This window comes from Zophobas morio, unplaced genomic scaffold, assembly GCF_036711695.1.
Source record: "Zophobas morio isolate AGI-343-1 ecotype UQ-CSIRO unplaced genomic scaffold, CSIRO_AGI_Zmor_V1 ptg000016l, whole genome shotgun sequence".
NCBI lineage: Eukaryota > Metazoa > Arthropoda > Insecta > Coleoptera > Tenebrionidae > Zophobas > Zophobas morio.
In genome coordinates, this window is record NW_026972121.1 from 7977918 (window position 1) to 8112013 (window position 134096).

Below are 134096 nucleotides of genomic sequence, written 5' to 3' on the forward strand. Positions count from 1 at the left end.
GTACGAATCGCACAACCGACGGCCGCCAGCTTGTCAACCCATCGACGATGCTCGTCTTTCACAATGGTCGCGATCATGGTTTTCACCACCGCATTCACTCGTTCGGTGCTCGTGGGCAATACAGAGGCGTGTAAGAAATATGGACTTTATAGTTCTTGCAAAGCTGCTGAAACTCACGACTTTTCATCTGTGTACCATTATCACAGACTAAATATTTGGGTGCCCCGTACACCAGAAAAATACCCTGCTCTACGCAACGTGACAGAGATTTTGCCGATCCGGCGCGAACCGGAAACAACACGACGTATTTCGTGAAACGGTCGGTTACTACCAACACGTGAGTATAACCCTGAGATGATTTCGGAGACGGCCCTATGAAATCCAAGCTCACCAGCTGCCAAGACGCAGTGACAGATGCCTTCCCAACTATCGAACCGGCGCACGTAACGCAACCGTTCACAAACTTCACAACGTCCGCCTGCATTTCCGGCCAAACGTATCTGTTTCCGTAATTTTCAAAACACCCACATGACCCTGTAATGTTCAACATTTAAATGCTGTTGTTATATTTGTTGCCTGCTTACATTTAGGCACTGAGTACGGGGGGAACGGTCACAGAAACGCAGGTTGCGTTTTAGAACTTTATTCTAACACTACCTAATCCACACTATCCAACTGTACAATCACCTCTTATATATATTCCTTACGTTAACAATTTTCCCTACTCATTTTATTGACACTATACTACACCTCTACCGGACAAAAAAAAAAAAATTACATTTAGGTAACATTTAGATGTAATTTTTGTCTAAAACTAACACATTCGCACAATCATTCATTCTGAAACTTGGTTTAAATTAAATCTAAACATGTTATGACCTACGCTAACTATTACTATTACAAATTTTTCTTTTGATGACTTTACAAGACATGCTACACTACATGCAACGTGAGCCGTGCATAGCGTTAGTCATCTTTATGATATAATTTTGTTCTATTTTTATGCACTGTTACCTGTCTACTATTTTTAATTATTTTCACATTTGGTGTTTCTTCTTCTAAAACTTCGAAAGGACCGTTGTACACAACACTTAATTTATCACCTGTTTCGTTTTGCACTAAAATTAAATCACCTTTCTTATAAACTATGGGATTGGCATTTTTATCGTACTTATCTTTCCGTTTAAGTTTACTTGCAACTAAATTACAATGTGCATCTTGATGTGCTTTCTGTAACCTAAATTTTAATTCTTTAGAATAATCGTCAAAATTATACATTGGCTCAATTTCCTTAACTAAATTGCTAGGAATTTTACATTTTTTTCCGAAAACTAATTCATAAGGAGTGTACTTTGTTTCCGTATGTACTGTAGTATTATAAGAAAAACACCAATAAGATAGCCATGTACTCCATGATCTCGTTTTATTTTCTGTCATCGTTCTCAAATAAGCTCCTAAAACTTTATGAGAATTTTCAAGTGCCCCTATACTCTGATGATGGTAAGATGTAGCATGCAACTGCTTAATATGCAATAGTTTACAAATTTCAGACATTGTTGATGAAATAAATTCCGTACCCCGATCTGAAGCAATTTCTTTCGGAATTCCGAACCGTAAAATAAAGTTTTCTACAAAATTTTTAGCTACTGTTATCGTGTCTTTGGTTTTTAATGGATACGCTTCTACAAATTTAGTTAAATCGCATTGCAGTGTGAGTATATAGTTAAAACCATATAAATCTTTTTCTATAGGGCCTACGATATCCAAATAGATTTTCTCAAACGAAGAAGATGGTGTAGATGTAATTACCATTGGTTCTTTTATATGTTTACTAAATTTCTCTTTTTGACAACTATCACATTTTTTTACAAAATTCGTAACGTCTCTACTTAATCCTGGCCAAAAGTAATATTTTTTAATATTATTTAGCATTCTGTTAATTCCTGCATGACCACTAGTTGGTAGTAAGTGGAAATCATTTAAAATTACTGTTTGTTCATCTTTATTAAATACACGTTGAGCTCCTGACACAACATAAATCCTTGGAAAAGGAAGGTTGAACTTATTTGTATTTTGGGTACCCTGTGAGCTCATTTCATTATTACATATCCTAGCTAGGTCTCTTATAATATGCGCATTATCATTATTTTTTAAAACTGTCAACTCTGTAATATCAAATTTTTTACAAATTAACGCTAAATCTCTCGACAACTCGTCTCGCGCTGATGCCGATCGGGATTTTAGGTTTGTGTAAATTGTTGACACAGCAGGAATATAGGTAAAATTTCCAATCTTTTCTTTGTGATATTTCTCAAAACTTTTGGAAATTGCCTTAGGATTAACTACCAATTCAATACAATCTTTGGGTTTTTTGAGTATTTCTACAATATTCGGGTGATCAGTCCGTATATTTGCAGTAATCTCTGAATTGTCATATTTCTGGTCACTGGATTTACATTTTTTTACTTGCGCTCTTGTCATCACAGCAATCAAATTTTCATTCATACTTTTCAATTCATTCGATGACACACTCACTCGTGATAAAGCATCTGCAGAGACATTATCTGCTCCTTTCACATACTCGACAACAAAATCATACTCTTCCAACCATAATCTAAATTTAGTTAATCTGCTAGAGGGATTGGTAAGATTGAATAAATACACCAGTGGTCTGTGATCAGTTAAAATTTTAAACCGTTTACCATACAGATATGGTCGAAAATGTTTCACTCCCCAGACTATAGCTAATAACTCTTTTTCTATAGTTGAGTAATTCAATTCGGCTTTATTTAGAACTCGACTGGCGTAAGCTACTGGTTTACTATTTTGATTTGATAAAATAGCTCCAACTGCTATCCCAGACGCATCAGTTTGTAAAATAAACTCATTTTTTTCTGAGAAATCTGGATAATCCAATACCGGAGGTTTCGTAAGAGCATTTTTAAGATTTAGAAAAGCTTGTTGACAAGATTTAGACCATTCAAATGTTACATTTTTCTTACAAAGTTGATTTAAGGGTGCTGCCCTTTCAGCAAATTTTGGTATGTACTTTCTGTAGTAATTAGCAAATGCCACGAATCGTCTTACTTCATCAACTGTTGTCGGACTAGGATATTCATTTAATATTTTAGTTTTACTAGGATCAGGTAAAATACCATTCGATGTAATAATATGTCCCAAATAAAGAATCTCTTTCTTCAAAACTCACATTTTACTGGATTAAGTTTCAAGTTTACTTTCCTAAGCCTGTTAAATACTTTAATTAAATTAGAATTGTGATCTTGTAGATTTCTTCCAAATACAATTAAATCATCTAGGTAGACAAAACATTTTTCATAATTTAAACCAGACATTGCTATTGTCATTAGTCGTGAAAAAGCTCTGGGACTTGTTTTTAACCCCATCGGCAACCTTTTCATTTGAAACTGCCCCTGGTTTGTAGTAAAAGCTGTATAAGGTCGACTTTGTTGTTCTAATTCTACCTGATAGTATCCCTGACTCAGATCTAAGTGAGAAAAATATATCGCTCCCGCTAATGAATCTAAAATATCTGTTATATTCGGTAAGGGAAATTTATCGTCCTCAATTTTCTGATTAAGTAACCTATAATCGATAACTACCCTCCATTTCTTTTCACCATTTCTATCATTTTTCTTTGGAACTAGAAGAAGTGGTGACGAATATTCGCTTTTAGATTCTTCTATTATATCATCTTTTAACATGTTACGTATTTGTTTTTCGATTTCTAGTTTTTGTGTTTGTGGAATCCTATAGGGTTTGACATAAATAGAACTTGTATTATCCTTCAGTTTAATGGATTGTTTATATAAATTAGTAGTCGATAATTTATCTTCTGGTAAATGAAATATATCAGCGTATTTAGCACAAATATTTTCAATTGTTTTCTGTTCTTGTGGATTTAACGACTTTAAGTTTAACAAATTTAATAAATTTTCTACTCTATCAGCCAGAACTGTATTTCTCTCAAATTTACATATGTTATATTCACATAATCTTTGCAACTCAGGTACACAGTTTTTCAAACATACTTCAGTTTCTCTTGTATTGAGAATTTTGACCGGAATTTTACCATTTTTTGGTCTAACAATACTGTTGGCAATAAAGACTTCAGAACATAATTCTTTTGACACAATAACACAATCTTCTTTAATTTTTGTCGATAACCAAAAAACAAACTCACATCGCGGTGGAATTGCAATAATATCATCATTATCAGAACGTAACGGTATTATAGTTTCTTTATTAAAATGTGACAGAAGTAAAGTATCCTTTTCAAAATCAATAACTCCTCTAAACTTTTTCAGAAAATTTTTACCTATAATGCCATTTGTTGAACACGATAAATTTTTAAATACGTAAAATTTTTGAACAAAATATTTTCCATTATATTTCAATTTTAAATGAACGTACCCTTCTGAAAAAATATAACCTGTAATCCCCTTAATTTTCAATTTTTCTTTTATTATTTCAGTATCGCTAGATAAACATTCATGCTTAATAGCACACAATGAAGCTCCCGTATCTACTAAAAAACTAAAATTATTATCGTTTACTCCAAAATTTACCCATGAGGTGCCATTGCATTCACAAATTTCATTAATTATTACTTTCTCGAAAAAACTGGTGGTTACGGGTTTCTACTTCTGTGTTTTGTTTCGTCGTTTCTTGGACATGATTAATTTGTTTATTTGATTGGTATTTACGAAATGAATTGTTGTTATGGTTATGGTTAAAAACTTTCCCTGTTGAGTATTTGTTTCTATTAAAATTACGATTTGTGTTTGATGTATTCCCTCTTGCATAATTTGATCCATTTGCGTTATTATCTCTACGAAATTTGTGTGAATAGTTCCAATTTTTATGTGAATAATCCGAACCTTGGTTTGGTTTATATTTCTTGCTAGCGTTATTATAATTCCGTTTATTGTGATTTGCTGTCATAATTTGATTTTCTGGACCGAAGCGTGATATTTCTTCATCCTGCGCTACTTGAATCGCGTCTTTAAGAGATGAAAAATTTCTAGATGCAACAATGGTACTTAATTTTTGATTACGCAAGCCATCCGCGAATCTCTTAATAGCATTTTTTTCATTCACTGATTTTAAAATATTAAATGCTGTCGAATCGCCATTAGCTTGTGATATAGTAAGATTAACAAATATTTCTTCTATTTCTTTACCAAAATCTGAAACGGATTTATTTCCTTGTGTGGCGCGCATTAATTTCGTTTGCAAAGCGGTATCGCTTTTCCTTGTAATCAAATGTGTTTTCATATCCGATATGAGCAAAGCAACACTATCGTAATTCGATTTAAGTCTAAGTTTCGCACCAACTGAAAGACGTGTTTTCACGACAAAATTTATTAAAGAAGGTTTACCGGTTGATTCTAACATAGTATCGTAAAGTTCTATTGCGTCAATCAATTGCATTGTTACAGCCTCATCATCATTCATGACAGGTAATAGACTAACAGCCGTTTTAAGATCAAATGCCATCTTGGAGCCGACACTCGTACTGGTACTTTTTGAAAAATTTAAAATTTCTTTGTATATCTTTCGTATCTCACCATTTAGTGCATTTAATTTTTGAATATTTTCGTCAGTATACTCCTTATTTGTTACATCTAATTTAACCTGCTTGTTTACCTGATCTAAACATTTATAAATTTGATTTGCTTCATTTATCTTCCTATTTACACACTCAATAGTGCGCCTATCCCGACCGATTTTTATTAAATAAGTTCTTATCTCTTTTAATTTGTTATGAATGCCCGTTAATTTTAACTCCATCAAAAGTTTCTCAACCTTTCATACCAAATTAGCATATCAAACATTTTACGCTAAATCAAACAATAATTACAACGATCAGCAATAACAATGAACCCAAGTTTTATATCTAACATGCAAAAAAAAAATTCTCGATGCAATAACTAGTTAATTTGCTGAAGTTCCAATTTTCATTTCCTACGAGTGAAAATGTACTTTGCACTTCCTTTGACCGTTGTTAACCCGACATATTTCCTTTTTGAAAACCTGTTACAATACCTTATGCGCAATTTCACGAACTTAACCACTTTTTCCCACTTTCAATAGATTAAAACTTAACTTGATTTTCACTTTCCATTCAATCACTGCACTGTAACACTACATCACTATGCCTCTGTAGCAGCGTCCCTGGAATGCTCCAATTCATTCTTATGGATTTCTTGACGTACCACTTTTCTTAGCATTTTCTTACACTTTTTGATTCCCAGCCATAGTAATAAAATTACCAACACAACCGTCAAACAGATTAAGATCCAATCCGTCTTCGTTATGGTCGCATCCCCGATTGCTGTTTGCGCAATTATGACTTCTTCTTTCGACGTTTTACTGCCCATGTCTTCTTTTCCTCTGACAACGGGTTTCAGTTTCAATTATCCTGGAATCATCATTTAGGCACTGGCAGGGTCGCCATGTAATGTTCAACATTTAAATGCTGTTGTTATATTTGTTGCCTGCTTACATTTAGGCACTGAGTACGGGGGGAAGGGTCACAGAAACGCAGGTTGCGTTTTAGAACTTTATTCTAACACTACCTAATCCACACTATCCAACTGTACAATCACCTCTTATATATATTCCTTACGTTAACAATTTTCCCTACTCATTTTATTGACACTATACTACAACCCAAAGCTGGAATGTCGTGATGACGTTTAAGGATACTCAGACGGAAATCTGTCGGAACGACCAGTTTCAAATAATCAGACTCCTTTCGCAACTCGGGAAGACTATTCTTCACGTACTTATATAGCAGAGAATTTTCCACTCTAAACGACTTGACACTTTCTCCAGCATACTCAAGTACCAAGGATCTGTGGTCCGGGAATAATCATCCGGACCGGTAGCATCCGAGTCCATGGCATCAGCCAACGCAGGAACTGCTCGTAAAAGCAAATTCGGAACAACGTTGTCTTTTCCTTTATGATGAATGATCGTATAATCATAAGGTTGTAACCTCGCAAGACGACCTTGAGGGTCTCTCAAGCGATTTAACCATACAAGACTGAAATGGTCCGTGACGACGGTAAAATGTGTACCTCCTAGATAATGACGAAAGGATCAAGTAGGTACTTCCGCTTAAGATTTGTGGGTCGCGGAAAATTTCTCGAATTACAGTTGATCGAAAAACAGTTGCTCGAAAACAATTAATCGAAAAACAATTATTGGAGACCACAATTAGTCGAAGAAACATTTGTTCGAAAAACCCTTAATGGAAAAACAATTACTCCAAAGGCGAAATAAATTTTATTTGAAACATTGACCAACGTAAACTACAACAATGAACAAAGAAGTAACGCTATAAAATTATACAGTGAAACACAACCAGAAAATCCAATTATCAACACTATTCTATTCAATAATCTCATCGTTACTAAAAGCGTTGTCAACTTCACTACAGATATTTTTTAGTTTTTGTTAAGATTATTGTATTTGCGTTGTGGCATTTTATTTCTACTTTGTTCTTTCACAATTTTGAGCTCTGCCATGGTTTGCTCCTTTTTAAGTGCTTCTAAGAAATTCCATATTGAGAATTTCTCTGCCTTTATCTGTGATAAAAAGCCTCTGTTCCATCTTTCCACACTGTGTTTAACTAGGTTAAGTACTGTTCAAAATGCCTTCCTTCTAGCACAACGCACATTTCGATGCGATTTAAGCAAGACAACCGGACGCAGGCAATTATTTTAGCACATGGATTTCTAATTCTGGTTTTTAAATTTTCACAATTACGGATAGGACTTTTGTAAATTTCTTTTTTTACTAGCCTCCAGAGGAAGAAATCTAAAGGTTAAGTCGGGGCGAGGGGGCCCTGCCTCTGCCAATCCACTTATTTGCAAACGTCTCATCAAGATAGTCCCTAACGACTCTGTGATAATGAGCTGACGGAAGATTGAGATACTTCCACTTGTCGTGGTATAAATCTTTGGTTCACATACAGGTCATTGTTTACGGCTCCAATTACGCGAATTTCATTTTCTACGCCAGTAGCGGCGCGTCCTCTATTTCTTGTTTCTTTAGGCTAATCTTGTCTTCAGGTTTTCTCTAAACACCTTAAGATTTGGTTTGACGGATGTCTTCGGGTGTCGAGATTTGCTGCTACAATAGCATTTTTTCCGCATTCTCCAAAAATTAAAATCACATCAACCTTTTCATCGTTAGTGTATCTAACCCGCATCTTATCGCAAAGACTATAAACTTCTCCGAGCTTAAAATTGATAATAAAATTATTGCAAAAGTCAAAATTAACTACTAAGTAACTATCTTTGTACATTTACGTACGTCCATTTGCATAGTGGTGCTAGCTACGAGATCAGTGGAACTAACTGGTGGCTAGGTGCTAAGAACTATCTCAACAGGGGTAATTTGATTTTAAACGTGTTTTCTATGATTAGTGACCAAATGAAGTATTTGCAAATTTTGTTAACAGTGTTTGAATTTTTTTTCTCAACAGTATATTATGTCGCACCTCTAAAGGCATCTTTAACTTTATTCTGAATAATTGCGTTTAAAAACTTTCCAAACTACGGTGTCAAAATTTTTCATAGTTTACTTTCATTATTTTTTATTATTATTATTAGTTTTAACTGGATTGCCTCACTAGCGATCTAATTTTATAAGTTGTAAGAATACGGATAACATGGAAAATAAGGTTCTTGCAATCTGTAAATCAAATCATAAGGACACTTCACATTCACAATATGAAATTCAACGTACAGCAACTCCTAGACGATAATTTATAGAAACTTCTTCGGTGAACCGAATTTTATATGATCTCGTCAATGTTCCCAGAAACATTAAATAAATTTTACTGTTTTCATAGTTAAGCACGTACCATGGAAATGACGCCCACATGATGCGAACTTCTTCCATCTAAAAGACAACATGAATCAATAAAGTCTACCTGTTCAATATAATTGTTTATTAATGATTTTACTATATCTTCCGATTTTTGACCAGATATGATCACTGCTGCAAAGGTGGACAAGCCTGCTAGTACGACAGTGCCATTGTGTAGATATTCGTTTATTCCAAATTCAAAATGTAATTTCAATGCCACTAGGAAAAAGAGCAAAGCACCCATTCCCAACAAACACCCACACACAGCAAATAGCATCACGTAGATGCTCATTTGTTTGTTAACTTTAACACCTTCTCTAGAAAACAACATAATTAGTTGTTTTTTTTTCTGTAAACAACACGGCTTACTTAATGATCCGGTTTATTCTTTTAATAATAAAAACCATTTTTGTTTTAATATCTTTTTGAAATTCTTTCGTGCGCAACATATTAGATATGTCTTTTGAATTCTTAGTCTTGACAGATAGTAACTTCTTCATTACACTTTTCACTATGTAAATTTGAATTCTAAAATGACAGGTGGTGTAAACCACTTGGTTACAGTTTGCCACCATCGCCAGTGCTATTAGGATATAGCCCGTCATATATAAGAAACACAGTTCATCCTTCCAGTATGGTATATAGGTTTTGATTATTGCTAGCGGAAAACACATTTTCTTTATATTTTCCGATGGCACCATGTGAGCGATGCCAGCAAGCAGAGCAAAAATTCCATTGACAATCGCATAAATAGTTGTTATTCTAATTTCCATTTTGATGTGTTCTGTATTTTCTTTATCCACGCCTTGAATTTTCCACAGCTGTACCGCGTTCAAGGCGTCACCGTTAAGATGAGTAGCTAAAATTGTTTGTGCTAGAGACAGTATCATCTAAAACATTCGAAATTATTTTTAATTAAAAAGTGTTGTCTTAATATTTACATAGAAACTTCCAAAGTAATACGGAGCGTATATAGCAAAGTAGTCTATTTCGAATGAGCGTAGAAAAAGACACGTTTGAACGAAAATGAATAATGCATTGCACATCAGAAATAAAACCACCGTTGTCTTTACGAGTTTGAGTTGAAAGAAGTCTATGCAAAGTACTCGTAGTACCCAAAGGCTGTCGTCTGAAAAACAATACGTACAAACTAGGAACTGTTAATTAAGCAAACAGTCGTAAACATTAAAATCATGTCATTAAAATACCAATCAGACCTCATTTCAAATCATATTTTTAAATCAAAAGGTACTCCTATTTAATATATTTTTGAAATGTCAAATTGTGCTGAAATATTATGATCAAAAAAACAATGTTAATGTCTTATCAGTTTTAAACAAGTTTGGTTTTTAAGATAAATTGTAAAGTGTAATTGTGCAACAAATATGGTTAATTCAGCGTAATCTGAGTTGGATATACAGGTGAATTACACTTCGAAAAAGGAAAAGTTTGGTATATTGAGTGGTGACGATTGTTCGTTAATTTAATAAAAAAGAACATTACCTTTTGGCCACGAAGATAACTCGAAATCCATGTTTTTAATATTTATGACGCGACTATTAAAATACAACAAATAGAATTTTTTGGAAAAACAAACTCTTTGACTAATGTGTATTAAACCAAGTTGCGTACTGTAAGCTTTATTATTCAAGCCACCAACATTAATACATACATATTAATTAAGTCGATGGATTTTATATACAATAAATAAAACATAAAACCCATTATTGTATTTCTTTATCCAGTGCGGTGAAGGTTGAATTATTATTCTATTTCTATCTATTCTTCGATTTCTTAAGTTCTTGGCGTTCAACCTTAAAACACCAAATGCCATTTTTTTTTTAATATATACTTACAACCGTCTGCACTTGTAAAGCGACTATATATTTTTTGCCGTTTTTATTTCTTTGTTTTTGTTTTTGAAATAAACTAAAACTTCCCATCCGATGTAATGCTTTCAGCAACTAAAATTGTTTTAAAATAAATATTTTATTGTTACAATTTAAAATAACAATTTTTCGTACAGGCATATATAATGTACTCTGAAAATGAGTAGCTCTTATTCAGGGTAGATAACATATTCTTTACCCTCTTTTTTTTGAAGAGTTTGAAGTTCTTTTACTTTTTTGGCCCTTTGTCTGAATGCGTATATCAGCGGCTTGTGATCCGTCCGTATCACGAATTCTTGAGCTTCGAGCATATGCCGGAAGAATTTAATTGCTTCATATATCGCTAGCAGCTCCCGGTCATACGTGCTGTAGTTTTGCTGCGTCGGGCTGAGTTTTTTTCGAAAAAAAAAACCAAGCGGTCTCCAAGCTCCTCCAGTTTGCTGCTCTAGGACTCCACCTATAGCCGTGTCCGATGCATCTGTGGTGAGCCGTAATGGTCCGTTTCCCGATGGGTGAGCCAATAATGCGGCATTCACGAGTTCCTCTTTCCATCTTTGAAATGCGGTTTCCGCTTCCGGGGACCACACGATGGGTGTTCTGTCATTTTTGCGCGAATTAAGCAGATACTGGTGTAGCGGTGATTGTAACTCGGCGGCATTTTTGACGAATCGCCTGTAAAAATTAATCATTCCCAAAAAGCATCTTAGATCTTTCACTGTGACGGGTTTTGGGAAATTTACTATAGCGTCGACCTTATGTTGTAGCGGCTGGACTCCTTCGGCGGAAATGATGTGATCTAGGTACTCTACCTTGGGTGCCCCAAACACGCACTTTGCAGGATTCACACGGAAATTAAAGTTTCTGAGTCTCTCGAAAAGTGTTTCTAAATGTTGGCGGTGTTCACTTTCATCGCGGGAGAAAACTAAAATGTCATCGATGTATGAAAAACGAAAGTCTAGATCACCTAGCACTGAATTTAAATGCCTCTGAAAGGTTTGTGCGGCATTACGTAGTCCAAAGGTCATTACAGTGAATTCAAACAGTCCGAAAGGTGTGCATACCGCCGTTTTTGAGACGTCTTCTTCCGCGACCGGGATTTGGTGATACGCGCGGACCAAATCTATCGTCGCGAAAACCTGTTTCCCTTCGAGTCTGTTTGAAAAATCCTGCAGGTGGGGAATTGGGTATTTGTCTGGCGTTGTTACACTGTTGAGGCGTCCATAGTCGCCGCATGGACGCCACTCTCCCGGTTGCTTCTTCTTCACTAGATGTAACGGGCTGGCCCAAGGACTTTTTGAGGGGCGACACCAACCTTGCTCCATCATGTACTGAAATTCGAGCTTTGCTGCCTTGAGCTTATCTGGGGCAAGTCTTCGTGGGGGCGCTGCGATCGGAGGACCCTCTGTGAATATATGATGGTAGACGTTGCCTTGGTGTGCGGTACCCGGTGGTGGGGCTTGCATAATTTCTGGGTACCGAGATAACAGCTCGTGGTATGGCGTTGTCTTCGCTATCATCGAGATGTGGGGTAAGTCACAGTGCAATAGGCGTCCCGGGGTTGAGAGGCGCGTCGTCGCGTCTATCAGTCGTCGGTTACGTAGGTCGGGCAAGAGATGGTGGTACTTTAGAAAATCCGCGCCGATGATGGGTTTTGCGACGTCGGCGATTACAAATACCCATTTGTATGGTCGCCTCAGGTGAAGATCTAGCAGCATGAGTTTTTCGCCAAAGGTTTGGATCTGGGTGTTGTTTGCTGCGAAAAGCAATGTTTCAGTTGGGCGCAAATTCTGGTGCTTACCTGCGAATACTTTTGGCAGGACGGATATGTGTCGATTAGGGTGATTCAAAAAAAAAAAATTTTTTTTTTTCGTGCAAAGAGGTTCAAAAGTTTCTTTTCAACGTAAAAAAATACCAGTTAAAATTTGAGCTCTTAATATTAATATTAAGACGGTCCGCATCGCGTTTTTCTATTTCCCATAAGAATAACATGGGAAAATTTTTTTTTGCACCTTCTGATTTTTATTGCTAGCCCGTCGTGTGTCGTGAAAAAAATTCAATCACATATTTTTATAGAGAATTGAACGCTCTACAAAAAGTGTCTCCTATGATTTTGCGAGAAACCTGATAGTTGAAGAGTTATTTTAGGCTAAAGTTAAATTTATCGCAAATTTTGACGTTTTTGATGCATTACAATAAATTTGATGGTCTTATTGGAATAAATCACCACAAAAATTTATACACATTTTAAATTTAGTTTTTTAAACAGTAATTGTTTATAATTTTATGCTATAATAAGGCCAGTAAAACTCTTTCCGAACATTTTCAGCATCAGTGGGTTAAAAAATCATAGTTTATTTAACCTAAAGACAAATATTTTTCTTCAGTAATTTAAAATACTTACGAAGGAATAAATCAAATGACGATTGGTATTGTATGAATAAAAAATTTATTTACTTTACTTTTAAATCAGGCTTTTAAATCGTTTGAAAATTACTTAGCAATCCAATGTAATTTAACCCTGCAGTGGTGGCGCCCATAGTAAGAACATCTGTAGTGGCGCCAAGTCCAACAGACCCAATTTAAAAAAAATTGTTATTAAAAAACGGTTTATAATGTTATTATCTTTCAAGTGTCTGATTGTTTTTACATGTTTTTTTTAATACATGAGTCATTTTACAAATTGTTTTTTTGCTTGTAAATGCAAAATTAGCTTTATGGAAAAAAGTTTTAAAAAAATGCCAAAAACAAAACAGATATAATTTAAATGAAATTTTTATTATTATAAAGAACATAACACATGAACATAAACATATTTCCTAAAACGTAATTCTATAACAAAGGTATCTACGGCTCTTCCACATTTCTCAAGCAATTGGGGCACCCAAACTCTGCGTGTGATAAACACAAAAATTTTTTACAGAATTTGCAAAAATAGCGAGTCTTGCTATCTTTTGTACACAAATGACATCGTTTCTTTACTCTTGGTGTTTCTGGATTACCTTTAGGTACGTCGGCAGACGTTCCAGCCACTTCTTGACGTCTTTCTCGTACTGCTACAGGGACATTTTTGGTCAGGGAACGACGTTTCAAATGCTCATCTGCTAGTTTCACCGCTAATTGTTTCAAAAATTTTCTTCGAACAAGATTACTATTCGGATTATTTGCCATATATATTATTTGACCGTTGATACCTGCCATATTCATAATAGAATAAAAAAGTACCATAGGCCATCTTCTGGTGTTTCTAGCAACATTGTAGGTCGAGCAAAGTTCATCTACGGTGTCGACGCCGCCTTTTGTGCCATTATAAAATGTTATAATTTCTGGTTTGTACTTTTCACCAGTGGCAGGATCAATTGTGTCGTCATGGTGCATACTCGATGCTAAAATTACGTTTTTGTATTTTTTTGGTATATATGAAACTATAGTGGTGCCTTCTTGGAACCCAAACATAGAAGAAGCCACAGGGCGTGTCTTTGTGTTTACAAACTCTAGTGGAAGTTCTTTCTTGTTTTTCCGAACTGTGCCTACGTAAGTCAAATTATGCTTTTCGCGGAGAGTGGCGATCAAATTAAAACTGGTAAACCAATTATCGCATGTGACATTTCTTCCGCTACCAGAAATAGGAGCTATCAATCGTAAAACAATACTAGCCGGGTCATTGTTTTTGCGATATAGTCCCTCAGGTTGCAAACCGACATAGGGCTCTAAAGTTAGTGTGTACTTAGTTTTGGCATCAACAAGGGCAAACACTTTCAGGCCGTACTTATTAGGCTTTGAGGGAATGTATTGTTTGAAAGCACACCTGCCCCGAAATCCTTCGAGTTTCTCATCAATTGTAGCATATTCACTGATGGTGTATGATTTTTGGCAGTTGTCGGCGAAAATTGTAAAGACATCCCTTATTGGAGCTAACTTGTCTGACACTTTTCTCTCAGTTCGTGTAGTTGAATCATCGAAACGTAGATGTCGAATAAGAAATAAAAAACGTTGCTTAGACATAGTTAGCCAAAAGAGTTCAATGCCGCTTCCAACGCGTTCCCACAATTCATCTACATTTAGCCTGTTACTTTTCAAAACACCTGCCAGATATAATAGTCCTAACACGGCTTTTATCTCTACTAAATCCGTTTCTCTGGCTGAACGTTCTCTAGCAAACTTATCTTTTACGCTATTTATATGTTGATTGGTGTATTGAACTATGAGATTCAGAATATCGTTGGAAAAGAATAAACTCCAACAGTCATCTATAGATTTGGCATTTTTGGCATATGTTTTTGGTCCTGGTAGGTGTGTAACTAGATTAGATTTACGAGTTCTCACAGTTTGCGGTGGTCGATGTTTTTTCCAAACTGTTCCATCTTTTCCTAAAAAAGTGGGAACTCGTGAAGGTTTTGGGGCTGGGCCTGCTAAATCTTCAACATCACTTTCTGCTTCCTGTTCTGTATCAGTATCAGATAATTGAAACTCAACTATATTTTCTTCGCCATCAGATTCTTCATCATCAACATCTTCAAGATCACTGTCGACCTCTTCTAAGAGTCGACGCAAATGAGCTTGCTCTTTCTCGTATGACATTATGTTGTCTAAGAAAGATTTTTATGGTAAATAACATTTACTAAATGCAAAAAGTTTTACTTACACGGCTAGTGGCGCCAAGTCTGGTGGACCCAAAAATAAAATACAACTATGAAAATAAAAACAATCACGCTGTATGAACTACGGAGCCCAACTGTCACTATTAGTTAGGAAGGTACCCAACAGCGCATGCGAAAAAGTTCAACCCCACCTTTTTTACAAATAAAATTGCAACGCCCGGGTCTGATAGACTGGGCGCTACCACTGCAGGGTTAAATTTTTGTTATTATTGAAGATTTTTTTTTAAACAATCTGGATAACGTTGCCGATGTTCTCGAACTACTTGTAATAAATACTGTAGTTGGTCTTCATCCTTAGTGAGATAATTGTTATATTCTCCAATTAACGCAATTCCTCTTTCAGCTACGTCATTCGTTACTTTTAACGTTTTAAAAAATTCAGTACATTCGATATAACTATCGTCATCAGACCAAGTCGAAATATCCTTTGCTAAAAAATCGCTAGGTAAATCGAATTTTTTAAACAGTTCTAATGATTTTTTTGACACAAAATCACTTAAATCTTTTTGTAAAATTAATTCAAGCTCATTTTCGAGCACTTGATAACGCTGAATTGTCGTTGTAAAAGCTGGGCGAGAATGAATCGCCTCAATCATCTTTTTTTTTATATCTACGGAAACGTTGGTATCAAATAAAGAAATAACAGCTAATTCTTCATTTAAGTACCACAAGTGGTCACTCATTTTGTCACAAGCTTTTCGTGAAACAGCCGCATCAACGCTATCATAGGAAATCAATTTTTTTATAAATTCAAAATCATTATTTGGTGCCAAAATTGCAGATGTCGCTGTATACCACGCTTTGATGTAGAATATAATTACAAAAAGACAAACTTGTCGTAAACTATTTGTTTCGCGGGGCGAAAGGTAGAATTGATCTCGAAACATGAATATTTTCAAGCTGTAGATAGCTTTGGACATCCATCGTGCATGATGCATGGCCCCAGGACGCTTAAAAATGAAAGTTTCTGCTGACCAGCTATCAAGAAAAGCTAGTGATAATAGTAACAATTCTTGATAATCGTCTCGGGGTTGAGATATCTAGAGAAAAAACGTTAACAAATTATCTAATAATGAATAGTTATGACCATCGTAGAAAAGTATAGTAAACAATTTTTACCTTTAAGCAATTGTTAATAAATTCGACGGTTTCAGCGCGTTCATTCATTAAAATATTTGCGACAATTTCGTCCTCCATTCCACTTTTATACTTTGACTGATCAAGTTTGTCCCACGAATTTTTGAAACGGCCAAATATCGGTACATTCGGACCCGACGTCGTATTCCAATATACTTCAAAAACTCCCCGCAAAATAATTTCCATTACGTGATGGCGGCATGGGAGCCATACTAACTTCCGGTTTAATTCTTTTTCAATCAAAACAGATGTTCCTTTGTGAATACCTACAAGTAAAAAAAAATTGTAAATCAACAAATAAGATTAAATATAAAAAATTTAAATTAATTTATTCATTGTATTAACTTTACCGGTATTGACAGGTGGCGTGTCAAAACACATCGCTTTCACGTATGAAGCTATATTCCATTGATTTAAAGTTGAAATCACAGCTGAAGCCTGTTGATGTGCTGTCCCACTGTCAGCTTTTGGAACTCCAAGAAGTTGATCAATTCCATTAACGGATAGAAGAAAAATAAATTTTTTGGAATTGGTTGATTTGTTTGGATAAATGCAAAAAATGATCAACAATTATAGTTTGAAAACCAAAATTTAGGTTAAACAAAAACGAAATAAACTATGATTTTTTAACCCACTGATACTAAAAATGTTCGGAAAGAGTTTCACTGACCTTATTATAGCATAAAATTATAAACAATTACTATTTATAAAACTAAAGTTAAAATGGGCATAAATTTTTGTGGTGATTTATTCCAATAAGACCATCAAATTTATTGTAATGCATCAAAAACGTCAAAATTTGCGATAAATTTAACTTTAGCCTAAAATAATTCTTCAACTATCAGGTTTCTCGCAAAATCATAGGAGACACTTTTTGTAGAGCGTTCAATTCTCTATAAAAATATGTGATTGAATTTTTTTCACGACACACGACGGGCTAGCAATAAAAATCAGAAGGTGCAAAAAAAAATTTTCCCATGTTATTCTTATGGGAAATAGAAAAACGCGATGCGGACGGTCTTAATATTAATATTAAGAGCTCAAATTTTAACTGGTATTTTTTTACGTTGAAAAGAAACTTTTGAACCTCTTTGCACGAAAAAAAAATATATTTTTTTTTTTAATCACCCTAGTGTCGATAAACATAAACGGCAATGATATGTGGCCGAAAACGACTCAAAAAATCCGAATATAGTATTTCCCCCCAAGTTATCATGGCAAACTGCAACTACAGATGCTTTAATAGGTTCTTGTGAAAAGCTGACTTCAATTCCAGTTGTTTCTAAATATCGCAAATCCTTCACAAGAGGCTGAAGAACCTCATTAATACCAAAATCTTTTAAATTGTTGGAATTAAAAAGAGAAACCAAGAAAATATTTTCTAATTTAGAGTTGAAGTAGGAAGGTAAATTTCTAATAGTAAAATATACAGCTCCCAGCTTGTATCCGCCAGTTTTGCTGCCTAGTGGATTCGTAGTTTCAAATTCATCAAAGTATAATTGTATCAGAAGTCGGTGTTTGTCATTTTTAAAAAAGTCAGAAGTTTGATAAAACGAACCATCGTAAATATCATAAAATACATACATTTCCAGCGGGCACCGTGTTTTGTGTTAAAAATGATATAAATGAAGAGTTAGCAAGCAAAAACCTTAAGAGTATCTATAACTGAAATATATGTCATTGTCGCAGCTTTATTTTCCTCGCGATAAATTTTAAGTTTTTTGTTGTAAATCCTATCTATTCGATTTCCAATAACAATGGTTTTTGGTTCAACTTTTTTTAAATTAATACATTTTCCAATTTTATGAACGGTATTGTAATTCATATATTCCGTTCAAAATTTGTCGATTACATTATCAATATTCGACCCACTAATATTGAAAGTATTTTCTTTAATAAAATCGAACACGCCATTTAGAAGCTCACTGCAGTTGTCAACAATGGTTTGTATAACAGTTGACATAGGTAATGACAAAGAAAATAATTTGTTTGTGAGTGTAGAAAATATCAAAGAAAGACTGGTTTGCATTAACTCGTCGTTATTTTCGAGTAAACTTATGTCATTTTCGATATTTCCTTCAAGGTCACTGCCATTTTTATCACGTCCATAACAGTCAGATTTCCCAACTAATGTAAGTCCTACATTACTGAAGTGTTTGGCATGTCTACACTTAACAATATGCCTTCTAAACCCACTAATTGAACAAAATCGGGTAAAACAATTCGAAAAGCAACACTTTATGTTCAACAAAGGGTTATCAACTATGGTATGAACATTTCTTAAATGTTTCACAAATGCTGAAACATTTTCGAATTTATGTTGACATTTGTGACAGTTAAACATAATTACAAGGAACAAAACTGAATCACGATTTCTATTTTTCGTAAAAAAACTATATAATAGAATACAAAATAATTAAAATTAATGAACATTATATAGGCGCGCAGCCAACTCTATCATTTTTGAAGTCATCTTTGTAGACTGTTTATCGATTTAATAATACGAAACTTGGAGGAATTTAAAAAACTGTTCTAAATTTTGATCATACTCTAAATTTAGAACGAAGTGTATTTTGAACAAATAATCTAATGCATCTATAAAAGCCTCGAATTTTTCTGGGAATACCTGCGAATTTACTACAATTACGAAATCAGATATTGCTGCCTTTGATGGTCCTCTTCCAAGAATATACGGCTGTCGATTTCCTGACTTATTCAAGACCTCGATCAAAGAAGAACTATCCTGTAACATAAGATGTGAACATAGTTATGAACACACTGAATAATACACGAACCTGCTGAAATACAAGCAACTTGTTTGCAAATGCTTGTACACTTGATAGTTGTGTAGCTATCTTCTTTTTTCCTTTTGGTAAAGGAGGAAGCATTCGAGAAAGTGCTATTGTTTGCTTAATGCTATTATCTGTATAAGACTCATTCAATGGAATATTGGTGACTTTTTGAAATATTTTCAACACGTTTTCACGATCGTTTCTATATTTCTCTTGAAAGGTATTTGGTATATATTCCGGAAATAATGCTTTAAAGTCCTCTTCCACCTGAAAAATAAGTACCAATAAACATACTGCAAAATAAAGGAGTTATTTCTTACCAAGCCTAGAGTATCAGTAAATCGAGGAAACATTTTCAAAATATCAATGTTCTTCCCTCTCCGCACATGGAAAGTTTCAATCATTTTCTGTTTGATCACTTGATGTTGAGTTTTACAATTAGCATTAACCAAAAATTGAAGTTTCTCTTTAGTGTCATCATCTATTTCTACTAGTTCCTCTTCTTTTTGTCTGTTACGTGAAAGTGATTTGTGCCATTCAGAAGGAAATCTTCTTTTCCTTGCAATTTTATCCTTGTTGTTTCTATGGATAGTTCTTAACGTATTTGCTAAATAACCCCCATTCGTTGCGGGATTGAAAAACATAGCCTAAAGCAAAAATAATAGGGAAATAAGCAATTGATACTTAATTTTGATAGTACATATGGAATTCCTCCTTCTACTGGGTTTCGAAATTTGGGAAATATCTCTATTAACTTTTCGGCATACTTTATTTTAATAGCTTTGCATGTATTGGCTTTATACAGGTCAAACATAATCCTTCCTACAATGTCCACGAGGTGGACACGTGATTTACTGGTCAGCATTCCACTTTCATTATACTCATCGATAATATAGTGACCTCAATATTTGAGAATTTTGATATACAACTCCTTTAAAAAGATACTTTCACATAAAATTCTATTTTAAAAGACATTACTTAGGTACGTCACGGGTTGGTATTTTTAAATATTCCAAGGTACCACTATCATCGCTATCGTTAGTCAACGTTGTGACGGAAGACGTACTTGGAGTCTTTAGCGATTCTAAAATTTTGTTGTTTTTTTTTTTTAACTTAATCTTAGTAGGTACCAATTTGTACTGACTCCTCAAATAGATTCTTGCTCATATAATTTTTGTTTTTTTACATATAATTTGGTGATGTTTAACAGCTTAAATTACCAAGAATTTATTTGAACAACCAGTATCGAATTACCTGGTGCGGAGTACGCAGAAGTACCAGCTTCATTTAAAATATCTGTTTCACCAGTCTCAATACTGTATACAAGTGTCGGCTGTTTTAAGAGTTCTTAAAAAACAGTAGATATTGGATTTGTATACTCAAATTGTGTAAGTAATTCCTGCATGTTTTAACTGGTTGTCAATTTGCATTTGTAACGTTAGTACATTAATGAACGGATCCTTTCTTTGGAGGTAATAAGGAACTACATCGAGATCAATTCCGACATGGTCTTCATCTTCAAAGAAAAGCGTTTCGGATTGTGTTATTCCAAACTTGTTTTTCACTAAAGACATAATTCTATTAATTGAAGTATAATAAACCTTTTTTAACAATTCTATTTCAATTTATTGATTTTTTTGCTTTTTTCATCAAAATATGTCAAAGCTAGACTAGAGAGAATTTATGTTATAAAAAAAATTACATGGCGCAGAATGAAGTTTGAGCAGGTACTCCCGGCAGTTAAAGTGTTAAAGACTGAACAAACGAAAAAGCATTGTTGGTGTATTTTGGTGAACTTAGCAAAGCTAAAACACTTTCTTCATCATGGTATTATCATCCTATGTTGAAAACAGAATAACATATTTCTTTGATTCTTCTGTAGTCATGGATGTGCGTGCCTGAGTGCAATTTGAAAATATTATCACACGCATGCGGTTATCTAAAAATTAATTTAGTTGGATTAATTAATTAAACGCGTGGGATAATCTCAAACATTAGGTTGTCCCAGTGATAAGAAAATCTCCCAGTTGTACCTAAAATGTCATAAGTAATTCTAGGTTGGTACATTTTTTAAGTTGCAAAATGGCATGGTAGCTTCACCAGAGAGAGAGAAATGGACTTGGTGAGGTTGGGTGTTCCTAGTAGAGATGGGCGCGTGACGAGGAGGAGGCAAGTCTCGCATGCGCGGTTGATGCGGCATTTATGAGTTCGTCTAACAAAGAAGTCATCACCAAAGCATTAAACGATTGGGTTCTAGCCTCTTTCTGAATGGAAGCTGGATCGGAAAGTGCGGAACTATCTAGAGAACGAGAAGCGGATTTTAAAAAAGAAGGACTCGCCCACCATAGGGAATTGTTCGGCAGCAACTCATGAGGGTATGCTCTCGTAGATCCAATGTCCGCAGGATTCTGACCAGATGATACATAGGACCACAATGCGGAGGGCAGATGCTGCTGAATAAACGAGACGTGATTGGAGACGAATGTCTTCCAGCGGTGCGGATGCGATTTAATCCAAACTAGACCTACCTGTGACTCTGTCTATGCACAAATGCTAGTGAACAGAAGTTTGTCATTGTAAATTTGACAAACAAAATTAAGGAGACGAGTTAACAAAACTGTGGCAGACAGCTCCAATCTCGGAATACTAATCTTCTTAAGCGGTGCTACTTTGGATTTAGCACAAATAAAATGAGTACGGGGTTCCTGCGATGCGAATCTGAACCACAAATAGACCACAGCGGCGGCGTAGCATTTTTCCGAGCTATAAGTGGGGTTAATTAAGTACCAACTTTTTTAAATTTAAAAATTTCATCTTTTTTTTAATAAACCTTTCAATTGTGCATGTCTTAATGCAAAAAGCACGTTTTTGTAATTGTTTTCTTTTTATTTTGAAAAACATGGGCTGTCCTATAAATAGGACACTGGTACTTACTGAGATCATTTTTAAGAAATGTAATTGAAGTTCAGTAGATCACAATGTAAGTTCTATTTTTAATCTGATACAATTATGTAGTAAACAAACTGTAAACTTATTTTGAATGATATGGTACAAAACATTTTTTGCATAGGGTCACATTACATTTTGTACAATAAGTCAATGGTTTTGATTTGCATTGTTGCTGTTGATATCTTCGTTATTTAGTACGAGTTTCCATAAAATTCTAGATAGTGGTGTTAATTCTTCAGTCTTGGGTAGCGAAGGCATACACCTGTTGCACACCTTTAAAGCCTGCTACACACACGCATGCCAGTCGGTCGATTTGGCTTGACAAACAAAGTTGAGAGAAAAGTCTGTTGGTTCGTTGCGTCTCTACACGCACCGACTTCTTTGGCGACTTACAGAAAACAACTTCAGTTGTAAAGTAAGCACGGCCTCGGTAGCACAAAGCGATGGCATCTGATGACATACTACTTGCTACAGCTGTTGCATTAATAGTGAAGACAAACTCAAAAAAACGGTCACGATCGACAAAAGATTGGTTACAAAAAAGGAATAAATATTCACACACAAATTTATTAGAAGAACTGCGACTGGAACCCCGTGACTGGATGAACTACCTTAGAATGGATACTGCTACTTATGAGGAATTGCTATGTCAAGTTGCACCATTAATTATAAAGAAGGACACAGTGATGAGGGTGGCAATTACGCCCCATGAAAGATTGACTGCTACTCTTCGATTTTTAGCAACAGGAAGAACTTTTGAAGACATGAAATTTTCAGTAATTATATCACCCCAAGCCTTATCACAGATAATTCCTACAACATGCCAAGCAATAATAACGGTTCTAAAAGATCAGTACATGAAGGTAAGAAAATTTATTTTTGGATAATATATGAATTATAACAAAACACACAATTTTATGGTGCAAGATTAGAATAATAGTCTGCTAGAGTACCATCGAGTGGTCGTTGCCATTGGTGGTAAGTAGCTTCGGGATTTTCTGTTTCTGGACAATACGCAGTTACGGGTTGGCGATTGTGCATCCTGCTGAGTTCACCTGGCAGAGTATTTCTTGCCACAGTTTCTATGGGGGCATGAGGAGCAACATAAGTAGCTTCAGTTACAGGAACTCCTCTAGTATTAGCTAAAATGCGAGAATGTTGCGTTAATGTCCCGCACTGTGCCCCAAAAATGGCATCGTTAATTATTTTTGTAAGAAAAATCGCTTGAGGTTTCGAAACTTGTCTTAATTGTTCGGCAACGTGTTTACCAAAGTTATCAAACTCTTTAGGATTTTCCACTGGAGCTTGTAGCTTGTGAGCTACAATATCTAGTACGGCATCTGCTTTCTTGGTTCTTTTCACTGCTCTAGAAGAAGGAGGAGTTCCTGATCTAGACGTCGGCGTCGTGTTAGTGACAGAACGCCGAACCTCTGCTTTGTTAGCAGAAGAGATTTTTGATCCAGCTGATGAAACGCTAGTAGAAGGTGGCGAAAAAGCGTTATATTCATCATCTACGGTGGAATGCTTCATAATCTAAACTAAAACGCTGTGTTTCATCTTCGGTTTCTCCACATGATTGTGTGTTTTCTTCCTAAAAATAAATTTTAATATCAGTGTGTATGTACTTAATTTCAGTTTCCCAGCACAGAAGATGAATGGAAAAGAATTGCACAAGAATCTAATGCAAAGTGGCAGTTTCCTATGTGTATCGGTGCAATCGACGGAAAACATATCAATATTGTTGCGCCAAAAGGAAGTGGCTCGTATTTCTTTAATTATAAAAAGAGGAACAGCATTGTATTAATGGCAATTGCTAACGCCAACTATGAGTTTATTATGTGTGACGTTGGTACCAATGGAAGAGTTTCGGATGGTGGAGTAATACGAAACACCAGATTTTATGAAAAACTGTTAGCTGGTACATTAAAAATTCCAAACGTTCCTGATGGCTCCTTGCCATATGTATTTGTTGCTGATGAGGCATTTGCCCTCCGGCCAGACCTGTTAAAGCCTTTCAGTCAAAAAGAATTAAATTACGAGAGACGAATTTTTAACTATCGCCTTAGTAGAGCTAGAAGGATTATAGAAAATGTCTTCGGAATATTGGCAGCCCGTTTTAGAATTTTCCACACTGAAATTAACTTAAAATTGGAAACAATAGAGATTGTTACTTTATGCTGTTGCCTTCTTCATAATTTTCTCCGCATAAAACGCTCATGTCACTACATGCCATCCAACGATACTGATCAAGAAGACTTTTCAAATGGCACCGTTGTCCATGGATTGACGTCAGATGGTATTTTTGATGGCTTACAGAGAACACCGGCAAATTTATCAGCGAATGCAAAAATTAGTAGACAAAAGTTCTTGGAATACTTCATTGGAGATGGTGCAGTTGAGTGGCAACATCGTATGATAGCAAATAATGAATAATAATGTTCATTCACTGAGTACCGTAGAACGGGGTGAAACGGGACATGCGGAGCGAAATGGGACATAGTGTTATAACGATGACGAAACGGGACATAATTTTATAACATATGTCACATTTTGCCCCCGTGTCCCGATTCACCCCGTTCTACGGTATTCAAACTGAATAAACCATGTTTTCAATAATAAGACAATGTAACTGTTTTAATTACCTGTACTCTATCTTGATGTATTTCCTCATCATCAGGGATGTTGCTTATTGAAGGTCGAGGCTCATCTTGATCGATCAAGAACAGAAGTAGCTCATAGTACCAAAGTGTGGGTGTATACAACTGGCCGGTGCCGGTTCCACTTCTTTCGGACGCTAGCACTTTTCTGTGTTCCTTCCGGAAACACGTTCTGAGGGAATTGATTTTTTTCACAACAGAATCTTTTGTTGCATCTTTTTCTACTTCTGCAAGTTTTTTACTAAGTTTCTGATAAGCAGCACTTTTTTTTTGTTTGTTGCTGTAATCTTTATTTTTGGTTTGCCATAGGCAAGGGTTTTCTTTGTAAATTTCTATAAACTCTCTTAAAAATTCGACACTACGTGATCTTCACATACACATGTCTCGACTTGCATGACGATATGCTTGTACGCAATCGGTTTTGTCCGATTTCATACAAGCACAGATTCAAGCTCAACTCAAGCTCCGACTTACGCTACACCAGGGGCGGCTCATGACTTGAAAAGTTGATGAGGCAAAGCACAATACGCTCCAAAATATAAATAAATCAAGATTACTTAAATATTTTCTACTTAGTCAAATAAACAAATTTGTAAACTCATTTAACTGTCCACCAAGAACCAACGTGAAGGTGTAAGGAACTCTTGTAAGGAAAGGATGGGAATGACAGGACAAAAGGAAAGGGAAACGTGGTCAGAAAAAACTAATATAACTTAAAAAAAAAAACAAAATTAAAATAAACTTTAAAGAAAACATATCGAAAAAAATCAAATACAACATAAAATAAACCTATTTGATTTATAACAAAAAACAAAACGAAAAACATATAAAACATAAATACTCTGGATTTATTTTAAACTTTTTTATAGATCAATAATAATTATTAACGATTTACTCAAATCAGGAACCGGCCGTTTTAATTCCTTAACTACATACAATTTATCATCATACGTGAAAGTAGAAAAAACAGAACTGCTATTGTCATTTAACGTTAGTAGAGAAAAATTCCGATTTACTCGTAATCTTAAATAACGATTACCGAAATCAAATTATGACAAGCACAAAGCACTAACGCGACACACACAAACGTAGGCACTTTTAAGACAAAATTCTGTTACCGAAATTTTGAATCAATTTATACACACACAGATTTGTGGCAAAACAATCAACGGCCTAATTTTGAATACTCCTGCGAATGCAGACTGCATTGTAAATCGCACGTTCCCCGCGCGCAAATATTATAGTTGTCCATCTCTTTTGCAAGCACGGAAATGAGGCTAGCCTCAATTTTGTCTTTTTTCAACTCATACCGCTTACGAGTGTATTGCAGGTTGCTTGCCTATTAACGATATGATTTCTATATCCGCTGTAGAGGCAAGCTCCGAGTTTGCCTCATTCGCGTCACAAAATACATGTTGTGTCGAGTGTTTCAGCGCGCTGTTTAATTAAGGGAGCAACGAGTACCTACTGAGATAAAAATAAGAATATAATTTTCCATATTTATTTTTAAAATTTTAGAAAAAAGACACAAATTATTGGCCGAAATGTGTCGTTAAAAAATAGTAAAAATCCTAATAAGGCGTAAAATTCATTGGTGAGGCACTGCCTCACCTGCCTCATAGGACAAGCCGCCCCTGCGCTACACACATGCATGCAAGTCTATCAACTTAGTCTGTTCAAGCCAAATCGGCCGACTGGCATGCGTGTGTGTAGCAGGCTTAATGGTAATAAATAGTCGTCCGACTTTGCATTTTTTTTAGTCGACACAAGTCAATTGAATATATTTTCATTTTTTTGTTCTGTGTTTTCTTGTGGTTTCATTCATTTCGACTGTTTACTCGGCGTAGCGGTGATAATTCGAGTACATTTCATGCAAGGGAGAAAATTTTTGAATGTTAATTTAGGTATGCCGAAACATATCTGATTGAACAGTTAAGAGCAATCGATCTCATGGCGAATAATTTTTTAAAGTAAAGTAAAGTAATTTATTCATATTCATTTCATTGGTTCTGCTTTGATTCTTCACTCTTCCCATGTCATAACTTTCTTTATACTCTTCGTTTGCATCTGGTTTTCTGGGTTTGTGTTGGTTTCTTCCCCGAAAGTTGCCTAGTTTACGGTGACCACTGTATACTGCCTGAATTCTGTCCTCGCTTCCTTTACCAGTGGTGTTATGCTAACGCCAACTCCTTGCTGTTGGCAATTTCGATTAACTTCTCGAGACTTTGACTGACTGGTTCTTCCACTAGTCGGTCCATAACGGGTCCCTCTCGCATTCCCGACACGAACCGATCAACCAGTGTCTCTTGGAGGTGCTCAAACTTACAGTTGACCGCGAGATTTTTTAATCTTGCATACCACTCATTAGAACTTTCTTCGGCGGTTTGGTGGGCTCGGAAGAACTGAATTCGTTCCCTAAACACGTTTACTTTTGGACTGAAATGCTTTTGGAGCTCCTTTTTCAGCTCTTCTAAAGACTTGTCCTTGGGTGGAATTGGAAATGATAAATCGCGAAGTATCTTGTATACATCCGTTTCCATCTGACTTAGCAACAGGGCAACTTTGCATTTTTCGTCCACGATTTTGTTCACGAGGCAGAACTGTTCGAACCTTTCTTCGAAAATCGTGAAGTCACTGTCCGGTGTGAATGTAGGGATAATGCCGATGTAACTAGCCATGCTTGAAAGTGCTTTTCAGCACGGTTAGACTTTCTCACCTTTTCCTCCCGTTCTTGCGTTGAAAGTTACTCCCTTGTATTCATAATTTGCTCGTCGCCATATGTTGTGTATTCCGTATATCACAGGTATAAAACTCAATAATAAGACGTCAGATTATTGTAGGTTTATTCACCAAGTTGGTTCCACGTGTGTATCGACATGGTGTCCATGACACCCTTGCCTTGGCTATTGCTGGTTGCATATATAACATCTTAGGTATTTGTTATAGAAGGCAGGACCATAGTAGTTGAATCGATGTCAACCTGTCTCAAGTCGTCGAAAGGTGATTATTTTATTACTATTTCCACGTGTATTATAATTATGGATGTTATTTATTTCGGAAAATTTATCCAGATTTGACTTACGTAGAGTGTACAATACAAAATGTAGAGACAAGGTAGAATTAATATACGTAACTTAATGAACAATAGCTGACAGTGATCGCATGCTTTGGCACCAGCAGTTATTCTGACAATTTTCTCTTTTAATATAAAAGCTTTGTGAGATGAGGTGTGTGTCCACAGGGTGACACCATAACTCAAATGAGAATGAAAATAATTCAAAATACGAGTTCCGCAGAACCTCACAACTTAACAGTCGTTGCAGTCAGAAAATAATCGAAGCTAATTTATTGTATAGGTGTTCTACATGAACATTTTATTTCAATTTTGTGTCAGTGTGCATCACAAGTAATTTGACAGAGGAATCAGAGTTCATGCTCTTTGTATCAACTATAATCTTTGAGACTCGTCTTTATTAAGTTTGAGTTTGTTTACTGTGAACTATTCCATGGCTTTTTTCCAGATTTATAGATTTCAACTCAAGTTGATTAATTAGATTATCATGTGTTGTATCATCATCAAGTAGATGAAAATATACATCACTTATGTATATAACACAAAGCAACGGACCGAGAACACTACCTTGTGGCACTCCTAGCCAGGTCTTTTCAGTGTTAGATTTAGTTCCATTTACTTACACAGTCAAAGGCTTCGCTAAGATCACATTGAATCAGTGACGTTTTATTACCCTTTCCGAGCTCTTGAACAGCATATGAAATAACCAGAGATATGTAAAAGACTAGATACAGATATTTAATGTTCTCGTGGACATACGTGCAGGGCCAAGATGTCACTGTACGTTTGTATCTCCCTCTTTTTCTCTAGCAGGTATTGGTAACTCAAGATCTGAGGCTCTCGCTCTATACGGCGGAACCAATCAGTTGGCTCGATTTATAATGCAACGTTTGTCGTTGATGCCGTTTTGTGGTTGTGCCCTTGTTGTGCCGGTATCTGTCAGACTGTCAAACTTAACCTCCAAGTTACGTGCATTTTGCAGAGATATGTAAAAGACAGATATGGTCATAGCTTTTCCGATCTGGGGTCAAGATATATGATCTAAGAGAAGCAATACTTTGTGTCGTCTATCCTTTTCTGTATCAGCACCAGTACTACGGGTTACCAAGTGTGGACTATATCGATCTCTCTCTTAACGGTGCTTGTCTTGTTATTGGCCCGTTCTGATGGCGGCAATTATAAATAATCATAACCACCCGCGTTATGCAGAAAATTTCATGCAGAGCGTTGAATCACTCAGAGATATGTATTTACATACGTACCTCTGGGTAGGGTTTATAAGTAGTTAATGAGGTGTCATTCACTCATTATACAGTATAATTAGGAGTAGGTTTTATGATTTTTGAAGTCATTAATTCTCAATAAAGTACACAATTAATGACGCCAATTTTTACATTTATCAAATTTAATATTTTGGCCAAATAAATATCGGTTTCACGTTCAGTTTTCAAAAGCCAGAAAATATTAACAATAAAATGTATTAATAATAATAACTAAGTAACATTTTAATCAATCTTTTAACAATCCTGCAAAATAAAATAAAAAAATAAACGACTATTTCTCTTTATATCACAACTTGCATCATTTTCTAGTTCTAAAAATATTGACTTCGCTTTCGCTTACATTTTCTGCTTGATTTTAATTATTTCTTCTACATATATTTCTACATTTATATAAATAAAAGTAGTTATAAACTGTAATTATATAAGATAGAAAATGTACCTATGAGAAAGAAGTCTTTATTTTGAGGTATTTTTCAAAACTTCATGAAAAATATTACAAACAGCAACAACTTTATTGTTCATTTTAATTGCATTAAATTCCCCTACTGTCCAAAAATTGTTAATTGTAATTTGAATAGATCTTCGAAGCCGCTGTACCTACAATAGGACGACAAAAAAGAAAACTTTGTAAGTTTCAAAATTTTATTTACATACATAATACAATACAAATTTACAATACAATACCTATTCATTATTGAATAAAATAAGCTTGGTAAATTTACTTCTTAGCCTACATTTTTTTTGTTTTTGATTCATTTTCCGGGCTTCATGGTGTAACCTTATGTGTATGTAAGTTTCTGCTATGACTTTAATCAATTCAGTTTTATGGTTATCAAATAGATCTTGATTTAAAATATGCACATTCATGATTTCGTAACAAAATACCTTTTCACAAATATGTCTTCTAAATAACTGAATCACAAAATACTCCCAGATATTTTCTATTTTGACCAACTGATGGCTATTTTCTTTAAAGATGGTTTCAACTGTTTTGCAAATAAAAGTTACATCTTTACTGGGTAATACTAAGCCACCTCTATTCTTATGTTGCAGTAACACTGAATGTGAGCTATCAGCAAACAATTGTGACTTACATATATCGCAAGACATATGTTTAGCAATTTTTTTCACCACAAATCCTGCAATGTATTCAATCACATGATTTTTGTACTCCGAAAGCATATTACTGTTGAATGAGCAATAATCGTGATCTTCCTCTGACAATATTATGTCCTTTATATTGTTGATTAACGAATTTTTGGACACAATTCTTGTTCCACAGCCTACACTTAAAATACTAGTACCGTCAACAGTTAAACAATTGCTATTTTTTGTTTCCTTTATCTGGTTTCGGACTAATAATTTTCTGTATGCACATTGAAATTGAAAAGAAGAAGGATTGTTATTGTTTCCACCGCGACGTCTAATGCAGCTAAAAAAAAATTCTAAATGATCCTGACTTAATTTATAAGTCAGGATATATTTTAAATAATTATTAATGATTAAGTCTTGATATAACTGCAAAACTGTCGTTAGACAAATGATAAATCCTAAAAATCCAGTTTTCCTATTCGAGTGGATTAATAAATTCCTATGAGCATCTCTTAATTGTGACAGATATTCAATGTATTCTCTGCTCTTCTCGTCAAATTCTTTAAAATTTTTAGGAGACAAACCGCGACTAAGCTCTGACTTAGCTACCAAATTCTTCGAATTTAACATGTCAAAGACATTGTTTATCACCAAACAAAAGTGGGCAGTAGCTTCACAGCCTTCAAAATCTTTTATATTGATGTCCCTGCAAAACAGTAAGGCGTTACTAACACTTTGGCTGAAAGTTTGTGCAGCTAACGAAACTTTCATTTTTTCATTTTGGTAGTGTATATGTCGTTGTGAAAGTTTTGTGGCCGCTTTCAATCCTTCTTCTCTCTGCAATTTTTCTAACTTTGCTATGTAAGTCCACTCAATTTTATTATTATCATTGGTATAAAATATTTCTCTGTCCCCAAGTGCATTTCGAATTAATTTTAACATGTGGCATGCATCCCAAATTGTGTAAATGTTTCCATGTGAACCATTCAGAAACCAAGGCTGAAATTTATTTGGGTAGTCATAACTCGCCCCTAGTAATTTACACATAGATAAATTAACGCTTGCGCCGTCAAAAGTTAATGACTTGCAGTGAACACCACATTCATTTAGCAGGTCTAAACATATATTCATTAGATTAGCCCTTTCAGCAGCTGCGAGATTTTTTATTAAAAAATATCCTAAAGGAATTTTCCAATGAAAGTTCAGTGCGACTGCCATAAAAACAAGTGCATTTTTAGCTTCGTCGATGTTGTCTTTATCTTCATTGTTGTCGACCCCTAAATCAACATAACCATAATACTTGCCGTTTTTGTATTCAATGTGTTGTCTAACGGCCATTTCGTCAATTGTTAAATTAAGAACAACGCAATTTTTTTCTTCTACTTTTGACTTTAATATTGTAAAACTTTCTTTTGTAAAGCCTGGAGTACCATCAACCACTAAATACCATTTCCGAATTGTGTCAGTATGTGGCAATAAATTATTAAATTCTGACCGTACAAAATTATATGCACTGGGAGAATAGTAATGCAATGTTAGTGCAAATGATCTGAGCTGTGGCACATATTTCGCGTTTTTCGACTGGAATTGTCGATCCAAAATATTTTTAATCGAATCTGGAGTTCCTTCCTAAAAATAACAACACTTATACATTACTATTAAACTACAAAGGACCCCTAAGAATCATAGATATTTTAACTCATTTCCCATTTAGCTGATTTGCAGCAATGTAACAATTTTGGTAAAATGAGTTCAAAATATGTAATATCCTTCAAGAGTTACATCTACAACTATGCTTAAACACTGTAATAATTTAGAGGAATTTTAAAAATTGTAATAAATTATTACAAAACTGATTTTGTGGAGTTATTAAGTACCATAATAGCAGCAGAAGCTTCATCTGATAAAAGTTCTTTTTCTCTAAGACCTCTTAGTAAATCCTGAACTGAAGATATACACTTCTCCAACTTTTGCTTTTCCTTCCTTACTCGTTTCAATTTTTTTCTTTGATCACACATTGCCTGCTGTACCAACTGTAAGTGTCGCTTGGCCTTCCTTGGAGTATTAAAATGTTCAACTTGCAAATCGCCAATATACCTCGGGATTTTTTGAGGCGTCATTTGTTTGTTGTCACTCTCGGTCTTACTAACTGAATCTGCAATTATTATAAATTAGAACAACAATATGTAGGTTTACATTTTTATATGTCGACAGATTACCTGCCACAGATTCTGTTGTAACAACTACGTCTTCAAAGTGCGAAGAATGTAACGTGACATTTGACATTTACGCGGCGGCGCAGCTCGGCGGGAGCGACAAGCGACGAGGCGAAGGAAAAAAAAAAGAGAGGAGAGAGGCGAGCGTTGGGTGAAGACGAGGAGGGCCGGTGTCGAGGCTTTGGGAAGAGAGACCGTGTTTGGAGAGACGAGAAAAGGGCTGAGGCGAGAACACCAAAGGCCAACGGAGTCCAGGAGAGGCACAGGAAGCGAAGCTGACCTCAACAGGACCGCGGAGACGGGAACGGGCGTTCTGCGTATTGGTACCAATACGGTAAGTCGCCGGGAAGTGCGCGCCGATCGCCGGGAAGTGCTCGCTGATCGTCCGGGAGAAACCGGGTGCGTCCCAGTTTGCGTTGTGCCAGTTTTTTGTTTTGCCTTCAATCGTCACGGGTCGCCGGTTAACCAAGGTCGTCAATCCACCTACCAACGAGCTGCTGCCGCCCCCCCCCAATTTATATTAATTTTTTTGTATATAGAATCCAGATTATATACGTGATTAGACCGGGTATTTGTTGCTTCTCCCTTTTTTCCCTTTCCTTCCTTTTCTTCTCTTTATTCTAATTATTCCACTCCTCTTTCTTTCTCTTCTTCGGCTTTCCTGTCATCTTTCTTTTTTTTTCTGTGTGCCCTCTTGTGACACACTGGCGCCCAAGGTCAAGACAGTCGAACGACCCATCACCCCGCAACAACGAAGGAGCTAGCCAGGCCGTGAGAAGGACGTCACAAGAATTAGCAGTAAATGTTGTACTTGCTGTGTTTACCATTACACGGGCTTTATCGTTGTGTGAGTCGGGAAAGGAAGGTACTGCCTCTTTATGCAATCTCCGTTTGGCTTTTATTAAAGAATTGTAATCAGTATCCCGGAAATGTTTTGAACATAAAACTGATGAACACTTTATATCATTTTCATTTAAGCTGCAGTTAGTAAGCCAAGCACGGCGACGATGTTCTTCTTTAGGAAACCTATAAATGTGTCAACCACGTGTCCGGTAAATAACCACATATTCAATCGACTTTTACTTACATATGAAAATTCAGAGTTAAATCTTTAGAAGTACTTTTGTAAACAACACATTTTTTATAACTCATTTTTTTATCACAAAAACAACTTCATCAACAAAATGCACGTAACTTGGAGGTTAAGTTTGACAGTCTGACAGATACCGGCACAACAAGGGCACAACCACAAAACGGCATCAACGACAAACGTTGCATTATAAATCGAGCCAACTGATTGGTTCCGCCGTATAGAGCGAGAGCCTCAGATCTTGAGTTACCAATACCTGCTAGAGAAAAAGAGGGAGATACAAACGTACAGTGACATCTTGGCCCTGCACGTATGTCCACGAGAACATTAAATATCTGTATCTAGTCTTTTACATATCTCTGGAAATAACATGAGAAACTGCCATTGATGTCGACCTCCTTTTCATGAAACCAAACTGACCAGGGTTGAAGATTTTATTATTACTAAAGAACGAACATAACCGTTTATTTAATACTGTTTCAAATATTTTCCCAAATATCGGTACTATAGAGATTGATTTTCTTTGCCCCTCTTTTTTTTTAAATTGCTATTACCCTAGAAAGTTTGACGTATCCGGTAAAAGATTTGAGGTGAAGCACTCAATTATATTAAACAAGTTAATGTAGCCGTTATCACTTCACCTGAGCTCTTCATAATTTTTGCGTTAAAAGATTTTTATTGGAGGAAGGAGCAGTATATAATGTATCATTAGTTTATTAGGATTGGGGTTGAGCTTAGGTATGTCAATTAGTAGGAGTAATTTTGTGATTATAGATACCAAATGATGATTGAATCAATCCGGGCTAATCTTAGAGACGAATAAAATAGAACAGTAGAAAGAACGTTTATTGAAGTAGATAATTACATGTTACAGATTCCTACTTTAACATTTATCTCTATAAGCACGACCTTCTCTATTATACGGCGTGCTCATTAGACCTGAATTTCATTGTTTGTTTTATTCTGAGAAAACGCCAAATTTCACCATTTTGGCGCCACTTATCCGTTAATTGTCAATCAATTTTAGACCACAAACTGTCAATTTATGGGTTAAGAACATTGAAAATTGTGATTTAAATTTATCGAGACACAGAAAGCTGATTAAAATCAAGACGTTTAACAGTTGAGGTTGTGTTAAATTTGAATTGTTGCAGAAATGCCAACGGAATGTTGCGTTCCAAACTTCCAAATTGCAAACTTCCATTACAAAGACAGGTATCAACACTTACTTTTCCTAAGTCGGAAAATTATTTAAAAAGAAAATGGTTGGCCGCAATAAAGAAACTTCTGGTAACTCAATTACTGTTTGCATTTGTTGCAGCTTTTGGTTTTTTTAATCATTGTGGCGGATCAGACGTTTGATTTTCAAATTTAACATTTTATTTCCTTCGTGTACTGTTCTATTTCGTCTTGTGTAATGACTGGCAGTCATTCTGCTCTATTCTAATTCATGTCGTTAAAATTAGCGATGTCGTTAACAGCATAGTTAACGACAAACTCAATAAACCGTATTCCATTTTATACCAAATGCTTTAAAACTAACGAACAAATCTTCAGCTTTGAAGGAGAATACTTTAATATTAAGGCCGCCAAAAACAGTCGCTTTAATATCGTTAAAAGGTATTGCTTTAATGTTTGACATTTTGAAAAGTTAAAATGAATGGACTGCAGCTTTTAAATGTATTATTTGTGGAAGAACTAGAGGAATTAGAACGACTAATATTCGAAATAAAATATCTAATTTATCTTGCAGATGCAGATTGAATGTACATAGACGTAGTATTCGAGATAGCCATAAACCTTTTGATACTCCGGATTACCATTTTAAACAACTATTTAGATTTACCAAAGACATGATGATACAGATAATAAATGAAGTTATACCTTTTATGCAAAATCGCAGATATACGTCAGCTGTACCCAATGAACTAAAAATATTAACAACGATAACTTTTTTTGCTAGTGGTTCATATCAAAGAGTGATTGCTCAAGATTTTACTTTTGGTATGAGTCAACCAATGATAAGTAGGTCAATTGCAGAAGTTACTGATGTATTTGTTAACCACTTATTACATGAACACATTAGATTTCCACAAAATAATGAAGAATTTGAGCGGATAAAAGTTAGTTTCTTTGAAAAATTTAATATGGGTGGTATTATTGGCACCATAGATGGAACGCACATTGCTATTAATGCCCCCAAGTCAAAATGAAGAACATCCTCCCGTTGTGTATTACAATAGGAAAGGATTTTACAGTATCAATACACAAGTTATTTGTGATTCTGACATGAAAATATTATCAGCAAATGCAAGATTCCCTGGTGCAACACATGATTCGGCAATATGGGGCTCATCTGTTATTAGAAGATATGTGTCTAGTAAATATCAACAAGGTGTACGAAATATGTGGCTTTTAGGTGATTCAGGATATCCTATTGAACCCTGGTTATTAACACCCATCGAAGGTGCTGTACCAGGTACCGCAGAATATCTGTACACACGCCATCATGCCCGGATAAGAAATACAGTGGAACGTTGTATTGGAAATTTGAAAATGAGACTTAGATGTTTAACTAAAGCCAGATGTATGCATTATCATCCAATTCGTGCAAGAAAAATCATCTATTCATGTATGATTCTTCATAATTTTGATGTGAGATTTAATTTACAACAAGAAGAAGAAACGACTACGATGAAAACGAAATCGATAATGACAATGCACTTTTAATCGAACATCCTATTCGAGGCATAACTGTGTTAGCTGAGGGCAGAATGTTTCGAACACAAGTTGTTAGAAATTATTTTGGCAATATGTTTAAAAGTTCTTAATTTAACAGTTATTAAATTTATTATTTAATACTTTAGTCAATTCTTGGACACTTTTGGAGAGTGTCCCACTAGCCTTGACGAGTTCGGTGTTTGATACCATCATTTTAATAACCACTCCATTATACTGACTTATGGATTTTTGTAAAGTATTCATCCTATGACTACTTTTTCGGATATTTTTTTTTTAATTTTTGTTTTCGGTTTTGTTCCATGTACATTTATAAGTTCCGGCTTCGTCATTCCTGGATCCTCAGTAACATCTTCAACAAGAAACATAAAAACATAACAGCGAAATTTTTCCCTACCTTGATAATCAGGCTTAGAAGTCTCTTTGTCTGAATATTTTTTTGTTACAACTCTTTTATTGACGTCACTATAATTTATTTCAATATCTTTGCACATCTGTGTTGTTTTCACATAATAGTCATCTAATTTTGTTATGGAGTCTTGTCGAATATTTGTAACAAATTTTTCTAAAGATGAAAGTAACATTAAACCTTCAGATAAATCCAGCCCCAGTGTTTGTAATATTTTACTGACTCTGTTAAATCTTTCTAATAATTCTTCCCATATACCTGTTTCTAATTTTAACAAGTTTGCAGCATCAGTGCGCGCTTCGCGTTTTTCGGTAGTTTCACTAGAAATATTTTGTAAAATGTTTGTGATGGTTTCATAATTACTAGAGCTGTGCGGTTGAAATTTATTTATCCCCACTATCCGTCCCATCAGGCCAGCAGTGCAGGCCGCTGCAGTCTTGCCTTCCTCGCTTCTCGCTTCCCATTGTGTATTATTTTTCATAATTCACATCAATCGTTTTATTGTCAACGAGACCGACACTTGCAACATTATTAAAATTATTATTCTTATTATTTCGTGGATATGGATTTTAAAATCATCAACTGACTTTCAGTGAACATTATTTTTCGTGTAAATTTCTTCGCGATACGTAACATCGGCTGTGAGCCGCTGGTCTGCCGTAGTAGGGGTCGATTCGAAGCGTTTAAATTTCGACCGCACAGCTCTAATAATTACCCTTTAAGGCACGAACTGCTTCGTAGTGACTAGACCATCTGGTTTGGCTTAAGCTTTTTAGGGAAAACACTGTAAATTTACATGTTGTTTCAACAAGTCCCATCGGTGTGTCGATGCAGAAAAAAATACATACAATTTTTGAACAATTCCAAAACAGTTTATCACTTCGGGAACTACACTTACAGCTTCTACTTCAACTAAATTTAATGAATGAGCTGCACATGGAACGTATTCAGCGTGTTTATTAATTTCTTTTATATATGTCTGTAAGCCATTATAACTCCCACTCATGTTGGTCGCATTATCGTATGATTGTCTACGACAATTTTCGATTGGCAGTCTAATTTCCTCAAAAAAAATTTTTATAGTTTCAAATAATGATGAACCAGTATGATTATGAATTGGAATAAAACTTAAAAATCGCTCATAAGTGTTTCCTTTTCTGCAATATCTAACAATATTTGCTAACTGGTCGACATGTGCCACATCGGGAGATGAGTCCACTACCAACGAAAAATACTTTGAATCTTGTTCATTTAAGTATTTGGTCGACAATATTTTGTTGAACTTTTTTCCCCATAATTTCAATAATCTCCTCGTAGGCGGTCTTTATTGTTTGAGAAACAGATCATTCTTAAATTTGTCAATAGCGCGTTGATAACAAGGGCACTGTGTATCCCATGCAGCGTGATTTGTATCAACTGTACATTTCTCATTTTGAGACAATTGAACACAGTTAACGCACGTAAAATTTTCCGACTTGCACGCAGATATTTTATGATCTAAACTACATTTGGGACAAGATATCTTGTTTTTGCAATTCTTTGACGAATGGTTAAAACCACTGCAGTTGTAACACCTAAGAATTTCTATCGCATCGACCGCGTAACAATAATCGTAACCAAAGAACAGACCTCCGGATTTCATAATCATATCATAAGTTTTACGGTCAACCTGAAGTACATATCATTTGGAAAAGATTTGCGCGTTTTTTAGTTGGCCACATTTTAATCACTTTACTATTAAGTTTAACAAATTGTTCGATGCATTCCACAATTTCTTCAGGTGTGTATTCTTCCTATAAACCGACAAGTTTAATCCTAGGCTGTACACCTTTAACTTCCAGGACATCATATTTGTCAGAAGTTCAGAGGCAATTTTTTTTTGAAAAGAGCATTATCGTCCTTGGATGAGCAGCCGACAAGAACACCACCATCTTTAATATTTTTGACTTTTGAAAGCGAGAATTGTGATTCAAAAGGATTAATCTTGGATTTCAGATCAGCTTTCGTAACAGATGGAGGTTGTTTAGCATTCTTAGGTTTGATGATTATCGCCGGGTGAGTTTTGTTCATTAATATATTTGAATATGATGAAACAGGGCTTTCTTCTTGTAGGCGCTTTTGAGATATTAATTTTTCATCAGCAATCTTAGAAAAATCAGCTTTCAAATTTTCAAATAAACTATTTAGTGATTTAGTCATTTCAGAATACTCATTGTCAAGAAATTTATTGAGTTCCGCTTGATCTATATAAATGATAATTGTTCGCGTATTTTTCGCAATTCGTCATCAAACAACTTTATGTCTGTCTTACTATGGTAATGGTTTGTTTCAAGGTTTTTTCTGGGAAGGCAAGATTCATGTTGTCGATAATTTCCTTTATAAACAATGTAAACTTAGTATTGACATCAAGGGTTTTATCGTCAACAAAGTACCAGTCAGCTTTACTTATATTGTTGTATAATTTGGACTTGCCTAGTTTAGTAATCGGGCGGCACTTGTAAGTAACATGTTTGTTCTTAGCGTCAGATACAGTTAATTTGAAGTCTATATCTAAATGATCAGACATTAGGCTATTAAACGGTTTTACACTATAGCGTAGAGTGTGAATGTTGGTAAAAATGTTATCAAGAGTATTGTCGCCCCTGGTCGCGTATCGTAAGTCATTATTATCGTAATTCAGTGTTTTAGATTTTATAATAAGGATTGTTTAGGTATTTGTCACAGGGTGTGAGCCACCAATTTCTGGCGTGGAGTTTTAAAATGGAAAGTCAACAGTCAGAAAAATAATTTTAGATACCTACCTGTAGGGTAATTTGGAGAACCTTAAAAACTTATTGTGTTCTTCCTATGTTGATGATTACAAAAACATTGCACAGGAGTTTTGGTCTCAGTGGAATGTGCCCTACTGTGTAGGTGCAGTTGATGGTAAATATATTAAACATTAGATGTCCACCAAATTCAAGATCTTTATATTATGACCACAAAGGCAATTAGAGTATTGTGCTACTAGCAGCCTGTGATGCTAATTACTGCTTTACTTATGTAAATGTTGGCGCTTATGGCAGTCAAAGTGATGACGGTAATACAATATTTTTGAGTCTGTACTTTGCATACTTAATATTTAAAATATTTTTAGGAATTCTTTCACAGAGTTTGTTGGAGAAACCTTTACCTATTCCATATGAGTCAAATTTACCAAATAGTGAGCAAAAATTTCCATATTACTTTGTGGGAGATTCAGCGTTTCCATTTAAAGAAAATGTAATCATATTATACACAAACTTGTATTTATGATTATGACATTACTTAGTTATACTGTTCTGAAACACAGTCGGTTAAGTACTTAAGGACAGTTGATTTTACTTTTTTCTTGGCTTTATCATTTTCTATGGCCCCAATAAAACAAAAAATAAAACAACGGTTTCAGCAAAACTTTCGTCTGTAGTTTTTTGCCTCTTATTTTGGGAGTACATCTCCTTAAAAGAGATAACAGCTTCTATGAATGTTTGGTTTACATCATCCAATCTGATTTATCGTTTTCTTGCATTATTGGGTGTTGACCCATATGACTGACCAGAACTGCTGCATGTTTATGATTCTGCATCACTTGTGCTGGGATTTTCAGCCAGCTCATCAAAAAAATAAACTTGTTCATTTGAACTTATTTGTTCGGTTGCAGCAAGTGAATTCACTGCTCCATCGTTGCAGTTCATTCTGAAAAATCTTAAATAAAAATGCGAAGTCTCTTTACATTTCCACATACTTTTTATTCGGTTCGCAGTACTCGTTTAAAAAGGGTAGGAACTCAAACGGCTGTCGTCACGGGAGACGTGCGTGAAGTTCCCCAGGTAATCTGCGAGCACTCGTACCATGAGCTTCTGGAACATCTTTCACCACGCCGGCGCGTTCTTTAGGCCGAACGGCATGACCTTATATTGGTAGGTCACGCCGTCGGGCGTGGCGAAGGTGGTCAGGTGTTTAATGGTATTTATAAACTTGCTGTTGACGTTGAAGTTGCCACCTGCCGTCTCCACTGACCGGCCTTCCCCAGCCTCCCCGACTCCCGACCGAGCCGAGTCGGCAATCGCAATCAGTGTTAAAAAGACTAAACAATGGATAACTGTACCGTAAAGTGGGGTTACATTGATAGATGTTTCCAATTTTTTCGCAATTATTTTTTGCAAGCACTTTCTTAAACAAAATGTATAGTACAGTTCGATGGGAACTACAAAGAAAAATATATTTGTTCATAAAAACAGGCTTTTTAATGTTTCGGTTTTTCAAAATAAAATTAAAACATCCCTATCAAATTGAAACTTTTATTGGGGTGACTTTGATACCACCTATATTTTAGCATGTAAAGGACTGTAGAATAAAGTAGAATTATCAATGTTACCCACATCAAACTTGGTTAGGCGGTTTGGGCTATCAAATTTGGCAGCTGCTATGGTGACATTGATACAAGTGCTTTTACCATTGCTATCAAAGTCGCCCTATTCTACCAAAAGTTTTATTCTACGGAATATCGTTAAATGCAAATTTTGTTGTAGATGAGAACAAATTCTAATTGGAATAGGTATTAATTTTTATTCAAATACAAAAAACAGTATATGGTACGCATAAGCATAAAAAATAAACATTAATTTGTAGAGAATTAAATTGAAAACAACTTCAACGCTCAAAAACGTCCACTGATCGATTGAATGTATAGGTTTCCACCTGATTGTCTTCAATCATTTCAGGGACTGGATCAGGCAGTATTGCTATAATATCATTTGAAGGCACAGTAAATAGATCATTTTTGACAACTTTAAACAAAACGTTGTTAGTGTCAATAGATTTCAAGCCTATCACATTGAGCTCGTTATAATCCAATAATTCTTGCACTTTGGCTACATAGCGGTAGACAAGACTTGCACGTTTACCCGACATAACACGCACCAAAATAAATGTTCCAGCTTTAATTTTGTTGAAATCGACTGTAAAATATTCTGTTTCGTCTAACTCTCGGCTTTGAGTGGGAACTGTGTCCTCGTCAGTTGACGAATCTTGAGTAATTTCTGTGTCAGAATAACTTAAATCCGAGTCGGAGTTTGATTGAGCTACGCTCTTCCCAGGTGCAACATCCAAACGTTTCTTCTTTTTTGCGGAACGTCGAACAGGGGTGTAACTGAATCTTTGTTCTTTTAAGAAGGACACCAGATTATTTTGGAATCCTTCTTCAAACTGTTCATTAACCTGATGATCTTCACTGGGTAGTTTATCCAAAACTCGTTTTGGATTCAGTGGATAAATGCCTGTTGCTTCAAAACCACTAATAAGGTTTTTTTTTTATTGCTCCTTCAACCGCTTCATTCATTTTGAGTAAAGTGTCGCGGAGAAGTTGCGGAAAAACTTCTTTTTTCATTCCTGCTTCTCTAGTGTTTGAAGTCTTCCATTTCAAAAGAACTGTTCTCCATGCCATCTTTAATGGTCGAAAAAAAGATACATCTAACGGTTGGGTTATGTGGGTAGAGTTTTTTGGTAAACATATGAAAGCTATATTATTCTGCCGACAGTTCTCCAGAACTTCTTCAGTAAAATGTGACGACAAATTGTCCCCAATGAGGACTTTCTTTCCTGGAAGACAAATTGCATGGGGCAAAAATGTACTATTGAACCAATCCGTAAAAATACTTGCTTCCATCCATCCGCTCTTGGATCAGTTGTGGCGGGAACCTGTAATACAGCAACGTTCAGCACAACATTGTCCATCCAACGATCCCACATATGCTCAGCCTTGTATATAAAATATGGTGGCAGCAGTGTTCCTGAAGCTGAGCCACAAAACATTAGAGATGTGCTGGATTTGCTGTGATTGATTATATTCTCTGGGTACTTTTTACCTCTTTTATACAACATACGCTTTCGACCAGGGTCATCCGACATGTTGGTCTCATCATAATTGAACAAGTTGGTCGGAGGAACACCATTAATACTTTTTTCGAGGTTTGCAAAATATTCTTTGAGTGTTTCTGGTGACACATCCGCACGTGCTCTTTTTATATTTGCCGATAAGCGCTGCGCCAAACTATCGCTGTGTCTCTTTAGAAGGGAGTACACCCAATCACGTCCAGGGAGGTTATTCTTCAACTTTTGGACATCTCTTGTCCATCAAGAAATGATTTAGTAATCATTTGCAAATCCTCTATACATAGAGGAAAACCCCAATCGCTACATGTTATAGCAGATCTGACTATTGCTTTTTCTTCTTCATGGGTAAATACGGTCTGACCTCCAACTTTTTTAACATGCAGACCTTTGTACTTGTTATATAAAGAACCGTATGGAAATATACAATTTCGCAGCTTTGTCGTGCCCAAATAGTTTTGACCGCGGCCGAGCTTTTGGACACTAACAAAATTATTTATTTGGGTGTAGGCCCATTTCCTTGGAAATGGAAGAGCTAAACTGCATGTAGGGGAAGAGGTAATAATTAAACATATATAACATTTTTATACGTATATTAAAAGAAAGCATAATAAGCATGTCAAAAGAATAATGGAGTAAATGTGTAAATAATCAACAGAAAAATAAAACATAAAATAAATTCACACACATAACACGAAAAAACAAAACAACATGCAAAACATTCTTCTAAAGCGCTACGCAATTATATTCCACTAATAAAACTCTTAAAATCTATGAACATAACCCACATTTTTAATTAATAAACTTAATCCTAGAAAAATCAGCATGCAAAAGACTAAAAATTAATTCGGTAAATCCATAATTAAATGCGATACCTTCTAAACAACATTAATATTACGAGCATGATAAATAACCAAAAAAAATAAACTACTAACTACTAAATGGTATCATTACTTAATTATTTAAATAAATTGCGATTGGGCATTTATATATATATTAATTAAATCATGAGAACAACTAAAATAACGGGTAAAAATCATGCACTTAAATCTACGACAACTTATGAATATAAACATGTAAAAAGAGAGATAAATAAGTTTTCACATACATCGATTAGCTAAATATGCCGAGCACAACAATCGTTCACGAGAAAAATTAATGGTTACAGGACAGGTAGGTACATGTGAAAATAAACAGTCATAATTTATACATGCAGTTAAACATTGGGACGTTAGTATCATAAATGCGCTAAAACACAATGAGACGATTAAAATAAAGTATAATGTGAGAAAGATAGCAATATAATATATACTATAGCAAAATAATCAGAGAACGGAGTCATATTTAAACGGCAAAAATTCAATATAAAATAATCGACAGCAAGAAATTTAGATTAATAGGTTTCAATTCGGGAACTTCCCAAAAACGCACATAAAATATTCATGTCGCAAGCAAAGAATTAAATCGGTAAATTTAAAGAGATATTGGAATAATTATTATAAAAGCAAATGGTAAAAATCAGAAAAATCCTCTCCAAAACGCATATAAAATATTTATGTCGCAAGCAAAAGAGTTAAATCGGCAATTTACAGAAATTTGGAATAATTATCATAAAAGCAAACGGTAATTTATCGAAAAATCCTCCCCAATAATCAAGAACCGACGCAAGGCTAAACGTGCCACCTACAAACGGGAACATATGGAAGCACTAAAGATTACTTTCGGTGCCGGTGCTAACTGTTCACACCCAACGTAACGGAGAAAACGCATAAATTAAACGCTACACATGTACGATTCGAACTCGAGAACACATGACGAAAAAACGGAAAGCAAGATAAATTAAGAATGACTAAAAGGTAGACTTACACAGCTGCAGCATTGAGAATTTTTCTATCTTCCTCTCGGGCTCAGCAAATTCTTCTAAGTTCGGATTTCTTCAAAATTCAGCAAAAATTAATAAAAATTCTCGACACCGGTTTGGACAGAGCCTTCGGCGGCAACTGGAAACTTCTACTTAAACCGTTTTCGGCGCTACTGCTTATATAGGGATTTTTACTCATTATTCTTGTCTACCGTGACTTGAGTGGACTATATTTCTTCATGATTAGTGTATTACTCGGTACGGGATTTTAGGTTTTATTTCGTTGTTATATAGGGTTTAGCTTTTAATTATGGTTCCGCGGCTGACGTTTTTTATTGGTTAGTGTGTCGTATATTTTCGGGTTTTTTCAACTTGCGTCATGCTTTTCATGTCGTCATCGCTACATGTGGTTAGCTTGTTGTAGCTATTTTTAAAGAGGGCGTTTTTTCTGAGGTTGTTTATGTGTCTGGGTTTCGTTTGCAGCTGTTTTAGTTTGGATACAATTTTATATGAAAGTAATTGCGATTGGCGATGTTTCTGGCGTATTATTTTGTACAAGTTATTTGCAGTGTCTGGCAAGCGCAATGTTATTCGCAATTTGCGAATACGCGAATTTTGTTCCTGCATTTGGGGATTGATAGTTGATTTTGTTTATGTATTTGAATGGTACTATCTGCCGATTAGAACATGCGTGTTAATTAATTAAGATTTGCAAATTTTCTAGTTATGTTTTGAGGGTTTGTTATTAGTCTTTTTAGTTACAATTTTCTCGTGAACGAATTTAGTGACGGCTCGTCACAGCTTTTTTGCTGCGAAAGAACCTACTATAACCGGTTTTTTAAAATTCAGTTATAACCTGATGAACCGGATGCCGTATGTCAGAACCTACTTGTAGGTTTTTTTATTTTTTATAGCAAAATAATGCAGGCAAAAAGCGTACGTGGTACGTTGGTGGTTATTGTACCTACCCAGTGTTGGTAAGCTTGGAAGTTATACGTTTGGGGGGCAAGTAAGATAGCAATAATTAAAAAAAGAGAACTAACAACGACCAGTGGTGATTGGCTGATTGGATTGGAAAAAGGGTGCTCGTGACAATTTTCTCGTGCTGTGGACATTATTATCACAGACTAGTGTGGTCTGTGATTATTATTTTCCCGCGCGTTGCAACGCTTTTGTACTTCCTAACCTAATTCCAAGTGCGTACATGGATAGTAGTCTGATTAATAAAAGTAAGAGAATAAGAGAAAGTCTACAAACAATCAAAAGTATTCATTTTCCAGCAAATCAAAAATATTCCTGTAAACTAGTGTTTGCATTATAGGACGACATGCCAAAACATAGAAAAAGCCAAGTATGGGAGTTTTTCACCCGATGTAATAATCAAAACTGTAAGTGTAATTTATGCGGAAGAATTTACAAAACTGGTGGTGGGACCACAAACCTAAATAATCACCTTATTCGAAAACACCCAAAAGTCAATGCTATTAATTTCAAAAAACATGTCGCAGATGAAGCCAGAGTGAACAAGAAACCAAGGATCGACTTTGATTTGACAAACTCAACGCCTTCAACGTCTCATAGCAATGCAGAAGGAGGAGATGCAGCGAAGGAGATTGAAAATGAAGCCCTAGACTCTCAGCATGAGGTGAAGAATTAATTCTTAGATTTCATCATATGGGAAAATTTCTATAGTTATTTGAATATATTTTCTATCATAGGACAGTGATGACAGTTTTGAAGAGAATTTAATAGAAGTTCATAGTATCGGGAGTGCCAGTACCATTACTGCAAGCAGTACAAGCAACATAAACTATAATGGTAGTAACAGCTCGCATCTCTCTCAACCTAGTATTCACCAGATTTTTAATGCACAAAGATGTTATGAATGTAAATATCATACCTTCATAAAAAAATTAATCCTATGCATGGAAATTGTGAAGCTCTATTTGATATACACTTAATGTTTCAGCTGGAGGGTCAAAAGAAGCAATGTTAACCCAAGCTTTAATCTTCATGATATGCAAAGACAATTATCCATTGCAATGTACTGAAAAAGAAGGTCTCAAAAGGCTTTTAAAAGTAGCAGTGCCGTTATATCATGTTCCAAGTAGGAGTACAGTAAGTCCATTGGCTCTAACAATTTAAATCGGCAAAAATCTATTATTTTTAGATTACAAAATATGTTGAACAGAAGTACAACAGCCTGCAAATATTTGTTAGCAAAAAATTGCAACAAGCTCACCATCTTGCCTTAACAACAGACATTGCAACAGTGATCAATGCGACAAGAAGTTTTATAGTTTTAACTGCCCATTTTATCAGTAAGATGAATTATTTTGTTTCTTTTTTCATTTAAAGATTTTAATTGATAGATGAAGAAAATAATGAAATGGTTACTATTGCACTTGGTGTGAGTAATCTGACACAGCACCATACAGCAGACAATATAAGCAATGATTTGCACACTATGTTGAATAACTGGAAAATTTTAAAAGAAAACATTGTTTCAATTACGACTGATAACGGTGCAAATATTGTTGCTGCTGTAAAGAAAATTATGTCACAGACTTCTAATCATTTCCATGTCAGTTGTTTTGCGCACAATATAAACTTAGTGATAACAAAGGCATTAGGAAGTTGTCCAGATGTTGTCACCATAATTGAAAAAGTAAAGACAATTGTTGCTTATTTTAAGCACAGTAATGTTGCACAAGATCAGTTAAGATATGAACAGAAAAATGAAGGAAAAAAGGATGGAACATATCTGTATTTAATACAAGAGGTTCCCACTAGATGGAACTCCACGTTTTATTGCTTACAAAGGTTTAAATACCTATCGGGTCATGTTGGTAAAATTTTACTGTCGTCTGAACACCAAAAAGCTCCACCAATGTTGACTGCTAATGAGCTGGCAATTATTGATGAGTGTTTGAAGTTACTTGGGCCATTTGAGGATGCAACTAAAAATATATCAGGCGAAAAATATGTCTCAGGAAGCTTGGTGATACCCATGACCAACTGTATTAAAACCTCCTTACATAGAATCAACGTCAGTAATCCCTTTGCTAAAAACTTAAAAAAAGAACTTGAGGCACAAATAGAAAAAAAACTTGATCCTTTAGAAACAAATATTCTTTTGTCAATAGCCACAATTGTAGATCCCAGATTTAAGCGTCTTCATTTTTCATCAGCAAGAAATGTTGCCAATGCCATTACAATAATAAAAAACGAAGTTAAAAAAGAACATCAGAATCAAGGATCGCTCACTCCACCAGTACATCCAAATATTATAGATGATGTAGATGGATGCATTTGGAATATCCATGATGAGATAGCCTCAAGGCACTTACCTGATTCAGATGGTTGTGATGGATTACCCGCAGAGTTAAAATTATATTTGAATCAACCGATTCAACCAAGAACTCGACATCCAATACAGTATTGGAAAGAAAATAAGAATGCATTTCCAGGAACGTACAAAGTTGCCATGAAATACCTCACTGTCTTGGGAGCTTCAGTTCCAGCAGAACGCCTGGTATCTACACTTAATAATGTTTGTTCTGATAAAAGAAGTCGTTTGACACCACAGCACATCAATGAGTTAGTATTTCTTAATTCTTTGGATAGTATTTACTGGAACATCTAATTTGGAATTCATTTTTTGTTTATATAATCCAGACTAATGTTTTTTTGTTAAACATGAAATACATTTTTGAGTTGCAACGATTTATATATCAATATTATTACCTATTCACCTTTTTTTTACTTTCACATTGAATTGGGAACAATCGGTTAACCTGCAAACCGGTTATTGCAGGTTCGGTTAAACTGTTGGCAATTAACCTGTTCAAAAATAAATCGGTTAACTGAAAACCGGTTTATTTTGTAGAACCGAACATCCCTACATATCACTGTAACCAACTTCTGGAACCTGGATGTTGCCAGATTACTTTTGGCGGTCGATTTGAACATGTAAATAAAAGTCCGTGTACTTATCATTGTCGCCCCACAAAATCAATTACACCCCTTTCTACGGTACATCAAAAGAGGATCAGGCTCCAATTTTATTAAGGGCGAGCTCCAACCCTACCTTCGTGGCTAAAAAGTTCACGAAAACAAATGAAAACGAAACACCGGAACCGGTAACAATTTTTAAAGTACCGGCGACAAGTCCTCCTCCAATCATAGCAACGACAAACCAAGAAATGACTACGCAACAACAGACAAACGAAAATAACTTCCAGGATATCGATATGGACGTCAGCGCGGGATCAGAATTCCCGCTGCCGGAAGACCGAAACGGAGAGTTCATTAATAGCGACGAACTAAGCAGAAAACAACGTGCAGTCAATTTGGCCAAAAGGAAAAGGGTAAGCACACCACCCAGCGACGAATTTCCACCCCTAAGGATAATAAATAACTTCGCCCCATTACGAAATTTAAATGAAAAAACTGTGCCGGAACAACCACAAATAACAGCATCACCGAGACCGAGAATACAGAAACCAGCAATGCCAAAAAGCGGAACGCCGCCCCCGATAATTTTACATGGGAAGCCAGAAAAACATCAAGAGCTAACTCAACTGTTAGTGGAAGTAGCCAAATCCGGACACATGCTTAAATATTCAAGAAATCGCACAACGATAACTACGAAACATGCCGACGAAAGGAAGCTATTAATATCGAGGCTGGAAAGCATATGTGCTGAAAGGACTCGATTGGGGACCAGACACCGAAGAACTAGAGAAAATAGGACTGCCCCCGAAAGAGATCTTTCAGATGAAAAACACCGGCAGGAAAATGTACTTGGCTATATTTTCTAAAGACGTCCTAATTAGACACCTTCAGGCGAAAGCCAGAATTCTCCTCAATTGCCAAATAATATGGGAACGGCACGAAAATAAGCGCCAGATCATCCAGTGCAGAAATTGTCAAGAGTGGGGACATGCCACCTCAAACTGCTATGCTGAGGTGGTGTGCATGGTGTGTGCGGAAAACCATCCGACAAGGGATTGCACAGTGAACAAAGAAGAGCTAGTGAAATGCGCCAACTGCGCTGGTAACCTCAGGGCAAGTAGCACCCTGTGCCCGAGCTACCAGCGCAGAGTATAAATGACCGGCCAACAGCAACAGGAAAAGCCGAAAATAAACTACGTGCAGGGGCCACTCCCAAAATCCAACCCGGGGCAACAGCGACAGCAACAGCAGCAGCAGCAACACCAACATCAGGTGTGATCAGCAGCAAGTGTCAGTGAAAATAACGCGAGTGCGAGTGCTAAAAATCGAGTTCAAAGTGGCGCTAGTGACATTTTCGCTGCCATGAAAGGCTTAAACGAAGTCTGTAATGTTGGTGAAATGTTAAGGGCAATCAGTGATTTAACAAGTGTGCTCAGTACTTGCCAAAACAAGCAAGAAAAATTTATTGCTTTCGTGAAATTCACAGAGAATCTAGACAATAAACCTGTATACCTATAAACCTATAAAAATGTATTATTGGAACGCTAATGCCATATCAAACAAAATGTCTCCCCTGATAGCATTTTTATCCACGCACGACGTGGATATTATGCTAATAGGGGAGACCAAACTGACAGACAAGACAGGACGGGAGACACCAGAGCTGGAGGGGTGGCGGCTCTGGTACGACAAACAGTACCGCACGAAAGGGTAATATTTCCCGCCACGGACATCGAGAATGTAGCCGTCAGGCTACCGAGAAATACGTATGTTGCGCTGACACCAACACAAGAGAAGATCAACAATGATATTTCCGCCCTCAGACTCGACAAACCAGACATAAACGACGACGACAAAGACTACCAGCCGCGCATGCAGACGTCGCCAAAAGAAATATGGAACATCATAAAAAAGCTTCCAAGCAAAAAAGCCTCGGGAGTCGACGAGATCCATAATGCAGTTATTAAAAATCTACCACAAAAGGCAATAGTACAACTATATTACATAATTAACGCTATATTTAAAACCAACTACTGGCCAACGGCTTTTAAGAAAACAAGTCGTGGCTATTCCAATTCCCAAAAATGGAAAAAATCTCGTCGACCCGGGCAATTTCCGGCCGATCAGTCTCCTCACAGGGTTCTCAAAAATAGCAGAAAAGGTTGTCCACGCCTGCTCGCAGCCCTGGAGCAGGAAATTAATTTGTTTATATTAATAATTTAAACCTGCCCGATTTCCAATTTGGATTTCGGGCCAAACACGACACCACACTCTAGGTTGCGAGGATCACGGACGAGATTACGGACAACTTCTCCAAGGATACGAATACCGCGATGGCGCTGCTGGACACATGGAATGCTTTTGACAGGGTATGGTTCGAGGGACTGACCTTCAAACTTCTGAAGATCAGTCTCCCGCGCCGGCTAGTCAGGCTGTTAGACTCGTACATGACAGGACGGACGTTACAAGTACGGATAGGAACTGAACTTTCGATGGAGAGGTCGGTGAAGGCAGGGGTGCTTCAGGGATCGGTCCTCGGGCCGAAACTCTTTGCGTACTACCTGTACGACATGCCGACGTTCTCAAAGACAAGACTGGTACTTTACGCAGACGACACCGCACCTATGCACACTCTTTCAGTGCAGAGGTGACTAACAGACAAGTGCAGTTCCACATGTACCAACTTGTGAGATACTGATTGGCGCGTCGAACTGAACTCGGAGAAAACAGAAAATATTATTTTCACCAGAAAATACACCGAAAACAGTAATACCGAAGCTTAGAATTCATGACAAACCAATCACTGAAAAACCGCAAGTGAAGTACTTGGGAGTTGTGCTAGACAAAGAGATTGAACTACAAAACACACATTGACAAGACACTGACATCGGCAAACGCGACATTACGGCAACTATACGCAGTGATGAACAAGAAAAGCGGACTAGACATGACAAACAAACTAACCATTTACAAGACTATACTGAGACCGATTGTCACTTATGCAGCACCCGTATGGTGCGGCATAAGTGACACTCAAATGACAAGACTAGAGAAGTTCCAAAACAAGTGCCTCAGACTTATAACAGGACAGAACAGATATGCCAGAATCGCTGATATGCTGGCTGAAACTGGACTGGAGACTGTGAGGGAGCACGTCGATAGATTGAGTAAAAGATTTTATCTGACGAGGTTCCAACACAGTCTCCTAACTCGGAACCTTCTCTTCTAATTCTTTCTTTTAATATATGTCTCAAAATGTTGGAAATGTTTAATTATTACCTCTTCCCCTACATGCAGTTTAGCTCTTTCATTTCCAAGGAAATGGGCCTACACCCAAATAAATAATTTTGTTAGAGTCCAAAAGCTCGGCCGCGGTCAAAACTATTTGGGTACGACATCGCATTTGTTGAGTTTACAGAAAATCTAGAAGATTATGCATTATAAATCACTAAAAATGTATTATTGGAATGCTAATGGCATATCAAATAAAATGTCTCCCCTAATAACATTTCATAATGCTAATAGGGGAGACTAAACTGACGGAGAACAGACTTAACAACACTACCGGCGAACCGACATATTACCTGATTAACGGACAAACTCCATCGACAACTGACATCTGCATAAACAAACGTCGTAGGTGTCGATCGACTCGACGTAGTAATAAGAAAAGAATAAGTACTGAAAATAATATCATAACAATTCTGATTTAAACCAGTGAAACCAGATCTATCCATATGGTTTTCCGCCCAGTTAATACGAGGTAAATTAAAATCACCAGAAGTTATAAATTTATGATCTGGATATTTTCCAACTACAAGTTTAATATCTTTGCAATGAGACTTATATAGATCAAAATAAGAATTTGGAGGAATAAAGGAATAAATACCTGCAATAATAAAGTTGAGGCCGTTTAATTTAAAACCCAAGTAAATACTTTCCACCAATTCACCAATGAAAATAACTGACGATTTTAAACATTTATTAATCGCAATCAATACCCCACTACCTTTAGATTTAGTGCTAGTCTTTTTATTACGATCTTCTCTGTAAATGTTAAAATTATGCAAAACTATTTCTTCATTTTTAATTTTGTCACATAACCAAGACTCAGTAATAATAATTATCTACTAACGTTAATCACAAATTCATTTGATTTAGATCTTAGACTACCGGCACTATGATAATATAATAGCAATTTAGTACTTTCAGTTTTTTGTGATTTTTCTACGGACATTACTTTTAACTATATAAGGAGTATTGTGTTTGTAGCTCAAAGTTAAATTAGATTCACCCTTTGCAGTTGTATCTTTCAGTTGACGTGTGCCAATATTTATATACTCTCTGTGTTTATTTGTAAGGTCAGCGCAGAAGTGATTATTCCGGTTGGTATTATTTTTATTGGATCTTGATACTTCTTTTGCATCATTCCCATCTTCATATATAATTTTCATTGGCCGATTATTATGGTTATTTTTGAAAAGTCCAATTCTGAATATTTTCTTAGGATTCGGAAATGTTCCAAGTGGCGCCAAAATTTATTCAACTGTTTTAATATCCTCATTAATTTTTTCAGAAGTGGTAGATGAAGATGATTCTGGGATGTTAAATAATGATACATTACATGCTCTCTCCTTGCGTTCTTAAATCTCTTCTAAAATGTTATTTATGCTATGAGAGTTGTTTAAGGATCTCGCTGTATCTCTAAAAGATGCCATCTCATCCTTCAGTAGCTTTATATCTTTCTCAACTACTGTGACTCAAATTCAATTTGGATAAAATATTCGTCCATTTTCTTGAATAAAAAAAAAAGAGTTAAAACACCATCCTCAACTTATATTTTTATTTGTGACAAAATATCTAGGCTATTGGGCAGTTTTGAGAGAAACTGATGCGACTGAATATAAACGGAAGAAATAGTATCCTGCGTAAAGTCTTTTCCCTTTTCATACACAATCTTTCATTCAAGCAAGCGTTTTATTTCATTTTTTTTTTCTAAACGCAATGAAATTTTTTGGTATACGGATTTGAATTCAAGACACAAAAGTCTTCCAGAAACGTCCATTCGTTTTTCTGGGGAAAACCCGTGTAAACTAGTATAATGATTTGTTTGTAAAGTAAAAACACTAACATGTAAAAATGTTGCAGAATGTTCCGGCTACCAGAAAACAGCGAGTGAAGACACTCCTAGGAAGAAACATATGACACAGGATCTGAAAACGGTGCGAAAAGAAATGTGGAGAATAAAACGCAAAATGTTCATTCTCAAAACAGATTTATTTAAGATTAAGAAAAGTCTCAATAAGCAAGATGTTATACATTTATTGCAAAATAATTTCCTTAAAAATTTTAAAGTCATGTCAGAAACGGCCAAATTATTTATTTTATCCCAACTCAGAACAACGCCTAAAATGCCACGAGGTCGCCAATGGACACCTGAATCAAAAGTCTTTTTTGTAACATTATACAAAAAAGGACCCCGAGCATATAAATCTTTGCAAAAAAATTTCGCATTGCCGTCAGTCTGAACGCTTGGAAAGGTGGTTAACGATTTGTGGATCAAAACGCATTGACTACAGTGCAGTAAGTGCAGTGGTCGTGCTTTTTTAGTTTACTTATAGTATTGTTTTAATGTGACTGCTTTACGAGCGATCTAAATTAATAAGTTGTAAGAACGCAAATAACGTTGAAAATAAAGTCCTTGCAATCTGCAAATCAAATTATAAAGACTGTTCACATTTATGATATAAAATGCAACGTACAGCAACCCCTAGACGATAATTTAAAGAAATTTCTTCCGTGAAATGAATTTTATACGATTTCGTCAGTATTCCCAGAAATATAATATACACTTGACTGTTTTCATAGTTGTGCACGTACCATGGAAGTGAGGCCCACATGTAACGAACTTCTTCCATCTAAAAGAATATTTAATCAATAATACAGCTGTTGTTGTAAATAATAATAATTATTAATATTTTTACAATATCTTCAACTTTTTGGCCAGAAATGATCACTGTAGCAAAAGTCGACAAGCCTGCTACTGCGGTGGTGACAATCTGCAGGTATTCTTTTAATCCAAATTCGAAATCTAATTTCATGGCCAATAGGAAAAATAACATGACGCCCATTGCCAGTAAACATGCACACACAGCAAACAGCATTACGTAAATGTTCATTTGTTTGTTAAGCTTTATACCTTCTCTAGAAAACAGAACAGTTAGTTGACTAGAATTTGAAAAAATATTGTGGCTACTTAATTATTCCGCTAATTCTTTTGATAACAAAAGCCATTTTTACTTTAAAATCCTCTTGAAATTCTTTTGTACGCAGAAGTTTACATACGTCTTTCGAATTACGGATTTTGACATGTAATAATTCCTTCATTGCACTTTTCACTAGGTAAATCTGAATTCTAAAATGACAGGTAGTATAAATGGCTTGATTGCAGTTTGCTACCATGGCCAGTGCTATTAGAATATAGCCCGCCATATACAAGAGAGACAGTTCATCCTTCCAGTATGGTGCATACTTCTGGATTATTACCAATGGAAAACACATTTTCTTTACATTTTCCGATGGCAGCATATAAAGGACACCAGCAAACAGAGCAAAAACTGCATTAACAATCGCATAAATTGTTGTTATTCTAATTTCAAGTTTGATTTGTTTTGCATTTTCTTCATCGACGTTTTGAACTTTCCACAACTGCACAGAGCGCAAGGCGTCACCGTTCAGATGAGTAGCCAAAAGAGTTTGTCCTAGGGACAGTATTATCTAAAAACATTAGAACAATTTTTAGTGAAAAAATATTATTGTTCTTTTAATTCTTACGTAAAAAATTGCAAAGTAATACGGCGAATATATGGCGAAGAAGTCGATTTCGAATACGGAGAGAAAAAGATAAGTTTGAATGAGGAGTAATAATACATTGAAGATAATGTATAAAACCACCATTACTTTTATCAGTTTGAGTTGAAAGAAGTCTATACAAAGTAAACGTAGAATCCAAAGGTTGTCATCTGAAAAAACTATAGGTATACCATATAGCGTCTCAGATAGATTGTAAAGTGTAATTCTGATCTGTTTTTTAGCGACTTTCCGAGGGACCATTTATTTTCTCTAGTAGAACTATATTTCGCGTAAGTTTGATATATTTGAATAGTGGCAATTGTTTCGTTAATTAAAAAAAACAAAGGAATAACAGTACCTTTTGGCCACGAAGACAACTCAAAATCCATCCCTTAAATATTTTTTAAACAACTGCTAAAAGATAATGACAAATTATTTTTATTTTATAAAAACAAATTTTCTGATGTATGTGTATCAAATCAGTTTTCATACTGGCAGGATTACCGTTAAACATTATTCAAACCAACGTTAGTATATCGAGTCTATAAATATTAATTAAGTTGATAGATTTTTATGTACAATAAATAAAACATAAACCCATTATTTAGTTGCTGTCTGATGCGGTGAAGGTTAACAATAGCACGTCATATATTTTTTATTCCTTTGATTTCTTTATGTTCTTGGTATTGATGGTTGTTTTAATGTCAATCCTCACGATAATCTTACTCCCTTAACTAACTAATTAATTTCAACCAGCAAGACTAAAAGAGTAATTTTATGTGTTCTTGTGACTGTTGGTACTTTTCATAACTTGTTATATATGTTTATTTTTTTTGCTTTTTTGAGTTTTATTAAATTTTTAAAAGTTTCTCAAAGAAAGACCAAAAGCCGATTGCACTGTGTTATTTGGATGTTTCTACAGAAATAGAATTTTTGCCGCCTTTTTGTTTTTCCTATTTACTTACTAAAATGAACCGTATAAACTTAACTATGTAATACCTTTAATTAAACGATTAATTGCAATCATATGCCCATAGACCAAAGTCCGAAATTTATTAAACTTAATCATTTATGTCAAAACACTACCCTTGTATCTGTGAAATTCTCATTTCCCTGTCATATTCCACACCAAAAACGGCTTATTGCAAACATATTTTAGCAATTAATAGCGGCTTAACCTATCGTACATTGGTGGGTAATATACATTACTTACAAATTTATCTTTTAAATTAATTTGTGGGATTACATATTACTTAAGTGGTAATAAGGCCTTTACATTTTGTATTAAATTTTATTTCTTATTTCTATGACTGTTAAATATGTTGCCATTACTCTTGCGATATATATATTTACATTTATAATCGAATTGCCGTCTATCATTTAAAACTGAAAAATTATTTGATGAGAAAGCGTAGTGTCAGTGATATTCTCAGTTCCTTGGTAAGTATCAACATTCGTAATTTACTAATTTTGGGGTGGCGGAAAGAAGATCGAAAATTATTGATAGAAAGAAAATGATCGAATCTATTTCTTAGAAATGCATAAAATAGAATGTAAATGTGATAGAATATAATTATGATAGATTTAGTTTTGAACGAAAACACAAAACACAGAATTTCTTTAGGTCGAAAAGACTATACTTATGGTGACCATATGTACTTATTTTAATAGGACAGTACTTTTTTTGGAAACGATGTCCTTTTGTCTTCACAGAAGAGCAAAGCACATTAAAATGTACTTTTTTTACTAACTTATGATCATATGATTTCGAAGTCATATCTAATATTTATTAATATTACATATGTTCATTCCACTCTATCAAATGTAGCATCTCACCATCGAGTACTCAGCGTTCTTGTGCATACGGTCGTCGGGCGTCATGCGCATATCATATTTCATCAGTCGTCACATCACATTGTGCGTGATTATTCCGTGCCTATTCCTGCTTAGTTATTTCGGAGCTAGTACAGAGAGTGTGCTGGGCTTTGTTTGAAAATAGCGACAAAAATGTCTCCACCCCGGAGGAAGTGCCATTTTAATTCAGAACTACAACGGGAATATTCATTCTTGAAACTAAAGTCCAGTGCTTCTCCCCACATTGTTTATTGTGAAATTTGTAAAAGCGAAGTGGACATTTCAAACAGTGGCCGCAGCAATATAAAGTCTCATCTAAACAAGAAAAAGCATCGGCTAGCTGAGATAGCGTCACAATCGAGCAAGAAACTCCAAACGTTTTTTAAAAAAGATGAAGTGAGTTCTGAAAATTTGCTTATTGCAGCTAAAGAAGGTACGGTTGCTTACCACACACTTAAGCATATGCAGAGTTTTAGATCCTTGGACTGTACTTCAAAACTCATTGCCTGTTTATTTGAACCTAAATTTATGTCAGCCAGAACAAAAACGGAAGCCATTACAAAAAACGTTCTCGCAAAAGAAGCGAAATCAAGGCTTGAAAACGCTTTACAAAAAACTCATTTTGTTAGCATTATTGTTGATTCTTCAAATCATAATGAAACTAAGGTTGTTCCACTACTTGTCCGATATTTTGATGAAGAAAAAGGCATCCAAGTTAAACTACTGCAATTACAAGATCTACCTGGCGAAACATCTGACCAACTGAAGGATTATGTTTACAATGCTTTGTCAAAATTTAATCTTGTAGAAAAGTGTGCAGGTTTATCAGCAGATAATACCAATACGAATTTTGGTGGAAGCCAAAGAAAAGGCAAAAACAATTTATTTTCTAAATTAACAAACTCATGTGGTAAATCTATTGTTGGCATTGGTTGCGTGGCCCATATTTTCAACAACTGCACTCAAAATGCCACTGACTCTTTACTAATAGATATTGAAGTTATTGTTGTCAAAATATACAAACACTTCTACATTTATACAGTTCGTGTAGCACACTTGAAATCTTTTTGTGAAGCAGTTGACATGGAATATAAAAAAATGTTATCCTTCTCAAAAACCAGATTTTTAAGTTTAATGCCCGCTGTTGAGAGAATTTTAAAAATGTATAAACCGCTGCAGACCCACTTTCTGTCTTTGGAACATTGCCCTACTATTCTGAAACAATTTTTCGAGAATCCTGTTGGAGAAATTTGGCTGTGGTTTGTTCACAATGCTGCTTCACTATTTCATCAAGCTATTTTAAGTGTTGAAGGAAACAAAGTTTGCGCAGCTGAAGCCGCTTTGGAATATTTCACTCTGAAGGATAAACTAGAAAATCGTTTAAATGAAGTTTTTCTGCCCGTTAAAGTGGGAGAATCACTTAGTAAACTTGAAAATCTGGACAACGATAACATAATGAATTATCGTCAAGAATTTTCAGCCACTGCAAAGAAATTTTATTCAAGTTGTATAAATTATTTGGAAAATTGGAAAACAAATCTATCCGAGTTGAAGTTGTTCGAATGGATCGCCCTGCGAAAAGAAGTAAAATGGAACGAAATTCTTCTTTCATACGAAGCTTGTAAGGGGGAAATTGGCGATAAAGTGAATGCTGATGCTTGTTTTGATGAGTTTAGCTTATTGAAGAATTTTGCTACGGATGAAAAAATTACTTCTTGGAATTGCCAAAAAACTCCTACTGAAACTCGTTGGCTGGAATTTTTCAAGTACATAGAAGCAATTCCTTATCAAGTCACACCAATAAACTTGAAAATGTTACGCGAATTTGCCCTCTGCCTTCCAGGTACAAATCCAGCTGATTGATTTCAGTGTTTCAAATAATAATGAAATTTGTTGACAGGGACAAGCGCAAGCATTGAGAGACTATTTTCTAACATCAACAAATACTGGACTAGTGAGAAGAACGCCCTAGGCCTGTCCACCTTGGAAGCTGTTATGCAGGTGTACATGAACTTCGAAGAAACGTGTAATGAAATGTTTCATTACTTGAAATCTAATCCACAGTTATCAAAAGAAATATTAACTTCAGAGAAGTATGACTGGAACAAGCTATCTACATCTAATATCTAATACATCTACGCTTTTAAATAAAAAAATACAATAAAGTAACTTGGAATTTTCATTGGGTGGGGTGTACTTCTTTTTTTCAAAAAAAATATGGTCACCATAACTATACTAGAAGTATACTAAACGAATATGGAAAACCGAACACCAGGAACGAGTTGGAATTTTATAATGATTTTACCACCACGTATTTACAGAGGGTCAATCGATGAAAATTTCAAGTTAAAAAATCAAAGAAGAACCAAGTTTTTATTAATAATGGTTTTGACCACCTCTAAGAGGTATGAACTTATTGACTCGTCTTAGCATGGATGTGATAAGGCTGAGGTACCGCATCCATTGCGAGCTGTATTTCATGTCGTAAAACTTCTGGTTCGGTTTTCCATGTCGGTTAGTATACATTTGATGGAAATACAATAAGATAGAATTTTTCTCTATCACACAGCATGGTGTCATATTAATTAATTCAATTAAAATTGAATTTTGCAAAACGTTATTTTTCACGATGGAAGTGACTAGTTTTGAACTCGTTGAAAGCAGCAATCTTAAATACAGATTTATTAAGATCCCTCATGACCGGGTCAGAAGTTTCCCTAAGAGGGGGAGGATTAGTGAAGTCTTCCATTTTTGAAAGGATGCAGGGGAGGTGATCTCAAGAATCAAGGTGTCTTGTAATTATAGTTCCAAATACCGTTTAGAGTTGTATTATTCAACCAACTATCGTCATTGAACCCGCTAACTCCAAAGGATATCGTGTGAGGCGTTCTCAGAGTTCGTACCGTTACCTTCTTTTCCATCACCATATTGGAATTGAGGGATTTTCCAAAATATAAGTCAAAGAAGACGCCGAATATCGCTTCCCAAACAACTCCAGATCGCTGCTATCAACTTCCTGGGGCAGATCGCAGTTATCGTTGCCATTCCACCAGCTGCAGATGTCCTTTGAAATATCGTAAAATTTGACTTTCATTTTAGTTGAGACTTATAATCGCTTTGCGTACAATAATTAGTAATTAGATAAGTTTTTTACGCCTTGAAACGCCAATCAGTACTGAGTGGTCACAATTTAATAATATCCTTAAGTCGTTTCAGTGTTTGTGTTAATTGTTAAAGCTGCTGGTGGGGATATGGAGCACGAGTTTGTTTGGTTCGTTGTTCTTGTTTTGGGATTTGCTTTTGGATTAATCATCTATTTAGTAAAATATATAGAAGTTCAACAAAAAGAAAAAGAAAGAGAAAGAAAATATATAGAAGAATTTGCAAGGAAGGAGCAAAAAAAACTGCTAGAAAAACTGGATAAACAAACTTCAGTATATATAGAAAACAAAGACAAACTAAAGGATCAAATTCATAACTTGGAAAAGGAGACATTACAACTGAGAAAATCGTTGGAGGAGGTACAACGCGATTATTTATATGCTACAAAAAAACTCTCAGCTAGAGGCGCGCTGGAATTGTTTCAGAAGCGCTACGTTTTCAAAAACAAAAACAAAAAAGAACTAACTGCCCGTCAAATGTGGGAAGAATTTTTGAACGAAGAGATGGGGAAAGCGTTCCTGGCTAAAATGAAACAACAAAATTGTGGTCATGTTGCCGAAATCGCGACTCATGGTATGGGAAAATGAGCGAGGATATACACAATTATTTTCATGAAGGAATTAGAAAATTTTATCTGGTTAAATCTGAGTTATCGCACTGCGATTATACCTTTCTTAAAAACGTATGTTTAAGTTTGCCATTAAGTCCTTCGGACATTGTCTCCTTAAATAATAAATCAGAGTTTGTATTCTCCCCACAGAAAATGTAATAATTTGTACTTTGTTTAACATTTTTAAATAAATAAATAAAATTAAGGACCGTCATGTTATAGCGGCACATTTCAGCGCTATTTTGTAGATTCGTTATATTATAATTCCATATTATTTCTCCCTATTGTAATTTTCCATGTTAACTTTTTTATCGCTTCAATATTTTTAGGCTTATCGCTATCGCTTACTATCACATTAATACGAAGTTTTTTATATGCTTTCAACTCTTCAAATTTCACTTAGAATTTAAATTTTTATTTTTAATTATTATTTAATCTTCTAAGTTAGATGAATATAATCTAACTTAGAAGATTAATTTAGTTGTTAAAAAAATCGAATATCTTAGTTCATTCAATTTAAGATATTTTACTTTACTAATCTAATTCTAATTTTTACTCCCTATGAACTCGTTTTTAACCAACCGGCCCCCCCTCTGGTCCTCCGTTCTTGACCGACCGCCCCGAAATGGTACGAAAAATAAATAAATCTCTCTTGCATGGAGCTCTTTTATTAGCGTTTCTTTAACATTGATTCAATGAGGCATGTTCACTCCTGTCATTCTATTTCCATCGTTCAAATACAATTTAACAAGGATAAAATTATTCATATAAACCATGTGTTAGGAAATTCGCTTATTCAGGCTTCATTCTTTTGTATATCAAGTTATAACTAAGGTTCTGGAATGTTTTTAATTATGACGGTTTACAATTTACATAACATCTAATTCAGATCAGGAATGTTTGTCAGAGTAAGCTTAATAAATAAATGAAATTTACCTAGTACGTAACATGGTAAATAAATACAGAAAAAAAAAAAAAAATCTTCCTCGATAATTTCCGTACTAGCTAAAAATGCCGAACGCTTCTTAATTTCTCACCTGAATATTTTATATTCATTTATGATACTTAAACTGATCTAAACGTTAGTCTATTTTGAAAAAGAGAAAAGTTCCATACCCTCGTGGACTCGAAAAATGGGAAGGGTATAATATGTTCTTACGGTTTAATAGCTGTTTGTTATTTTCTTGCAGGTTTAATAATATTTTGTGGCTTGAATTGAACATTTATTCTACACACCCATGCTCTGGTGTAAATTCTTTGTTGTTTAACATTGTTGATAGAGTGTGGTATAATTTAATCTGATGTAAATTGTTTGTGGTGCAAATTCTTGATAGATTGTGGCATTATTAATTTAAGTAATTTTAATAATTATTCAGCCATGGTTATAAATTCGAATTTGAACTTAATAAAAGGGCACAAGTTCCCGTGGCGAAAGCACAACACCGCTTTCTAGTTAAGGTTTGCGGTTTTGGCATTGTCCAAATAATCACGCGACAAGTTTCTTTTGGATAGAAACGTGGAGTGCAGGCAAAACCGAAGTGATGAGGAATCAATCAGACAAATACTAAATAGGACGGTGCGACTTCATACCGATAATGTAACGACGTAGTAATGCCACCGAGCATAATATGGTGATATACTATATTTACAGCGAGTAAATAGGGTGATTTGAATGCCATGCCATCAAACAAATAAAAGCGGGCACAGAGCAGTACTTTTTCGAACATCTTGGTGATATTATGGATTTGGACACATCAAACTTTGTTATAGCACAGTGACAAAAGAGATTACAGGTTCCTGTTACTCCCAAAGCGAGTGACATCTTTTTGTTTTTTACCTTTTGACATGTCCGAGGATTTGACTTGATTTTTATTAACATGTGTGAAGAGGAACTGGGGTTTGCAGCATCACTTCACTATTTCAGATGAGAATTAAGAAGCGTGTGATCATCTATCCCAACGCAAATTGAGATTTAATTCAAAGCGTGTCTAACCGAACTCGAACTGGTGAAGAACTACTAGCATAATTTACTTTTTTAGTGCTTTCCATTTTGAAAATATTTTTCTGTTCACCAAGTGAATAGACTACGTGTTTGTAAGTGTTGTTAGTAATATTTTCGAAGTGCAATTTTTTTCACAACACTATTATTTCGCACTTTTGAGATTCTACTATTCGTCTCATTTGTACATGTATGCGCAACTGTATTGTGAGCAACTACCTTAAAAAACATTTTAAAGTGCAGGTTTCTCATGGTTTTCTCAATTTTCTCTTTTAATATATTTTTTTTTAATCTGACTGCGTCATTAGCGATCTAAATTTATAAGCTGTACGAATACGGATAACATAGAAAATAAGTTTTTTGCAATCTGTAAATAAAACTATAAGAACATTTCGTAGTCATGACATGAAATTCAACGTACGGCAGCTCCTAAGCGATAATTTATAGAAACTTCTTGGGTGAAACGAATTGTAAACGGTCTCGTCAATAGTACCAAAAATGTTATATAAACTTGAGTGTTTTTATGGTTGAGCACGTACCATGGAAACGACGCCCACATGACGCGAACTTCTTCCATCTAAAAATCAATCAATCAATAAAATCTACCTGTTGTATGTAATTATTAATTCTTTTACGACGTTTTCTGCCACTTGACCAGACATGATTACTGCAGCAAATGTTGACAAGCCTGCTAATGCCATACTTGCACAGTGCAGGTGTTCGTGTAATCCAAATTCAAAATTTAATTTTAATGCCACTAGGACAAAGAGTAAAACGCCCATTCCTAATATACATCCACACACAGCAAACAGCATCACGTAAATTCTCATTCGTTTGTTAAGGATCAAACCTTCCCTAAGAAACAAAACAATTGGTTGGACGTTTTTTGTAAATATCACGTGGTTACTTAATCAGTTGGTTCATTCTTTTGATAATAAAGACCATTTTCACATTAATATCTTCTTGAAATTCATTCGTGCGTAACAGATTACAAACGTCTTTTGAATTCTTAATCTGGATAGTTAATAACTTATTCATTGCACTTTTCGCTAGGTACATCTGAATTCTAAAATGGCAGGTTGTGTAAACCACTTGATTGCAGTTTGCCACCATTGCCAGTGCTATTAGAATGTAACCCGTCAGATACAAGAACGACAGTTCGTCGTTCCAGGAAGGTACATAGTTTTTGATTATTGCTAACGGAAAACACATTTTCTTTACATTTTCCGATGGTAGCATGTGAATGATGCCAGCAAACAGAGCAACAATTCCATTAAAAATTGCATAAATAGTTAATGTTGTAATTTCCAGTTTGATATGTTTTGTGTTTTCGTCATCCATGTTTTGCGTTTTCCATAGCTGCACAGCGTTTAGTGCATCAGCGTTAAAATGAGTGGCCAAAATAGTTTGTGCTAAGGACAATATTATCTAAAACATTCGAAATTATTTTTCGTCAAAAATTGTTCTCTTTATCTTTACGTAGAAACTTCCAAAGTAATACGGAGCGTATATAGCAAAGTAGTCTATTTCGAATATGGTTAGAAAAAGATAAGATTGAATGATGAGAAATACTACATTGAAGATCAGGTATAGAACCACCATTGCTTTTACGAGTTTGAGCTGAAATAAATCTATACAAAGCAAACGTAGGATCCAAAGGCTGTCGTCTGAAAAGAAAGGTATACTGTAAAGTGAATATGTAATTACTAATCAAACGACGAAGTTAAGGGGGCAAGTGTAAAAAAAAATAATTTAATCATATATGCCATGGAACACAATTTTCCTAAATTGTTTGTACGTTTTATGTGTACTTATATCGTTAACGGTCGCCATATATTTGTATGAGGAAAACAGATCCAGAGTTATTTAAATAAAGCTTCTTCCTTCCCTGACGCAGAATCGATTTTTATCCATGTTAGAATGTATTCATCAATAAATTATTCATTTATTAATTTTTCGTAAAAATAACATTTGGATATTAAAATATCTGAAAGATGAATCCGTTCACGCATTCAGTATTTTTGGGTATTCTCTCTAAGCTGTCGTATAAATTAAATAATATTACCGAAGTACCACTAACACCTTTAATAAATAAGGTGTTTTAAATATAAATTGTGAATATGAGTACAACTAAGAGTAAAACTGCGCAAGTTTGGTATATTTGAGTGGTAACAATTGTTCGTTAATGTAAAAAGAACATTACCTTTTGGCCACGAAGACAATTCAAAATCCATGTCTTAAATATGTTTAAAACAACTGCTGAAAATACCGAAAATTTACGTTTATTTCGTAAAAATAACGTTTCTGATCTACGTGTATCAAACCAGTTTTCACACTGGCAGGTTCATCCCTGAACTTCACCTTAACCACGCACATTAATATATCTGGGATATGCATATTAATACATTTTTATGTATAATATAAAACATAAATATCATTATGATTCATTTATTTCTTTGCCTAATGCGGTGAAGGTTAATTATAACCGTCATATATATATTTAATATATTTTGGATTTTGATTTCTTTAGATCCTTAACATTCTATGTGCTTCACTGTCAATTTTCGCGATTAAGTATCTTAATGCCGCAGTTATTAAACTCTTTAATTTGAAACAAAAAAGCTCAAAAAACGTTTCCAATAATTTTAAATTTTTATTTTCCAAGCGTCTTTGGATTATTTTTTTATTATGCTATTCTTGAGGAAAAATCGGGAAAGTGGCATCTAAGCAGAGTTGGTGTTGCTGATGGTCGACCTTTTTTTTGGTTTTTCTTCCTAAGCCGTATATCTGCTTTAAATAAACTGAGTTGTAATAAAGCTTTGGAAATATCTACGTAAATCACATCAAGCTGTGTATTTGTAGAACGCTTTCGAACAAAACCGTAATGCCTTTTTGTAGCAAAATGCTGAACGTTACTATACATAAATTTATACACCCATATAATAGTGTGACCGCTTTGTCTGCTTTTTTCTAAATTTACTTAGTTACTTAGATATTTAATCCCCCAGATTTATCCGAGATTTTACCCGCGGCCGTCACAAAAACTGCCCCTTAGGTCCCGGACATGTGATGGAGTGATGGGCTGCTTCAGAAAGTGACAGAGGCAAATTAAAATATGTTGCGATTGCTCCATACGCCGTCTATTGATGCGTAAATAATATTAAGTTATATGAGAGTTAACGAGATAACAACTCTTTAGGGTAAATTATTCATAAATACGAGTATGGATTGATTGTACATACATAAATAAAACAATAAGTGATAATAATCCTAAACATTAACCCACCGGAAGATAGGGTCGTGTTCGTTTAGCACGAATACGAGTACAACTTGCAAGGATTAACTGAACGTTGGAGTTGCGGTGAGTCGGGGTGTCTAGGGCGAAAACAGCCTAGAAAGTGGATATTACAAGGGCAGAATAACCCATATAAACACAATTAATAGACCAATTGCGACGAAACCCGCGAGCCGGTCGGCGACAGTCCGGGGCTCGCCGATATCTTGGGCGTTGTGATGTACGGTAGAGCTTGTCCTAGCCCGACTAGTGCCGCCGAGACACGCCTGGCCGATCTAGGGAATGTGATCGCTTTCACCAGGGGGCACGTGTGCTAGGAGTGGCGAACGATATCGGCATTTACGCATCGGTATGTCGGTACGATGGTCGGTGAAACTACACTAGCACTTTTACTTATTTTTTTACAGAAAATATTATATCGAGGCAGCTGAGTGTGGTGGTTCTTCAATTACAAGGGCAAGGTGGACTTCGGAGGGCACTTGCTGGCCCAGAAGGCGAAGCTTAAGTGTCGCAACCTGATCTATCGCGAATCGAATTGAACGAAAACGGAACGGCTTAGCATCAGATTTTCACACCAACAAATAAAAAACAAAGATTCACTGGTCAGTTTATACACAAGGATACCTAATGATGAGCTTTTTAATAAATCATGGGAAATGATTAATATATTCCAACTGCATTACTACGCAAAATGGCCTAAAACAAATGTTGTTTGAGAAATTCCACCCATCGATCAGCTGCTGCTTACACTAATGAAACTTCGGATGAATTTGTTATTTGAAGATTTGTCAGTACGATTTTATATTAGCAGATCAGCAGCAGCCAACATTTTCACATGGTTATATGCTCTGCATGAGGTCTACTTTAAAGACTTCATGCACACAGTACCCAATCAGACATAAAAATAAACTCTGAATGCCAACTGCTTTTGGCAATTTTACAAATTACGACTAAAATTAAAACAATTTAGTTTTAGCAGAGAAGGGGTTTCTTATACTGGATTCTATTCCACCAGGTGTTGATAATAATCATGTTTTTTGTTCATAAGTATTTTTCCTTCATCTGTAAATATCAAACAGAAATTTTTGTTTTCGCTTTAATTCCCCTTTTACATTTGTGGTGTGTCGATACTTGAATGTATATTTGGTTTCTAACACCTCATCATGTGACACTAGCCTCTCAGGTGCGGGAACCAAGAAACTCACATTCAAAAATTCGCCGTACTGAATACGTCGATTTTCTTTATTTTTCTTAATTGGTATCTCTATAACTTTTCGCATTTCGTTATTTGTTTTGGCTTCGCTATCTTCGTGCTTTGGGTGGTTGGGTTGGGCACGGTGGCAATAATGGACAACTTCTGGGGAGGGTTCGTTCAGCGCTTTTAACTCCCCCAGTCGCAAGACTGTCGCCTTGATTCTGAGTTGGGAGGGACTCGGATGAGTGTTCTAACCTCGCTGTTTTGTTTGCCGGTCTTTCAGATCGTTTCAGCGTGGTTCTTGCTACAAAGAACTGAATGGACTGAAATTTCGTTATTGTTGTGTTATTTTTGTTCGCGAATTTCACTTGCTTACCTAGGTGGAACCAAAGCCGTGGAGGTCCCCAAGTCGTTTTCTACGTTACTCCAAATTTTTGCTAGATCATTTTCGGGTATATCTTTATTTTTGTAGAATTTTTGCAGGGGCCGAGTCGTCATTGGTATGAGTCATTTTTGAAAAAGCATGCTGAACTGACGCAGAGTTTCGCAAAATTTAAGCAAGGTACGTTCTTCAGTAACACGAGCAAACCTGAGGCAATGGTTTTCTGAAATTCAAAATTATTTTCAAGAAAAAGCTATAGCAATTTCTGAACCATCGCGCATGTTCAATTGCCATAAGACAGCCTTTTTTTAAGGACAAAAGACGACAAAGTCTTGGTAAAGAAAGGAATGAAATGCTTGTATAATTTTATTAATTATATTTATTAATTAAAATGATGAAAAAGAATGTGTAACTTCCGGAATTATGACCAACACTTGTGGAATGATCGCGCCACCAATGGTGCTGTTTTCGTATCAACGAATTCCTAGATTGATCCTCCAAGAAATAACCTGAAAAGGGGGTTTGGGTAGTGGCAAAGGTATGGTTTCCTTGGGTTAAAGAAAATAAAATAGAGTTACCAATAGTTTTGTTCTTAGATGACCAATCACCTCACTTGATTATAGCTCTTAGAAACTTTTGGCTTTTAAATCAAATTGGACTAATTGCGCTCTATCCAAAAGCCTGTCATATATTGCAGCCTTATTTCGGCCACTAAAGAGTGCCTGGAAGAAAGTTGTGCATCAGTGGTGGACTGAAAATAATGGAAGCCGCCTTAAATGAGAACATTTTACTCCTTTATTACAAAAACCACTTTCATCCATAAATTTTCCTGAAATTATGTTCAATGGATTTCGATCTTGTGGACTGCATCGAGTTACAATCAGTTAATACATCGCACTCCAGCGAGAATAACGTCACAACTAAAAAAAACGTGATGTTGAGTTAATACTCTAGTGAGATGTGTGTAATTATTATCTTCAAGGTGGAAAAGTGTCATTTGTCAATGTCTCGTCCCCAACTCAATATTTATTTAGTTTTAGTTTAATTTTGTATCGCTTGGTGCAGTACTGCGCCCGCAACCCTCGCTACACTGGTGGCCGATCTATTGCGGCCCCTTTTTGCTTTTGGTGACCGCTTGAGTAGCAACAAGTCGAGTGGACTGGACGCGCATTGTAAAGTCGTAGTCGTACCGGCAGCGACATAACCCGCCATCTTGTCGTTGATCCCGCTTTATGATTCCCGCTATTCTTATAACCCCGCTATTGTAGTACCCGCTATTATTATAACCCCGCTATTGTTGTACCCGCTATTGTTCTAACCCGCCATTGTTGTACCCGCTATTGTACCCGCTACCGCTATAACCCGCGTCAGGGCATAACCCTATTTCGCGCGCACCCCCATGCCGAGTGCTTCCGCCAGGAGCACCCCAGCCATCACCTCCAGGCCAAGATCACTACGAACCACAGCTCGGAAAGTCCAACTCATCTCACTCTGGTAAGCTACATATTCATTTTATGGTCCTTCGAGTTAGCCGGATTAGCGAGGGTTGTGTTAGAAGTGATTAGGTTTTTGCGCGTTGGTTTTTCTGCTAATCTGACATTGTCGGGTTTGTATTTGAATCATGGCCAATTCGGAAAAAATTAAAAAGCAGCAACTGCTCAGACAAACCCCTTACAATAGGGTAGTCGAAATGAATACCTTAGCAAAACAGGCCGAACATAACCTAGATGACCGTGATAGCTTCGCAGTAGCAATCGGTGATCTTGAAAAACTGTGCGCGGATTTTTATCGTTATCACAACGCTATCATCGGCTTGATTAACGCAGAGGAATTTAATGGGGAAGATGATATTCGAAAAGTCTTCGACTCCATGGTTCTAGCTATTAAGACCATTCATTTTAAAGTTCAAAAGGCAGCCGAGACCAGTGAGCCCCCTTCGGTTGCTTCCCCCCTTAAATCTAATATCAAGTTACCCAAAGTGGAATTACCTAGCTTTTCTGGTGATATTACGACATTTGTGCCGTTCATGGACATGTTTAATAATCTCATTCATAAATCGAGCGATTTAACCGCCGTAGAAAAATTTAATTATTTGCTTTCCGCGTTGAAAGGAGAAGCTAGAGCGCTAATAGAAAATCTACCAGTCACGGATAATAATTATTTAACAGCATACTCCGAACTCCATAATCGTTACAAAAATGATAGACAAATATTGCAAGCCCATTGGATTGCGATTGTTAACGCACCCAAGATTCATTCGGAGCATCCGCAGGAATTGCGAACACTTATAGACACGTTCTCAACTCATTTGAAAGCTATTCGTAATTTTACCCTTCCTATAGATCTAGCGGATTTTTTATTATTCAATGTAATGCATCAAAAGCTAGACTCGTCATTGATAACGCGATTCGAACTTCACCACAATTCGAAAGAAATTCCCACTTATCATAAACTGTATCAGTTTTTAGAACACCAATGGAGCGCGTTAGGCAATGCCATCCCAGTTAAACCTCAACAGAAAAAGTTCGGTCCACATAAGCCTTTTACGCCACAACCGCGATTTACCACGTCTTTAGTGGCGAAGTCAGAATCTGTAAAGTGTCCTGTTTGTACCTCGCCTCATTTAATCTACAAATGTCTGGAGTTTCTCGGGAAATCTCCCCGTGAACGCTACGCCATTTCTAAGTCGAAACACTTGTGCCTCAATTGTCTTAGTAATTGTCATGTGAGTAAGGCGTGCCAGTCTACTCACAGTTGTCGTCATTGCGGTAAGAGGCATCATAGTCTATTACATTTCGAAGCGTTTCCGAGCGGCGATGGTCAGGTGCCGAATTCTGCGGAAGCTACCTCCATCAAACCAATGAGTGGAGTTGGATTTGCATCGCCAGCGATGGGAGTTTTATTGGCTACCGCTTTAATAGAAGTTCGCGATAACGGCGGAAATTCTAAGGTTCTTAGAGCGCTGCTGGACTGTGGCTCACAAAGTTCCTTCATTTCGCAACAAGCCTTTCATTTGCTAGGTCTGTCTAGACGACATACTTCAGGTCTGGTGCAAGGTTTGGGTCAAGTAGTTACGGCAGCCAATTTAGGTTCAGTGATAATAACGTTTCGACCGGTAGGCCAGTTAACGCCCACTTTCAAGGTAAATGCGCTAATTTTACCCAAGATCTGTGATGGCTTGCCCTGTGTGTCTCTTTCGGCCGAACATTGGTCTCATTTTCGTGCCAAGCTACCGCTCGCAGATCCTTCCTGTGTCTCTCGTGCAGGTATCGATATGCTTCTAGGAGCGGATGTCTATTCACAATTGCTTAGTGGAGAGGTAGGGCAACATACCGCTAGTACTGCTAATACGAATCTTCATTCCTTTATTACCACGGTTAACACATGTTGCGATTTAGAAAGATCTATTCAGAAATTGTGGGAAGTGGAAGCAGTTCCTCGCTTACAGACTTTGTCTCCAGATGAGGAACTCTGCGAGGACATTTACAATAAAACTTACACTCGCACCGACAAAGGTCGGTTCGTCGTATCTCTACCGTTTCGCGATACCCCGCCCACTTTCGAAGACAGCCGGTCAATCGCAATCAATCGGTTCCTTCATCTGGAGGCCAAACTGTTAAAGCAACCGCAGTTGTATGCGCAGTATTCTAAGTTCATGCAAGAATATTTAGAGTTTAATCATATGGAACCTGTTCTTCCTCCGGATGACACCATTGCCACTTATTATATCCCACACCATTGTGTACTTAAGCCAGCCAGTTTAAGCACAAAACTGCGCGTTGTGTTCAACGCGTCCGCACGATCCTCTAATCAAACCTCCTTAAATGAGCATCTTCTTATCGGTCCCAAACTTCAAAGGGATATTTGCACTATCTTATTGAATTTTCGCCTCCATACGTACGTCTTGACTGCCGACATCAAAATGATGTACCGCCAAATCTTAATCAATCCGGTTCAGTGCAATTTTCAGAGGATTATCTGGCGTTTTACTCCTGAACAACCTATTCAGGATTATCGTTTAAAAACTTTAACGTATGGAACCTCGCCCGCTCCCTATCTGGCCATTCGTACTCTGTTAAAATTGAGCGAGCAGGATGGTTCGTCGTTTCCATTAGCCGCTGCCGCCCTCCAGACGGACACCTACATGGACGATATTGTTACTGGTAACAATTCTTATCAACAGACTTTAAAGTTGAAAGATGAACTTATTGCACTCCTTAAGGGTGGAGGATTTGAACTTCGCAAATGGGCTACCAATGATAGTTCGCTTGTCTCTGACCTTCCTCCGTCTCATGTTTGTCTTGATGCCATTAATATACGAGAGGAAGATCGTAATGACACTCTTAGAATCTTGGGATTGCAGTGGAATCCCGTATCCGACGCTTTCAAATTTACAGTTCATATTCTTCCCGGCAACTGCACTAAACGCCATCTTTTATCCAGTCTCGCACGCATTTTTGATCCTCTTGGCATTTTGACTCCGCTTACTTTTTTCATAAAACATTTAATTCAACGCATCTGGACTCTCAAGTTAGCTTGGGACGACGCCCCGCCGAATGATATTTTACGCGCTTGGAATATCTTCGCTAGGGATCTTTCCGTTCTAAACGATTTTTCGTTACCGCGCCGCCTCCTTTGCGATAATTTCCTCTCGTGTGAAATTCATGGTTTCGCTGACAGCTCCGAGAAGGGCTATGCCGCCGTAGTTTATTTGGTTTTTAGGTTCGCCTCGCTTGAACCACGCACGCAGTTTGTTTGTGCTAAATCTAAAGTAGCACCGCTCAAGAAGATTACGATTCCAAGGCTGGAACTTTCTGCCGCAGTATTGCTAACACGGCTCCTCAATCTGGTTTGCCGAGTTTACAAAGACAAAATTCCTTTTAATCGCCTATGTGCTTGGACAGACTCCCAGATAGTTCTAGCTTGGATCAAATCTTCGCCGCATCGTTGGAAGACATTTGTCTCCAATCGCGTATCATTTATTCAAGAGCATCTGCCCTCCTCGTCGTGGTACTATGTTCCTTCCGGTCAGAATCCAGCTGATCTTGGGTCTAGAGGGGCATACCCTCAGGAGTTACTGGTTAGTTCCCTATGGTGGGCGGGACCCCCTTTTTTGAAGTCCGGCACGCCTCTCAATAATAATCTGACGCCTTCTGTCCCTGTCTCCATTCAGGACGAAGAACGCACGCAATCGTGTAATGCGATAGTGACCACCTCTTTATTGGACGACTTAGTCAATACGCACTCATCACTGCCGAAGATTATTCGCATTCTTTGTTATGTACGCCGATTTATTCGTGGAATGACTAGACCTACAAAAAGCGCCCCCCCGTATATCACTTCATCGGAATGGTCCGAAGCCTTGATGACGGTGGTCCGACATATACAAGCTTTCCATTTCTCTAGGGAAATTGACTTCCTTAATCGTGGAAAACCGCTACCGAAGGGTTTTCAAAATCTCTCCCCCTTCTTAGACGATCAAAAGATTCTTCGAGTCGGCGGTAGATTACGACAGGCTCCGTTACCCTACTCGAAACGCTTTCCCGCTTTGTTACCGTCTGGGCATCGTTTCACCTCTATGCTCATAGAATACACGCATCGCAAATATTTTCACGCTGGACATCAGACGGTTCATTACCTTATCGGTAACCAATTTTGGATTATGTCCGCCAAACGCGCGATAAGGCGGGTGCTGTCTAAGTGTCTAAGATGTTTCCGTACCCAACCGGTATCCACTCAACCACGCATGGGGGATTTGCCTCCTTCTCGGTTTTCTAAAATTAAACCATTTTTACGAGTTGGGGTGGACTACGCCGGCCCCTTTTCTATTACCATGGCCAAAACACGCATAAATAGACATAAATACGCTAAAAGCGTATTTATGTCTATTCATATGCTTTGCGACGAAAGCTCTACACTTAGAGCTCGCCTCAGATTTAACCGCCGACGCCTTCCTAGCGGCGTTACGACGCTTTCTTGCGCGGCGAGGGAGATGCCAGCATATCTATTCCGATTGTGGTACTAATTTTGTTAGTGCCCACAAACAATTAGATCAATATATGCGCGAAGCTGTACAGTCGGAACAGATTCATTGGCATTTCAATCCGCCATCAGCTCCACACTTTGGTGGTTTGTGGGAGGCCGGCGTCAAATCGGTAAAGACCCACCTAGTCCGTGTCATAGGCCACCAAATCTTAACCTACGAAGAGCTCTTAACGTTAGTCTCTCAGGTCGAAGCAATGCTGAATTCCCGTCCGCTTCATCCTGTAAGCAGTGACCCAAACGACTTGACCGCACTGACTCCCGGCCATTTTCTTACGTTTGCCCCTTTAATTGCACTCCCAGAACCGGACCTTGAAGACGTGCCGGTGAACCGCCTAACTCGCTGGCAGCTAGTTCAAAGCTTTGTCAAATGTATTTGGTCGCGATGGAGTGCCGAATATCTCCATACATTGCATCAGCGGTCGAAATGGTCTTCCGAGAAACCTAATTCTATCGAGGTCGGATCCCTCGTCCTTATCAAAAACGAGGTGATACCCCCTCTGCAGTGGCGTCTCGCCCGAGTCCTACTTCTCCATCCGGGACAAGATAGCATAGTTCGGGTTGTCACCTTGAAAACCGCCGGTGGAGTCCTAAAGCGCCCAGTGGCCAAACTTTGTCCACTCCCTGCAACTTTGCAGTAAAAAAAACCCTTTTTGTTTTTTTTGGTGGGCGGAATGTCTCGTCCCCAACTCAATATTTATTTAGTTTTAGTTTAATTTTGTATCGCTTGGTGCAGTACTGCGCCCGCAACCCTCGCTACACTGGTGGCCGATCTATTGCGGCCCCTTTTTGCTTTTGGTGACCGCTTGAGTAGCAACAAGTCGAGTGGACTGGACGCGCATTGTAAAGTCGTAGTCGTACCGGCAGCGACATAACCCGCCATCTTGTCGTTGATCCCGCTTTATGATTCCCGCTATTCTTATAACCCCGCTATTGTAGTACCCGCTATTATTATAACCCCGCTATTGTTGTACCCGCTATTGTTCTAACCCGCCATTGTTGTACCCGCTATTGTACCCGCTACCGCTATAACCCGCGTCAGGGCATAACCCTATTTCGCGCGCACCCCCATGCCGAGTGCTTCCGCCAGGAGCACCCCAGCCATCACCTCCAGGCCAAGATCACTACGAACCACAGCTCGGAAAGTCCAACTCATCTCACTCTGGTAAGCTACAGTCAACTAGCAAAACACACCAATAGAGGGCAGATATGTCGTTTTTCCGCTTGACAGATTTTACGTTACATCAAGCAAGAATAGTGTCACTTCTGAGTTCGTACACGAAATTTCATGACGGTTAGTCAAGAAAAACGACACAACTTAAAACAGTACCCTTTTGTTGCAGGAGGTAAGTTAATCTTTAATAATTCTAAGTACGTCCGAAGTCTAAAAGTGTCACTTTTATTTTATAAATACACAAGTAAATGATTCATTTTCTAACAGAAAAGATAATCAACTTTTGAGATAGAACAATTATTGTACTTTGGACCCAATTTTCAATTGATCACTATTTCCCTTAATATTTTTCTTAGAAAATGAGTGTCACGTTGTTTTATTTCGTGTTGAGTCAATTTCTAGTTGTTTCGTTGACATTCGTAAAGTTTGTAGAATTCAGAGTTGTGTAATTATGCTTGATGCTCTGTATTCATTATTACAGAATTGTAATAGTTAATTGATTATGCATTTTGTTTTCCTTTAGACCAATTATTATGACTACAAGAGGGAAAAAAATTGTCAATGCTGCTCTGTTACAAATGGAATTAGCAAATAGAAAAAAAGATAAAGGTGAAGAAAACATCAACAGTGAACACACAATCGATGAAATACGTTTAGAACCCGCTTTCGACGACATGATTGACGATATTGCCAAGGTTCAAAACGAGATTGGAGAAGCTGCAAAAGATGAAGCTGAAAAGCGAAATAAAACTGAAGTAAACAAATTCTGTAAAATGTCACCGGAAAAATCCTGTGAAAGTACAATTTTGAATGTAACAAAAAATCTAAACCAGATTGAAAAAACAAAAGGTTTACAGACTGCAAGTGAGAATGTTAGGAAGTTTAGTCGGAATAAAGAAAATAGGAGTCCAATCGATCCTCAGAGTCCTCAATGTTCATTTTGGAAAAGTTCCGGTATTAAACATGGAACAAAATTAAAGTTAAAAAAAATTACGAAAACCGGGAAACAGCAGGCATTTGAATCCGATGACTTTTTCTCGGCAGAAAATGGTGATGATTCAGACGCAGACCCGGATTTTAATGGTACATCAAATAATTCTTCAACAAGCGACAGCAGCTTCTATGAAGAGAAGAAACTGACGGAAATAGGACATGAACGTGGAAAACGCAGTACGGCTGAAGATGTAGTTGTTGAGGAAGAAGTTAGAGTAGTACTCAATGAACTAGCAGAAAATCAAGATCTGCCAAAAAAAACGAAAAAGAGAAAAGCAAATCTAACAGAGTGGAAAAAAGAAAAAGCAAAAATTCTTAGAAACAGCGGAAAAGGTTACCTTTCATCTGCAAAAGTTCCAAAAGAAGTAAGAGGGAGGGCCATTCAGCAACCTTGTGGCGACAAATGCAAAGTAAAATGTGCAAATAAGATCAGTCAGGATATGCGACAAAGAATATTTGATCAGTACTGGAATCTAGCAAATCTTCAACTGCAGCGAGAATACATCTCCAAAAGTATGAATGTTGTTCGGCCCGCGTATAGGTACCCGAGAGAAGGAAGTCATCGAGGTTTGAATCATGCTTTCTATTTCACAATTTCTGGAAAACTCATACGTGTCTGCAAAATGTTTTTCAAGGCTATACTAGATATAACCGACCGGCCAATCAGAACGGTAATTAAAAAAAATACGGATGGTTTTGTAGCTGCTGACCAAAGAGGGAAACATGGAAAACATAGAGTATTAAATCCTGACTTGGGAGCGAGCATTCGTGAACACATCAATAGTATACCCAAAATAGAAAGCCACTATTTACGAGCCCAAACCACAAGAGAGTACATCGAAGGCGGAAAAACAATTGCAGGATTACATCGTGACTACATGGAGCAATGCATTCAAAACAACGTTTCTTATGGAAATTTGACACAATACTCTAGGATTTTCAATAATGAATTTAATTTAAGTTTCTTCACTCCCAAGAAGGATCAATGCGAGCTCTGCGTAGCTTATAACAATGCCCAAGATGCAGAAAAATGTGAACTCAAAGAAAAGTATGAGACACATCTCAGAGAAAAAGAACTGTCTAGAGAACAGAAGAGAAAATACAAAGAATTAACAGCAGTAAATAAACGTATTATACTGGCAACCTATGATCTCCAAGCAGTTCTACCCGCTCCACGTGGAGAAGTTTCTGTTTTCTATTACAAGTCCAAAATTAACAGCTATAATTTCACAATTAGTGACATGCAGTTCAAGAATGTCGCATGTTACTTTTGGCACGAAGGAGAGGCGAACCGGGGTGCAAACGAGATCGGGACATGTGTGATGAATTATATAAAACAGACAGCTGAATTACATAATGATGAAAATGTCGAAATGATCTTTTTTTCCGATAATTGTTGTGGACAACAAAAAAATAAATTTATTATAAGTATGTATTTGTATGCAGTTCAAAAATTTACTGTTAAATCGATAACCCACAACTTCCTAATAAAAGGACATACTCAAAATGAGGGCGACAATGTTCATGCTGTCATTGAAAAATCTGTAAAACAAGCTTTGAAGTCAGGACCAATATACCATCCAATGGAATATGCCAGAATAATCCGCTCAGCTAAAAAAACAGGTGTACCTTACAAGGTAATGGAAATGTCACATTCAGATTTTACAAACCTGAAAGATCTTGCGCAGCAGATTGGGCCTAATTTTAGCAAAACTACTGAAAACGAATCTATTAAAATGGGTGACATTAAGATCATCAAAGTTTTGAAGGACGAGCCTGGTGTGATTTATATAAAAACATCGTATGAGCAGGAGTTTTTTAAGAAAATAAATGTTTTTGGTAAACGAAAGCATCCAGTGAATTTCACAACGCTGAATTGCAAACCAGCATATTCAAGAAAAATTAATATTCCCGACAGAAAAAAAACCGACATACAGGATCTCATAAATGGGAACCACATTCCTAAATTTTATGAAGCATTGTATAACACAATTTTAAATAAATTAATGGTTAAATTAGTAATTTTAATATAAGGATAAGGTGTTATTATAACTTTTTCACAATAAAAACGTGTTTTTTACGTTTTATAAATATTGTCATAAAATCTTTCACAACCTTCCCTCCATTAGGTATAACTTGACAGTGATAAATTTAGTTTTTTTTTTTAAAGTGCTGCAGAAGATGATAGAGTTTTGAAATATTGAAGCGAGAAAACTGACACAACTAGAAAAGAAAATGTCATAAGTCAGAATATAGAATATTGTTAAGCAAGAAAAGTGACACAACTCAAAGTACCTGGCTTATTCTACCCCTGGGAAACATCTGGTTAGGAACAATTTTTATATTGTCTATTATTACTATAGTAATAGTAGAATTATAAATGATTATAATAGCAATTGAGCTCCCAGAATCAATAAATGCCTGGTAAGCGCGTTTACAGTTTAAGCAATTGGATTTTTGCTAATACTGACAATTTATGTTTTTTTAGATGTGACGTTATTCTCGCCGGAGTGCGACATACTGATCAAAAAATTACCGATCAGCTTAAAAGTAGCGATATTTGGAGTGGTAATGTTTTATATGAAGGACTATTTAGTTTCTGAAAGAAGATCAAAACTATGGTGCAAAGAGAAAATGGAAATGTGGAATCCCAGGCGTCCACTTCATTGACAATTAAAGAAACAACTGATAAAGACAACAGATTAGAAACACAAAGTAACTTATTTTAGGGTCGTTGTTCGCTAGCAATGCCAGCGCTGTATAAACAACTTGACAACGTCGCGTACCTTGTCCAATTTGACAGTTTGAAATTGCCGCACAAACGACAATTTAACTTTTCAGTTTTTTTCTGTACGTAATAAGGCAATAATTGCAAAAGTAAGCATATATGGCAGTTTATTATCCCGTTCGTATTTATTGGCCGCGTTTACTTTTGACGTAGATGTCCGCAAAAAAGGATAAGCGTGTCAGAGGGGGCAATTTTTCAGAGGAGGATAAGACGTTCCTCGTACAATTTGTGGTAGACAATGCCGATATTTGGGAATCGAAAGCGAGCGATCCGCGGATTAACATAAAAAAACAGCAACTGTGGAAGGCATTGGCCGAAAAATTCAGGGCACGGGGGCAGTATAGAGAGCCAGCAAAATTGCAGATGCTGTACTTTCGTTTAAAATAGCTTGCAAAAACAACAATTGCAGCCTACCAAAGGTCACAACATCAAACAAGTGGCGGTCCTTCCACTCCCGAAGATCCAACAGACTTTTGGACTGGATCATTGCAGATATATCTGCAGTAGATTTTACTGCAGATGTGTCTGCATATGATTCCGAGGGGAAGACCGCCACTGAAGTTGTCAGAGCTGAGATAGCCAATGCCCCCGAAGAATGTACGGGGCCAATAGATCCCATAGCGGGAGAAATTGAAATAACACAAACGTATGTAATTAATTGTATATTGATAAGTTAAAATACAATATAAAATATGTTTGTAGTGTTCCCGAACCGTTGCATGCAGAAACACCTTCCTTGTCGCCGTCTGCAACACCAGTGAGGCCAGTTGCGCCTACCACCCATAAACGAAACAAACGCAAAAAGCCTATGAGTGAATTTGAAGAGAGCATGCTCAAGTTGCATGAGCGACATATAGAACAAAAAATTGAAATGGAAAGAGACATTTATTCCAAAGAATTGGAACTTTTAAATTTAAAAATTAAAGCCAAAGCGTGGGCACCGGCAAAGGAGAAGACGAAGTATGTATAACATAGCCTTGCTTATAGTAAAAAATAATCGGGTGTTTTTTGTATGTAGATTGTATCGGCCCTTTTCCTGTAAGATCGTCAAACTTTCGTAGTGATTTTCCGTGCTAACACATCTTCAAAACCACATTGGAAATAGTATCCGGCACTCCGGCAGCAGAGCAAGTGCCTGTGACAACAAACCGGCTGCACAATTCCCGCTATTTTTGCCGATTAGGCATACTTTCACATTCAAGCAGATAACCAATCGAGTGAAATTCAAGCCATATCAACACACCGGGGGACCTATAAAATGAATCGTCTATCTTTCGGTATCAAAACAGCCCAATCAGAGTTTAACCGGATCATCGATCAAATTTTGCGGAATATACCAAAAACAGAGAAGTATTTTGACGACATATTAGTCCACGGTTCAACCAGAGAGGAGTGACAAATGAACTTGATCACCTGTTTTACCCAGCTGGGAAAATATGATCTACATTTGAATCACCGTAAGTGTTTGTTTCTTCAAAAACGTATCGAATTTCTAGGTCACATCGTTGAGTTAGTAGAAATGCCGCGACCAAAATCAAAAGAAGAAATTAAATATTTTCTTGGACTCTTAACATTTTACAGCCGATTCATTCCAGATGCCTCAACAATTACAGCGCCATTGCGACATCTGTTGAAAGACAATGTTGTTTTCAAATGGACACCAGAATGCGAAACGGCGTTGGTGAAGTTAAAACAAGAAATCGTGAGTGATCGAGTCGTAATGCCATTCAATCCAGGTTCAACTCGCTTGTGACGCTAGTCCCACAGGTATCTCAGCCGTTTTGTCATACATAATAGACGATCAAGAAAGACCAATTGCTTTCGCATCTCGTTCATTAACCCTTACGCTCCACAATCTCACAATTGTGTCTAATATTTGCTATATATAAGGGTTATAATGTGGTTATAAATTGGTAAATCCCGCATCGCATGATTGTGCTAGTTCGGAGCTATGCAATGGTATCCAATTTCTTGGAAATTTATTGTTTTGAATAGTCACAAGACGGTCACTTTTAAACTCACAACTGTGTTTTCGCTTCTGCCATGGCCGCCAGAAGTAAGTACGTACTTTTTTATTAATTATTACACAAATAATTAGCAAATATGTGTCGCACTCCTTAAGCAAAATGTTGAAATAAATGTTGGTATGTGTTAAAAAATTAATTAATTTTTAATAAGGCTCTAGAATGACTTCGTTTTTTAAAATGCACAATTGTGACACGAAGGAGTCAACACGTTGTATTTGAATAATTATCATCCCTAAAGCTAAAATATACTACTGTAATCATTATTTGAAATGTTTAACTTACAGGATCAAAATAAATTATTAACTTAGAAAACCTGAGTGATGATCCAGATGCCATATTAAATCTTCTAGATGAAATTGATTCTGATTTAGAGCTAGGTGATGATGATTCTGATTGGGAACATGAACCAGAAATAAACAATTCTTCCGACTCTAGCACAGCTTCAGATACTGATGACGATAACCTTTCAAATCCAAGCGGTGTAGAACCTATTGCACAAGCGTCCTGGCAAAGAAGATATTTCACTTCAAAGGAAATTCCTCATTAATCTGTTCTGGCTGCCACCGAAGTTTTAACTCCATGGGCTTACTTTAGCAAATACTTGGGAGAAGATTTCTTAGAATTGGCGGCAAATAAAACCGGACAATACTATTTACAGAAAACAGGTGTAGAAATGAAGCCTTCTGTAACATCAGAAGAAATAAAATAATTCTTTGGAATTCATGCTGTCATAGGATGTATTAAATATCCAAGAATACACATATATTGGAATAAATTATTTAAGTTACCAATAGTTGCAGACGCAATGGCTCGTGACAGATTTTACCAACTTAGAGTGAATTTTCAAGTTGAAGATAATATGAGAATTAGCGAGGAAAAAAAAGAAAAGCAGACTTTGGAAATTGTAGATTAGTGTCTTCTCAGAGTAGGTGCAAGAATAAAATGTGTCAAATGCAATGTATACTTGTGCCTTAACAAAAATCAAAATTGTTTTATTAACTTTCATTAAAAGTAAAAGTATTCAATATAGGTAACTACAGCTTTACTCCCTACACCCACAAATGTGACAGTCGCACAATTGTGTATGTCTCTCTTACACTCCAATATATCACAGTTGTGCTAGTCCTGAAAATCCTTTCATATATTTTTCAAAAAACGTACAAAAATTTTTGAACGTTATTCAGTACAATTCCAAGCAGACAAAATCCAAGGTTTAAGCCGGGACATAACATCACCTTGCAGCTAGCAAAAATCATTAACGACATCCTCGTCAACTTCAACCAACAAAAAGTGACAGTGATGACGTTACTTGACTTAGAAAAGGCTTTCGACAAAATGTGGATTAACGGACTAATTGTAAAAATGAAGAAATACGACATCGGCGGAAATTTCATCACCCTCACTGCGTCATACCTAAAGGTGAAAGTAAACAATGCAATCTCCCAAGAAAAACAGTCAAAGCAGGCGTGCCACAAGGGCCAGCACTAGGCCCCGCCCTCTTTAACCTCTACACAACGGACCTGCCCGAATTTGCAAAAACAACCACGGTATTATACGCTGATGACACGGAGATTTACGCACATTCGTATTACGCGGAAGCCGCGCAACTCCAAAATCAAGTCCACCTGAACATTCTCATCCCATACTTCAAAAAATGGAAAATGAAACTGAACCAGACCAAGAGAAAAGCGATAAGATTCACTAAGAAAAAAAAGGACGAACATAAAGCCATCAAAAAAGCTCACAATTAACGTTCAGTACGTCACCACAAAGAACACGGTCAGATATAGTGGTCCAATTCTGACTTCGTTTTTATGGCACTGCAATCTCAATTACCGCAAGTATTAGGAACTCTATTTAAAATGTAAATAGCCGTGCCATAAATCATCTTAAAAGGTTGACGGGCGCATATGGCCCTGTATAGTGTAGACAGTTGGTCCCTTGATGGTTTATAACCGTTAGATTACTTGCGGCAGAGGCCTATTGCGGAACACTTAATTCCTTCACAATAGGATGCAGTCATAAAAACGAACCAGCAGTTGGAGCACTATACCTGGACACCAGATTGAATTTTAAGCAGCACGTGACTAATTCCGTCGCCAAAGGCAATGCAGCCATCAGGACCCTTTACCCTCTGCTGGTAAAGAACAATGCCGTCAGCATCGAGAACAAGATTACGATCTACAAGCAGATAATCAGGCCGCTCGTGTGGAGTCATCTGTTTAATTGTGCAATGGAACCACTCGAGGTGGTGCAAAATAAGTGCCTAAGGATGGCACTCAAAGTTTTGCGATTCACGAGAGTAGCAGACCTGCAGGAGGCCGCCGACATCCCGCCGATCAAGAAGTGCATAAAGGACCTGGCCACAAATTTCTTCTTGCGCAACCACGACATAAAATACATTCAAAACATAATCAATTGTAAATTACCAAACATAAAACACAAGCTCATGCATGAGCATTAAGTGCTCATTCACAGTGGGCATAAAGTATAAGCATGTCCTAAGCATTAATGCGTAAAAAACTATGCTTAGCGCTCTATGATTTTCTTCGTTCACAATGGCATAAAAACTTTTGTATGAATTGATGAACTGTGCAAGCCAAGGAGGTTTAAATGTATAGAGAGAGTATGCCGTATACCTTCCATATATCAAAGTGTGACCAACATCTCGCGAGTGAGAGGAGTGAGGCGCGAGAGGTTTATTGTACCACAGTACAGTGGCTGACGAGTTTCAATTTCATACAATTTCAAGAAAAACAAAAAATATTGGTTTTTAAACAAAATGTGTGGTTACCACACGTTCGCGTATCTGGTCTTTGCAAACTTCCACTAAAATCTAGAACAATGACAATGTATTAAAACTAATAGGCAGCAGTAAAATCTAGTTCCGCCACTGACTCGCTCAATTGCTTATTCGTCAATTCACGAATGTGTACGAACACCATACGAACAGCAGAGGGTTTGTATATGTGCGATATAAAACAACGAGCTCAGTACTCTCTCTACATTCTCGATCTACGCATCGACCTAGCAGCATGTCTGTTAGTCGCGGTCCAAGTCGCGGCGACGCACGTTCACCATCCGAGCCAACTCGCCCCAGAGAGCCCCATCACCACAACAACAACAACATCAAACCGACGCCAACACGCAGCAGCCAAACGGTGAGTCGAAAACAGTTTCTTCTTCTGCTTCCTCTGCATGTAGCAGTCCTTCGGGACGCGCCTCCCCCGCACAATCTGCATCGACATCTAACACCCAAAACACCATGAACTCCAAACCCTCCACCGCATCCTTGTCAGCCTCCACTCAAGCGGTGAAACTCAAGTTTCACCTCAAACACATCCCCGAGAAAGTAGCCCAACAAAAAACCTTCTACAATCTCCTCGTCACCCATCTTAACGTGCGAGGAATCCATACCCTTATCAAACTCCTCCTCCTGACCTCCTCCATAAACTAAAAACAATCACCTGCAGCAACATTGAGCTTATCGCTCTCAATTCCCCCAAAATGCCCCGACCACCATCCGAGAAAAAACACGCCGTTTTCTCAGTTGTCATAAAATCCGTAGATCTAGGTACTAATGAACAAGACATTAGGACCGAACTTGATCGTCGCCACCTCCCCTTCAACCTAATTTGGCGCCTTAAGTCCAAAAAGACTAACCAATTCACCGCCCTCATAAGAGTGACTTCCTCCGACACCACCACTATCGATTCCTTGCTAAATCAAGAAATCACCCTTTTCAGTGTGAACGGTCCCACCCCCCTACCCCCATCCCAGACTAATGTTCACGTTGCTTCCAACGTGGGCATGACAACACAAACTGCCCCAACCGCCTCATCTGCCTCACTTGCCCTAACAGCCACCCTCCCGGCAAATGGCCAACCACTGACCCCAAATGCCCCTTTTGCAAAGGTAACCACCCTGCGTGGTCCCTAAAATGCCCCAATTATAAGGAGTTCGCCGACGAAACTCCTATAATGCCTCTCCACATAATAGACCCCCTCGAACTCTTCGCCGACCCCGTCGAGTCACCCGACACAGTCGTTCCCCCAGACCCTAGCATCATCCACCCCAAACAGCTCGTGGCCTACCTCACCGTTGTCCTAATGGACTTATTCCCCCTTCAACGCCCCCATATCCAAGGAGTGATCGAAAGAACCTCCTCATCCTTCTTAAACCTCCGCACTAATATCAAGCCGTCTGGCAACAGACTCCATTTCACTTTCGATGGCTAGTCTACCGAACGTTCCACGGGGTGCTGCCGACCCCAGCCAGCACGCCGCCACAGCTCCACTCCCCTCCCCCGTGCCAAATCCAGTGCAGGACGCCCCCGTCATATCAATATCTCCGCCCTTAACATCGACGGAATAAACCGCAAATACCATTCCCTTAAACACTTTATCGAAACCGACCAAATTCAAATCCTGGCACTGTCGGAAACCAAAACTTCCCGCCAAATAAAAATGAATAATTTCACAACTTATCACCGCCCCTCCAATATCCGAAACGCTCGAGGAACAGCACTGCTAATTTCATCTAAAATACCTTCCTCGCCCCACGTCTACCAGATCTCGCAGACCTCGAAGCCACTGCCGCAAATGTCTTAATCCACAATCTCTCAATAATCATAATTTTTTATTACAATCCCTCGTCAGAAAACATATCAACCCCTCTGCTGCGATATTTCTCAAATCTTCCAAACGCCACCCTACTTGGTGACTTCAATGCAAGACACAAAGACTTCGGCGATCATGATTTCAATAGAAATGGCATCACATTAGTCAATAACCTCCTTAACCTCCCCATCTACCGCACAAAAAATCGCCAACCCACCTTCATAAACCACCGCGGCTCTGCAATCATCGACCATATTCTCGTCACCGAGACACTAACTAACCCCTCTAATAAACGACACCTGCACAATAGGCACGACAGTAACCTCACTCCACCAACCCCTAACAACCTAAATTCTTCTGCCTGCCCCTCCTCCACCCCCAACATATGTACCCATATACGACTTCAAACACGCCGACTGGCAAAAATTTAAAAAACACATCATAGTAAATCTCCCACAAATCAACCCAACCCGCGAACCGTCCTGCAGAATCAAAATACAGAACACCTTCTCAGATCCCGTAAACATCCTTGCCGGAGTCCCACAGGGCTCCGTACTTTCACCCATTCTGTACTCTGTATACTGCAGAGCCTTTCCCTTTGCAGACACCCCCAGAACCAAGACGAGGATGTTCGCCGATGACACCGCGTTCTGGACTTCACACCGAAACTCCGAACGAGCCACCCGAATTCGAAAAAACAACAACAGCCCTATACGCCGACGATACCACCCTGTATGCACATTCTTTCTACGCCACAGTGGCACAGGTACAGAATCAACTGCACATCAACAAATTGATTCCCTATTTCGCCGAATGGAAGATGAAAGTCAACAAAACGAAAACGGAACATTAATCTTTACTAGGAAAAGAACGAACATAAAACCCTTCGGCCAACTGAAGATCGACGGACACCCCATTCAGCCAGAGAAAGTAGTCATGTACCTGGGATTACAGCTGGACACAAGATTAAATTTGAAACACCACATTAAAACGACCGTAACGAAAGGAAACGCAGCGATCAGAATATTATATCCGCTACTGGCCAGAAACAGCGCGAACTCCGACGAAAATAAACTTATACTTAATCTACAAGCAAATTATCCGTCCCCTGATAACATACGGAGCCCCAGTGTGGGGCCACTCTTCAAATTACACAATGGAATCACTTGAAATATTCCAAAACAAGTGCATGAGGCTCATCACAGGGGCATCGAGATTTACGAGAATTAGGGAATTCCAAGCAGCCACGGGACTACCCCCAATCAAAAACTACATAAGGGAGCACACCAAGAAATTCTTCACCACCAACAGGAAAAACGAGTTCATCCGCCGCATCCGTGAGGAGAAGCTATACGTCCTGCGCCATAAAGGGTTATTGCTCAATTAAAAATCGCATAGTAATATCTTAAAAATCGCATAGTAATATGTTAAATGAAATACTTAAGTCAAAACAATGAAATGTATGGAACAACAATAAAAAGTGCTCTCAGTCGGTCCCAAATTATACTAACATTACCTTTGCGTATTGTGCAAACGGTAATGTTAAATGTACATAGCTTGCAAATAACCCCACCCCACCTCCATTCCGTGTACATACACCCCCACCCCCCAAATGAACAAAAATAGGGTTTTGGAAAATTTCCCCTAATCAGAAAATCAAGCAAACGCCTAGGAATAGAGGCAACACCCTCTACAGAATAATTAGATACAACTAGGGCCATCTGTGGCCACTGTTCCCGAATACAAATTAGCAGGGTTAGGCACCATGCAGGTACTTGCAACTAGATTAATTAAATAAGTAGGTTAAGTCCACTATGTATGAAACAAATTATTTTAAATAAACTCTTTTCTATTCTATTCTATTCTACACCTTGGGTAGTGGGTTCGATTCCCGCCCGGCTCTGGGTGTTGTGTATGTCCCTCGTTCCCCTGTAATTGGGCCACCGACCTGTAGGGGAACGTAATCAAATAAAATAAAAAATAAAAAAATATTACCTGCATAACTTTTGCTTTATTAACGGTTTCACGGATTTTAACTTATTTACCATCGTTCATCAAAGTCATCGATTCACCACTAGTAATTAATTAATCTGTTTGGAACAAACTACGCTTACTTTGACGCGATATTCTCCCACGTTGATCCGTTGTTGACTCGGCAAGTACCTAGAGCAGGAAGGGACGCTGGTAGACCTCCTTGGGACGGGTTCCTGACGAAGATTGTTACGGTAGTTGGCTTCTGCTGCTACGGGTGGCATCGCTGTTGTCTTTCTCTTAGACTGTTTCCTGGCTTTAGGATCTCTCAGTCTCCCGTGCAATTTTCTTGTCCAACCATTTTTTGCAAATCTTTCCCACTAACACGGCTAGCAATCCGACTAAGATCACTACGATGGTTCTTGTTGTGAACTCGTCTCGTGCATCGTTAAATTTTTGGGGGTCGCTGATACGGAGTTCCGCAGCGTACCCATTCTATGCTTTCTGTGTCTTTTTACGGAGAGAATTCTTTGGTGGTAGGGTTTTTAATGGCAGGGTCGCCATGTAATAGATGTTTTAATTCGATAGGCCCATTTGAGAAAGACACACTAAACATTTTAATCCATTTATTCACCACGAACAGACTACCCATTATTCACCACTTTCCTATCCTACGTTAGTTGGTGACTTAAGCTGTATTAGTATTTTATAACTTAACGCTTACTCTACAATAATTACAATAAATGCTTTCTCTACCGCTTCGATCTTTGTGTTGGGGGGCTTGGCAATTTTGTATGGGATTCCAGTTTTAATGAGTAATAGAACTCCGCCTCCTCTGTTTACGTCATCCCGGTCGTTCCTTACTATGTCGTAATTTTTAATTTTAATTTTATCTGTTGGCATTAATTTCGTTTCTGTGATGGTCATTACGTCGGGTTTTGTGTCGTATAGAAATACTTTAAGCTCTCCAGTTCTATTACGCAATCCATTTGCGTTCCATGTAGTGATTTTTAACGCTCTAGTTGCCATTGGGATTAGCTAAGTTTATGATTAACTTCTGCAGTGGGATGAGTTTCTCGGCCTCTGATTGGCATTGCTCTAGTTCCCTATTGGCTTCACGTAGAAGCGGTGTAATTTTCTTAACGTTGACCAATTGTGTAAATCTTTTTAATTCGTGGAGGAATTCGTTGAATTCCTTAATGGCTTTTTTGTCCTCAGTCGTTATTCGTTCTCTCTGTTCGACGGGGGGCGTTACTTCGGCAGGTGGTTTTGTCTTTGTTTGGTCTGTGGACGATGTGTTTCTGTCATTGTTTTTCTGCCAAGTGTTGACAGGTATCGGGGCGTCGATGTATTTCTTGGTATTTGTTTGCGCGTTGGCGTCGGTTGTGGCCTTCCTTTTGTCTTTCAGGTACCTGACTTTCTCCTGGTATCGCGGGCAATCCAATGAATTAGCCAGGTGTTTTTCTTCGCAATTTGCACATTTAATATAATTGTGTGATTCGCTATCTTCTTTAGTTATGGTGCACGTTGAGGAGGTGTGGTTGAGATGCGTGACCCCATCCTTGACACTTATGGCATTGCACAACTTCTGCTTTATTCTTGAGCCTCTCCCAGCGCACTATTACGCGTGTCACCGCTTTGGCTTTCTTTCTTAGGCTGTTCAGGGTGTCGTTTTTGCTAGTGATTACAACGTAAATCGGTGATTTTACGTTTTTCATCTTGTTTACGCTCTTGCACTCAATACCTGAGTCAATTAAGTCTTGCTTTATTTCTTCCTCGGTTGCGTCATTTTCCACTCCGAAGCCGTGGGTTTTCTCCTCTTTTGTGGCGTACGTGTGCCAGTTCGCCGCTTCATTTTTTGCGAGTCCTCTTTTTAATGCGTGAAAATCGTTCATGTTCTCCGCGAAGATTATTGTACGTTCTCGCATGAATTTGAATGCTGCTGGTTTCGTTGTATGTTTGTCCACTTCCCTGACAAGATCGCGGTAGTTACACCTCTCGTGTATTACGATCGGAGGTGGCCTTTTTGCTTTAGTATTTGTTTCGATTTCCATTCGTCCCATTCTCATCCGAGCGGCCGAACTGAACGCACTTGACGCGACCAACCTTCTCCCGAACAACGGGAAAAGCAGGTGCATGGCTGCAGGCGATTCGCATTTCTTGGAAAAGCGCATCCCTCAGTGAGCCCCTTTCTTTGAACACGTGCTCGTAAATCCTCGTGCTCGGTTTTTGTGTAGTGAATCTCATAACGGAATAAAGAAGAACAAAAAACAAAAAGGCGCGACAACGCGCCCGCAAGGCGGTTACCGCGATTTCTCCCCCGGCGCACACCGAAGCGCTAACATGGGAAAACGAAGAGACTCTAAAACCAAAGAAGAAGGACCCTCCCAGAAGGATGGAACTCCAAAAAAGCCTCGTTTCGAAAACCAGACGGCGAAAACAGAAGACAAAAACAACGAAATGAAATCACCGAATTCACTACCAAAGAATCACAGACAGTGAAAGAATCCACAAATTATCATGACGCCAACAACAAATTCAGTCTGCTGTCGACACACGAGGATATCGACACTAGCGAAAGCGAAAGTGAACTAACGGAAATGGAGTGCGATGAAGACGATAACAATGGTAAAAAGGACAAAACAACAACGGACAAAGCCCCCACACAAATTAAGAAAAACGAGAAGCCTCCACCCATAGTGATGCATGGGAAACAATGCCCACACGGTACATTAAAGGAATTGGCTGATCGCGCCACAAAAAATGGTATCAACATCAGATACACAACAAAGAAAACAATCATATTCACGAACAGCCTGGAGGACCACCAAAAACTCCGCGACGAACTCGCAAAATTGATTGATGGTTGACAGTTTCAGTCGTTTCAGTGTTTGTGTTAATTGTTAAAGCTGCTGGTGGGGATATGGAGCACGAGTTTGTTTGGTTCGTTGTTCTTGTTTTGGGATTTGCTTTTAGATTAATCATCTATTTAGTAAAATATATAAAAGAAAGAGAAGAAAGAGAAAGAAAATATATAGAAGTTCAACAAAAAAAAAAAAAAAAATACGGCAATACAAGTTCCACACTTTTGCCACGAAAAACGACCGCACAAACGCATTCGTCATTAAAGGTTTGGAAAACAATCCGGATGAAGAAAGCGTAAAAAATGAACTAATTAAAAAAGACGTTGCAGTGGTGAATATCTACAGAATGAAAAACACAACTAACCCGGATTATGTAGTGATTACAAAAAATAGTGAATCTCTAAACAGTGTGCGAAAAAAGGCCAAAACTTTATTACTAGTAGTGGTAAAGTGGGAAAAACTCTTAAACAAAAAAGAACTTATCCAATGCAGAAAATGCCAACTCTGGGGCCACTCAACCGGGAATTGTTTCGCGGACATTAGATGCATGTGGTGTGCAGCAAACCACAACACATCTGAGTGTACCATAAAAACAAATAACGAAATAAACGCGAATAAAATTAAGTGCGCGAACTGCGGCGAAAAACATCCCGCGAACAGTATCGAGTGCCGAGTATATATAGAGAGACACGAATATGTCTCAAAAAAACGCCCGAGAATGAGCTCAAGCAAAAAACTAAATCAAAAAAAATGTATTCAAGCTCCCAAGGTGTAGCGGGTAAGCACGAAGCTACCTAACCCACCCGGGTCCTCCTGTTAAATTAATAAACGAAATGGACAAGATTTTGCAAGATAGGTTAAATAATATTAGTTTAAAAAATAATAGAGAAAGGTTTTCAACAATGACGGAAAAATTTAATTGAAACACCGCAACGAGCTTGTTGCCTTTGATGAATGGTAACGAAAGTGTCACCAAACAACTGATCGATGCCATAGGACTGTATGATTCGTTGCTAGACAATGATGGGAAACAAACTCTTACTAAGTCCTTAAAGCTAGGCTAACAGAAAGCGCGAAAATTAGGTTAACGAGTGTGTATGCTTCAAATGCTCTTTTAGTCCAGGATATGAGATGTTTCTTACTGACTAAAAAGTCAGCCGCATCTTTATCCACGCAGTTAGTTCAAGTTAGGCAAAATAACATGTCGATAGAGAATTTTGGGATAAAGGTCGAAAATTTAGTCGTTGAGCTGACGATTGCGCAAGGCGACGGGAATAATGAGGCACTCCAAATCTTAAGAAAAACAAACGAAAAGTTGTCCATAAATCCTTTTGTAAACGGTTTGCAGAACCCTGAACTTCGCACGGTCATAAAGACACGAAATTATTCCAAATTAAATGAAGCGATACGTGGATCTACAGACGAAAATGTTTCCACACAATCTAGTAGAATTTTCAGTTTACATAGAGGAAGTTATTTGCCATTTCAACATATTTTTGTAACTGAAAATGCATTGGAAGCTCATTTATAATTACAAATTAACTCAATCTGTTCTTAAGATATATGCTGTGAGGCGCCGCCTCACTTGCCTCATCTGACGAGCCGCCACTGCTTCATACGCAAAAGAGATGGAAATGAAAATTTAAATTATGCTACTAAAGAATTAAAGAAAGGGTATCACATGGTGAAGCTGATATAAGAATCAAATGCAATAATGGAATGCCCAAAATTGTCACAAAAAAAAAACAAGTCAGTAGCATGTACCGGCATAGTGATTGTTTTAAACTTTTTGTAGCTTATCAGAATGTGCGTGGACTTAATTTTAAAGTGTCTCAATTTGATTTAAATTCTATCTCGGCATCTTATGAGTTAATTCTATTGACAGAGATTTAGCTGTGTGATTCTATCAGCTCGAGTGATATTTTTGGTGATGATTATAATGTTTAGCGTTCATCTATAGCGAGAAAAGGAAGAGGAGTGCTAACTGCTGTTAACTGCAATATTATATATGTGCGACTTCTCCTTTTGAGGAAATTGATGTCTTGGTAGTTAAGATATTCTGCTGCTCTGACCCCTTAATCGTCGTAAATGTCTATATCCTACCCGACAGTCAGACGCAACTCTACGAAAGTGTGTTTGATAATTTGGAAGAATGTCATATCACTGGGAGGACTCTGATTGCTGGTGAGTTCACATTCAGGTGCATTTCGCAAGTGCTAGATATGTTCAAAAATCTTCATTTCAGTACATGAACTTTAATGAATTACACCAGTATAATTTTGTAACTAACCATAACACAATCCTTGAACTTTGTCACGGTAAAAAAAATTATTAAGATTCCAAATTGGTTGTTATCAAACTCTCGCGCCGTCGTCAACGTCGAGTTGCTATCTATGGTTCTGGCGTTTCCATGGTTTGCGTGATTCTCGATCTACGCATCGAACAGGAAGGATGTCTTCCAATCTGCGCCGCTCACAGCGAACCCAGAGCTCCAGCTCCCAGCCTTCGACGTCAAAACGACCAGCTAGAAAACCCGGTGAGTCCAACTTAAATTTTAAGCATGGCAACCCTAAACCAAAACAAACCACCAAAAGCCCCGACTGCCGCACCCGTCGTGAATCTCACACCTCCGACGACTCCAACCTCTCCCCAACAAGGAAACGCTCGAACTCCAACTCCACCGTAGTCTCTCACATCTCCGAAGAATCCGAACCCCAGGAGTACTTCAAGTACTCAATCCAAAACATTCCCACAAAATTCGCCCCCCAAAAACATCTCTACACCCTCCTAACCACCCACCTCTTAGTCCGCGACATCGAAGTTCTGAAAGCGAACTTCAACAGATCTGCCCTTTTAATAACACGTAGCGAACTTCCCCCCATCTTCCACGCTCAGCTTCAAAGGGCTTGCTCCGACGCTAACGTCACCATCGGCCCCATAAACCCCAGAAATAGACCCCAACAGAACCCCAAAAAATCTCCCTACTTCTCCATAGTAGTCCGCGATCTTGACATCAGCATCGAAGAGATGGACATCGTTAACCACGCCACCTCTGTAGACTTGAAAGTCCACAAAATCTGGAGGATCGTCTCCAAGAAAACCAACAAACCCACCTAGCTAGTCCGCGTCATTTCCAGCGACCCCCAAACTATCGACACCCTCTTAAACTCAAGCCTCAACATCTTCGGCCGCCACCACCCATACGAGCCTTCACACCCACCGCCACCCACACCTGTCCAGTGGCCAAAGTGCTTCATACTTGGGCACACCGCCTCCGAGTGCAACAAAAAACCCATTTGCCCCACCTGTCCCGACACACGGCAACCACCCAGCATGGTACCGGAAGTGCCCCGAGTTTGAAAAACTCACTGTAACCCCTGAGATCCCAACAATCCCGACCTACATCATCACCAGCCGAATTCGGCGACCCTGTCGACCCCCTCGACGACGTTCCCGAACCAGTCGAAATCAACGTGTCCACCATCCACACAAAAGCCCTCATAGCCTACACCACAAAACTCCTCTTTGACCTCTTCCCCCACGAAAAGTCCAAAACCTAATCCGCCATCAAAGACGCATCCCAAGCCATCTTCAAAATAACCCCCCCAATTCAACCATTCAGGACACCGTCTCTTCATAACCTTTGACCTCTAATGACCACACAACCTAACATGCATGTTCCCCCCCCCCCCCGCTGCACGTTGGGCCACCCACCCAACGTGCAGCCCCCATCCCCCTCTTTACAGCCTCCGAACCACAAGCACGACCCCAACCCAACCCACGTTAACATTTCAACCATCAATGTCAACTGCCTAACCTTCAAAGTAAATGCCGTCAAAAACCTTATCCAAACTGTTTTCATCGGTAGGGGAAAGTAGTACGAGTTGATCCCTTGGGGTAAGATGATCCTTTGCGATTGTGGCGAAACCACTAACAATATCTAGTTGGTTTTACTGGTTATACATAGCTCCAGACATCCCCCCGCCCTAGTCAAATCGTAATGACAGCGTGAGCGATAGATCGATTTTGACGAGAAAAAATAAAAATTGTGAACGGCTAATCCAAGGTAAGCATTACTTCGAGCTTATGTTATTTTTACTTTAACACTGTTAAATATAATTACTGTCATGTTTGTGGCTTTCTAATATACATATTTAATTTTAGTATTTGGTCCACCTGAACATTGCCGCGTGCTTGTAGGTTATGTTAGCAAACGTTAAATGAAAAAATGGGACTTGGGCCAAGATGTATCCTTTCTATATGTACGAGATGATTCCAGAGGATCCTCGGGGATCATCTCGTACATATAAATTTTATTATGTATCCAATTTTAGGTCCATTTTTTTTGTTTAATTTTAAATCTCGAATATTCTAAACAATAGTCGCCGCCCGTTTCGATCTGTCAGTCTGTCTGTCTTCAGGGTAGTTGTAGTCAATAATTCTGAGCTTATACAACGTTTTTTTTTTTACTTTTTTTTTTCAGACAAACGTGATGCGGCGTAATTACAAAAGAAAAACCACTCGAGGCGAGTGGTCGCAGGAATCGATGACAGCCGCTCTTGATGCTGTTAAAAATGGCATGGCATTTAAAAAAGCAAGTAAAGAATTTTCAGTGCCCATAGTGTCATTGAAACGAAGGACCAAAGTAAAAAATAAAATAGCTGTTGGTGCAGTAAAATATTTGGGAGGAAGAAGAACTACTTTTACCAAAGAACAAGAAAACGAGCTCGTTGACCATATTAAAAACTGGAGCGAAAAGGTTACTATACAACAAAGAGTAGTGCATCATTTTTACATTTTCGTTGAAAGAATTTCATGTATTTCGTTCTTTTTCGTTGTAGAATTGTTAATTTTATTTCTTAATTTTATTTCGATTTCTACCTTTTACGTTTTATTTGCAAGATTTTCATTTAGCTCGTTCTTTTTCCTATAAGAATTATTAGTTGTATTTTGATTTCTAGTTGTTGCATTTTCTTTGAAAGAATTTAATTTATTTCTTCCTGTCTCGTTTTAGAATTATAACTTTTATTTTGATTTTTACCTGTGTAAGTTTATTTATTGTTTCACATTTTTAGAATTCTTTACTAGTTCATTACAATGAGTAGTTATCTGGATGAATTTGGCAATATTTTTACGTTTGTTAAAAAAAAATACGGTAATTTGTAATTTTTGTTCAGTTAATCTACAATTTCGAACAAAAACATGTTTACGAAGGCACATACGAACTCAAAAACATACTGCCAACGTTGTAGGACAATCTAAAACCGATTTCTACGAAGATATCTGTGAGGCATTTATTTCAGCCAACATACCTCTCACCAAAGTAAACCATCCTGCCTTTAAACAGTTTATGAAAAAATATACTGGACGCGACTTACCAGACGAGTCTACCATACGGAAACAATACGTTACACCCTATTACCACAAAACTATTAATAAAATACAGAATAACTTAGCAGATAACTATAGATGGGTTAGTGCTGATCAGACAATAGATATAAAGGGTAGGTATGTTATCAATGTAATTTTAAAAATAACACATTTAACTGAAATAAAAGCAAAAAAATCCAAAGTGTATTATTTTAATAGTTTTTTTGCCATTTATTTGAAAGAAAGACATGTGTTACATTACTGATTGCAGAAAAAAATTCTTTTTTAAAAAAATATTAAATTTGACCCTTCGTGTTATTAAAAAAAATCAATGTCGACAAAACAAATGTTGCAGTAGTTACTTTTGTAAGCGCGATGATGAAGACAACAATTTAATTAGTACATTAAAGGCTTCACCGCAATTTTATAATAAGTTAATGGCAATTGTTAAACAGTTATCGCAGCATTCCAGAAGTTTAATTCATGATCTAGACAGTAATATAGTAGAGCAATTTAATTCGAAAATTGCAAAATTTATAGGAGGTAAAGGAATAAATTACTCGAAAGGAGAATCTTATCAATCACGGTGTTATTTTGCGGCAATTAGTTACAATACGAAAAGACCTCACTATCTTATTAACAAAAACCTTGTAGGTAAGTCCAACAAAAATCAAAAGTACATTTGAGTTAAAATGATTATCTAAATCCAAGCAACAATTGCAGTATAAAAAAAAAGTTACTTATAAACCACAAATAAAATATTAAAGATCCTGACTATGGTGTATACTGCCAACAACCGGATATGGATATAGATTTATTCGAGAAAGAAAAAGAGGTGTTTCTAAATTCGCTTATATTAACAAAAAATGAGAAAATAAATTTAGAAACTAGAACTACGTTACAGGCAGAAAGCGGCTTATGGATCGAAGAAAGAAGAAAAAGACTAACATCTTCCAATTTCTATCGAGTATATGCAAGACGTTCGACAACAAGTTGCATAAATATAGTTCGCAGTCTTTTATACGATTCAAAAGAAATATTAAATCATGTAGATGCTGTTAAACATGGAAGAATGTATGAAGAGCAAGCACGTCAGCAATTGGAACACCAGCTCGATTCTCCAATAAAAAAATGTGGACTGTTCATTGATTAATGAGTATCCATTCCTGGGTGCGTCACCTGATGGGTTAATTGAAAATGACGTCATTGTAGAGATAAAATGCCCATTTTCAGCATTTAATACTCCAATAGATGTTGCGATTTCCAAAAGAAAATCACATTTTGGAGAAGTGATATGTCAATCAATAAAAATTATTATTATCAAATCCAGGGACAACTGAGGATAACAAATCGGAAAAAATGTATACTTGCTGTCTGGACCTCGGAGAGTGAACCACTAAAATTAGAACATATAACTCGAGACGATGACTTTTGGAAAGTAAAGATGGAAGCGAACCAATCAGGACCAACCCCTCTAAAACACAACGGGGTGGTCCTGATTCCTCTTAAGCAATGGACTGAGCAACAACTAATTCCAAATGTCAAACAGATGAGCGGCAAAGTGGTTGTTATTATAGATAACGCGCCGCATCATTCAGTCCATGCTGAAGAGCTCCCCAATTTTTCTTGGAAAAAGTCAAAATTACAACTTTGGTTGCATCAAAACGAAATTCCCTTTGATAGTAATTTAAGGAAAAAGCAGTTGCATGAAATAATAAAAAAAGTACTTAATTGATGAGTTGCTATCCAAAAATGGCATATAAGTATTACGACTTCCCCCATACCATTGTCAGGACAACCCCATTGAAATGGTATGGGGTTTTTGTAAACAATATTACAACAAACATTCTTGAACAGCCTTCAGGAAAATTAAAAGTTGCTAATTTATGGAAAAAAGCACTGTCTAAATATACTCCCGAAATGTGGCTAAATCGTGTTAAACATTGTGAACAAATAATTAAGGAAGATGGGTGCGATTGATGGGGAATGAAAGCGTGCGAGATATACCATCGATAATTATATCACTCGCAGATTCTGATGATGAATCAATTATAAGCTTTAGATCAGAATCTGCAGACGATATTTCCTTGGAGGATGAGAATCTGCTTGAATGTAGTGAAGAAGAAGATGAAAGAAAAATAGTATGCAAGGATGAGCAAATGATTTGTTTGTTAGAAACAACAAAATCTGAAAATGAGCTTCTTACAGTAGAATTTGTTGATTAACTGTTTTGGTAATCTACATAGAACGGGAAATTTATTAATCTCTATACAATTGCACTGTATTCTATTATTTTTCTTTTAGGTTTTAAAGTAATCACTGAGAATGATAAATTATATTTCACTAGTCCTTTCTTGTTTCTCTGCATGAATAATATCCCACAGTAGGTTTTTATCATATTGCTTATAATAAATTTGTTCCAATAATACTGGTGTACTTATAAGTTCACCCATCTCATTTCTGTCTTTTGTATTCTTATCTGCATAAAATGTACACATTATTACTTCTTACACCTTCATTGGGAAAACGTCCCAACAGTTTATTGTCTGCAAAACTATCGGAAATACGTTCCCACGGGAAATTGTTTTTGACTGCTCTTGGGGACTCGGCGGTATTGAACTGCGGCGAATTGTGAGAGTACGTCTCACTGGCCGAAGGACGGTTGACGCAGCAACCCAGGTGCATTATGAGTCAGCAAGACCAATATAACGAAACCTTCGACTCCGACAACAAGTTAGGGTTACGTCATCGTTGAGCACATCGGCACAGACTACGGATATCTGATAACAATCGCTCTTATACACCACCCATAAAGTCGCGTGTGGTAAACCCACTAGAGTCAACAAATAAGAAAATCCAAACACTTGACGAAAAGGTATCGAAACTGACGAACGCCCTTGATAATGTACATCACCTTGGTATACCGCACGTCACCTGAGTATCCCTGAGTTTAATACAACGGATAAGAAACTGACTATGGCTGAATGGCTTGAGAAAATTGACCAGATGGCCGAAATAAATAACTGGAGCGAAAAAGTTACTATACAAAATATGCAGAGTCGACTAACTGGCGTCGCGAAGACATGGTACGGTTACTGGAAGTCTTACAATTACGGCTGGACTGCATGAAAGGCTCTGCTATTGCGTTCGTTTCCCGAACATCATGATTTCACACACTTGTTGAGAGAAATGCTCAATAGAACAAAAAGGAGAGACGAATCTTGGGCGAAATATTATTTTGATAAAGTGGGACTGACGAGCATCTGCGGGATCAGCGAACGGAACGCCATATCGCGCCTAACTGACGGCATTGACGACAACGTTATACAAACGGGTGGTTAGGCGGGACGCTATCAGTCGCCCGAAGAATTATATGCGGATTTTCTGACGAGCCTTCCTTCTGCCATCAAACCAGATATGCCACACAACACCAAAATACGTTTAGGTACAAGGCGATGGCCTAAATCTTTTCCGTGGGAAATATCTAGAAAGAGGGGCCCTTCATATGATGCTAAGGGTCATGATAGTAAGCCAGAATACAACAGAAGGTGTGACAATTGCTCAGAAATGGGGCATGTCGCAAATAAATGTTCAAAGTCTAGAAAACAATGTGCAAACTGCAAACTTTTGGGGTACACGGTCCTCGAGTGTAAGAAGATACTCACCAATCATGTAAGTTTGTTAGTTAATAATCAAAATGTAAGGGGTACAAACCAATATTATTTTATTTACTTCGAGATGCCTCAGGGTTTGCGATAAGAGCCATATTAAGCCAGATATAGGATAGACAAGAATGACCAGTAACATACGCCAGTCGTCAATTGACGAAAGCGGAACAGAATTATAGCACAACCAAGCGGGACGAACTTGCAATATTGTGGGACCTCAAGCAGTTTCGAACGTATCTCTACGGACAAGAATTCATCGTGTACACCAACCACCAACCGTTTAAATGACTGATGAGTGTTAAATACCCCCGTAATTAACTCATGCGCTGGTCTCTGGCACTTTCAGAATATCCATTTTGAATCGAGTACAGACCTGGATGGAAGTACAGCAACGTCGACGCCCTATCGCGTATAAAACCAATTCGATGCATACAGAAATCGAATTGCGAACCGCTGTAGAGTCGTGAAGAGATATTGAATGAACAGAGAAAGGACGCGAATCTACAGAATATCCACCAAAACATCCACAGGTATGAAAAGTACTACACAGACTACGATGAAGTTTTATTCAAGCGAAGCGAAGATCGGCGATTTGAAGATCAAGTTGCCGCACCGAGATCTCTGGTTCCACGGGTAATTCATACATATCACGATTTACCATTAGCGGGACACATGGGAATAGATAAAACGTACGATCGCGTAAAGAAGCGTTTTCACTGGACGAACATGTTAGCGGACGTACGAAAGTACGTAAATGCTTGTGTCTCGTGTGCTCAGATGAATACTTCACAGCACACTCGACCGACACCGCTGCAGAAATTTAAAATTCCACCACGTCCTTTTCATCGAATTACACTCGATGTAGTAGGAGCTCTTCCAAAAACCGGCAGAGGCAACAGATTCATTCTCTTTCACGCTCTGACAAAATATGTCGAAACATTTCCGCCAAAGCATTTATCACCAGAAACGTTCTTGATCGAAAGCCATTAAGCACTAGATATGTCAATCTTTGACATTCTCGATCTGTGCATCGACTAGGAAGTATGTCTTCCAATCTGCGCCGTTCACAGCGAACCCAGAGCTCCAGCTCGCAGCCTTCGACATCGAAGCGCCCATCACTTTTGTCAGTGATGGACGCTTCGATGAGTCTATCTTAAATCTTAAGCAAGGAAACCCCAAACCCAAACCATCCGCCAAAAGCCCCGACCGCAACACCCGTCGTGAGTCTCACACCTCCGACGACTCCCGCTCCAACTCCAACTCCTCCTCAGTTTCGCACGTCTCCGAACAATCCGCACCCCAGGAGTATTTCAAGTACTCAAACCAAAATATACACGCAAAATTTGCCCCCCAAAAACATCTGTACACCCACCTAACCACCCACCTCTTAGTCCGCAATATCGAAGTTCTGAAAGCGAACTTCCGCCCACACCCAGCTTCAAAGGGCTTGCTCTGACACTAACGTCACCATCGGCCCCACAAACCCCAGAAATAGACCCCAACAGAACCCCAAAAAATCCCCAATTCTCTCCATCGTAATCCGCAATGTCGACATCAGCAGAGAAGAGATAGACATTGTCAACCACGCCACCTTCGTAGATCTGAAAATCCATAACATCTGGCGAATCATCTCCAAAAAAACCGATAAACCCACCCCGCTAATCCGCGTCATCTCCAGCGACCCCCAAACCATCGACACCCTTTTAAATGCTGGTCTCAACCTCTTCGGCCGCCGTTTAAAGATCTTAGTGTTATACTAGACAAAGAATTAACCTTTTTGAATCAAATTGATGATGTAATAAATAAATGCAATAATAGACTAGGTTTTATTATTAGACAAACTAAAGACTTTCTTAGTGCAAGACCTTTAAAGATACTATATGTGACCTATGTTCGTTCATTGCTTGATTATTGCTCTACAATATGGACACCAAAGTATGAGAACTCAAAAGTTAGGCTTGAAAAAATCCAAAGGAAAGCAATAAGATACCTTGCACATAAGTCAGGTATCAATTTCAAATTTAGCAACTACAAGAAACTTTTGAACTATTTCGGTCTACCCTCAATTGAAAACCGCCACACATTTGCAGATATTTGCTTTGGTTTTAAAGTGTTAAATAACTTAGTCGACAGCCCTCATATCTTGCAGGATTTCTTTCTTGTGCTCCACCATAGCATGCAAGATCAAACAATTTATTTTACATACCCTTGCATCGAACCAATTATGGTATGAATACCAGTCGATCTCGAATTAGTAGATCAATTAATAAATATGACATCGACCCATTTGCGACCACCTCTCTGCAGCGTTTTAAAAATGTGTTTGTTTGTTGTGATGTGTTATATATTTTTTTGTTTAATGGTATGTTACGTTACTTATGTTGTATATTGAATCGCAAAATTGCCGAAGAAAGAAGAAGAAAGCGATATGAAAAAAATCCTTGTTTATACGACACGAAACATCCCTTTTACTATAATAAGCATGCCAGGCAAGATGCTATGTGCAAAATTGTTGAAACATTAAAAACATTAAATATGTGATGTGGAAGTGAAAAAAAAATCATAAAAGTGAGATTCCAGTTTACCCATCAGCAGACAAAAATAAATAAAAAAAAAAGAAAAAACAAATCAGGAGATAGCGCAGACGAAGATCACTCTGGTCCCAACCCTTGGTGGAGCCAATCGTTACTGTGTTTGTCCGAGTTTATAAAGGGGTCAAAAAGGAAAAAAGTACTGTGTATGGGAGTACGGTGCGTTTATCACATAACATCGATCATAATTAACGCAGTTTTAATTTATTTATAGTCCACAGAAACTGTTGAAATACCACCAAAAAATCACGACACAGCATCAGCTGTAGACATAGAGAGTGAGCCTGTTTCTTCAACGCCATCTGCTCCTGTAATGCGAATTGCCAAGAGAAAACGCAGTGTACCTAATAATGACATGAATACGTCAATTCACAAAACCCTCCAAGCTATCGATAAATTTGATTTTGCTAAGGAAGAAAATAAGCATACAATTTTTGGGAACCAACAGAGTTTCATGATCGGCTAAGTTTTTCGAATTCTAACGAGGAGGGTAGAATAAGAACTGAGGGAGCATGTCGTATGCTTTCAATAGTACGGTTTGGGCCCAAAATCAACCACCGCACACACCGGTTACGATCGGTCTGTCGACTGCGCATGTACGAGCTGGCTACAAACCTTAAGAAAACCCTATCGTTTTAATTATCGATAGACGTATATCTCAGTTATTTGGTAGGTGTAACAACCCTACTTGTCGTTAATTTAAATCTGCGTACAAGAAATTTGTGATAGACTCAGAAGTGTTTTTCTGTGAAACAAGAAATAAAAAAAAACTATTCATCATCAATTAATCCGAATTATAGTGAAAATTTAAGCATAGATTTAGATGAAAATATACTACAACATGAAGAAACATTATCTTAATTTGCTGATGAAGTAATAGTTTATATAGCTGAATTTATAGCACGGAAATCATGGACAATTACTAAAATGTGAAACATGTGTAGAATCCTTATTTGGCATCAAAGACAATTTGTTTGGCAGTTTAATTGACCTTAAGTCGCGAGGTGGATTGTACTATCCATGTGATATTTTAGTTGATGTTTGTAAAAAAAATGCAAACTAATTTAGAATTGCATTAAAAATTCAAGAGAGTGAGATTACAAACAAGAAATTATGTCATATTTTGGAATAATTTCTACACAAACTACTTTGTCCAAAACTCACCATATACAGTATTATTCGCTTTTTCATCACATCACAAACGTCTACCTTAATTTAAGAATTAAATATTATTATAAGAATTTGAAAAATGTATCGCATAGTGAATAGCTTCAAGAAACTAACTCATTTAATTTTTTTTAACTTTGATCCTACTATAACAATAGTTACTCCGAAAATAAGCCGCCCCCTAATAAAAGCCGCAAGATTAATAATTGTTTTTAATTTAATTACCTAAATATAAAATACCCAATACTTTTTTGTAGTTTATCCATACATAAACCACATCATAATGTAATCATACTCGCAACATTTACTTTTGATGTTAGACTACAAAAGCTCGAATCTAAGACGATTTTAGTGTCAATTTTGGTGAAAAAAGATAGGAAAAGAGCTATCCTCATTATCTCTGTAGACGAAGAAACATACGTCTTGGTGAAGAATATCTGTTTTCCCGAAAAACCGATGGAGAAGTCGTTCGAAAATTTGCTACGAACGATTCAAGAGCATTTGAGCCCGGTGCGATCTTACTTTACAGCGAGGGGCAAATTCTTTTCGGCAAGAAGGTACCAGGAGGAATCGGTGCCTGCATGGTAGCAGCGTGTGGTTTTGGCGCAGAGCTAGAGGTACTGACAGTGACAGTTTCGTTATTGGCATGAATAATATAATCAGATAATGGAGAAGCTGTTCGAACATAATCCAACAAAGGGGAACATTACCTTCACGTCAATGTTCAAATTAGAATTGTCAAAGGAATCGTCAGTACAGGAGCACCAGGATAGAGCGGATAGGTTGATTGTGAAAAAAGAACCAGACGAAAAAGTATATTATCATCGGTTAGGTCCGATAAAGAAAATAAAAAGATTTAACTTATTTTTTAAGTGGAATAGTTGTTAAATGCTACTGTAATGTGAATATTTTTCTGTAATTGGGTGAATTCACCCGTTGAAAAATAAATTTATATATTATTATTATATATTTATTACTTCAAGATCACAAATCTGTGGTCCTGTGTAGTTGAAAAATTAAAAAGGGCATGGAGTATTATTATTTGAAGTAATATAGTAACATAGAAGTAGTTTTTTTACTAGCTGTAAACACTCCTAGCGACGCACTGACTACGACCTTGTGGACCAGATCAAAGCATCCCCGCTACTCGCCGTAAAACACACCTTAATTCAACTGGGGGATTGCAGCCCTGAGATAGAATTCCGCGTACTGCTAATAAGCAAGTGCAAATGCACACCGCAATAATTGAAAAATATTATGACGGTTGAGTCGTCGAAATCAATGCAGATAAAATTGAATCGGTATTAGTCTGCCGTAAATTCACAAACAATAAAATTAAAACTAAATTAAGAGTTAAGGGAAGGCAGGTACAAACCCAGCCTGTTGCAATATACCTCAGAACCGAAAAGGGAAAAAACCCGTCACAATGGCTTCTCACAATATTCACACATATCCATCTACTTCGTTAGTTTTAGTAACAACGAGTAATAGGGAAGGCAAGAAGAAATTAAAATTGATTTATATATATAACTATTACAGTCAAGAAGAGTTTCCATAATTCCACAAGGCAAATCTAAAATTGTAGAAAGAGGTTGAGAAAAAGGTTAACGTTGTCGGTGCAGAGAGAACGAAAAAGTAATTAACCCTTTTTATAAATTTCTAATCAACCATTTGGATTGACGAAAAGACCTCCACAAAGATAATAGTAATGAAGAATATTAGAACTCTCAGGAACATTGTTAATTACGACAAACCAGATTGTGATGACAGATCATTATTATATTGGTGAAATTAAAAAGTGTTTTAAAAACTTATGAAACACATAAGTTTCTCAATTATTTAAATAACAGACAGTAAAATAGTAGAAAAAACCCACAATAAAATCAATGTCAATAAAATTTTGAAACTCATAACAGGCTTGACGATATAAATTTTAAGAATAGGGGAAGTTTGAGGTAATAAATTTGCATTTACGTACATTGTCACCCAGTGAATTCCATTCTCCCAATCTAATGGATATTTTGCTTGAAAAATAGACTGCAATATTAGTTTATCCTGCATTAAGTATCACTTTAGTCCTTCGAGCCGGACCATCACACAGCGCTGTCTTCGTCCGATTTGATCCGAAACAGCATCTTGAGTAAACTGCACTGTTTAATGCTCTTAGATACGTTCACAGTGCCCACAGCAGTCTTCACGTCTTCAGTAAATTTGTTGCTAACGAAGTTACTTGAATTTCTTTAGAAAAAGTTGACGTCTAATCAATTTATCAGAATTATCACAAACTCACTAGATAGCCATAAACAGCAGCTAAATTTACTACTGCCCTCCATTGGAGGAAAGGCTAGTAAAATAATTGTAGACAATAATATACATACAAATAAAAGGCTCACGCGCACGAAGCTCTTAGAAATTGTGAAGTGAACACTGAGTTATAAAGTAAAATGAAGCGCAGTTCGTAATACGATAGAACCTTTAAAACACCACTGGGTGAACTTTATTATTAGAGCTGTGCGGTCCAAATTTATTTATCCCCACTATCCGTCCCATCAGGCCAGCAGTGCAGGCCGCTGCAGTCTTGCCTTCCTCGCTTCTCGCTTCCCAGTTGTGTATTATTTTTCATAATTCACACCAATCGGTTTGTTGTCAACGAGACCGACACTTGAACATTATTAAAATTATTGTTCTTATTATTTCGTGGATATGGATTTCAAAATCACCAACTGACTTTCAGTGAACATTATTTTTCGCGTAAATTTCTTCACAATACGTAACATCGGCTGCGAGACACTGGCCTGCAGTAGTAGGGGTCGATTCAAAACGTTTAAATTTCGACCGCCTAGCTCTATTTATTATCTTATATAAGTACTTAGCTGACTATACATTGATGCTTCAGAAAAATTGTGCAATTAGTTGGAAAGACCAAGTAACCATTACTCAGATCACATATTTTTATATCAAGGAGTTATACACACAGGAAAATCACAACTACATCTAAGTGATTTAGCTAATTTAAAAACCACACCCTTTAGACTCATAGGAACTTTACCCTAGTTAATTTAGTAACTATTCGCAAAGTTGCACTGTTTGCAGCGCATCAGCACATTTTAAACCCAAGTGTGCTCGCTTTTGTATGTGTTACTACTTAGTTTGTCAAGGCCCCTTACGCCACCCGTGCACAGAGGCGCGCAAGCGTTTCAAGCTGCAGTCCGCCTCGACCGGCTGAAGTATCAGCCGGGGCGCCGACACACGGCACTTGAGTCGAGACATAAAAGGTAACCCTCAGATGGAAAATTTCGACACCGACAACGACTAACACAGTAACGAAACGCCAAACGGTTCTAATACTGACGGAATGATCACCGATGTCTGCTTTCAGATGGACAACCCCGTTGTGCGTGACTTGGTCGCAGAGTTGCTGCAGGGAGAAAACCCCGCTGCCGTCGTTCGCCGTCCCAAATCCCGGGGGATCCATGTCGGAGCCCCCATGGGAGCAGCTCCCCGTTTGGTTTCCCGGGACTACAAACCAAAGAAGAATCCACCACGGAGGCCCCACGCTATGCGAGATCGTCGAGGAAGCCGCCCGTGAGGCGTCGCCGTGAACGGCAGAAGAAATAAAATTATTTTTTTGGGGTATTGTATTGGGGATTTTAGTAATAAAAAAAAGTTACACTCCTTTTTTACCGACGAAAGGGGGGAGTGTAACGAAGCGACAGGTGGGAGACCTTACCGTCCCAGACGGTACCAGGACCTGGGGAACCCGTCTGACGACCACGGACCTCCCATCCCTCGGGATGGACCCGGACAATACTTGGATCTATGCATAGAGCTGTTCGCGCGCTGTCCCCGCGACACCAACACCACCAAGCTCCAAAGCGACGCAACTAAGTGGTGGACGGACTCCAAGGACACGTATGAACGGCTAGACGCAGTGCGTGACCATGAGCCGCGACAAAGACACCATCATCAAATATTGGTATGCAGACATCAACATCTTTAAGTGCAAACACCGCAGGAAGGCAAAATTGAAAAGACAAGTAAAAGCGATGAATATGTCTTAACAAAAGTCTCTTCGAAAAAAACAAGGACGACTTTAAAAGTGATGAAGTTTCACTTCAACAATTTGGAGAATTATGTGACAAATTTATTCCAGGAACTATGCCATAAATTGTTAAAATTTAAGCCCAATACCACAGTAATAAAAAGAGTATTCGTTACTCAACGGAAGTGAAACAGCTATGTTTATCCCTGTTTTTCCGGCCCAAAAGCTTATCAAATTTTGAGTACATTTTTTAAATTTCCATGAAAAAGAACATTACAAAGGATTACGAAAAATTTTAATTTCAGTCCAGGTATTCAAGATGTAATATTTGATATATTACGTCCAAAGGTATAGAATAATTACTTAGGTATATAATTGTTTTTAAAATGTTATTTTTTATAGTATGTGTAGGTAGATAACTTGACTGAGAAACATTGCGTTTTATGCATTGATGAGATGTGTTTAAAAAAACATTTGTTTTATAATGTTGGAAAAGATGAGATGATCGGCCTCGATGATTTAGAAAAAGGACAGAGTTTAGAAGCAGCAACTAGTGGAGTAGTTATTGTTCTCATGGGCTCAAATTTTATAAATCTTTTTGATTTATTAGTTCTAGCCAAGACAACTACAGGAGAGACGTATTTTTACGTGGACAACAAAAAAATGTACTATATGTTTGATGCGCCCCACTTATTAAAAGCGACAAGAAATAATATGCTGAAATATGCATTTGTACATGAAGGTGCACAAATTGGAATTACATTGAGTAGTTTTATGAAAAAAATCGACCACGTGCCTTTGAAAAAAGTAAGGTAAAATATGCGTCTCAGGTGCTGAGTGCAACAGTCTCTGCAGCTTTAGACACGTATGTGACGCTAAAAACCTTACCACCACAGGCAAAAAAAAACGCAGAAACTAATAGAAATGTTGGATCAACTATTTGATGTTTTGAATTCGTCAACATTCAATAACAACAAAAAAATCAGCCTTTTCGAAATCTGAATTACCAAAAAAAATTGTTGGAAATATTTTGAAGATTTCGAAGTTGGAACTTGGAACTTGGAAAAATGTCCCCTCTTCCATGAAGTGCATTCGTGGTTGGGTGGTGACAATTAGACCTCCATCGGGTCTGCGGGAAGATTTGTCCAAAGTAGATTTTAAGTTTTTGTTGACTACGACAATTAGTACACAATTTCTGTAGTTATTTATGCGCACTGGCTATTTGCCTGTCATGCGACCTCTCGCCATATAACAAAAGTTTGAACGGTTGACAAGTTGCGAAAAAAAGCAAAAACGTTTGGAAAGTCTGTGGTCTACACTGGAATCTGAAAATAAAGGTATTTGAAAGTAGAATTTTAGTTATTTTCGATTTATTTATCGACTGCGTTTTTTCAATTTGTAAACAATTATTTTGTGGACTTGGTGTTAATTGTTTTTGGGCACTGTGCTTTAATATTGCATTTATTTTTCAAAAGCTGGAATTGTTACAGCAATAATAAATGCAGTGAGCACCACTAAAATTAATGTTTTTTACAACAGGAAGACCATTGTAGAGAACAAAATTAATACTTATATAACTGCTTTTTAGATGATTTTGATAAAGCTTTGAAAAAATTGAGGCAATTAGAAGTGACCTCAGAGGTTCAGTCCGAGGTGGAGCAAACTCCTACTAAAAGAAAATGAATTCCACGAAAAATATCATCTGATTTTAACGATGAGGATACCACCAGTGCACTATTTCAAATGATCTGGAATTACAACTAACTGAAAAGTTATGACATTCACCATATTATGCATTACAATTGGATGAAAGCACAGATATTTCAAATAATGATATATTAAGAGTAAGCATATGTCAGGCATGTTGATTATGAATTGGAAGATATGAAAGCATTTTTATGTATTTTAAAACTCCACTCCTACACTACAAATCAACTAAATTTTTGAAACCATCAATTCATACTTTGAATCTAAACACATCTCTTGGAACAAATGCATAGGTATATGCACAGATGGTGCAGCAGCGATGGTAGGAAAACACCAATAGCGAAAATTACACATAAAAATATTATTAAAATCCATTGCATTCTTCATCGCCAACAGTTGGTATGCAAAACTATAAATACAGATTTAGATGCAGTTTTAGATCAGTGTGTGAAAACAATAAACCACATTCTTAACAGCGCAGTACAGTATTATGTAAAGAAATGGGGTTCAGATCACAAAGTTTTGTTATTACATTCACATACACGACGGTTTTGACAGGCAGAGTACTGAAATGATTTTTCGACCTAAGAATGTAAATAGAAATATTTTTAAATAATCAGAACTCACTGTTAGCAGTGCATTTCAAAAGCAATGTAAGGCTGGCAAAAGTTGCTTATCTTGCTGATATTTTTTCATCAGTTAAGGAATTAACTTTGTCAATGCAAGGGTTCATGACTAACTTATTTACATGTAATACCAAAGTTGAACCTTTCATTAAAAAAATGTATATTTGGAAAGACCGAATAGGTAAAACAAAATTTAATCGGAGACAAAATACTAGAAAATGAGAAATTTGTTGATATAAGTATCATAATACAAAATTACTTGCTACAATTAAAAGAAAGATTCCTCAGCAATTTTACTCGTGCTGCAGATATCCGATTAGATAATATATGGATACAGAATCCGTTTCTTACACATGAAAATAATATTTTGTGTTCATTGGATGAAGAAAAATTAGCAGAATTGTCGTGTGATAAACTGCTGCAAACGCAGTTTACCAATCAAAAAAACTTTGTAAAATTTTGGATACAAATACGAAATGAATCCCAAGCTTTAAGTGAAAAAGCAATGGAGCTCCTACTACCGTTCGCAGCAACATACTTAGCAGGAAGTGATTTTTCAGCTCTAGCGGCGATTAAGAATAAATACAGAAATCGGCTTGAAAGTATTGACGCCACAATGGGGATTGCGTTGACAAAGTCGATGGAAGCAAGGATCGACGAATTAGTGAACGACAACCAGGAGCAGAAAAGTCATTAATATATAATATGTAATATAATAAAATATATGTGATTTTGTTCATAAAGTAATAACGAAAAAATGTTTATTTATTGACAGTCCCGTACTATATAGTAACCTCCCTGTTGAGGTAAAAAGTTAATCTTCAGTTTTAGTTTTTAAGAGGAACCTGAAATTATATTATTTTCTTTTAAGTTATATAGTACATTTTGTGTAGATATAGAGTTATTTGTAATGTATATGTGTTAACACACATTTAAAATTAACGTCAAGCCCCAGACATTCATTTATACTTATTTAAAAAAATATATTGTAATTTCAAAAAATAAATGCTCATGTAAAAATTATAATTCTTAGTTATAGTTTGCAACTCATAGAAAAATAACAAATTTTAAGGGCTAAAAATTGATTTTATTTGAGATAGTTTACAGAGATATTTCCTACAGTCCCGCAATTTTAACCCTAAAGAGGTCGCGCCGCTGACAAATAGCCCGACATGTTTCGTTTTTCAAATATATCTTTGTTAAAGCTTAATACTCTGCTTTATGCGTCCATAAATCTGTTCATTACAGATTTTTAAACAATATACAATTTTAGGTATGCTTCGGTGTTGTTCTTTCTGATCATTTGTGGTTTAGTTTTGCATGTTTTTTGTCATAATAAGTTATGAAAAAATGCAGCAGCGTTTGGAAAAACTGTGGGCTACATGTGAGTCGAATATTGAAAGTGTGTAAAATAAAATTTCTGTTATTTTCGGAAAGTAAGGTTATGTTTTATTTAAAAGCCAATGATGAGGATTCTGATAATGCCGACGATGACTGATAACAGAAAACGTAAAATTCAAAATATATTACCACATCGAGTCGTCAGTCGGAGAGGAAGGTCGTGTGTTCCAGTGGTGAATTTGCTTTTGCATGTTTGCTTGCTTTTGTGAATTCGCCGCCGTGCTGTGACCCAACGCTCCATTGAAGTTCACCGAGTTCGCTGCGTTATTGTGCTTTTCAGCGCTCTATCGCTAACATTCCTTGTGCAACGTTTCGCAACGTTTTCCATCGGCTACGCTACTTTTTTCAAAGCGAATAGTAGTCGATGTGGCACAAATAAATTCGCAACCAGAAAACGTCTCGGGCTCTGTTAGTGCCACCATGGCGCAGGCAGGGGCCCCACACGACGCCATGCTGTCCAGGATCCTGGCCATCGTGTCCAGGATGGAGGCAGCGTTGAAAAAATACGCCAAAAGGATCGAGAGGATCGAAAAGAAGATGGAGGAGGTCTACACCCCGGCCGAGACCTCCACCGACGAAGACACCTCGGACTCGGACGAGTCCATGGACGTCACGTCCGCAAGGCCCCCCCTGGAATCCCCGTTCGAGGAGCCCCCGTTCCAGGAGGTCCCCCCGCCAGAGCTGGCGCAAAAAGGCCAGCCACCCCCACCCCCGAGCCAGTCTTCACGACTGGCAACATGTTCTCCGCCCTTAGCGGCGAGGAGCAAGCCCCTACGCCATCCACTTCGGCCACAAAGCCGAAGATACCGTCTCCGCCCCCGACCGTGGTGCCCAAGCCACGAGCCAAGCCCCCGGCCACGGAGAAGCCAGCCCCATCTGCTGCTGGCAAGAAGCAGCAGAAAAACGTCAAGCCCCAGACTGCCCCCCCCCCTGCTGCCAAGCAGCAGAAGAAGCCCCAGCCCCAGGCAGGCCCACGCCGGGACACCGCCAGGGCCAAGACCGCCACCACCGCCGAGACCACCCCCGTCGTCGACGAGACCCCCGCCGAGCCGCGGCCCGAGTCCCAGACCCAGACCGTGGAGGAGACCATGGAGACGGAGATCCCCGTGGAGACACCACGTCCCCCAATCACCCTGAAAAGCAGGATTCCACCCATAATCCTGTGGGACGGCCAGAGATGGTCAGAAGTTTCACGCCGGATGACTGACAACTCCTTCCGGGACTCGAAAGCGAAGTCCACCCCGGAAGGAGTGCGAATTCAGCCGGTAAAGGTGAGCGACTTCAGAAGGCTTGTAAGACTTCTGGACAGTCTGAAGGTGCCGTATCACACCTTCACGCTCCCGGAGGAGAAAACCCTCCGCGTCGTCATCCGTGGCATCGCCGTAGGCGTTGCCAGCCAGGAGGTGCTGGAAGACCTGGAGTCTCTGGGTTTTCTAACCAATCCAGGTTAGTCGGATGAACCGAAACGACCGCCCGATGCCCCTCGTCCTCGCCGAGATGCCTATGGCCAAGAAGGCCGAGATCTTCGAGGTGAAGACACTCTGCGGCCTCTCCGTCAAGGTGGAGAAGCCCCACAAGAGGAAGGACGCTGCCCAACGCCACCGCTGCCAGCGATTCCACCACTCCCAGCGTCACTGCAGTGCCGAACACCGCTGCGTCAAATGCGGCGCTGATCACCAGACTAGCGACTGCGAGAAGCGGCGCAGGCAGCCTGCCAAATGCGCTAATTGTAGCGGACCACACCAGGCCAGCTACAAGGGGTGTCCCAAGTTCCCCAAGCCACAGCAACAGAAGGCTTCCAAGAAGCCTTCCACATCGTCGAAGACGACCGCCCCCAGGACCGCCGCCCCCAAACGCGGTGCCCTCCCCAAGGCCACCCCAAAACCCAAACCCGCTCCCGTCCCCAAGAAGGTCGCCCTCACGGCTCGCCAACATGTCGACCTCCAGCTCCAAAAAAGCCAACTCATGACCGCCATCGCCGCCGCCAAGGACTCGCAGTCCATGGCGGAAAAAATGGCGGCATACCTTCCCCTCATTTTCAAAAATTAGATGGGTAGTACACCACTAATTGTAAATTCCTTACAGATCGCCTTCTGGAATGCCAATGGACTCCGGAGCGGGCGTTTTGAACTCGAAGAGTTCATGGAAGACCACCAGCTCGATGCCATCCTCGTCAACAAGACGAACCTCCCGTGGAATTCCCGAGATCCCAAGATGCCGGGGTACACCCTGCACCGAACGGAACGCAGGGACGGAAATGGTAGAGGAACGGCCATCTACGTAATAAAAGAGATTAAACACTCTTCTTCTTACGTCCCCGATCTCCGACAACTAGAAGCGACGGCGGTAACCGTTGTGACTGCGAGAGGGCCTCTGCGCCTAATTGCTTGTTACAACCACTCCAACACGCTCCAGGTTGAAGACATCGCTGACCTCGTCGCAGGTGACGAGGTCACCATCGCAGCAGGCGACTTCAACGCCAAGCATTCCGACTTACACAACCGCTAGAACAACGCGAACGGAAGGCGACTCCGAACCTTCCTCGAAAACAGCGCAGAAGTAGACGTCATCTCCACCGAAGAACCGACGTTTTACCACCGTACCCGACCAGATGCATCAGGTGATGTCTTGGACATTGCCCTCGTCAAGAACCTCCGACACGAAGTGGACGTCAATGTCGTCGACGTGCTCCAAAAGAAAAGATTGCGATTTGATAATGCTTCAACAGCTTCCATGAGTAAGGCTAAAAAAAATATTCAAATTTAAGTGACGATTACGGAGAAAATGTGCGTGCTCTAGATACAAATCCCGAAGAATTGAGCAGAATGAAGAATGCATTTATGTGGTCTCCGAAAAACGGACGAAGAAATTCATCAATTGTGTACTGAAACAATACATCAGTCCACATCTAATCTGTGGTACACAGAACGCCGTAAGCGACTAACAGCTTCATACTTTGGTAAAATTTGTAAAATGCGGCCGTCTACTAATCCACCAAATACAATAAAGGCACTTCTTTATTCGACATTTTCTGGTAATAAGTATACAGATTATGGAAAAGACCATGAACACAATGCAAGGAAACATTTTTCTAAAATGATTGACAAAGACGTTACAGAATGTAGGTTTTTTGTTGGAAAAGATGATTATTGTTACTTAGGAGCTTCGCCTGATGGTTTAATTGACGATGATGGGTTAGTTGAAAGCAAATGCCCATATAAAGGAAAGGATTCTACACCTGAAACAATTAATTTTGCTACATTGTCAACGGTAAATTTAAACCAGAAGTCGATTTATACGAACAGTTTAGAAAATGTGGAGTTTTTGAGGAATTTAATAAAGATGTTGGTCGTGTTGCCAATAATGCAAGTAGTTTACTTCACGATGTTGACAACAATTTAACCGTAAATTTTAACAGCATAGTTAATAAATTTGTTGGAGAAAAGCGCATAAATTTTTCACTTTCAGGAAGTTATGAAACCCGGTGCTTTGCAGCTGCACTAGAGTTTAATAAAAAATCATTCACTTCATCTGTTGAGAGGTATTTCAATAAGTCTGGAAAACTTGGAAAATATACGTCAAGCCACTGTGATAAAAAAATCGTTAGAATTCCGAAAAGGCGAAGAACCAGAAATAAAACATTACACTCTGGAATTACTGAAGCAATGTTTTTCTTTGGAAGGACTGGACAAACGCGATTTAGATTTTGTAGAGGAAAATACAGGACAACGTCTAAATCCGTTATGGATGAAGGAAAGATCAGTTCGTCTGACTGCAAGCTGCTTTGGACAAGTGTGCAAAATGAGACCTACAACTTCTACTGACAATTTAGTGAAGAACATTTTGTATGCCAAACCTTCAAATACTGCTCCGATTTTACATGGAATTATTAACCAAGAAAAAGCTGCTGCGTTTGAGAAAAAATGTTGTCCAGAAGTTGAACCCTGTGGTTTATTTATAGATCAAAATAAAAGATTTTTTGCCTTCTTCACCCGGTGGAAATATTGGTAACAACGTAATAATAGTGTAAAACAGACTGTAAGAAAAAAATATATTTCTTACTGCACAATTGATAAATTTAACAAAATCAAATTAAAAACAAATCACAAGTGGTATTTTCAAGTACAAGGTCAGTTGCACATAACTGGACAAAATATGTGCTATTTTGAAGTATATACGAATAAAGATATGCACTGGCAGATAATAAAAAAACATGATACTTTTGGCTAATATTCATATCAATGACAACTCCCTTGTGAGACACAAGAATGAACAAGGCTACGACAAATTATACAAATTGAGACCCCTAATAGACAGACTGAATGAGAATTATAAAAAAATTTACGCTCCAACAAATGAGCAAGCCGTGTAAGACAGCATGGTAAAATATAAGAGTTTCTTTCAAGCAATACATGCCCCAAAAGCCTATAAAGCGAGGCTATAAGATTTGGGTGCGGGCCGATTTATTTGAATACCTATGTGATTTTCAAATTTATACAGGCCGACAAGAATCAAAAACTGAACAAGGATTGGGAGAAAGGGTGGTGGAAGACATGACCGTCGGTTTGGAAGGGAAAAACTACAATATTTACTTTCATAACTTCTTTACGACAGTTCGGCTAATGGAAAAGTTACGGTGTAAAAAAATTTCACACCATCTAATTAAATACTCCAAAGAGTACGAACTGGAAAATAAGAGCACAGACGAGGGGTTTATATTAGAACTGGACGAAGATGCAGTTGTGTTCAATTTAAATTTCACTTTAAGTGATCATCTGAAAGCATCTATATTTTATTTACTTGAAAGCATTATTTTTAAAATGAAATGCAACCGCAAGACCTGCGAGGCGTGCCTTTCTAGTGTCATCACTAATTCTAGTGATGTTGCGGAATTGAATATGTTTACAAAATTCAAGGAACACGAAGAAAACAATAAGTTAATGTATCCCTGTGGAGCTGTATATAATTACATATGTAATGTAGAAACAGAATTTAGATTATTTCAAAATGATATTATAAAAAATAATCTTAGTTTTATCAATTTTTTCACCTTAGTTTGTACAGAGTATCCTTTGTTGGAAGATATTCCATTGTGTCATAATATTCTGGAAAAATTTGTTAAATTGTACATAAAAAGTAGATTATAAAATTTCGCTTAAAAATATGGCGAAGGAGTTTACCAAAATGGGGGACTCAATGAGCAGCAGATGTGTAGCTATGCGTAATCTTGTGAAAAATAAATAATACTTAGTTTATTGTTAGTTGCATTACGTATCTCCCAGCCCTTTTTATATTCTTGTTCTCCCAAAACCTGGTAACTCTAGAAATTTGCAGTTTTTGTTTGTTTAAATAATAATTTCCTTCTCCGCATTTACCTCCCATAATACATATAATATGTTGATGTTTGTTATTTTCACTATATGCCAAAGTATTAAACTCTTGGCTAAATATGTTTTGCATTCCCTTGAAAAATTCAGATTTCAGATAAATAACATTTAAATTAACCGCTTTTTAGCCCCAAAATGGAGGAGCATTGCGGTACTTAATCTATCTAATGACTTTAGATCTTCGCTGTCCGCTGATTTAGTATTTTAGATTAGGAACCTATGATGACATATTGTTATAGTTTTATTAACAATCGAGCAAATAGCAATAAGCACTAAAGTGAAAATAACAAAGCAAAAATTAATATCTGCTTGCCTGGAATTAATTTAATCATCATTAAATTAATCACTGTAAATGGGAGACCATTCTCAATTTTTAATGATACTATGACTACTGAAAGTAACAACTTGAGAGATATAATCTCTAAAGAAGTGAAAGATTTAATGGTATATCTGAAAGTGGATGCTGCTACTAGAAATATTAAACGTTTAATTTAGGCACTCCTCCCAGAAGTATTGTAACAAAAAAAAAATGCCTGGATAACTCCAGAACGTCATGCGGCCAGAGATGCCTTTCAAGAATTTATTAAAGACGGACACATACCCTGTTTCAGAGACTGTTGCACGGCAATTCAGACAAATCAGCAACTGAAAAAACGGACCCCTGCGCAACTAAGTAAGAGCATGGATTGCACATGAAATTAAAAAAACTCACTCTGGTAAAAGAACGTTTAATTCATGAAATTGTGCTCTTTTTAATGCTTGTGTTCTTTCCAGATGATAACAACCAACGAAAGACGTGGAATACTCCATAAAAGCGATTTGTCAAAAACATTTTTGGCCAGCATATAATTTCAGGGACTTATCCCTCGGGACGTGAAATGCTGGATGTTATTAAAAATAATGCATTATTAATGAACAGGACAGTCAGTAGCATAAGGAGTTGAACTCGATTATTATACTTCTTAGCTTATGCTCAAGAAGTAAAATGTATGTTAAGCTCATTACATATTACTTTGCAAACAATTATTTTGAAACATGGTCTTCTGGACAAGCAGTATGTAACGAATTTAATGTTTTTTATTATAATATTTTGTTCATTACGATAAACGGAACTCATATTGATCTATAAAATGTCAGTCTAATCTTCTACCAAATTTCATTTAAAAATGTCTCTTACAACTTATTAACACGGCTCAAATTTTTAGCACGTAAATCTCTATGCTAGCGTTAAAAAAAAACACTGTACATTTATGTAGCAAGATTTCGATAAATTGCTAAAACGACTAGTAAAAAATTCAACAACTTAAACAGTGGTTTACAACTATAGCGGAATTTGCATAATAAGAATTTTTCTTGTTATACAACCAACTCTACAGATATTTCTGAAATACAGTACTGATTTCAAACTGTATTGTACATTTTGAAATCACAAAGCCGGAACTAAATAAATTTGCTCCCCTGAATTCAAACTGGGAGTATCATGTATGTATATGTATACATATAAAATAATATGTTTGTTTATGTTTTTATAATATTGAAATTTTTTGCTTTATTGTTTGTTTAATAAATGGTATGAACATGAATAAATGTCTACATTATAAAAAAAGCATTATTATTTTGATGGAATGAATTCCTTTTTTTACAACTGGAACTAAAACTAGAATCAGTAAAATATGCAGTGATAACTATAATCAAAACTAATACATAACTAATAAACGAAAACTACATTTAATTCAAAACTGTTAAAAATTACAAACAAAAACTAAAATCATAACCCAAAGTGCCACTACATTAAAAATTTGTACCAAAACTAAAATCAAAATTTTAAAATAGACTGAACTAAAACTATATTTTCGTTTTAGTCCGAATCCCTGCTAAAAATATTTTAAATGAAAATTCGATCACCTGGCATTTAAAAAGAAATTCAATTGCTTCGAAGACACGAGTTATATATTCGTTCATATCACATTTGTTCTTCTGTGATTCCGTTAGTGATTTGCGCCTCGACTTTAAAAAATCTAGGAACACTGATTATAACTGTTAACACGGACTGGTGCATGTTAATCAAAGTATCCGAAACACAACACATGTATAATACGAAGTGTGAATACGTGTACCCAAATGTACCAGTAATATTATTATTATTGTATGTTGCTGAACTCTGCCGCCTCTTTAGTCACGAAACAGAAGCGCTTTGAAAAACGATTTTTATGCTTTATCGAATCCATGACTATCAGATCGACAAATCTGCTTCTGGCAACTAAGCAGACATTAGTGATATTTATTTAAACCAGCTTGCCAAACCTTGAGCAAATACAGCACACTGTATAGTTGGAGACGATTTTTATGAGGGTTTTATGGTAACATCTTGAAGGCCCGCAACCACATTATAATATGTAAAATTGAATAAAACTTCATAACCCCAATTTTGTTGTTTTGAAGTCAGTTCATTACCACTTCGGATGCAACATAAAATAGGAAAATATTATCAAAAACGTGATTCGCTATGCAATAACTTACCTAAATGATGAAACTGTAAGTTCAGACTACCGGTGACCCTTGACGAAATTCTAGGTTATACACAACACAAGCGCTGCCGTATCACAATTGCAAAAAAAAACACTAGCTTACACATTCAGTCGAGAATATACAAATAACGAAGTTCACAATCGTTGCCGACCGATAACCACATGGTATTCTAAATCAGTTCCAAATAATACTTTGTCACGAAACACGTTACAACCCGTCGGTCATACCCACGACTTGGGAAATAATAGAAAAATTCACACAGATCACAGAATAATCCAATTCAATGTTTGCGCAAGCGTAGTAATAGTACTGCCGTCAAGGTTAGGCAACCATATACTCTGCCAAACGCTTAATGTCAAATTAGGAATTATTAATTGCAAAAATAGTATATTATTATACTAGTTTAGTAAGACGTCTTATTGTGGCACGCATGGGTTTGGGGCACGACGAGCGCAGCGAGGAGTGTTCCAAAGGAATAAGTGCCACAATGCGTCTTATTAAACGAGTATAATATACTATTTTTTCTACTTTGCATCTGATCGGAAACAAAAAATTAATAAAAATTCAAGGTTATAATTTAGGGCCTTTTAATTCGAAAGGTTAGTTGTAGCGTTGTGGCTAACTTCACAATGTCAAAGTTTGACATCTAACCACCGAACTAACAATCTAACCTAAGTTTGCCTCAAAAAATGGAAGAAGGGGGTCCCACTTCTTGCACGCCACCTGAAATACAGTTTAACAATTGATCCCATTTTTAAACTGGTTTCGGTTTAATAATGAGGCCATTGTTAACGCAAAGTAGAAAAATTTTTTTTATTCGATTATTTGTTGATTTTATTATTTTTTTGGTTGCCTATACCGACTATAAATCTTTTAGCTTTCCTCTTCAGAATGTTAATATTACTAATCATTTTAATAATAATAACTTATTATTCCAACAGAAATCACTCAATTACAGGAATAATATCTAACTAATTCTAAACAACAACAGCAATTAAGATGAAATATAATGTTAATAAACATATCTATGCTAGGAGTGTTAAAAAATCCGAGGGAGGAAATGACACTTTGCTCAAGTGTGCTAAACTGTTTTTTCGTTGGATAAAATTCATTTTTATTCACTAATACCATAAATAGCTATTATCCGCTCAAAAATATTTTTTTATGGATAAAATTCGATTTTATTCACTTACCCCATAAATAGTTATAATCTACGCACAAAGAAAAAAAACCAGTAAAAAATGTAGTAATTCCACCTTCCACCTTTCTTAGGTTGTCAACCTGCTGATTGTCATCAAAGTCTTCAAAGCTGGCATTTGAATTTAAAAATTCCACGGATAAGAATTATTTCCTCGCCGATCCTTTGGGTTAATTGCTGATATACCTAATTACCATTGGGCGGAAAAGTATCTTACGGATGCAATTCCCCAGTTGAAGCAAGGTGTGTTTTACGGCGAGTAGTGGGGACGCTTTGATCTGGTCCACAAGGTCGTAGCCAGTGCGTCGCTAAGAGTTCGCTAGGAGTGTTTACGGCTTGTTAAAAAACTACTTCTATATTACTATATTACTTCAAATAAAAATACTCGATGCCCTTTTTAATTTTTCATACACAGGACCACAGATTTGTGATCTTGAAATGTTATATTATGTTGATATAGTCCAAAAGAAAAATATATTTGTAATCAAACTATCGCCGCGACAGCACTGGATCTAGCGTATGAAACACAATTCCGCGCGTTGCTAATTACTGCAAGTTAAGTCTGAGCAGTGAGTGAGCTTGTACGTAAGTAACATCTTTTATTTTGCGTTCTTGAAAACACGACCTTAGCAATGCCACAGAGTGGCAGAAGTACCTAAAATTTAATGTTACTTCGTGGCAATACTAACTTTAACATGTTTTGAAAATTTCAAGTGACAGAGTAGTTACTAAAATGAAGTATTAAAATCCACGTTTATAATTCAAAATCCAAAGCTACATTGTGGATATTTTCGACATACCACCGTGTTTACGACGGTCAACTGCCAATTGTTTTTTTTTTATTTATTGGGCGTCGACTTTATAGCTAATACTGCATTACTATGTTGATAATTTTAGCTACTCTTATCTGTATATTTTTTACTTTGTAGGACACACTGCTATATTCGAATTGCATTTAGAAATTTATTCGATTTTAGAATCATAATTTTGTTTATTAAATTGTTTGTTTTGATATTTGCTTTATTATACTATTATGAAATAAACCCATACGCCGCCCCGATACGACGCCTATGGGTTCTAGTATGTAAGGTGATTATGACTCATCGTCGGTGACGGCGGCCGGAGAAAAATCTGGAAGTGGAAGTCGCGATTGGGCAATCCAGAAAGACGTCGACTGCGGAACTTCTAGAAGAGAAAGAAGTATGGCTTTAAATAGAGGCCACCTTCCGGAATGATTATTATTCAGTTAAGGAATCAAGTTGAGCGAAGACAGAGTCCAACCAAGTTCGTTTTACATCGGAATATTGGATAGTGATCCCTTTGTTGATTTTGATGGAAATAAATAAAATTACAAAGAAATGTCGCTAAATTTTGGACATATGTACACATAATTACATAGATACAGATTTTTTTCGATTTTTGCGATATGTATCTATATACAGATACAAGAAAACAGATACTTTTTGAAGCTTTGGCGAATAAAATAACTGAAAACATGTTTATGTATTTTTTTATGTATTATTTAATGAATTTTTTAAAATTAACAACATTTCGAACGTATTGTCACCTAAATTATTTCTTCTTGGTGTCATAATTTGGTTTCCGTTACTAAACACCCGTTCCACAGGTGCAGAAGAAGGGATTGTGGTATTAAATTTAAAAAATAAACGTTTTAATGTAGCATAGTTATTCAAGACTGAAAAATCTTTTCTTTTTTCCTGCAAATAGGCCATGGCGTCGCTGTTTGATGTGTCGCAAATTGTGCAATATTTATTACGTACGCTTAAGATGAATATTTTTTTGTTTTTGTTCCCATACTACAGTATCCAAATTGTGCTTGAGTATATCTAATAATTATCTCCAGCATTAAAATTAATATTTCAAAAGAATACGGGAAATGATTATTCTGTGCTGAAGGTCTGTTGTCGGCAACCTGTCATAAATTATTATTGTTCAAAATCGGCTTATGATGTTTTTATGACCATGTCCGGTAATCGTCTATCCCGGTGCGGCAGGTATATACATTTTAGGAAAAATTGCTGGTTCCGTTTAATAAGGCAAAATAAGTACAATTTCTTAGAAAGGTATTTAAACCCTTTGTAGGATCAAAGGCTGCCTGGCAGGCCGGAATCACCAGAGTGCAACTTAGAATTTTCAGATTTTTGTTGAAACTCATTTTATTTTAATCTCGTTTTACGATTTCTGAGAATATATCACGATAAATTATTCTACCGAGGGTTGTAAAAATATTAATTTTATTGCCCAAGATTTATACTTAAACATAATCGGCACAAATTCCAGGGCAAAATGGACCTGCCAAGCCTGCCTCGCGTTAGGTCCAATAATGAAAAAGTGAAGAAATGACACATGTGGCAACAGGAAAAGATGCTACATTTGTCTGAAAAATAAAGATATAAAACAGTAACAAATATGCGATTTATGCGAGAGAAATGTATGTATTGAACATTCGATTATAGAACTAGTTTGTGCTAATTCAAAAAATAAATCATTATGTAACACGCAATTATTATTTTCAAAAAATAATTACATACCTTAAACAATTTTTTTACTATTAAAATTACTCTTATTTAATAACACAAATACAACCAGCGGGCCTACCGGACCCGGGTTGCTCAGGTACACAGATAAAATGCATTACCCCGGATAAGGTAAAACGCAGTGAATAGTGAATTGTGGTTTATGGTTTTTAAAATACCATCTTACCATGGCTTAGATTTATTACCCCTCAGGATTATATTTAAAGATGTATAAGTACTGAAGGCTACAATGTAGGAAATTACGGTATTCAAAATATGAAAATTTCCGTGACAGAACACTATTTAGTGGAACTCTTACCTCTATTTTTGTTTATGTGACCAAAATCACCAACATGAAGTATCAAAAATTACTACTAGTATAACTCAACAAATAACTACTGAAAAAAAAAGTGAAATAAAAAAATGTATCTGTATCTGCGCCATTAATTTTGTATCTAGATACAGATATTTTGTGCCAAAATTCTATTGTATCTAGATACAGATATGTACTAGATACCCAAAAATGTATCTAGATACTTTTTTTAGATACAAGTATCTAGATGCTGCCCAACACTGCCAAGGATTAATGTGGCAAAGCCAAGTTCGGTAGCACGTTGTTCTCTAAGACCAGGGTAATCAACCTCTCGTAGTTCGTAAACCATATGCCATTTGGATTCATAATGTTTTTTAAAACAAAGTGTAAATCAAGGAATAAGTTAATACTGTATGTTGGGTTATCTATTCGCTAATTTCTAATTCGTTGAATAATAACCCTGCATAGAGTAATTCAGTGTCCGTTTTAAAAATTGTGTTTATGCAACCCAAAATACATCTTCACAAATAATTTCGCGAATTTTTCATTTGAATGATATTTTATTATCAGAGTCATTCAATTTTGAGAAATGTCATGTTGATTACTGAATTTTCAAATACATAATTACTGTGATCTAAAATGTTTACGAACGACGAAAAAACCGACAAGATACTAAACGGAGAATGCAGAAAAAATGCAGCAGTGGCAGCTAATTTATACACAGTCAGATACCCCAACATAAAGGCTCCAAGTAGAAAAGTGTTTCGTCAATTAGAAGCAAAAACTACGGGAAAGTTGGCCGCCTATTAAAAAACCGAAAGCTCGAGTTGTTACTAAGCCCGAAAACGACGTAGAAGGGAAGAAATGTGGGAATTAGTCAAAGTTCGGTATCGAGGATTTTGTGTGCCACACAAAATGTGTGACGTTTCTCAAAATTGGACAGATCTGACCTTGAAAAATTATTGAAATAAATCATTCGCAAAGTAGCCTGTGAAAATCTATTTTGGGTTGCATTAACACAATTATTACAGCGGACGCTATTCATGAATAACCCTGTATGTATTTTAGATGAAACAACTCTTAATTGAGGTATGCAACTCAATATGCATTATTCACACAGTTTGATTAATAAGAACTGTTTGAGTTAGCAATTCTGAGAAATTGTTCTTGAACTGTTTTGCTGGATCCGATCTAAATGTTTTGAGCTCTCACTTTTAAGCGCCCAACGAAGTTAAGTTATGATCTTTTAATAATAGTAATAAATAACCATGGGGGTAGAATGACAGGAGGGAGCATGTTTCATTACACCAATGTTACAGCAAACTTCCGTAAAAGGACTCCATGCAAGAGCCATTTACGATTATTTCCGTACTACATCAAGAACGGTCCGTCCACAAGGGAGGATCAGACGTGGTGTCGTTCGATTTAAAATGAGTGTATATTTTGTATGGAGGTAGTAAAAACCTCTTACAGTTTGCTTAATTATGGTATAAAAAAGTATTTATTGCAACATGAAAACTTTAGCATCTTTTACTGTTACCGATTTTTTATTCTGTTTTGTTAAATTATTTTTGTGTTTTATACCCAGTACCCGGCAAATGCTTTCGAACACGCTACTGGAACAACCTGTTGCTCGGCGGAGCTGAAAAATACATTTATGCCGCTTTTTCAAATCATCTTTCCTATTCCCATTCTACCTTCATGTCAATAACAAATTTTCAGTTCATTTAAATGCCAGTATCGATCATTCCAACTTCGATAACAGCAAGTAAATTGGAGTGTCATTTCCACCAGTCGTAAGCAAAATTTATTTATATCAAATTAAACACTAATTGTATTTACATTCTAGTGAGCGCAAGTACAATGCATAACTAAATTTATACATATACGAGAGTATATTTGTTTCCATTTAACAGTTGCCTATTATTAAGGACGTTTATTTTTAATACTTCTTAATTTTAAAATATAAAGAAAATTTAAATTGTTATATAGGCAACCAAACATATACCTACAATTTATATTATTAGATGAACGTAAACTTAAAATAACATACAACAACATTTTAGTATTAGTGTGGTAGCAGATTACTAATAAATAAGACATATCTTACTGACTATTGTTACTGTATGTTTAGGTTTAATTTTTATCTTGTTCATGATGTGAACGGTTGCATAAGCTACTTCTTTTTTAATTTAACCAATTTGGCATATGTTGTGTCTGCGTTTGCGTCGTTTGGGCGTTGGTTGTTTCCCGTTGAAGTACTTCAGTTTCGGTGTGGTCGATGGTTGTGTTTATTTCTGTGCGAAGACATGAGGGTGTTGTGTTTTTTTTTGCATTGTTTAGGTGTTTGTTTGATTCAGTATTCGTGTCTTTGTTTGTGTTTTCGCGTAAATTAACTTTATCAGTGTTTTCTGGTTCCTGGCAATATTGAAACGGCGATGAAATTGATGGGTGTTTTGGAAACAAAAAATGTGGCTTGCCTTTCGTCGTCAACACATGTGGTGAGTGTTTGAAATTTCTGTTTTTAACAACCTTCTCAGTAAGAGGAGAAATGTTCTCAGTAAAGGTTTTGTTGTTTTGAAATCAATAAATAACGCTAGAGTGACAAGATTTTATTTTGTTAAAAAAAGAGGACACGATGACACGAATCTCACGGTCATAACTAAACTCTGTTTTTTTTTAACTCCACCAACGTCGCAATTTCTTACAAAAATATAGGCGGCAACTGCGTTAATAATTTTTTAGGGAGAAACAAATTAGAAGGAGGTTAGATTTGTCTGCTTCTGGGTTCTGTCAAAAGTTAATAATTGTCTTCCTTTGTATAATAACACGTAGAATTTGCGGAATAAATAAAAATTATTATTAATCACTACTTAATGAATAGATAAGATTTTGTGTACTTTCAGCACGTTGATAGATTAACATTTATAGCGGACTTGAATTTTAACCTAAGAACTCTGGACTGTTTGACCGTACTTATACCTGAATAATGCTGTAATTAAAATGCAGATGAGGAAAAAATTTATTAAAAAATTAGATTTGACTCATCATCTGATGAAATTAAAAAATCAGAGTCAGAGTCATTTGCATCTTCCGCCAAGTTTATAATAAAATTTATTATTAAAAATTAATAATTTTTAAAGTCGTTTTACGAAATTTTTCAGGGTGGCTGGTTTTCTTTGCCGGTCAGTGTATATATATGTATATACAGTAACATTTCATAATCCTAAAACAGTTTTACATTTGTACTTAAAAGAATTAGAAGATATACCTACGAAATCTACGCGTGATAAAGAATTTACTAGTCTTGATAATCTGGTGGTACAGGAATTTTTCCCATAACTAGTTCTATGGTATGGTACATCTAAAAATCCTGTATTACGAATACAACGTACACATATGTAAAGAAAACATGGACAAAATACCACTAAACGGTGTTTCAAAATGATTTTCATCAAGTTAATTTTGAAATCGCTTCAATTCCTATCTTCCCCTTGATGAAAATCCGCAGCCATAGACGACTAGATGAAAATCATTTTGAAACACGTTGTACAAAATAACGTGACCAGTTAAAACTTTAAATACGAAAAAAAACTTAACAAACCGTTTTTGAACGGCTTCTAACCTATCAGTATGTACATTGAAATGCGGTGACCAAATCACAGAACAATATTTAAAGATATAAGGAATATAGAAGGTATGACAAGGTTGGGCCTATATTTGAATCGGTCTGCGCAATGACGTCATCTGGAGAGTTCCGCTGATCTGCAAAGCAATGTAGATGTTTGATGAATGAACATTCTTTTTTGTGATTCCTGATAAGTTTTATCAAGTGCGGAACGTCTGCAAAGACGTAAATCATAATTGAAAAATATCGGTTGTTTTTAATTTCCAAATAATCCTCTCAACATTAAAAAATGACTATTATATCTTGAGATTAAATAATTGTGTGAAGAGTGCCATTATTATTATTTATTCTTTGTTATATGTATATTTATCATTTACAATATTAGTTCTTACACTTTTAGCAATATTTTGTAAGGTATCAAAAATTTTATTTTTTAATTTTGTAAGTTATATTTCCATGAATTAATTTTCATATACGACCTTTAACATTGTATCTGATGATTCATTCAGTGTACAATTATATTTTTGGAATGTTTCTGGCAACTCTTGTTGGGTTAAAAGATTTGGAAAGACTGTTCTGATATCTTACGCAGTGCTCTCGGTTAAATAAGTAAAACTCAAAGAGAGAGAGATGAGAGAATCGGAAAATCCTATCCTACGTAGTTTCTCGAGCAGTATATAGTGATCAACTTGGTCAAATACTTTCCTAAAATCTGTGTATATAACGTCAGTTTGTCCATGATCATCAATTACTTCCGATAAATCCTGTGTGATACAAATCAGGTTAGTTAAATTCGGTTTTCTTTCCATGAATCCATGCTGACTGGGCGAAATAATGCGTTTTATTTGACAAGTTATTTGTTCACTTTTTGTGATCTGGCAGGGTTTAATATCTGAGGTGTGTGGCTGCTGACGTCATGGTTGTGTTTTATCTTGTTTTCTTCAACGAACGAAAACGCCGATCTGCGAAGGATTTTAGGTGTCGAAAAAGTACCCCAGTTAAGGTTGTAGGGCAACCGACTTTTTTCTAGTTATTTCCACTTCGAATGTGATTTCGAAGAGTTCGTCGAGGAATACCATATTCTTTAGCAGTTGTATACAGAGCAGTTCCTCTATGATTGAACACTCTCTAACGCACGTTGCAATTGATCTTCAGACCATAATCCTCTCTTAGTTCGGACCATTTTACTTATTCTTTATCATCTCGAAAGAAAAATTCTTAAAATAGCTCCAGAACTAGAGTGTTCTCAACAAAACCATGCGCTCTTATTAAGGCCAATGTAGCCTTCTTAGGGCCCAACTACTGGCCTTAATAAGCAACTAACCTCAAATTCGCAAAACACACGTAAAAAGAGAAAAGCAAACACAAGCGTTACAAATCTTACCTGACAATATTTCTTGAAAAGTGGACTGTTACATGGGGCAATTCCCTTCTGTTTGCCCCTAAAATACGCAAAACTTCTAACACACGAAAATTAGACCAAACACTTGTCGATCTAGCAATTTTCAAATTCACAGACAGGTGGTAACAACTGTAATGGCATAACAGATTTAAAAAAAAAAAAAACAAGCAATAGGTTGAATCCATTTGTAATTTATTCCAATTAGCATAAACACCAAAGCTTTAGCAGCTATATATTTTTCACGTTCTTCTTTTGCATTGATTCCTGAAGCAATACCATGAGTTTTTCTATGGTCAGAAGAAAAAGTAAATGTGAAAAAGCAAAGAAGGCTTGAGAATTGCAAATCAAAACGGATATTGTCTTTCGAAACTGATCAGCAAGAAAATTCTGTTTCGATGTACCTCAATTGTTGGTCAATCGACGAAAGTGTCTATTAATAAATTCGAATATTTGCGACCAGTTTCCATCAGCTGACCCTGGATTTGATACTAGTATGGACGAAAATGCTATACAAATAAGTGACAGCATTATCCTTCCAAATAAGGAATGGTATTTTCATTGATTCCTTGATGTCTTTGATTAGAAGGACACTTCACTTCCAAGATGATTTCATCCCTTATTAGTCCATCTGCTGATATTTCCAAAGAAGGCTTATTTTTCCTTAACACTAAACCACATTCGTGGACTTCTACACCATACGAACTCTATTTTGCAATGGCCTTCTGTTCACAATCTTTGCCATGTTATGTTTGTTTTGATTTAATTGAATTCGCCACTTGTTTATTATGCTGAATAGCGCGCTTCATTCCACTTCGCAACCGCAACAGTTGAGATTCCAGCAGCTTCCTTTCTTTACAACTAAATTTGGTGTTGGTAGTTGGATCATGTAGTTTTGTAGGGTAATTTCGTAACAAATGATTGCGGCACTCGATTTTTTCGATCGTAGTATCGACATAAGGTCTGGCTTCAACAATTTTACTGTAGACACTGCTATCACCGTCGCCAATTGATCTGTGATATTTAATCCCGTACATAGCTAAACTAGATTTAAATGTCGTCAACCTGACAAAAAGTCACAAACATTAAGAGTCAGTGGGTATTTCCGCACGTCTAAAGGAAAATATTCAATATTAAAACAAACTTTTCATAAACTTTGCGTAATATGATTTTTTGTTAAATCCAAATTTCAAAAATTTTGTCAAATTATGTAAGTACAGCACGATCAACAAGTCGTGGTTGACTTGGACCCTTATATTTTAAACAGAGCGAATAATCACTATTTAAACTGCAACGGTACAGAATGAGACAAAATCGCGCATGCGGAGACAGATATTCTGCAGCGCTAAATTGAAAACAACCTATGAGCGAGAGCCTTAGGCACGTGTTTCCGGCTTTATTCTATCGTGAGAATGTGACGTACCTCGGCGCCGCGCCCTTTGCCGACTAGTGCCACTAAAAAGAAGACACGCCTTACTGGCCTAGGCGATGTGGACACTTTCACGTTATGGGGGTAACTGCTCTTTTCAAGCGGACAAAAAAATTATTCTAACTTGAGGAAGTACACATACTTGCTCACCCATAACACAATCCATGAACGATTTTTTTTTTTGTAGTGCTTTTCGTTTATTTACGACGATCATACTTAGTTACAATCTCTTGGCCGCTATATGGTGGAACGTGTAAATATAGCACGTTTGACAAAATTGTCGCCAGATTGTCTACTACCACTTCACAAAATGTGGTTAAACCAATGGATTTTGTTCTGCAAGAAAACGGTTGGATATTTAAGTTTACTGTGTTATTGTCTTCACACGAAGTTTACATCTAGAAAAATAAAGGTGAAAGAGTTGAAAAGCTAGTCTGCATCTAGCAATGTAAGGGCGTAGTTTATGATACCTGCAATATCTGTATGGTTCAGCACCAGCTTGCAGTACATGATTTCTCGAGTTTCGAGAATTTATTAAAATGTTTGCATTAAAAAAGACACAACCTCTCTCGAAATCAAGAATCTCTGTTCTCTTTGGAGATCTAGAGAAAAAAGACGAAAAACCTACAATGTTGGTAAAGACGACTTTAACTCCTTTGCTCTGATTTGCAGCCCTTTCCAAAATTAAATTTAATTGATGAACATAACAATGTATATATTTAGTTTTTGGATAAACAGCTTTAATTTGTGCAGGGATCCCATTTTTTTCGCCAGCACCATCATATTTTTTTGTGAAATTAATTTTTCTGGTGTTTTATTAATGTTAAATATTTACAGTTGTTCTGTGTGACCAGTTGGACGAATAAACGTAATATACCGTTCTCAAATTTGCCATTCTTTAATATACCGAATTATAAATACTAATTGTGAAATATTTGCATGATCGGTAGTTTCGTCTGCCTGAATTGCAACAAACTCGACCGCATCAATTTCTTTTTTAATTATACTCATTTTGTGAAACAGATAACACAGTAACATAACCTACAAATGGTGTTTAATCACTGTCGTAGTACAGGTCGCTATGGTCATTATCGCTGGTGTCTTCCAAATTAATAGTAAGGTCATTAACTTCACTCTGCCTATCAACGAAAACTTCATTTTCTAGGTTCTTGTCTTCCAATTCTACTACATGTTTATCTGCAAATTCATGTTGTGCAAGTTCTTGAACGTCGTCCATTTTAAATGTCACGTTTTTTTTGTCCAAATTATTTTTTATTGTTGCCTAAATCAACTCAATAAGATTGAGATCGGGGTGGTATGGGGGCCGTACCACCGTGTGTCCATGGCTCGTTAATATTGTATCAAATTTATATGTAATATAGCGTTTTATATACGACTTTATCATTTCGTATAATTGCGGCTTCAACATGGTTGGTAAATTGGGATGCAATTTTTGTTCCAGCCACTTTCCATAGTTGTTACAATTCATTTCCGAATGATAATCATCACTCTTCGTCCCCGACTTAAATATTAATAATGCATTGTGTATAAATCCCATGGCTCCGCCTGCGTGTACCATAATTAAACGTTGTCCCTTGAATGTATTTAAAAATAATCCTTTTGTTGAGTCGTCTGTCAAATTCTTGGAAAAAGTATGATCACTGTGAGGTAGGTTTGATCCAGGTATACAATGGGTCTATGCAAACCCCGAAAATGTTTCATTTTCTGCAAATATGTTCTGCGCCATTTAAATCCCATTTTACTCAAAATCACTATAAGGGATTCATCAGAACCATTCCAAACCAAAACCAAACCAGAGTGTTCGCGTCGTGACACGATAACCTTCGGTTTTGTGGAAGTCGTAAACCATATTATTTTCTGGGACGTTTTTTTCTTGAACTGGCAAACTTTACCTGTCCGCTAGCTTCTCCAGACGTTTTCCCTTCTTGAGAAATTCTCCCAATCGTTCTTACTGAGACACCTATCAAGACATACACGTAGTTACAAATAAGCTACAAACTGTTTTTTTTTTTTTAATTTTCGTTTCCATATGACTTACCTGTTGCTTTAGACTTTTAATAACGGGTTTGCGGTTCCCAGAGACTATCGTATACGAACAAAAAATCTTATGTACTCTACTGCACTCTCTTAGTGTACTGTGCTGGTTGGGATGAGTTAACAAATGCGTCAACTGCGCACCCCCACCGCTCACCATCACTTGCTGTGCTTGCTGTAACATCACTGACATCACCTAACTAGGTTTTAATGTTTTCCGTCATTATGTTTCAACGTTTGAAAAGTTAGTTTGTAGGGAGGTTTGTAATTTCAAAATTTCAAATTATCAATTAATTTATGCTAATTTTTGTAGAACTTACACCATTTACAAAGGTTCACAAAACATGCAACATTTTTTCGAAAAAAATACCGTGGAGTTTGGTCAATAGCTCTCTACAAAAAGCTTCATCACGTTCAATTCTTTAGAGATATGAAGCTACTATAAGTGAAAAAGGCACAACATGGCAGATTTACAATACACATGCCAAGCTGGACTTGTGCGATATAGGTATGTTTTCTCTTTAATCGCCAACTCTTATCCTCAGTACCTTCCATATAATCCAAAGAAGGCAGGCATTCAATGGCAGTTTTTTTTAGCACCTACATAAAACATATCTTTTAATAATTGGGCGCGTTGCCGGTGCGCGTAAATACTCCTTCGGTATTGCGCACCGTTTTCCCGCCAATACACTTTTTATTTCAAAATTAAATATTTTCTTAACAAATGTTCAGGCTTTCCGCCGAATTCGCTTACGTCTTCTTGCAGTTTAAACGCAGAGCTTGGTATTTACCACCTACTTTGAATAACTGATAATCTAATACTTTCAAATTAGGGGTTTGAGGCCGGTGTACTGTGTAATTTATCAAGCTCAAAAAATGTTTTTTACCTGCATTTGCACATCCGTCATGAATATTCAAAGGTCATTGAAAATGCAATTCACACAACTTTATTTAACATGTTACATCGTGGTGAACAGAAGTAAAGTATAACAACATACATTTTGAAAGAAAATTTTGATTCGACAGGTAAACGTTTTTTTATTTCCAAAAATAAAAAAAATATTTTTTACTTCTAAATTACTTACTGATAACAAATTCGAAAACGGATAATCCTTATCACGTCAGGTTTTTTCATTAATCCAAAATAATGAACTCTGCTTTTACCTTCACGTTAGGTTAAACTGATTCGTGTAAATGCACCATTGTCGCATAAGAAATGTCTTTGAGATCGTGCAAAGTAAGTGCAAATCAGTTTTGTTAAGTTTGTAGTAAAATTATAGTACCTAAAGCGGGAAGACATGTTTAAATATGCTTAAAAAGAAGGTATCAAGGATTTTGAGACGAAAATGGTGGGTCTATTATAAGGGAAACTGATAGAACTGTCAATAAAAGAAACGCTACTGTTAATCATTTTTAATTTTCAGTCATATGTAATTTCTCCATTTATAATTGTTAGTTTATTGACATTTGTAAAAGGTACAACAATACCGTTAATAAAGTACATACATACATACATACATACATAATGTTTATAATATATACTGGGTGTTGCTTTTATTTGATACAACCCCTGTAACTTCTTTATTCTTAAAGATAAACCTGTATTTCTTTGAGCAAATTTGTACCATTTTTATCATCACTTCCCGTAGAAAAATCGAAAGCAACCAATTATTCTAAAATCAATACTTGAAAAATTTTAAATAAAACAACAAACAACCTAGTAGCTTGAAAAATTGGCACTCATGTTATTTATTTACGTAAATGATCTTTTAAAATGATACAAATTTGTTCAAATAACTATATGTTCATATATATTTAAAAATAAAAAAGTTACAAGAGTTGTATGAAAGAAAAGAAATACGGGATATGTTTATATAAATATCTCAAAAACCTGACGTGATGAATTTTTTCTTCTTTCAGATTTAATTTTCCCGAACCCAAATCCTTTAGATTCAACTATTTTTGTCTTTGGATATAAAACCTTGTAAACTAGTGTAATTGTGACTTTTATTCTTTAGAGAAGGTGAATGTACAAAGAAAGATGAATCCATCAAATTGCTTCTAGTTGCACACAGAAATGAAGCAATTATAATTAAAGTAGGTGAAAACAGTGCACAGCAATATAATGATTATGAACGCAACAATACGGAATACGTTTTCAGCAAAGAATTAATTATAATGGGAAACATTCAGGGTTACTAAAAAGTATGGAAGCAGGTGAGTTTCGCGAAAACGATTTATCAGAACTCATTGAAATTTGGTACACAAGTAAAAGTGTTTGAATTCTATTCTCTGAAATAGTAAGACTAAAAGCTCAACTAAATATTTGTTTGCGATTAAGTTTTCAACATGGCGTTAAAGTACCAGGTGACCGATTCTATGCTTAGCAGAAGTCCAGAAATGCTTCGTTAAATGCGTGATTAACTTAATCCCAGTTAAAATATTGTAAATCAATCAATCAATCAAAATACATTTATTCAAGCTAATTATGTGTTACAATTGGATCCTTAAGATATTGACAATACTTGGGGGCGCTGCTTAAGGCCTTTTCAGCCCTGGACTTAATTATAATATAATGGGATTATTAATTATCTTATTACTAACATTAA

The 134096-nt window shown here is 36.9% G+C and overlaps 6 protein-coding genes and 1 long non-coding RNA gene across 10 annotated transcripts; 6 read left to right on the plus strand and 1 right to left on the minus strand.

The window, feature by feature from the left end:
• Positions 1–18971: 18971 nt before the first annotated feature.
• On the minus strand, positions 18972–119149 carry LOC135129715 (uncharacterized). 3 transcript variants are annotated; one of them, XM_064056963.1, is made up of 4 exons: positions 20364–20712; positions 19698–20308; positions 19381–19644; positions 18972–19328 (listed from the first exon to the last, which is right to left on the minus strand). In XM_064056963.1, exons 2-4 carry the CDS (start codon positions 20019–20021, stop codon positions 19080–19082), a joined length of 837 nt encoding a protein of 278 aa, XP_063913033.1. In that variant the 5' UTR covers positions 20022–20308; positions 20364–20712; the 3' UTR covers positions 18972–19079. The 3 variants fall into 3 exon arrangements, 1 of the variants encoding a protein (XP_063913033.1); XR_010280631.1 differs by lacking the exons at positions 19698–20308; positions 20364–20712 and adding an exon at positions 118920–119149; XR_010280632.1 differs by lacking the exons at positions 18972–19328; positions 19381–19644; positions 19698–20308; positions 20364–20712 and adding exons at positions 20714–20941; positions 118527–118855; positions 118920–119149.
• Positions 45779–48379, plus strand: LOC135129536 (zinc finger BED domain-containing protein 4-like). The gene is made up of 6 exons (XM_064056703.1): positions 45779–45885; positions 45937–46301; positions 46375–46543; positions 46626–46774; positions 46827–46977; positions 47029–48379. Exons 2-6 carry the CDS (start codon positions 45984–45986, stop codon positions 48300–48302), a joined length of 2061 nt encoding a protein of 686 aa, XP_063912773.1. The 5' UTR covers positions 45779–45885; positions 45937–45983; the 3' UTR covers positions 48303–48379.
• Positions 48862–49768, plus strand: LOC135129436 (uncharacterized). Its single transcript, XM_064056588.1, has 2 exons — positions 48862–49458; positions 49505–49768. Exons 1-2 carry the CDS (start codon positions 48862–48864, stop codon positions 49766–49768), a joined length of 861 nt encoding a protein of 286 aa, XP_063912658.1.
• LOC135129437 (uncharacterized) lies at positions 49769–51264 on the plus strand. The gene is made up of 3 exons (XM_064056589.1): positions 49769–49887; positions 50233–50596; positions 50890–51264. The coding sequence occupies exons 1-3, from the start codon at positions 49769–49771 to the stop codon at positions 51262–51264; spliced, it is 858 nt and encodes a 285-aa protein (XP_063912659.1).
• On the plus strand, positions 75146–78204 carry LOC135129438 (uncharacterized). Its single transcript, XM_064056590.1, has 2 exons — positions 75146–75350; positions 75702–78204. The coding sequence occupies exon 2, from the start codon at positions 75712–75714 to the stop codon at positions 78202–78204; it is 2493 nt and encodes an 830-aa protein (XP_063912660.1). The 5' UTR covers positions 75146–75350; positions 75702–75711.
• On the plus strand, positions 78698–81755 carry LOC135129391 (uncharacterized). Of its 2 annotated transcripts, none has more exons than XR_010280570.1 (5): positions 78698–79605; positions 79662–79919; positions 79978–80416; positions 80555–81019; positions 81271–81755. It is a non-coding gene; the product is annotated as an uncharacterized LOC135129391 (long non-coding RNA). The 2 variants fall into 2 exon arrangements; XR_010280569.1 differs by having other exon boundaries at positions 80555–80726.
• On the plus strand, positions 111433–112463 carry LOC135129439 (uncharacterized). Its single transcript, XM_064056591.1, has 2 exons — positions 111433–111692; positions 111767–112463. Exons 1-2 carry the CDS (start codon positions 111433–111435, stop codon positions 112461–112463), a joined length of 957 nt encoding a protein of 318 aa, XP_063912661.1.
• Positions 119150–134096: the final 14947 nt, after the last annotated feature.

Excerpts from the sequence above, each read along its gene's own strand:
- LOC135129715 (XM_064056963.1), bottom strand. The coding sequence starts at position 20,021 with ATGTTTTTCAATCCCGCAACGAATGGGGGTTATTTAGCAAATACGTTA. Across the intron at positions 19,645-19,697 it reads TTACTGATACTCTAGGCTTG|GTGGAAGAGGACTTTAAAGC; the intron begins GTAAGAAATAAC and ends CTTATTTTTCAG. Across the intron at positions 19,329-19,380 it reads AGTTGCTTGTATTTCAGCAG|GATAGTTCTTCTTTGATCGA; the intron begins GTTCGTGTATTA and ends CTTATGTTACAG.
- LOC135129536 (XM_064056703.1), top strand. The coding sequence starts at position 45,984 with ATGCCAAAACATAGAAAAAGCCAAGTATGGGAGTTTTTCACCCGATGT. Across the intron at positions 46,302-46,374 it reads CCCTAGACTCTCAGCATGAG|GACAGTGATGACAGTTTTGA; the intron begins GTGAAGAATTAA and ends TTTCTATCATAG. Across the intron at positions 46,775-46,826 it reads ATGTTCCAAGTAGGAGTACA|ATTACAAAATATGTTGAACA; the intron begins GTAAGTCCATTG and ends TATTATTTTTAG.
- LOC135129436 (XM_064056588.1), top strand. The coding sequence starts at position 48,862 with ATGACTACGCAACAACAGACAAACGAAAATAACTTCCAGGATATCGAT. Across the intron at positions 49,459-49,504 it reads AAAAACACCGGCAGGAAAAT|GCGAAAGCCAGAATTCTCCT; the intron begins GTACTTGGCTAT and ends AGACACCTTCAG.
- LOC135129437 (XM_064056589.1), top strand. The coding sequence starts at position 49,769 with ATGACCGGCCAACAGCAACAGGAAAAGCCGAAAATAAACTACGTGCAG. Across the intron at positions 49,888-50,232 it reads CAGCAACACCAACATCAGGT|GGGAGACCAAACTGACAGAC; the intron begins GTGATCAGCAGC and ends TTATGCTAATAG. Across the intron at positions 50,597-50,889 it reads TTAAAAATCTACCACAAAAG|GTTGCGAGGATCACGGACGA; the intron begins GCAATAGTACAA and ends ACCACACTCTAG.
- LOC135129438 (XM_064056590.1), top strand. The coding sequence starts at position 75,712 with ATGACTACAAGAGGGAAAAAAATTGTCAATGCTGCTCTGTTACAAATG.
- LOC135129439 (XM_064056591.1), top strand. The coding sequence starts at position 111,433 with ATGGCGCAGGCAGGGGCCCCACACGACGCCATGCTGTCCAGGATCCTG. Across the intron at positions 111,693-111,766 it reads CAGGAGGTCCCCCCGCCAGA|CGGCGAGGAGCAAGCCCCTA; the intron begins GCTGGCGCAAAA and ends CTCCGCCCTTAG.